This window comes from Nilaparvata lugens, chromosome 3, assembly GCF_014356525.2.
Source record: "Nilaparvata lugens isolate BPH chromosome 3, ASM1435652v1, whole genome shotgun sequence".
Lineage (NCBI taxonomy): Eukaryota > Metazoa > Arthropoda > Insecta > Hemiptera > Delphacidae > Nilaparvata > Nilaparvata lugens.
The window spans coordinates 43,325,251-43,456,264 of record NC_052506.1 but is presented as its reverse complement, the minus strand read 5'-3'; the positions used below and the strand labels follow the sequence as shown (position 1 = coordinate 43,456,264).

At 33.8% G+C, this 131,014-nt stretch overlaps 1 protein-coding gene and 2 long non-coding RNA genes across 9 annotated transcripts in view; all 3 read right to left on the bottom strand.

Annotated features, from left to right (window-relative positions):
- Window positions 1-24,547: 24,547 nt before the first annotated feature.
- On the bottom strand, window positions 24,548-121,205 carry LOC111054460 (serine/Arginine-related protein 53-like). Of its 7 annotated transcripts, none has more exons than XM_039423832.1 (6): window positions 120,901-121,205; window positions 112,196-112,288; window positions 51,566-51,670; window positions 41,667-41,963; window positions 26,912-27,350; window positions 24,548-24,726 (listed from the first exon to the last, which is right to left on the bottom strand). In XM_039423832.1, the coding sequence occupies exons 2-6, from the start codon at window positions 112,279-112,281 to the stop codon at window positions 24,625-24,627; spliced, it is 1,029 nt and encodes a 342-aa protein (XP_039279766.1). In that variant the 5' UTR covers window positions 112,282-112,288; window positions 120,901-121,205; the 3' UTR covers window positions 24,548-24,624. The 7 variants fall into 7 exon arrangements, with proteins under 7 accessions (XP_039279766.1, XP_039279765.1, XP_039279767.1 ...); XM_039423831.1 differs by lacking the exon at window positions 120,901-121,205 and adding an exon at window positions 113,810-114,031; XM_039423833.1 differs by lacking the exon at window positions 120,901-121,205 and adding an exon at window positions 113,810-114,031 and having other exon boundaries at window positions 41,667-41,957.
- On the bottom strand, window positions 45,734-50,246 carry LOC120350444. The gene is made up of 3 exons (XR_005570781.1): window positions 49,363-50,246; window positions 48,167-48,276; window positions 45,734-45,945 (listed from the first exon to the last, which is right to left on the bottom strand). It is a non-coding gene; the product is annotated as an uncharacterized LOC120350444 (long non-coding RNA).
- A 7,038-nt stretch (window positions 121,206-128,243) lies between the features above and the next one.
- Window positions 128,244-131,014, bottom strand: part of LOC120350446 — a 4,176-nt gene continuing 1,405 nt past the window's right edge. Inside the window, exons 2-3 of the long non-coding RNA XR_005570783.1 lie at window positions 130,532-130,691; window positions 128,244-128,411 (exon numbers count right to left, since the gene is read on the bottom strand). This is a non-coding gene — a long non-coding RNA (uncharacterized LOC120350446). The remainder of the gene's footprint in view (window positions 128,412-130,531; window positions 130,692-131,014) is intronic.

The window sequence follows — 131,014 nt, the reverse complement described above, 5'->3', positions numbered from 1 at the left end:
TTGACTACTTTCAACTGACTACAATTTTCCAATGCCTAACATGACTATTTTACCTCTCGATTCAACTCATCATACTAATGATCAGACACACTCATTGACCTTCTCATTGTTAGTGATCCCAATGAGGTTGTTCAAGCAGGCAAATCTCAGTCCCAGCTATTTCTAGACATGATTTGATCTACTGTGTACTTTCCCATAAGATACCCAAGCCAGAACAGAAAATTATCACTTATAGAGACTTCAAAAACTTTGATGAAGCCGCCTTCCTGACTGATGTGGCTCAGACTCCATGGCATCAAATTGAAGCATTACCCTCAGTTGATGACATGGTCAAGACTTTCGAGAATTGGACTTTGACTTTGTATGACAAACATGCACCTTATGTGACAAGGAGGATTAATAGAAAACGACGAGTACCGTGGATGACTGAAGACATACTTAAGATGATGGGACGTAGAGACAAAGCACATAGAAAATTTAAAAAGACATTTGACTTGGACAGTTTGATAGAGTATAGGAGCCTTAGAAATAGGTTAAACAGGAATTACGGAACTCAAAGATTAGGTACTTGAATTCGTTTATGACAAACAATAGACAAGACTCTAAATCACTTTGGCAGGGAATTAAAGAATTCGGGCTTGGCAAACAGAAATCGAATCCACAATTGACTTACCATTGAATAATATAAATGACCATTTCGTTTCACACTCTAACCAACGCGACGAAGTTGTCATTGCTAATCACATCGATGATCTTGAAGAGCAGGTTACAAACTTAGATTTACCAATCACTGATCAATTTCATTTCCATCCAATCTCAGAAGAAGACACTTTCAGAGCAATTCAACGTATTCATAGTAATGCTACGGGTGTAGACAAAATTCCTATTAAATTTATCAAGAAGATGTTATTTGCTGTTTACCAACCATTACATACATTTTCAACAAGTCACTTGAAGAAGGCATTTTCCCTGAAAACTGGAAGTTTGCTCTGGTTCGCCCTCTAAATAAAGTTCCATCACCAATAAAGTTGAGGATTTTAGACCAATCAGTATTTTACCTGCATTGTCCAAAGTGCTAGAAAGACTCATTCATGCTCAAGTTGTAAAATTCTAGACAACAATAGTAAGCTTCATAACTTTCAATCAGGCTTTAGAAAATTCCATTCAACTGAGACAGCTCTGCTTCGTGTCACTGATGATATAAGGTTAGCTATGGACCAAAGAAAATGCACCATCCTCACCCTATTTGATTTTTCTAAAGCATTCGATACTGTTGATCATACAGTCCTTCTGAATAAGTTGGATATTCTTGGTTTCAGTCACAACTCGTTAGTTTGGTTTAAATCCTATCTATTAGGTAGAAAACAATGTGTATCTGTCGGTGACAAAAAGTCAACTTGGAAAAACGTTATGCATGGAGTACCACAAGGTTCAATTTTAGGCCCTCTCCTCTTCACTTTGTATGCTAATGACCTTTCTTCCATTATCAAATTCTCCAGTTTCCATACTTATGCAGACGACCTTCAAATCTATTTAAGCTGTCCCATAACAAAAATTAATGAAACAATTGGAATAATGAATCAGGATATCAATTCGATAGTGGAATGGACAAAGAAAAATGGCCTTAAGCTTAATCCCATCAAAACACAACCCATTATAATTGGATATTCTCGTCTTATAAACAATATTGACCTTGAATCGATTCACAAAATTAGTGTAGACGGTAATGACATTCCTTACTGTAGCTCAGTTAAAAATTTAGGCATTATCATGAATAATACTCTTGACTGGTCAGAACAAAAGTGAACAAAACTTGTAAAAAGGTATTCTCAGCCATGCATGCATTGAAGAAAATGCACGATATCCTCCCTAGAAACATTAAATTATTATTGGTTCAATCTCTCATCTTCCCACATTTAATGTATTGTAATTCTGTTCTTAACGATATGCAAGTCACTCTGAATGATAAACTACAGCGTTGCCAAAATTATTGTCTATGTTTCGTCTACTCTCTCCAACGCCATGATCATATCACCCCAGCCCACATTGCTAGTTCAACATTAAAGCTTCCCGATCAGAGGCTTTTTCGAATAGTCAAGCTTGTTAGAGATATCTTGATATACGGTAATCCGAACTATTTTAAAGATGATTTCAAATTTGTCTCTGAAGGTAGGAGGATAGATGCTTCACATACTAGAACCGGAGAAAGTACTTTAAGGATACCCAATCATTGAACTACTATTTTCACAAAATCCTTCTTAGTCAGTGCCTGTCGTGCATGGAATGCACTTCCTGTCTCTATCAGGTCCATCGAGAGCCGAGCGAGCTTCATCCTAACTTTAAAAAAACATCTCTTGGAACAAATGACTGAAACTGTCCGGCCCTAGAACGATCACATGACATCCATCCCCCACCCATCCCACAAATACAAACCTTTAAACCATGTTATAGAACGAATTGTATATATATATATATATATATATATATATTATATAAACTCATGTTATTTCAATTATCCACTGCATAATGGTGAATAACAATATTCAAATAATCTTATCTGAGAAGAAGTTAGAGCTCGCTACGGGTTATTGTCATCTCCTTTCATTATCGGTTTCCTCTTAAAGCATTCATTCTCGGTTTCCCTTTCAATCATTCTTCGTTTTTATATTCCTCTAGTGCCGTGTGTATTTCCAACTAGGTACCAAGCTATCTTATCGAGTTTTAGTTACCGCTTCTGCTTTGTATTCTCCCATGTTTACCGTAGATAATTTACAGCAACAGTTTACAGTAGGGTACCTAGTCGTTTTGAAAGCATCGATTGATAATATTATTGAGTCGACTAGTTTGTCGAGTAATCATCTATTTTATTCTTTATATATTGAGTTATTCTAGATTTTTCGCTCCTCTATTGGTGCTTTGCGTTTAGGTGATAATGCTCTTACCCTTTTCGCAGTCTTTGGTTCTTGTATTGAATGGTGATGAGTGATGCGGTTTCTGTTAGTAGCCATTCAATTTCACAGATTGATTAGAGTGCGGAGTAGTGTGTAATCTTTTTGAGGCATAGCATAACGTTATTAAAAACTTGTATTAGGTTTATACTTTTTTTTCAACTTCAAATTTCTATTCTCTTTTTCTTGTTTAGGCATTGTATTTATTCTCATTAATTTTTATTATTGTATCTTATGTCATTGAATTCTAATTTATCCATTTATTATCAGGATGTTAGAGGACTTCGTACTAAAACTTCAAGTCTGTACGCATCGTTATTGGGCAGCAACTATGATTTGATAATTTTGACTGAAACATGGTTACATGATGGCATAAAAAGTTCTGAAATATTTGATGAACGATATGCTGTTTATCAAAGTGATAGGGGTAGTGGTGATGGTCTTCGGAGGGGAGGAGGAGTACTTGTCGCCGTTCAGAGATCGTTGCAATCTGAGCTCTGTGAGGAGCTCACAATAAGCGACATTAATAATAATTAATTATGATTCCGTCGTGTAATAGGAATGAGAGTAAACACGACATAAGTATTTAATACCTTAAGAAAGGTTTTTAATAACTTGAACTATACAGGTTTCGAATTGGAATGAGTTTGTTTGGAGACTTAGTAACAGTAATAACAAATTCAAAACATATGTTGTTATACTACATTCTTCCCCCCAAAGAGTTAATGAATGTAGTCATTCAAATAATTAGGAGGTCTTCTATTTCTAAAACTTCTTCTTGGATATGTATTTTGATTTTCTTGTCCAGTAGTCTGTTGTCTAGGTTGTAAGCTCTCGGCAGTAGTACTAGTTTCGTTTTCTTGGTTTTGGGTTGTTTGAGGATTATGGAAGTATTCAAGTTCAGGTTCGGAAGTTGGTAATTGAGAATTTCCATCATTTTCAGAATCGGTTTGTTCTTCGTGATCTCTGTTTTCGTACTCTCCAACTGGAGCAAGATGACGTGTTGATACTGTGGTTTCTCTTCCATCAGGTAGCTTTACATGTGCATACTCAGCATTTCCATGTAGAAGTTGGACCTCTTCAACAAGTGGCTCATATTTAGATGTTCGATTGAATTTTTTTAAATAGACAGGGCCGGAATTGAGAAGCCAAGAAGGAGCTGAAACACCATTGTTTCCAGATCTACGTGGGTGTAAGAACATACGCTCATGAGGAGTTTGATTTGTGGCTGTGCAAAGTAATGTTCTTGTTGAGCTAAGAGCATCTTCTGAAACTGACTCCCATTGATTTATTTCTAAATTAAGTGATTTTAATGCTAGCTCAATCGTTTTCCATAGAATACCATTATATCTTTCAACCTGACCATTACCTGCTGGGTTGTAAGCAGTGGTTCTGCTAGTTACAATTCCATGCGAGTTTAGGTAATTTTTCAAGTCTTGACTCATAAATGATGTTCCTCTGTCTGAATAATGTATGTAACTAGGAACCCCAAACGTAGAAAACGGGGTTTTCAGTTTTGATTTAACTGTAGATGATGACATGTCTGGACATGGGAAAGCAAAAGGGAACCGTGAAAACTCATCTACTATTACCAATAAATAACGATTTCGACTTGATGAAGGCAGAGGGCCTTTAAAATCGATATTTAGCCGTTCAAATGCAGAAGTGGCTGTAATCAGAGTCCCTTTGTGTTTGAAGAATTTGGGCTTGACAGCAGCACACACTTTGCAGGAGTTTGTTATACGTCTGATTTCATCAATTGAGTAGGGTAAGTTTTTACTCCAAACCCAGTGGTACAACCGTGTTATGCCTGGGTGGCATAGAGACTCATGTAAATCAACTAATAGATTTTCCTGATTCTGGATTGAAGAACTTACTATAGACAGAGCATCAGCAGCCATATTATCTTTGCCAGGTCTATATACAATATCGTAATGAAAACAAGACAGTTCCAGTTTCCACCTCATTATCTTTTCATTTTTCACTTTACCATGACGGTTGTTATCAAACATAAAAGCTACCGACCTCTGATCAGTAATTAGCTTGAAATGTTTGCCAACCAAGTAGTGACGCCATTTTCGCAGTGCTTCTACAATGGCTTGTGCTTCTTTCTCAACACTTGAATGTCTTTGTTCTGCTGGTGAAAGTATCCTTGAGAAGAATGCAACTGGACGGTTTGATTGAGTCAAAGTAGCAGCAATGGTGCTCTCAGATGCATCAGTTTCCACAATGAATTGTGCTTCAGGGTCAATGCAGCTTACTACAGATCCAATTATTTCACTTTTTATAGTTTCAAACGATTGTAACCCTGCTTTAGAGAAGGGAAATGCAGTACGGGCAAGAGGAATCACCTTAGTGGCATAATCTGGTATTAGTGATGCATAATGTGAAAACATACCAAGGGTCCTCCTCAGCGATGCAGTGTCTCTAGGCGGAGGTAAATTTTTCAATGGTTCCAATCGGCTGGGGTCAGGCTTGATAGTTTTGTTAGATATATGATAGCCCAGCAAGTTGATCGATTTCAGTGAAAATGAAGACTTCTCATTATTGATAGTTAGGTTGTATTTGTTTGCAGCGTTGATAAACTTTTTCAAGTTTATATCGTGTTGCTCCTGTGTTTTGTCACAGATTGTAACATCATCAAGGTTGCAATTAAATGCAACTTCTTCCCAAAATACTCAAGCAAGCAATCAGAATACTGATTCAGAAAACTGTTTATTAGCTGCTGCTAATGAAAAATGCTATTTTTGTGGTAATCTGAGACATCCTCGGGTCAGCTGCCCAGCTAAAAATACAATTTGTCATAATTGTGGAAAACAGGGGCACTTTGCTAAGGTCTGCAGGTCGAGTAAATTACAAACCAAACAATCAAAAAAATCGAAAGATATTATGAACTCTATTGACCTAGCAGCTTCGCCCGGAGGATTGACAAAGAGTACAGTACAAGCCCTGGTTAATGGAAAATCTGTCTCTGCTTTGATAGATACAGGGAGTTCTCTGAGTTTTATAAACAATTCTACTGCTCTTAACCTAGGTCTTCCTATAAGACCAGGTAGGGGTACTGTATCAATGGCGACTATACATCAATCACATCCAATATAACAGGACAATGCTTAGTAGATCTTGTCATTCTTGATCACTGTTACAAACAAGCAAATCTTTCGGTCTTACCAGAGCTTTGTGCGGATATAATTGTTGGACATGATATTTTGAAAAACCATGAAAGTATTAAAGTAGTTTTTGGTGGAAAAAAGCCGCAGTTCACCGTATGCAGCGTGGCAGCCTCAACTGTAGAACCGGTGTCATTGTTTTATAATTTAAAACCGGAATGTAAACCAATTGCAATCAAATATCATCGACACAGTACGGATGATTTGAAGTTATTAAAATTGTAATAGGAATGAGAGTAAACACGACATAAGTATTTAATACCTTAAGAAAGGTTTTTAATAACTTGAACTATACAGGTTTCGAATTGGAATGAGTTTGTTTGGAGACTTAGTAACAGTAATAACAAATTCAAAACATATGTTGTTATACTACACGTCGGAATAAAAATAAGATCTAATTCCACTCACTTTTTCATTAATGGTGTTCATTTATCGCTGACAATTTCAACAAATGTCTTTCTCAATTATTGTGACCACCTTGAATCACTCAATGGCCTAATCAATGGTAATTTCTTGGTTATCGAAGACTTTAATCTGCCTGAAATCTGCTCAAATGATTATGATATTTTTGTGGGGACAATTAAGGCAAGAATGCTTCACAATTTTATGTCATTCTATGATCTTATTTCTCTAAATCCGGTAAGAAACGAACTGGGTAGGACTTTGGACCTGGTCCTTTGTAACTTTCCTGCCAAATTCTTCCAAAGCGATGATTCCTTGCTTCCTGAAGACGGTCATCACCCGGCATTGTTATTCATTGTTATATTCAAATATGCATGACTCTCCCTCTCGTGAAAGGAAAGTCCAAGATAACATAAGGGCGATTTTTCACGTGAAAATTATGTCCTCACAGTTTTACATTACAAGGTCATATTCTGGTGGAAAAGTCGAGAAAACGCCCTTTTTTTCGCGTGAAAAAAAAGGTGGAAATGTTCCAACTTTTCACGTGAAAAGTACATGAAACTGAAACTTGAAAATAACGTTTTTTTTTTGTTTTTACATTTTTACGTTATACTGAACATGTAAAAACTCTTAGAAAAGAACATGAATGAAACGTTTTTTTCTACATTTCTTGACCCACATTTGGACATTTCTTTCGCATGAAAATTTTCAAAAATTCACATGAAAATAACGTTTTTTAAAATACATTTTTACAATATTTTATTGTGAAAAGAGAGAAGGATTACCTTTATAATTCTAAATGATAACCTTTTCAATTCTTTATTTTTACATTAAAAATCTATAAATCTTATAAAACTTTTGAATAACCACAATATAATGTGGAGTAAATTCTCTACCCTAACTTTACAATAATTTTACACAAAACTGGATAAAAATTAAATTGAACCATCAAGTCTTATTCAGACAAATGGATTTTTCCTAGTAGGTGATATATGCAATCTAACAGCTGGACACTATAATTGAGGAGCTGGGTAGAAAAACGACCCGAGGCCACTCGTGTCGTTTTTCCGCAACACGCTTCATTCTATCCGCCATTTAATTCTGAACAGATTGGTACATAAAATGTTGTTGTATCTTGAAAAATGATTGAGTTGTGAAAACTTTTTGTTTGTGTGGCAAACCTGAAATTATTCAGCTGACAATCTGTGAGCCAGCAGCCATTTAGTACTTTATACTCTACCCTAACTTTACAATAATTTTACACAAAACTGGATAAAAATTAAATTGAACCATCAAGTCTTATTCAGACAAATGGATTTTTCCTAGTAGGTGTAACGACACGAGTTATTTAGTACTTTATTTATGTACTAAATAGGAAGCAGCCATCGATTAGCCACTAGCCTCAAGTATGATCAACTCAAAATTGAGTTTGAAATATACTTGCAAGAATATTGCATTCTGATGAAATAATGAAGATGTGTACTAAATATTTCAAACTCAATTTACACAAAACTTGATTTCTTGACTCAGGTCGTTTTTCCACCCAACTCCTCAATTACAAAAAGAAAGCTCATTTTGATTTGTAATCATTCAACAACTGACAAATTTCAAATATTTTTCATGTAACCTTTTTCAGATTTTTGGCTTTGTATCAGCCATTTGCTTGTATTATAGTGAGGTCCACGTTATAATGGCAGTGTGTGATTTGCAATGGTGTTGCTATCCTTGTCTATCGTTCAACAAAGCAGATGGCGCTATCTCTTTCACGCATTGCGATGCTGCCACATCATTTATCAACAATGTAGAAATTCAACTAATTGACGAAATATTTAATCTCAATCATGAAAATTTATTATCACATCTTTTAAAAATATATTTTCTTGGCAAATAAAATTGACGCCTTTAAACGGAAAGGAACCAAGCGTCATTTTTAACGAAATTGAGTTATTAGCGCCATCTTGTACAGAATTGTTGAAACTATATACTAATATAAAACAGTTGAATGAATATGATGTCAAAAAATAACAAAAAGTGCAATATTGTATCCAGTATGCTTCAATAAACAGAAAGGAACCAACTGAATGGTTTCTTACAGTTAATAACACTATGCCATCAAACTCAATAAACAGAAAGGAACCAAACACCATGGTTCTTTTTTCTCCATTCCTAACTGGAAACAGCTGTTTAACAGAAAGGAACCAAGTGAGTTGTGAAATTCCTGAACACTGAAGTCGTGCAGTAACTGTTTCCAAGTTTATTATTCAATTTTATTAAATGTAGCGGCTAAAAATGAGTTATTTACATAGTAGATCCAAACTATTAGTTCAATTAGCTACATCAAGTTATACTACATCAAAATATATAAAAAATATTTTTATTAAAATAACATTGATACTAAAACATGTATTGGCCAGCCATCCTACACTAGATAAAATAACTTTGAAATTGTGAGAATGTTGTTAAAAACAGGGTTTTTCACGATTTTCTCGAAAACGGCTCCAACGATTTTGATCAAATTCATACCTGATAAAGTCATTGATAAGCTGTATTAACTGCCACAAGTCCCATATCTGTAAAAATTCAAGGAGCTCCGCCCTATCTATGCAAAGTTTGATTTTGGATTCGCAATTATCAGGCTTCAGATATAATTTAAACAAAAAAATTCAAGTGGAGAAGATTGAGCATAAAAATCTCTACAATTAATGTTCAGTAACATTTTCACCTTAAATTGAACATAAGCTCGAAGTTCGAGAAAATAAGATTATTAAATTGCAAACTGTTGATTCTATCAAATCATTCACTATGAAGAGATAGCAGACCCCATGTGTCTGCAGCGTTATTGTCCTGTCACCAGCTGGCTTAGATCTTTGAATAGTCAACACTTGTGATGCGCGTGAACACTAGCGTCAGTTGATCAATTTTCATAACGGCAAGGAAAGTTGTGTGAGTGCGCCACACCAGATTTTTACTTTCCTTGCCCTATTACCATAGGTAAGGAAAGTATTGCTTTCCGAAAAAAATTAAGGTACCCCAATTTCCAAATTCATATACGTTTCAAGGTCCCCTGAGTTCAAAAAAGTGGTTTTTGGGTATTGGTCTGTATGAGTGTATGTGCATCTGTTTACACGATATCTCATCTTCCAATTAACAGAATGACTTGAAATTTGGAACTTAAGGTCCTTACACTATAAGGATCCGACACGAAGAATTTCGATCAAATACAATTCAAGATGGCTGCTAAAATGGCGAAAATGTTGTCAAAAACAGGGTTTTTTGCGATTTTCTCGAAAACGGCTTCAACGATTTCAATCAAATTTATACCTCGAATAGTCATTGATATCTATCATTTCTATCATCTGCCACTAGTCTTATATCTGTGAAAATTTCAGTAGCTCCGCCCCATCTATGCAAAGTTTGATTTTAGATCTCCAATTATCAGGCTTCAGATACAATTAAAACAAAAAGCTTCAAGTGGAAAAGATTGAGCATGAAAATCTCTACAATTAATGTCCAGTAACATTTCCACCTAAAATTGAAAATAAGCTTGAAATTCGAAAAAAATGTGATTATTCAATTGCAAACTGTTGACAACTGTTGGTTCTATTAAATCATTCACTACTTAGAGATAGCAGACCTCGTGTGTTTCCAGCTTTATTGACCTATCACCAGCTGTCTCATATCTTTGAATAGTAGACTTGAGATGCGCGAGTACTCTAGCGTCAGGTGATCAATTTTCATAATGGCAAGGAAAGTTGTGTGAGTGTGCACATACTAATAAATACTCTCGTTAAATGAAATCATTATGGAAGTCAATTATATTGATAACAAGATCTTGTTAAAAACATGGAATTCTCTGTTATTAACTCTGTTAAACACAAAGTTATTAACTTTTGTTATGAGACGTTTTTGACAATTCAGTCAAATTAATAACTTTTTGTTAATGAGTAGTATTATTAATTCCGGTGTAAACGCAGCTTAAGTCTCATACTCAGTGATGCTAAACCATTTTACAGAACCTTCTTTGATGATCTCACTGTGTTTGATGACATATAGATAGAAGGGTCCAATGCTGATTTGAACGTTCAAATTGATTTTGATAACCCCTAGAAAGTCTATGAATTTTCAGTTTCATTGTTTTTATATAAATAAACGTGAGGTCTGTATGTTCTAACATTTATATCTACTTAATATTGATTTACTTCCTACTTCATTATTGATCACTTTTCTTATTGATATAAAGAATAACTGTTGAATTTCACATCCAATTCAATGATTGAAATCATTAGTTCCTTCTTTGCCGCCTGGAGCGCTCATTTCCTCTGCTCACATTTTTGTCTTCTCTCCAGCAGCTGCTGCGCTCTGGTGACTGCTTTTCAAAGCTGGCCATTGCCTATCCAGCTATGACTTGCATTTTTTGATGGCGTCTAGCGTCTTCTCTTCAATCTTCATGTTGAAGTCGTGCTTCGTTTAATCTCTTCAAGTTTTTCAAGTGAAAACTTTGTTCAGTGTAATGGGATAATCCTATTTCTTCATTCTTGTGAGTTGGTGACGCGTGCGTGTAACAAATTGATTCCATATCAATTTTATTTTCCTTTGGGTGAACCCGTAACAACATCTACTTTTGACTGTAACTTGGCGTGCCTTGTTAACATTTTGTGAATCTACTTCAACTCTATCATCTACTCTCAACTTGGATTGACGTTCCTTGTTGCTGTTAATGAATCTGTTTCAATATCATATTGAATCTTCTTTTAAACTTGATTTCGAACTGTAACTTACTAATGTTTGGTAATGCCCTGCCTTTACTTGACTGTTGTGTTTAAACTGGTAGTCACACACTTGCTTAGGCTTACCTCAGTTTCCATATGAACTGGACAATTCAACTAAAGTTAGCTCTTCAAATATTGAACAGTGATTAATATTTTCTTGGAAGATCTTTCAATGTTTCCAAATGAACTGGGAGTTATCAATATGCTGTAACCAATTGTCTTATCCATACAAGTGTTGGAAATCTGCATCAATTCATCACGGACAGTATACCCATACTTCAAGCAAGCCTACCTTGACTATTTCCTGGAGTCAACTTGAACACCACTATCATGTTGAAACCCTAGGTAACTGCATATTTTTATCATCTTTGTATTTGCTAATTACCTTTATCTTCTTATCCCTTAAATAAGGTTAGGGTTGAGTTTATTTATTACTTGGATCTATTACTTAGGCTATTTTTGATTTTTGTTGCTTCATCATAGGTCAGATTTTTGTATGAAACAAGAATAACTTGACAACCTATTGTAATTTTTTCAATCATGAATGTTGTCAGAACATAATTTTTTCTTGTTCATGATGCAACTTACTATTGCAGAATCACTTAATATATTAAAATATTGGTTACTTGGTAAAATATTGTACATCACAATTTATTGACTTAGGATTTTAAAACAAACAAGCAATTTTAGGCTTGTTATTTGATCATCACAATTTATTGACTTAGGATTTTAAAACAAACAAGCAATTTTTATTGCATCAAATATATTTTGTTCAATTACAATATTTTGTAATCTACAAATTTTATAAATATTAAATTCATCACATTTTAAATTCAATTCAGTATTTTTCAAGCTCATTATTATTGTAATCTTATGATTAGTATTCAAGTTCTTTGTAAGTGTGAATTACCATAGATTCAGTGTATCTTAACTGAATCGTCCCTATTAAACTTCGATGTTTATCAATTATAAATTTTCCATATTAAACCTCAATGGTTATTGATTTTGAACTGCTTCTAATGATTCTTGATGTTTATCAGCTATCTTGATTGTCTGTTTCTCCATTTAAATTTTTTATGTTTGCTGAACTTGACAATTTGTTATCAACTTTACTTTTGTATGACTATTGAGCTACTTGTATTCACTATCAAAAATTATTGCTCTGCCATTTCTATTTCAATACATTTATATATTGCTCATTTGGTATTTTTTTCTCCAAGAACCTATCCATGTTAGTAATAATTTTTCCGTCTTTTATGAAACAAGACGGTGGTCCTCTTCATTAAAATTATATTGTATCTGGGTCAATGACCAATAAGCAAAATATCTACATCACATTGACCAGCCGCTCTATACTGAGCCACTAGCTACCAGAATTCGGACTCAGAAACAATAATAACATAAGAAAAGGCCATAAATCTAACAAATAGAATGCACTTGGTTCCTTTCACATAAATACACAATGAAAAATATCTTTTAAACTAAAAGGAACCAAGCGCCAATTTTCTCAATAGCTTTTAAAATAATCACTCATTACCATAACACCAGTTGAATTTAACTAAAGAAAATGTATATCTTCCATTTTAAACAATAAAAGAATACTTTAAGCAATTAAGGAATTTTAGACCCACGAAAACTCTGACCCCCATTTTCTCAAAACTGTGCTGATGTCGCTTGGTTCCTTTTAGTTTAAAGGCGTCCAAATATGATTGACTATTTTCAACAATAATGAACAGTTAAATTCATCAGATATACCAGTATCAGCTGTTTGGGTGGCAAGGCTGAGATCTGGCAACCCTTTTTCCCTATCTTCCTACACTGCCATTATAACGTGGACCTCACTATAGCCTTGCGGTATAGCGCCAAACTGGGTCGACGACAAAGTGGGTCATTTTTTTCGACCGCATTTGTCGCCTCATGAAACGACAAATGCGGTCACCTCAGGAATGTGACCCACTCTGTCGCTGACCGCATTTGTCGGGAGGTGCAGGAATTGAAAATCGACCGCATTTGTCGCCTCTTGACACAACAAATGCGGTCACCTCAGGAATGTGACCCACTCTGTCGCTGACCGCATTTGTCGGGAGTTGCAAAAATGAAAATCGACCGCATTTGTCGCCTCTTGACAAGACAGATGCGGTCACCTCAGGAATGTGACCCACTCTGTCGCTGACCGCAATTGTCGGGAGGTGCTAAAATGAAAATCGACCGCATTTGTCGCCTCATGACATGACAAATGCGGTCACCTCAGAATGTGACAATATAGGTTATCATATAGATTCTGTTATCGATACATCGTACTTTATCGATATCGTATAGCCTTTGATAATGCAGAAAATTGGTTGTATAAACTGATTAACTGACTTGTGCCTCGTAATTTGAATCCTTAATTTGTGTTCATGATGTTGAATTCTATTTTACAATTTGATTTGAATTACAAGAATCAACAAATGAACTTGAGACTCAGTGTTAATAATGTGGTTTAAGGTAACAGGCTATTATCAACAATAACCTAATTTTATGGAAATTGTTGAGTTTTAGAGTTCTAGTATTGATGTCTAAGTTCTACTCATTAGGGTATATTAATTTAAAATGCCGTTTTCATAGATGGCCTAGATAGGCTAGCTAAACTAAGATAGATTGAGTTGATCGAGTTTGAGTGAACAGAATTAAAACTTGAATCGGTTCCTAATGTAATTCTTCAGGGAATTAGTTATTTTTTGTTACAATAAACCAGCGGTTCATTTTAATAACTCATTCGTCGTTTGTGTGTTTAGAGCTGAAGCCTACTCTGATAGGTACAGTACTGTAGTAGGAGAGGAAAAGCGATTGAGAAATTTCTCAAAAAATGATAATATTTAATTACTTTTTTGCCACACTTGGATGTAATGAGCTGGTTTACGTGCGTCATATGGAGGCCGAAAGTGATTGTTTTCCGACCAGGCCGGTAAAACTTTACGGCCCTAGGGCTGTAAAATGACCTTGAATAACAGCTGATTGTGTCCGATCTCACAAAAATCATAGAGATAATCTCATAACGACTGTAATAATCTATATAATTATGTATCGTGAATCGCGGTATCATGTCTATAATATATTTTATGAATTACTGTTTCATAATTTAATATTTATTATTGTGTTTTTGATATCAAACAATAGAATACGATGATATCTCCATAGCCTCAACAATATAATGTTGGCTGCATTGTCCATTGTCAGAAAGGTAAGTATCGCAAGTCTTTAAAAGTGAAGAATCGAATTTGAAATCAAAGTACAATAATTGTATCAATATTTAAAAGTGAGGTAGAGTAATAATTGTTTCTTTTTTATTATCGAATTCCACTTCTTAATGCAATACAATCAACAATAATAATAGGAAAATACAGCAGAGATCTAAAGTTTAAGGTAAGCCTACTGGTGAAACTCAGCCTTGACTGAAAAATTCCTAGTAATTTTTCTGTAATTCATTATTAAAACTTTTAGATAATTTTTCTTCAATATCAAACCATATAGAGAAAACATTAGGCCCACTGAAGATTGAATCTTCGAATGTTTTCTCTATGATTTAACTATTTTCAGAGCAATATTTTGTTGTGAAAATGCCGGCAAACCGGCTTCAAGTTTGCCGCTATAGGCCTACACTATATTATAGTAGCCTACATACGTTACCTGACTTACAGGCCTCTTTGATAAAAATTCTACAATGGCCGAGAGCGTAAAGGCGTAGTACATCAGAACTCAAAGCATAGGCCGGGATTACACGGTCAAATGTTTTATAAAAGATCTTCTATAAAAGATATTTGACAAACATATTTGATATTCTAATAGGCCATATTTTATAAAAGATTTCTTTTATAAAATTTCTTTTATCAAAGATAATAGGTTGGCATTATCTTTTATAAAAGTTGAGATTCTGAATTTCAGGTGATGTTAATTTGATTGAGGTTAGTTTTATTTCAGGTTAGTTTTTAATTAGAATGAAGTGTCTTCGAAGTACACTACTTGGTGTGTAGAAACCACTAAGCTCCTTTTTTCCGAATATGAAAATCATGAAAGTCTATTTAATCCTAAACATCAAGATTATAAAAATAGACTATTAAGACAATAAAATAATTGCCAAAAATATAAACCTTCTAAGACCTGGATGTACACATGATGACATTAAGAAGAAAATAAATGGTCTTAGAAGCCAATTTCTGTCAGAAAAAATGGAGATAAGAAAATAATTCTGTTTTGAGTAGTATTCTTCAACATCCATTGTTTTGCTACAACAATTGAAATAAAAAGTTTATACTTGATAAGTTGAATTAAAAAATACAAAGATCTTTGACAAAGATCTCTTGACAGTGTAATATGGGTCCGAAATGTTTTATAAAAGAATCAGTATTCAAATCTTTTATAAAAGATGGTCATCATCTTTTATAAAAGATCTTTTATAAAACATTTGACCGTGTAATCCCGGCCTTAGTGAATTACAAACATGATCTAGGTTCGAACCTAGGATCTAGGTCAGTGACATTTTTTTTGTCGATGAATTTCGACTTTTATTAGCTATTTTTTATATTAGTTACCGTAATTTAAATTTCAATCAATTTTTTTAGATATATTTTGAGACAAAACTGTGAAATATGCAATTATATTAATTTTTTAATCACATTATTTCAAAATAGTAATGAAAATTCTATTCATCCATCTATCCATGAGATATTGCACCAGGCGCAAAGTGCGAGCTATAAAAATTCAAATAATTATTCGAAATATTAATAGTATAAAAATATTGTCACTATTGTAAATTATTAATTAGTAATATTGAAATTAATTGACAGTGAAAGTTGTCATAACCAAGATTCAAACTATCAAAATAGGCTGTTTGAATTTTATTTATTTTTTAATTTCTTATATATTGGGAAGTTTTTTTTTGGTGTGGCGAAAAATAGCGTTCGCACCATGGGCAAAAATGTATCTCCGGCTCTCAATCTTTTCTAAAAAAAAAGGTTTTTAAAAACCTATTTTGAGCCGGAAATATCTCATTTTCGGCCCTAGGTGCAAAATATACTATTACATTACGTGCACTGTGCAATAGTAAAAGAGTAGCCTATAAATGAAAAATAGTACTCAGTTTAAACAAAAAACCAGATTTGATTCCAGCTTTAGATTTACTAATATTAAGCTGCTGGGCGGTTCACAAAAAGTTAAATACTGTACGAAGTTTTAAAAATTTAATCCTTATTTTATTAGATTGAACAGAACTTGACAAACATATATGTTCATCATGTGTATGATAAAGTTATGTTCAATCTATGAGGATTAAGTTACCTATTAACATTTTGTTAATAACTTTGGTGTAAACACAGCTTTTTAATGTAGGATACTATGCAAACGGCCCTAAAAAACGCTCACCTACCAACCTACCTTCAATCTTTAATGCACTGCCAAGGTTACTAAACAATTATTGCGCGCACAACAGTAGTTAACAGTCACATCATATTATGTGCGCTGGATTAATATAAAAGTAAAAGCGCTCATTCTCGATCAAACAAGTCTGTGCAATTTAGTAGATACTCATAACAGCAAGTCCACAACTAAAATAAACATAAAAATATTGTAATATATCTACCCTACATAATGAGTAGGGCCCGGTATCGGGTCATGATCTGATTTATGTTATATATAGTCTTGAGCATGAAGTAAGATACACACCAAAGATTAGGGGCAGGAACCTGAAGAACATTGATTTGGATCGCTGTCTGGCTGATGCTGTGGAAAAGCCTTGGCATGATATTATGAATATGAATAATATTGATGACAAGGTAGAAGCCTTTAATTCAATGATTCTTTCAATCTTCGACGAACATGCACCAGTACAGGATGTGAAGGTTCACCGCAGGCCATGTCCCTGGTTTAACAGAGAAATATCACTTCTAAGAGAAGAGAGAGAAATAAAGCTAGTAGGCGTACCCATCTCAGGACTGGTTGCAATGCAGACTTTGTGCGTTACAAAGCTTTAAGAAACAGGTTGAGGTCTGTCTGTCGTAGAGCTAAGATATAATACTATGGTCATCTTTTTGAGGGAAGGCAGTCCACTTCAGAGTTGTGGAGGAACATTCGAAAAGTCGAGGTGATACCACCCAAGTCCAAGTCCACTGCTGTTAATGTTCCTCTGGAACAGCTTAATGAATTCTTTTCTACTTCATCTCCGCCTTCTTCATTTGCTCATCATTCACTGAACTCAATCATGATTGATCAATTTAGTCACAAATTTCTGCAAGAAAAATTTTTCTTCTCATATGTCCTTCCTGAGACAGTCTCCTCAACTATTCTCTCAATTAAAAAGAATAATAAAGGTATTGATAATATACCTATTTCATTTTATAAGATTATTCTACCAATTATCATTCCTGCTATCACACATATATTCAATTTCTCTCTCCAAATGGGAGTTTCTCTCTCTCTTTGGAAGCAATCATTGATATGTCCAGTTCCAAAAAATAATAATCCTACTACTCCACAAGACTTCCGACCTATAAACATAGTTTGTAATATTTCCAAGGCACTGGAGAGAATAGTAGGGCATGAACAGTTGTCACTGTACCTGGAATCATTCAACTTCTTTGATGAAAATCAGTCTGGTTACCGCCCTTTTCACAGCACAACTACAGCACTATTGAAAATCACTGATGACATTCGAAGTTCAATGGATCATCGTTCTTTCACTCTTCTTGTATCATTTGATTTTACAAAAGCCTTCGATAATGTCTGTCATTCAATCTTACTCCACAAACTCTTTTTTCAGTGTGGTCTATCATCTTCTTGTGTTTCCTGGTTCAAGTCCTACCTAACTGATAGGCACCAGTGTGTCAGAGTGGCTGAGGAGAAAATGTCCAGGTGGCTGCCAGTTGTTGCAGGGTTCCCACAGGGCACAATCCTTGGCCCTCTTATTTTCTCTATCTATGTGAATAACCTTTCTCTGATTTTTCGTGATTTGTCCTATCAAATTTATGCTGATGATCTTGTTTGCTACAATCGCTTTCCTTCTGGTCACTCTTCTCATGCTGATGATGCTGTGGCTGCCATGAATGTTAATATAGCATCTTTGATTGTATGGGCAAAGGTGCATTGCTTGAGTCTCAATGCCAAGAAATGCAAAAGTATTATTGTTGCTTATGGCAGACTGTACAATCAACTAGACTTCAATGCAGTGTCCAAAGTAATGCTAGATGGCCATGCACTTCAGTATGAGGAATGTATCAAGGTTCTGGGAGTTTTCATAGATAAGAATCTTAATTGGACCTATCACATCAACACCTTATCAAGGAGGATTTTTGCCACAATGCATCAGTTCAAGAGGGTGAGGAAGTTTCTTCCAACCAACCTTCGTGTCACGCTTGTTCGAAGTCTTGTCCTGCCCATTGTGGACTATGGCAGCATGGTCTACAATGACATGACTGGAGAGCTTAATATGAAATTGCAGCGTGCATTGAACTATGCAGTTAGGTTCATATATGATGCAAGAAGGGATGACCATATCACACCTTACTATAGGAGACTGCAATGGCTGAAACTGAAGGACCGGAGACAATACTTCATATTATGTATTGTATATCACCTAGTTGTCGAGGGCAAGGGCCCGCAGTATCTGAAGGAGAGATTCACCCCTCTTGCGCACATCCACCACAGAAACACACGACAGCACCAATATTTCCTACAAATTCCACTCCACCGCACAGTTATGTACAACTCCTCTTTTACTGTAGTAGCGTCCCGACTGTGGAACAATCTATCACCTGAGTTGATTTTCTCACCAAGCTTCTATTTGTTCAAATCGAGGCTTCTGTCGTCATTAATAAATGATACATTAGCTTAAGGTCATTATGATTGGCAGGGTTTGGTGCATTCATGCTCTCATTTCATTGCTCCTATTTCATGCACAGTTTCATTATTACTTCTCTTTTTTTTATTAAAAGTCTGATCACAATGTTTTGTAATGGGACCACCTTCATAGTTTATCTATCACCTTCATTTCATCTTCCCTCTATTGTATTTTATTATGAACTTCAATTTTTCATGGTATACTTTCATGATAAGTTTCACTCCACATGGATGCAAATAACAACTTGCTAATGTGATAATACTTTAGTTGATGTCAATGGCTCAATATGTACAATATTATTTTCTTCAATATTTGTAATTATTAATACCAATGCATAACTGAAAATAATTATTTATTTCTTAAATTTAATTTAATTTTATTATGTCAATTTTTGTAAATGTTACCATAGGCAAGAGCCTAGTAACAATTGTCAATAAATATCTTATCTTATCTTATCTACATACTATTAAACGAGCAACTTCTGTTAATATGTTTAGATGCTTCGTGATTTCGTGACCGATTGCACTGACAATAGGCCTACACTAACACTGTGTCTGTGCACAAAGTAGAAGATTATCTTACATTCTCTTACTTCTTCTCTGTGGTATGTGTCAGTCATCGTCATTGAACTTCAACTTGTTCGTTCATCCTATTACATTAAGCGAGCAATTTCTGTTATTATTATATATATCTATTATATATTTATATCTGGATATTTATGTTCCACGGATCTCGAAAACGGCTCTAACGATTCTCACGAAATTCAGAACATAGTAATGTTTATAATGTAAAGATTCGATTGTACTAGGTGTCATCTCTGGGAAAACTCGTTGAAGGAAATAAAAAGGATAATTATTATTCATCCTTGGAAAAACAGCTGATAATAATTATTTCGTCGTCTGTTGGTGATGGAAGTGAGTGAGTGGGACTGTGTCAAAATTATGACTCAGCTGTTGAACTTTTGTAATCATTCAATCAGGTACTTAGTGCTAGCGGTTGCAAAAAAGCCGGGTTATTTTCAATCCTGATTAATTCCAGTGGATCCATCTTTTTGAAATAGTCTTCTCTGATTTGGTTCACGTGAAGTTAATCAGGTTTAAAATTTAACCGGCTTTTGTGCAACTGGGCCTTTGTGAGGGAAATTTTTGCATTCCTCTGGGAATAATCTTAATTTACTGTGATTAGATAAAACATTTCTGTATAAATGTTATTATAATTTCTTCTTTCGTAATTTTTCTATGCTTTTGTACTCCAGAACGAAGCTCGTTCCCCGATATTATATATAAAAACGAAATGGCACTCACTGACTGGCTGACTGACTCACGCACTCGCAGAACTAAAAATCTACCTTTAATCTAATCTAATCTAGCTTTATCGAGAACAAATGAACAGAAAATGTTCAAATTTAGTACAGAAGCTAAGCTAGGGTGTAATAATTTTGTGTTGGAAGGAATTTAAAATAACGCCAAAGATACGCCTAAAATCTGCGTTTTTCCAGCGGTGTTTTGCGCTTTCTCAGCTTTATCGAGAACAAATGCACAGAGAATGTTAAAATTTACTACAGAAGCTCAGCTGGGGGGAATAATGTTAAGCTCAACTGGGGGGAATAATGCTGTGTTAGAAGGAATTTGAAATAACGCCAAAGATACGCCCAAAATTAGCGTTTTTTTTTTTTTTTTGTTTTCTCTGTTCTTTCATCAAGTAATAGACAGAAAATGTTCAAATTTGATACAGAGGTTTAGATAGGGTCTAAAAATTTTGTGATAAGGTGACGTTATTATTTCATCAAAGATACGCCCAAAATCAACGTTTTTCTCAGCTTTTCTGCGTTTTCTCAGTACTTTGACTTTCTGATGGAATGAAGCATGCTCAAATGAAAATTGCAGGCGAGCGAATCTCATTTTCGGACGATCCAGCCGGGGGTCCAGGGGGCGGAGCCCCCTTGCTAGACGGATATGTCGAGCAAAGCGAGCCCGACGGCTAGTCATTATATTATGATGTAAATTACGGTACTAGTGAGTTTATTCTATTTGCGGGACCTGTTGTTATAACTAGGTATAGCCTACTATATATTTATTTGCACAGCCACAAACTTCTTTGAATTAACGCAGTTAGCACCTATTATTGTAGTCCTGCCACTAAATGTTATTATTTTTATTCTGGTAGCCTTTGTAATCATCAAAGTAAGGGTGGTATAGGAAGAGGAATAAAACAAGGAGAATCGTTACTCAAAAAATTACCAAAAATCTATGATAACATCTATGATTAAATCATAATTTAATAACAGCATCATTTAATAATTTCATAAATCTAGATTAAATATTCACAAATATTAAACATTAATATACAGGGTGATTCATAATTATGGTAAAATATTTTAATACGTGATAGTAGAGGTAAAAATAAGAAAAAAAGTTCATATTATAAACATATATCCATAAACGCTTCATTAGCGAGCTATAAGGGTGAAAGATTTCGCCCGGAATTCAGTTCCTCTGGTGAAATACACCAATGCTGAATTGTTTGGGGACTAGTTTTTGAAAAACTTATGCTGGATTCATATGGAAAAATATCTGAAAAATTGAATAAACTAGTCGGGAAGCTGTAGTGTGAGTAGTTTTTGAGAAAAAAGTTGAATTATGCAAAAAATCTAAGTACCGTTTTTACCGTTACCGTTTTTATTGAGCTCAGTGTAGGCCTATAATAACGTGCCAGAATCAAGAATTTTATTTGCCGTAAAACTTTACAAAAAAGCAATAAGCATCGTCAAACAATGAAACAATTTATAATACAATGATAATAATACAACCTCTGTCGTAAGTTACATAAATGAAACAGTTTACATTTAAATATCATAAAATTTACAAGTTCATTATACTTATAGTCTAGTTGAAATACGTCATTGTACCGTACCAAACCAAGATTGCAATGATTTCTCATCAACCCATATCAGATACATCGCATTGCAAAAACTCTTCTGTTGAGTAGAACGCTTTTGCTTTCAGCCAGTTCTCTACTGAAGACTCCACTGAATTTTTTCGATGGTAACTTTTTCACACTACTTGATAATTTATTGTAGAGAAAATCTGCTGATACCTAATGGATTTGGATGACTTAATGGATTTGTGCAGTCTAACCCTAGGTCTCACAACGTGGTCCTTTTGTCTTGTTTTATTGTGAGTGTGAGTTTCAGAGATTTCAATATTTCATATGATATAAATTAATATTGTTCTTAACAAAAACTAAATTATAAAAAATGTACAGGCATGGCAAAGTCATTATTTTGTTTTCCGGGAAAATATTCCTACAGGTTTCATTATAACTCAGATCAAATATTATTCTCATTGCCTTTTACTGCCAAATGAAGGCATTTTTCAGCTTTACATTCCCTGTCAATATGCCCCTTAAGGCCCAGTTGCACATTTCTATCAATAGCCCAGTCAATGAAGACGAAAAACCAGGGTTTTGCGCAACAAATTAGGGGAGAGCTGAATTTTAGCAGGGTGTTAGTATACATGGTACATAGCCTGGAACAGAAGAGTCCTCATCGTTACACCGCTCGCTTACCCCCCCCCCCACCCATGCGGGTCGAAACTATAATGGTCTCTTAGAACAAGTAGGTAGTATATCTCGGCTCCAGATAAAGATATCAATGTGACATTGATTCAATCCTTTCAAGGATGAATAGATCTAAGATGAATGTAGAACATTCCATCGTATTCCTATTGTTCAGGAAGTTATTCCCACACGAGACCAGAAAATTGATAAATTTTCACCTTACAATGAAATATTTTGTCTAATAAAAAGTTAACGCCTCCGTTTTTCGAGAAAAATGTTTCGTATGAAAGTAATAGTTCGTTTTAAGACCTTAAAAATGATGTATCATAGGTCAAACTTTTTCGATGCCCTATAATCTCAATTGTCCAGTTAATCTGCACAATGTACGTTTTTTCGCGCTAGACCACCACTACCACAAACAGGTGTTTTCGGGAAAACTATTATTAAATGTGTTTTTTACTTTCCTTGCCCTATTACCATAGGTAAGGAAAGTATTGCTTTCCAAAAAAATTAAGGTACCCCAATTTCTAAATTTCTATACGTTTCAAGGTCCCCTGAGTCCAAAAAAGTGGTTTTTGGGTATTGGTCTGTATATGTGTGTGTGTGTGTGTATGAGTGTATGTGCGTCTGTGTACACGATATCTCATCTCCCAATTAACGTAATGACTTGAAATTTGGAACTTATGGTCCTTACACTATAAGGATCCGACACGAACAATTTCGATCAAATGCAATTCAAGATGGCGGCTGAAATGGCAAAAATGTTGTCAAAAACAGGGTTTTTTTGCGATTTTCTCGAAAACGGCTCCAACGATTTTGATCAAATTCATACCTAAAAAGTCATTAATAAGCTCTATCAACTGCAACAAGTCCCATATCTGTAGAAATTTCAGGAGCACTGCCCCATCTATGCAAAGTTTGATTTTAGATTCTCAATTATCAGGCTTCATATACAATTTGAACGAAAAATTTCAAGTGGAAAAGATTGAGCATAAAAATCTCTACAATTAATATTCAGTAACATTTTCACCTAAAATTGAAAATAAGCTCGAAATTCGAGAAAATGTGATTATTCAATTGCAAACTGTTGGCAACTGTTGATTCTATTAAATCATTCACTATGAACAGATAGCAGACCTCGTCTGTCTGCAGCGCTATTGTCCTGTCACCAGCTGGCTCAGATCTTAGAATTAGTAGACTTGAGATGCGCGTGTACACTAGCGTCAGGTGATTAATTTTCATAACGACAAGGAAAGTTGTTTGAGTGCGCCACACTAGATTTTTTTCTGTTCTCAATGCAATCCACCTCAAACGTCCTTGATGATAGAGGATTGAATTTGGTCTCAAATAGTGAACCTGGATTTTTTCTTTCACGTACATTAGATTAAGTTAAGAATAAATAGTTTTCAAATAGTTTGGTATGTTTAAAGAAGCCGAAGATTTCAAGAAAAAAATTATCCACTCTCCAGTGTTCAAGCCACTAACTTCAGCTTAATGCAAAAAAAAAACCAAGTAATTGGTAGGCCTACAGAATTTTAGATTTTATCCTCTATAAGAAGCCCTGTACTCTCAAATCTGTCTCCATCTACTCCGTTTGATTGAGAAACGGTCTAAACCCCGGAGAGAGGATAAATATTTATTGAAATCTGCGGCACGTGAAAGGAAAAATCCTGTTTCAATACTTGAAACCAAATTCAATCCTCTATCATGAAGGACTTCCGAGGTGGATAAAGACAGAGGCAGCAGTCTCGAAAACTAGGTAGTCCAGAAGCCGGTTGTTAACTAGGATGATTAATCGAGCAGTAGAATTTGGATTATAAATAGGATATATATACAACGGATGAAATTTATTAATTTTTATACAAGAAAAAATAGAGTATCATAAAAACAGGAGATTTAAATCAAGATCACATGTAATCAATGAAATCTCCATTCAGTGACCGTTGTCTTGCTTGCATAAGCCTCTTCACCCATCTGTTCAATCGATCCTCTTTACTTTCCGATGCAATCTGCAACAGAAGTGGATTATTTAATTAAACTAATCATTTATTTGGAACATAAATACCATAAGATTATTAATCGTACATAGAAAATAACAAATTTAATATACTTTTCCTCCAACTCCTGTTCAAAGTGCTTACTTTACTCCCTGGAACATAATACTAAAGTGTCACTTTTTCGCTCTCGGGAGGAAAAAACAGGAAAACTCCCTAGAGTGTAAAAGTAACTCCATTTAAATAACATGGAAAGCATCTCTATTTTAAAAACGTATATTTGAAACTTAGACCAGTTATAGAATAGACACGGCCCATTGTATATTCATACTGGAAGTCGATGAAGCCAACATCTACTGCCAAATCACCATATCGTGACGTCAGCAGTCAGCATCGGATAGAAAACAATGTAAACAAACTCTGCAAAAACGTTTTCTATGCGATTCTGACGTCACGATATGGTGATATGGCAGTAGATGTTTGCTTCAGAGGCTAGACTTCCCAGCGTGTCTATTCTATAACTGGTCTAAGATTTGAAATAGGTTAGGTCTAAGCTCAGATGAGGAAGCATATAGAGTAGTCATTAAATCAACTAAATTCTATTTGATCAATAAATGAAATTTATGTTTGTATGCTAAAATTATTACAAACTCCATATCACTATACCAAAAAATGTATAAATATATTTTTTTATTCCATGTTATTCAAAATACTAGCCAACGAATATTCCTCATTAACTAATCAAATTTGAAACGGAAACTTCATCATAGTTGTAGTTGTGACGGCCATTGTTGTTACAACTTTTGCCGGCGGAGAACTGTGATTACAAGCCAGCCCAGCTGTTTACGTTCTAGATTATGTTGTAGCACATTGTTTGGTCACATACGTTTTTAAAAATTATTTTATTTGCCGTTTTTATAAAAATGTAGGTGGAGGAAAAATGTTGTGTATCACGAGTGAAAAATGTTTTTTCTCCCTCAGGAAAATTGTTGCTCCCAGCTTCGCCTCGGGATTCAAACTTTTCCCTCAGGGAGAAAAATAGCACTTTTCACTCTAGATAATATACAAATAACTATTTATGCATTGAAAATGTCATCCAATTCGTGGAATTAGGTTATTGTCATAGTCATAGGTTTGAAATGGAATTTATCAAATAATAGTTTATCCAATTAATATTTTCTTAGGAGTTGAATTCTTACATAAAAAAATTAATTAATTATATTTCAACTAGTTTTATCAAAGTCATAAACAGTTGTTTGAAACTTTATAGAGTGGCTCACTATTTTAGTTTCATTTCATTAACGAAGTCTATTTCTAAAATATTATGTAAACTATTAATTAACACATTCACAAAAAAAATTTAAATATAAAAATTATGCTTCGAACTATGAAACTTTACTTCAAAAATAAGGAAATGTGTTCTTGAAGGAATTATTTTGCAACTATTCTATTGTGAGATTCATATTATAGGCTAATTGGTTTGCTATCCTCGTCTGTCATTAGACAATGCACATATCACTATCCTTTTTCAACACCGCAACGTTGCCAAATTGTTTGTAGACTATGGAGAAGTATGATGAACTACCAAAATATTTCATTTCAATCACGAAAATCGATAATTGAAATATAGAAAAAAAATTTTTGAAAAATTATTCGTCATAGAATTGATCATTGTTAACAAGAATCAACAATTATCAGATTGGATTGAATCACAGCTATCTACTATAAAAAGCTATGAGAAATGAACAGTGGCAACAATGTAATGCCTATCATTTGCACTTACTTTATAACGTGAATCTCACTCAAGTGGATATTGCTAATCTATTCTTTGATGATACTTCTATATAAAGGAAATCAAAGATAAATGAAAAAGTAGATTTAACCATTCTTCAAGCCTGTAGCATTCATTCTGTGTGTTTTATATTATTCACAAGAAAAATCAATGAAATTATTCTAGTAGTTATTCTAAAATTACCCATTTTAAGAGAACCATAAAAAATATTCTAATAGAAATATGTCCATATAGAAAAGAGGAGTTTCTAATTTGAGGGTATTTTGTTAGCTGTTTGTATGCTAGTGTTTGTATTTTTATTTCTTTGAATGTACTTTTTATTTACGGTACCATGTTTAATCTATGACGATACTATCTATGCATTTGAATAAATGTTTTCTGCAATAAAGAAATCTTGAATCTACTCACACTGGGATGTAAAAGGTTTTCAGGCTTGTGATTCCAAGCGGGTAATGCCTTCCCAGACGGTATAGCCACATCAACGATCACAGGTGCATTGTCTGAACTCTTGTTTTTCGCAGATGAAGAAAATGATTTCGGTTTAAAACTTGGGGTGCAAATTTCCTCAATGGCTTTTTCATGCTTGGAAGGATCACCAAGTGAAATGTCAAAAAGCAAGCCCTGCTGCTGCAATTTTTTCCCAGCGGTTTTTGCAGCCTTGATTGCTTTCTTCATGGTATCATTCAACCTTCCATCCTCTGAATCTGACGGAGAAGATCTATTCCTATTTGCTTTAGTAGATTTCTCTTTGGATTTGGAACGAGATCTTCTACTTTTTGAGCTTCCATATCTTTTGCGTTCCTGGGATGAAGAGGACCGCCCTCGATCACTTCCAACACTTTTTGACCTGGAATCAGAATTTGTATATTTCATGAGATCAAAGAGTTGTATCTTGGATGTAATTGATCTGTCAAAAATTGAACTTCACATCCAACACAAGAACCAGCAGAAACTGATTTAACAAATCCATAACTGAGGAAAACTGGCCTCAGACACCCTTCAATTGAGAGAACTGATAGCACGACGCATATCTCAATCAGTGCGTTCAGGCAACAGAGTTCCAGCTTGCAACTAGGTACTCACCAAACAAACTAGTGCTAACCCTGAAAATTCTAGTTACTAGACAAAAAAATAATTCTAGTTAATAGAAAAATAAATAGATTGATAAAGAGTCTGAAAAGATAACTTATCCACAAGTAATTTCATTGTTTTATTATTCACATACAATCGCATCGTATCTAACAGCATGTCATGTAACCTTTGACTAATACAATGAGCTTTTTCAAATATTAACAAATATTTATTGCCAAGAAAAACAAATTAAAAAGTACTTAGCAATGAGCTGAAGTTGTAAAAGCAAGCCAAAAACACTTAACATGTAAATTACAAGGCTTCTACCTAGCAAGACAAATCCTCTCCACTGGGCAGTGGTAGTTCATATATTAATTTTCTAAGAAACGGCGAGTAATCGAACTTGATGTTTGCAATTAAGTCTATATCATAGATCTTTCACTGAATTGAAAACTCCACTTCACTGCACAATCTCCACATTAAAAACATTTATGTATAAGCACACAAGTTCTAGCAGCTATATTGTTTCCAGTTTGAAAAACTAGAAAGTGCATCAAAGTTTGAAAAACTAGAAAGTGCATCAAAGTTTGAAAAAGATTAAGCTCAAAGCACACAGAAGGCACGCAGTGACGAACCTTGCATATTAAAAATATTTCGGTTGAATACTTAGCTTGTAAGATAGAATGCGCACACCGGAAGCGCACCGCGCCGCCGTTAATACAAATATCAATTTGCGAGGGTCAGCGCGACGCGCATTCTGTATGCTTTGAACTTTATTTCTTTGAAAAAGTTGAATAGAAACATATGTTTTGTATAACGTATACAGTACCAGGACTTCCTATATACCGGACCTGCGCCTACAAAAAAAAAAAATCTGGTGTGGTGCACTCACACAACTTTCCTTGCCGTTATGAAATTTGATCAACTGACGCTAGTGTACACGCGCATCTCAAGTCTACTTTTCTAACATCTGAGCCAGCTGGTGACAGGACAATAGCGCTGCAGACACACGAAGTCTGCTATCTCTTCATAGTGGATGATTTAATAGAATCAACAGTTGCCAACAGTTTGCAATTGAATAATCTTATTCTCTTTAATTTCGAGCTTATTTTCAATTTTAGGTGAAAATGTTACTGAATATTAATTGTAGAGATTTTTATGCTCAATCTTTTCCACTTGAAATTTTTCGTTCAAATTGTATAATATGAAGCCTGATAATTGAGAATCTAAAATCAAACTTTGCATAGATGGGGCACCATTATTGCCTAAAGAAGAAATGACCAGAAGGTTATTCACAGGGAATTTATCATATATACTAGTGTTGAACATTCCACTGAATCACTGTAACAAAGTTATATTTCTGAATAAACAGATAATTCTAAGCAATATAGAGGTTAATTAAATTTAAAATAACTTTAAAAATAAAGTTTTATTGAAAACAATAGATATAATGTTTGTAGACTTGTGTTCTTTGCTAATTGGCAATCGATGATGACATGTCTCAGCTTCACTGGAAAGGCTTTTTGTTCTTGTCTCTTACAAACTTTTTAATGGCTAGCTTATGTTAGGAGTGTTGGCTTCTGTTTAAATTTTCCTAAATAATTGAAATTTAAGATGTGTTAGTTGTGATCTAAATGTTTCTGTAAAGTTTATTGATGTTATTGAACATACATGAAATGTAGATTTAAATTTTTCGTTTAATGTTGAAAGCCATAAGCCTGTTTTGAAACCTGTAAATGATAGATAAGAAATCTTAATCTATAAGTTATATATTTTAATTTTGATTTTGAAGTAATAATTTCTGAGTTTTTGTGAAAGCTGTTGGAATCTGTTTTGATGAACAGAACAGACATATTAGTAACCTCAATCATGTTCAATCTATGTTCGATCCATGTATGATTATTTGTTCTGGTGTGAACTGGAATTTTTGAATCATTTTTTTAATAAATTATAATTTAATTTGCTCTGAACTGGATTTCTTATTCATAAGCATTAGATCCATTCATGTTATATCAAGATTTTAGCTTATTAGGAACCGATGACTTTCTTTAGGTGATAGGTGAATGCTATCCAACCTATTAGGATAAATTGGTAGCACGCCAAATGGTACGCCCTGGTGTGGGACCATTACTAAAAACTATATCCCTGGTTATAAAAAAATTATTAGTAGGATAGAATACCGGTATCTTGATAGATTGTGAATGGGAGATGCTGCTGACTGGGGAATCGGTTCGAGAGAGTTCAGGTTCTAATGAGTAAATATTTTTTACACAGTAGCAAGATGGAGGACAATAAAAATAATGAAATTTTATACAGTGAAAATATTCAAAACGTAGATGAAGAATCTCAAGATTTAGACCTAACCTTAAACAATGATTCAAACGATAGTGTAGCTGTAAGTGAAAACGTTTCAAATGTAACAATTCAAGAGGAAGTAGTAGAAATATCAAATGAAACAAGTATTGTAGACACTAAAAATGATCTAAATCTTATAGCGTTTTTAACACAAAAGTTTGATAGACAAGATGCTAGGTTTAATAATATTTTTTTTTTTAATATATTTTTTTATTCAACATAATATAGAACAAAACATCCATATAGTTGAACAACGTCAATTATCAAAGTCAAAACAATTCATAAATCAATCAATACAATAGTCATATGAGAGTTTCTATAAAATAGAATTTTACATCTAATTACAAATTACTAGTCTATAAGAATAGGCTACGTCATGTATCATTAAAGAATTCTTGAAGACTATAATACCTCTTCTCAACCAAAAACCTATATAAATCTGTTTTGAAAGTAGCCGATGTATGGTTTAAATAAGTTGGAAGACCATTTAATAATTTCACTCCTACATAACTAGGTTTTTTCTCAAAAAGAGAAAGCCTGTGAGCTTGAACACTAAGATTGCCCCTATACCTCGTATTATAATGGTGCACGTCTGAATTAGTATTAAAATTATTAATATTCTTAACTACAAACAAAATTACTCTATAAATAAAAATACAAGGAACCGTAAGAAGTGATAGTTCTCTGAATGCTTCTCGGCATGTGTGGTTGTAGCCTAATCCTGCCAGGTATCTTATTGCCTTTTTTTGTAAAATAAATATTTTATTAATGTTTTTCAATGAAGAGCTACCCCAAATTTCTATTCCATACACAATATGGGAATATATTAAAGCATAATATAATAATTTCGCTGTGTCATTGGGCACATACCTGACAATACTTCTCAATATAAATAGATTCCTACTAATTCTAGTTGCCAGACCGTCAGTGTGTGCATTCCAGGACAGATCCTTATCAACAATCAATCCCAAAAAATTTGCCTCTTTTACATTTTCAACAGTGGACTCGCCAATGCTAATCACAGGCTGGAACATTTGATGCTTAGAACCAAACATAATATATTTACTTTTTTGGGGGTTTACTGACAGAAGTGACTCATTGTAATATTGTGCTACCATATTTGTTTTTATATTAGCATCCACTTCAAGATCAGCTAAATTTTTGTTGTTAAACATCAATGTCGTATCATCGGCATAAAGTGTTATGTTTGAACCCACTGGGACTGAGGACTGCACATTGTTAGTGTACAGAACAAAGAGCAGGGGCCCCAAAATAGAGCCTTGGGGCACGCCTCTTGTAACACTCAATCGCACTGATTCAGCCAGCTGAGAATGAGAGTCAACTGTAACAAACTGAACTCTATTTGTCAAATAAGACTTGATCAGACTACCACATACACCTCTAATTCCAACACTTTTCAGCCTACTAAGGAGTATTTCTTTATCAACACTGTCAAAAGCTTTGGAGAGATCCATAAATGTACCTACAGCAAAGTTACCCTCATCAACCTGATCAATAATACTTTCAATAAAGGTTACTGCTGCAGTTATTGTCGATTTGCCCCTCACAAAACCATTTTGACAGGACGAAATTAAATTGAATTGCTCGAGATAGGTTACTATCCTGTTATAAATTAGCTTCTCAAATACTTTTGAGAGAGAACAAAGAATAGAAATGGGTCTGTAATTATGTATGTCAGTTCTTATACCTTGCTTGAACAATGGTTTCACCTTAGCAACTTTGAGAAGATCTGGAAATATACCAGTTTCAAAAGCATTATTCATTATGAAGACTAGAGGAAGAGCTATTTCATTACAACATTCCTTTATCACATGAACTGGAATATTATCAAATCCAACACTATTTTTTGTTTTGATACTTTTTATAATCTTGAGAATTTCTACACTATTAGTTGGAAACAAGAAAATACTGTTGTTACAATTATTGGATTTGTCTAAGGATGGAGCATCAATAACTTGTAGATTTGATTTTGGAGCATTGATTTTGGGAGCCATTGATATGAAAAATCTATTGAAAGTATCTGCTATCTGCTTGGAGTTATTTAGAGTTTTCCCATTTTCTTCTAACTCTATATTAGGCTGTATTTGTTTTATTTTACCTCTGAATTCGTTAATGATTTTCCAGGTAGTCTTTGATTTATTTGTTGCTCTTAAAATCCTATCACTTAAACATTTCTTTTTTGCTTCAACAACTTTATAATCATACATTTTCTTAATATTTGTCAATAGCTCAATATCAATTCTCATACCATCATTCATTCTGAGTTTAGCCACTTCCAAAAGGTTTCTTATTTGTATAATTTCATCAGTAATCCATTCACCTCTAAATTTCTTTTTGCTTTGATTCTTATCACTTCTACGCTTTAAAGGGCAATTTATATTAAGGTGAGATAGTAAAACTTCATGGAATCGCGCAAACTGGTTATTTACATCTGTTGCATTATAAACTGAAACCCATGATTCACCACCCAAAGAAGTTTTCAGTTTCATTATATTATCAGTTGAGCAATTATACATTGGAGGGCCAAGGGGTAATTTCTTAGTCTTGAATCTTTTTATGGAATCATGTGTTTGAAATACCTGTGCAGTATGATCAGACAAAAGTGTATGAAGAATTTGTACTGAATAAAAACCTATATCAATATTAGTAACAATGTTGTCAATGGCTGTTGTACTTATTCTAGATATTCTTGTAGGTTCTTTAATGACATAGTGCAAATCAAATAGGTTAAGAATACTGACAAGATTTCTATGTTCAGAGGAACTTTTTAAAACATTAATATTATAATCACCAGCAATAATCACCTTATCAGTTAAATGACTGCAAAAACGACCACACAAGATTTCAAGCTTTTCAAAAAATAATGAGATGAAGCAAGAATTTGCTAGCATTAGACTAGAGCAGGTTAGTACAAAGCAAGAAATAAAAGAGATTCATGATACATTAAGTAAAAATCACAAAGAAATAGGTCATATAAAGCAGAAAACTAATGATCTTGAAATATCAATGTTAGATGTAGAAAATCAATGCAAAACAAAATTATTCAAGTTTCTGATAGGGTCGATGAAGCTGTTCAAAGTGTAAATAAAAATAAGATCATAGCCTAATTGAGCAACAAAATATGACACAAGATGCTATTAATGTAATAAATAATGAAAGTATTAAGCATGTTGAAAAAGACATTGTGGATTTAAATGAAAAAGTAGACAGGGAGATCAAGGTATTGTCCTCTTTGAAAATAGACTGTCAGAAAAATACAGCTGCTATAACCGAGGTTAGGAAAAACATGAACAAAATAAACATGTCCACAAAACCTATTTGTAATCATAATGGTAACAATAGTAATTTTGATAGGTTTGAGTTTCAAATGCGAATTGACAAAAAGAATCCAATGCATTTCTTAGTAAACTTGACTGAATATCTTGAAAGAAATGGAATCACAAACTGGATCAAAATTAAAGGTATTTTGGAAAACAATTTCAATTCAAATTTTGCTTATCGTGATTGGTGGATTTTCATCCGTTTTGATGTAAACAACTATGAAGAATTTAAAGAGAAATTCATTGCTGGAATGTGGTCAGACGATATTCAGTCATCTGCTAGAAATGATTTGAGATTTGGAAAATATAAGCCAAACTCATCTAAAAGTCTTACTGAGTATTATATTTCTCGTTTCAATATTGCTAAGAACCTAATTCCAGCCTTAGATAAAGATACTATTTTTAAATTTTTGAAAGGTCATTATGATGAAACCATATCTACAACTGCAATCATTCGTAATATTAAGACTAGTGATGAGTTCATTTGTTTGTTGAATGAGTTTGACAATACTGACACTTACAAAGTAAACAGACAAATGTCCCGTGATCATAACAATGCTCAAAGTGGAAGTCAAAACAAAACAATAAGTTTTCATCAGAGTGAACCTAGGGATGATAGAAATAGATTTCAGAATTCAAATGGTGTAATGTTTCATAATAATAAAAAGCAGTATCAAGGAAGTAGGAATTATTTCCAAAATCGAAGGTACCAAAATGGACCAAACAATAATGGTCATAGAGATCAAAATTTTCAGAATAATTTCAGAGATAATAGAAATCATCAACTTGTGAATTCAAATCAATTTAATTCAAATCGACCAACTAACAGCTACCAGTTAGATTTCAGCCTCCCACCGCCAGGTTATATGCCTGCTCAAACTTCAAATCAGATGAATGCGAATCGTCCAAGAATGTTCCTTTAAACTAATAAGGGGACGACGAAATGACAGCCCTGTTCTCCCAATTAAGGAAAGGTCAAATTTTGATATAGCAGTAGACATAAATAAAATAAATTTTGAATCTGCAACTTCAAACAGATTAGAAATTAGAAAGCCAGAATTGATCAGTCAAATTCACATGCAAGAAAACAGTTGTAAAAATTTAAGTAATTAAGTAATACCTAGTTATCAAGAAAGTCATATTAGAGAATCAAATGTTAACATAATACATGCTCCAGAAATTCAGGTAGATGAAGCTATGAATAAATCTAAAACTGTTTGTCAAGAAGAACCATACATGATAGGTTGTATTTTTAATGAACTATTGGAGGAACAAGAGAACACTCCACCTACTGGATATGATTTAGCAGAAATAGAAGTACAAATTTTCAATATGAAATATCAAATGATTATTGACACTGGATCTGAGGTAAATGTAATTAATGAGAAACTTGTTGATGAAATGAAGAAAAACAATTTCAAGTTGAACTTAGTACCAGCTCCTAATGTAAGTATAGTTGTAGCTACTGGTATGAGACATAATAAGGTAAATAAACAGATTATGTTAGAAGTATTATTTGATAACTTAGAATTGCCAATCGTTTTTCTTATGGTTCAAGATTTAAATGTAGATATTTTGGTGGGTTGTGATTTCTTAAAAGATGCTGGAGCAGTTATTGATTTTAATCAAAATATGATATCCTTGAAAGATTGTTGTTTTCCATTTATAAAAAAGGATACCTTGTAGTAAAATAGACTTTTTCATGTCAACATAGAAAGAAACCAAGAAACGTTTGATACTTTATGGAATCAGCAGATTGATAATTTAAGATTACAACTAAGTGGTGAATCTCCTGAATTGGTAAGCCAATTAATTGAAGTATTTGAAACTAATAAAGATATTTTCTCTGATAGTCCTGGATCTGCAAAAGATTATTTATGTCAACTTAAAATGAAAGATAATGTGAAATTAGATATGAAGAGTTATCCGATCCTATATCAGTAAAGAGATCAAGTTAAGAAAGAATTAAAGAAAATGTTAGATCAGAAAATCATTGAACCAGGTAGCTCTGAATATACAAGCCCTATGGTAGTGGTAAAAAAGCCAAATAATGAAATAAGATTATGTTTAGATGGAAGAGAGATAAATAAGTACATAATAAAAGATTTTACAGAAACTGAACCAATAGATTGATAAATTACTCATTCGATTCAATAAGTGCAACTACATTAGCAGTTTTGATCTCACTCAAGGTTTCAATCAGGTAAAATTAACTGAAGATAGTAAAAAATATGTAGCTTTCAATTTTTTTGGTCAGACTTATCAATATACACATCTACCATTTGGTTTGAATATTAGTGGATCTGAATTTAACAAATGCTTGTACAAAATGCTAGGTGAAGAGGTTTGTGAATTTACTATTGCTTATAATGACGATCTTGCCATTTCTAGTATATCTCTTCAACAACATATCAGTAGAATTGAGTTATTATTCAATAAGTTAAGGGAAAGTAACTTGAAATTGAAACTAAATAAATCAAAATTTATTGCAGACAAGATAAAGTATTTGGGTTTTATTATAAGTAAAAATGGTATTAAAGCAGATGACTCTAAGCTAGATGCTATTCAGAAATTTCCCATTCCACAAAATTTGAAACAATTGCAGTCATTCATTGGTCTCTGTAATTTTTACAGAAAGTTTCAGAAAAATTATTCATACCTGACAAATCATTTTTGATGTTTTAAGCATCTTCTATGCAAGAAAAATAAGTTCATTTGGACTGAAGAAGATAATGATACCTTTCAAGAAATCAAAAATAGATTCATCGACTGTGTGATTTTGAAACATCCTGATTATAACAAAAGTTTCATTTTGGCCACTGATGCTAGTGATGTAGGAATTGCAGCCGAGTTATTTCAGGAAAGTGAATACAAGGAACACTGTGTCATTGCATATGCTAGCAGAAGCTTAACAAAATCTGAATTGAATTACACAATATGTGAGAAAGAATGTTTAGCTGTATTATTTAGCTTAATGAAACTTCAAAATTATTTTGGTAATCAAAAAATAGTTGTCCGTACAGATCATAAAGCTTTGACTTTCTTAAAAAAATGTAAGATAGGACATGGTCGTTTGGGAAAATCGATTCTTGCATTACAGAACTTTAACATTGAGTGGGAATTTGTAGCAGGAAAGGATAACATTGTGCCAGATATCATTTCTAGAACTGATTATGAAGGTAATTTAGAAAATCGAAATTCAAATGAATTCAGAGTACTAAATATCATCAAGAGTGACAAGTTAATTGAAATAATTAAGAAATTCAAAAAGATGATGTTTGGTTAAAAAATGTAAGAGATAAGTTAGAGACAGGTAATTTGAATATCAACAAGTTTTTTAAAGTAAATGATGATCTTTTATTCAATAGAAAATCTGGAAAAAAATAGTTTTTGGAAAGTTTGTGTGCCCTCAGCACTGTATGAAGAATTAATAGTTGAGTTTCATGAAAGATGAGGTCATGTAGGTATATCAAAAACATGCAAGTTTATTGAAGAGACTTTTTACATAAAAGATTGTTACAGACTCGTTACCAAAACTATAAGATACTGTAAGTATTGTCAACTTGTAAAGACATCAAATGAGAAGAAGTTATTAGAAATGCATACCATAATTTCTGAGAAAAAACATCACAAAGTGTTCATTGATGTTTATGGAGAACTACCATTGGCAAATACAAATGGATGTGCATTATTCATGATGGCTTTACTAAGTTTACAAAGTTGTATCCTATAGTTAAGGCTAACGCTCATAATTTAGTAAAAGTTGTTGAAAAATATGTAAATGAATTTGGTAAATTTGAATATATAATCAGTGATAATGGTACTTGTTTTCAAAGCAGATTGTGGAAAGAATCTATGGAAAGATTAGGTATAAAATATTACTACATTTCAGTTTATCATCCCCAGGCAAATCTTAGTGAAAGACCATTGAAAGAGGTAAATCGCATATTGAGAACCTATGTTCCAATAAATAAGCATAATATTTGGTACAAGTATATTGATAAGGTTGAATTTGTCATCAACAACAATTTTCATGAATCAACTGGTCATATACCCATGGAGCTTATGATGAATCATAAATTATCACATCTTGTTTTTAAGTATATCAAATATCCTGTAGAGAATAAGTTTGAACTTGAAGAAGAAGGTATCAGAAACAAACGAATACTGTACAGAATAAAGAATAGAGGTGTCATCAGAAGATTCAAACAGAACATGCATGCATGCATGATAAACCCAAGTATAAGTTCAAGGTTGATGATTTAGTTGTAATTCGAAATTACATTTTGTCAAGCAAGCTGAAGAAGTTTTCCGCCAAGCTGTGTCCTAAATATCGTGGACCTTACATAGTAAGAGATGACAGGGTTAACAGCTAGATGGAAATTCGATGAGAACTACTATCCAAAAATTAGTTGCCAGCCTGGGAATCGAACCCGGTACCTCCCAATTGCTAGTCAGGAATCTTGCCCTTACACCAAACTGACAATCTCTGGATAGCAGCGCTCATTTTATACAAAGCCACAGCGGCCAACCAGTTACAGATGGAATTAAATAGAGAATGCATTTATTCAAATGCTAATCAATATATAATTATTATTTAACGAAAATCCTAAATAAATGCTGCAAATCAGTTTTGATGTAAGGGCAAGCATTCCTGACTGAGTTTATTGAATGTAAAAGTTTTGTCATATTATTAATTGAAATGAGTTGAAGTTTGAATCTCTTCTAAAATTGAATATTAAATTGATGTCTTTTTTCTAAATTTTAAAACTGTTTTTCTTTATTAACTTTGATATGATTAATATTATCGTTTGACATGGATGCTGGGGTGTATGTAGAAATTTTAGTGAGGTTTGATGATTAGTATTTTGCTGGTATATGATTGTTTTTGAGATGGGGCACCATTATTGCCTAAAGAAGAAATGACCAGAAGGTTATTCACAGGGAATTTATCATATATACTAATGTTGAACATTCCACTGAATCACAGTAACAAAGTTATATTTCTGAATAAACAGATAATTCTAAACAATATAAAGGTTAATTAAATTTAAAATAACTTTAAAAATAAAGTTTTATTGAAAACAATATATATAATGTTTGTGAACTTGTGTTCTTAGCTAATTGGCAATCGATGATGACATGTCTCGGCTTCATCGGAAAGGCTTTTTGTTCTTGTCTCTCTCAAACTTTTTAATGGCTGGCTTATGTTAGGAGTGTTGGCTTCTGTTGAAATTTTCCTAAATAATTGAAATTTAAGATGTGTTATTTGTGATCTAAATGTTTCTGTAAAGTTTAATGATGTTATTGAACATACATGAAATGTAGATTTCAATTTTTCTTTTCAAGTTGTGCTGAATTTCTCGTTTAATGTTGAAAGCCATAACACACACACACACACACACACACACACACACACACACACACACACAAACCACTTTTTTGGACTCAGGGGACCTTGAAACGTATAGAAATGTAGAAATTGGGGTACCTTATTTTTTTCGGAAAGCAATACTTTCCTTACCTATGGTAATAGGGCAAGGAAAGTAAAAATGGCCGCCGTATGTGGTTGCCGGCAATGATATTTTAAACAGGGACTATACAAACTGAGATTCCGACAAACTGAGACGCTCTCTAACAGCTGATTGGTGATTTTTTCTCAGTAGGAATAATTTCTATAAGACCACCACATACGGCGGCCATTTTTTTCTAGGCTCAGGTCCGGTAGTATATAGGAGGTCCTGATAGTACGCGTTCCATAGCTTTGCCTCCGTGACTTTGAAACTGCATATAGACAAGTATGGTTCGCGTGTAGTAGGAACTTAAAAAAACATGTTTTTGAACGGGTAGTATTGTAGTCTAGTTGCTCTGAGCTGATAGGAAAAACTGTAGGCCGGTTACAGAGCTCGACCGACCGTCAGTGCGTATGTACCATCCTGACCATACGCATCCATAAATCAGTTTTTCTGACTCACGAAATGAACGCCTTTACAGATTGTTTAATTGCAGCTTATTGTCTTCGTAAACGCATGATTAAAAGACGTAGATATCAAGTTCACCCGATGATCGCCCAAAAAGCATTTCATTGCTTGGGGATGAAGATGCATTTTTAAACTACCTCAGAATGTCCATCAGAAATTTTTTGAGTTATTTTGAGCTTGAATCACCATTGGGAATACTTGCAGTCACTTTAAGCTACGGATCAAATAAATGTAGATAATATTAATAATATATGATTTTTGCAATAAAAAATTAGAAATGGTTGAAGAAATGTATAGAAAAACTCTGAATTTAAATATGACACTATCAATTGAATTCATTCATTATGCTATTCAATTCAATATCAGCTGATTGTCGGGCAGAGGTGTCAGCACATTGGTTATGTTGCGATACGGATCAGTACAGCTTTGAAAGCTTCTATTTGTTTCAATAGCGCGTCAGTCGACCGATGGAACGGATGCGCACGAGTTCGACCGATGGTCTTCGTACGCAGTGTAAAACGCATGGTCCTGACCTTGTGCATGCGTGCCGTCAGTCCTGCTCTGTACGGATACATGAAATATCTATGGAAAAGACAAGCGCGACTGACGTTCGCACTGAGAGTCGGTCGAGCTCTGTAACCGGCCGTAGGACCTGGACTGTAACTGATAGATCACATTGTTCATCTATATATATATATATCTATATATATATATATATATATATATATATATATATAAAAATGAATGTCTGTTTGTGTGATAGTTAGTTTGTTTGTTCCCTACAGACTTAAAAACTACTTGACAGAATGGCATGAAACTTTGGGGATATGTTGTGTGAATATTGGGAATGGTTTCTGACCAGAAATTTCAATAGGGGGGCTAATAATTATTGATACATTTAACAGACCCATGTTTTCGAATTGCCGGACGATCAGCTACCTACCGAAGAAAGGAAAGATGATAATGTTTCAAGATATCACAAAAAATTAGCCCACTTTTTCCAAGCCTGAATAGCCTAGTGCATAAATATAGGGCTACTGAATCTGATGCTGTAGGTTGCAGGTTCAAATCCCGTCACAGTCAACTTTTTTGCTCTAAGTTTTCTACTTTATTAGGTAATTCAATTAATCATCATGTGTTATCGTTCTTTATAAGTTTTATCTTTCAATATTTTAGGTTGGACTTCTATCAGAAGCTGTTTCCCGTATGCTCTGTGTTTGACCTGCGAAAAAGTTGATACATATGCTATGAAAAATGAGTAATGAAAGTGTTATTGATTTTAGAGACATTCAATTTGTGAAAAAACCATCAACGATGCAACATCAACAGAGAAAATTAATTTCTTCAATCAGTAGGGAGTTTATTCTATTAATCGAAATGAATGTCTGTATGTGTGTTTAATATTGCATTAATTATACATTTTTGATGTATTAAAGTTATGAAGAGCGATGATCCACTTCTCCTTGAAGATGGTCACCATCATCAATACCTACTATTACTTAATAGAGGTGGTGTGTTGTGTTGTGTGTGGGAGCCTCATACTCAGTGATGACCAGGGGTGCCTATCCTCCCCAACGTCTATGACGCCAATCCCCTCCCCCCATCGAATGAACTAAAAATCCCCCCTTATTTTTAGGTCTTCCTGTTAAACAAGTGAGAGTGGGATGTGGGACTATTGAATAACATGTATGCTGAATGTTGAGGCTACAAGTTGAAAGCCTGCGAGCTAATCCAAGTGCGGGAGAATCCTCAAATTGAAATTCTCGATACGATTTCCAAAAACCAGTAAGCTGGCGCTCACACTGATCATAAGTAGTTTATTTCAGTAGGAACTCATCATTTACATCGATGGGAAATACAAATGAGTAATGAATAAAAGAATGAGCAAATAAAAATGATAATAAAAGAATAAAAATTATTAGAGAGAATCGGTCCTCTAGGTTAAAATTAATTCCCCCCAAAAATTTGTATAACACCAGGTTAAAATTAATCCCCCCAAAACTTTGTATGACGCCATTGGCGTCATGTCCCCCATTCCATTACACGTCCAACTTGAATAATAAACCTATTTTCCAGTTCATAAATTCTTGGCCCTAGTACTCAATATTGAATCCGTCATAATGTGGCTTTACGCTTCAGATAAATATCAAGTCCATTTTTATAATTTTGTACTACAGTATTTATTTTAGCCTATAACAAATAGATATTTACTTAATTCATTGGATAAAAATTACAATATCGGAATGAAAAAACAGGCGATAACCAAAAACCTCTTCTGTTCCAATAAAATGTTCAAAGTAGGGTCAAGTTCACATCACAACAATTTTATCTTCAGGAATAAATAGCTGGAATACACTATATAATTCTGATTTTGATAGATATGAATATAAGTAACACCTGAAAAACGGCAGTTACCTGATTCTACGTTTTCTTTCTCGAGAAGTCAACGATCTGGACCTTGATCTGTGAGAGTAGCGAGATGAGGATCTAGATCTTCTCCGGCTGCGAGAATAAGATGGAGACCGAGACTTTCTTCTTGAATAGCTCGAGGAACGTGATCGTCTGGACCTCGAATATGAAGACCTAGATCTGGAACTAGACCTTCTCTTTGAATAGCCTGAAGACTTGGATCCTCTGTATGGAGATCGTTTGTATTTCTCTCTGGACAACGACCGATCCCTCGATGATCTTTGGCTGCTATGTCGACTACTCCTAACAAGATTGTCATACAGTGAAAATTCATTTATTCTTCCAATACAATATGCAATATCCTATTTCCGTTTCTATATAGTTGAATATCATAGAAAAATATCATTTAAAAAAATAAGTATTTGGATTGAGACAGTGTGGGGTCGTTCATGTTTCACTTTTATAATCTATTGATACAGTATGGGTACACTTGCATTAAATATACAGAGTGAGTCATATGTATGGGAACCCTTCAATAAGTTGAAGACTGTTGTAGATGTAATACTGTAACTTCCAATTGTGTGGTACATCATTTTAAAGGCCTTTTTGAAACAAGAAAGATGGCATCAATAAAAAAGGTCTATGATGCTTGTATCCAAAATGGCGGCTGATTGAAGTTTTACTTTTGAAAGAAATGAGTGGTTGTAACTCAAATATTTTAAATGTAAACACCCATTGTGTGGTACATCATTCTAAATGCCTTTTCAAAACAAGAAAGATGACATCAATAAAAATGTTCTGATACTTGTATCAAAAATGGCGGCTGATTTAAGTTTTAGTTTTTACTTGTAACTTCAAGTAGAATACATCACCACAGGATCCGTGTTTACATTTGAAATTTTCGAGTTACAACCCCTAAGTAACCCCTTTATGAGGGGTAGAAATTCAGTTGTACGTCAAAAGGTGAAGTATTCGACCAATAACTTATCCTGAAAGTAACAGTATTATATCTACAACAGTCTCCAACTTATTGAATGGTTCCCATAAATATGACTCACTCTGTATATTTTATTGAATAGAAACACAAAAGTTATCAAATACCCTTTCTTATTCTATCTTTTTTCATTTTTAGATTTTTTGTAGTTAGTATTCTATTGGATATTTATAAAGCAGCAGAGTATGCTTTAATAATGTACACCCAGCATGAATAATGTAAAATATTAGGAAAACAGTGCAGTTAATATACAAAAATATAATGTGATCTGATCTAGTTGAATAAAAGCTTCAAAAAAGTAGTAGATTAGTCAGGAGGCGGCTGACGGCTTCGGCCAAGCCTAGAGAGTTTTTTATTTAGAAGAAAATAAATATTAAACGAAAAAGTTGTTTCTAAGATATAAGAAATAATTTATTACCGTATATAATTTTCTTGTAATAACATTTTCTTTTTCTGTGAATAAAGTTCTATTCTATTCTATAGTCAAGATTCTACTAGAAAATAATAAATGAAACATAAATATCAAAACTCTTATTGTGATTGAAGAAATTACTCTAGATGAATTGATGAGGTCAATCCAGAGACTCTTGATTTATCGTATCTATTTATTTATTCAGCCATACAAATATGCTCTTTAAGATTATTGAATAGAATTCAACACATGAGAATGTCGAGAAATCAAACTAGTAATATTAATGTAAAAAGTCAAAACATTATAATGTAACATTATTCAATTATATAAAAACGCTTTTCTTCGGAAGGAAAAAAAACACGAAATAATATATTATGCAGATTTAACCAAAAATTGCATACGAAGTAAGATGTAGTTAATTTTCTCATGTGAATGTAAGTTATGTATGTATTTTTCTGTATGAAAATCAGCACGGCTTCCGTCCCAAACATAGTACTGTAATGGCTATTGAGACTATTGTTGAACTTATTCTTCACAGCTTTGAAAGTGGAAACATAGTAGCAGCTAACTTAATTGACCTTAAAAAAGCTTTTGATTGCCTACCTTTTGATATCTTGTATGATAAGCTCTTTTACTATGGAAATAGAGGAACTGAGCTCAAACTAATTAAGTCATATCTGTCAAACCGAAAACAGAGGGTAGTTGTTGCTAATGAGTGCTCAAATTTTGAGGATGTTGTTGCTGGCATCCCACAAGGTTCTGTTTTGAGCCCTTTCCTGTATTTAATTTTTGTTAACGACCTTTATTGTAGCATTCCAACATTGTCTGTTCTCTACGCCGATGATACATCTTTGATCTGCTCCGACTCGAACTATGATGATGTTAGATATAAGTTGTCAAAGGCTCTTGCCTCTGCTAAATCATGGTTTGAGTCTAATAATCTAATCATAAATGATAGCAAAACTGAATGTATCTGCTTCTCTTTAAGAAATATTCCAGAAGACAATGATATTAAGCATCAGGTCAGAATGATGGGTTTCACTTTGGAGAGAAGTTTGAGTTGGGAGCCTCACATCATAGGATTGTGTAAGAGACTCTCTCGTGTTGTCTTTCTACTTAGAAGACTTAAGTTATAATTGAACTCTGATCCTTTGGTACTTGCATACTATGGACTTTTTCATTCCCTCATATTCTATGGTATATCATTCTTTCCATGCTTCAAAAGTTTTCATATGGTAAAAAAGACAATGAGAGTGTTAGACTACTTGAGAAACAGAGTCATGCAGAGGAAGCTTTCGAAGACTGAGGATATTGACATTCCCTTCAATTTCCATAATGAGTAGCTTGCTCCATGTCAAAACCTATTTAGAATCTTACTCATGTCAGGGAAACAATCATGAATACACAACCCGGCATAGAAATGATATTTCAACCCCACAGGTAAGGCTTTCTAAAACAAGAGACATCCACCTATTTCAGCTGATAAAAATTTACAACAGTATATTTGAGTATTTCCTCAGCTGTTAAAGAGCTGCCAAACATGAAGTTCGAGAAAGTTGTGAAGAATGAATTGATGGAGAGAGCATATTATTCATTGACTGAATACTTTGAATGTTCAATATAAGGGCTGCTCCTCATTTTGGACTAAGTTGTGTGCTGTAAGGTGTGTCATCTATGTGAATGCTGCTGCTATTCTTGTCAATCTCCCCTGTTAGCCTACTTGTATATACATACTCTGAGCTATTGTTATTCTTGATATTGTGTTATGTATCTTATTATGTACACAGTATTTTTTCTTTTGACGAGCTTCCCTAGTGGAAGTGATCAATAGAGATCAATAAAAAAAATGTATTGATATCAATAGGTATTTGGGCCAATACACATCAATAGGTATCCATGGATATGTATTGATGTGTATTGGCCCAAATACCTATTGATATCAATACAAATCAATACATTTCCATGGATATGTATTGATGTGTATTGGCCCAAATACCTATTAATATCAATACAAATCAATACATATCCATGGATATCAATACATAACCAACTGTATTGATATCAATACACATCAATACATTTCCATGGATATGTATTGATGTGTATTGGCCCAAATACCTAATGATATCAATACAAATCAATACATATCCATGGATATCAATACATAACCAGCTGTATTGATATCAATACACATCAATACATTTCCATGGATATGTATTGGCCCAAATACCTAATGATATCGATACACATCAATAGGTAGCCATGGATATCAATACATAACCAGCTGTATTGATATCAATACACATCAATACATTTCCATGGATATGTATTGGCCCAAATACCTAATGATATCGATACACATCAATAGGTAGCCATGGATATCAATACATAACCAGCTGTATTGATATCAATACAGATCAATAGCCATCTATAAGCAGCCTGCCCCCTTTATAGAAAAAATCCTCTTTTAAATCTAGGAGAGCAGCGTAGGATGAAGATAACATTTGCAAGGATTATAATATTCTAACCCAGCTGCGACTAGCATCAGACAAGGGAGTATACCTGTTTAATTACCTATAATCAATATAAGTAAATTGGATTCAGTGAATAGATGTCTATTGACATATTGATGAAAAATTAAGGAATGTAAAATAGTTAAGACATAAATAATGTGAAAAGTTGTTTATTAAAATAACTATATGCATATCATTTATCTATGAAGAAAGGTCCTTATTGTGGTGCTCCAGATTACTTTATTCTCTTCCTGTTTGAAGTAGCAATTATTTGAGCTACATACGGGTTTATGTTACTGCACCTCAATTCTATCTCAATTTTTGAAGTATTCAGATTTTTCTCCAGGATCCGGTGTTTGAACATTTCTAGAACAAATAACAGTTCAAAGTATAAAATCTTGAAAAATTAGAAAATAAGGATTTTATTTCCTGAATTAATCTGCTAGTAAATTTATTTAATACCCTAAAAATGTATTCAAATATGCATGACTCTCCCTCTCGTGAAAGGAAAGTCCAAGATAACATAAGAGCGTTTTTTTCACGTGAAAATTATGTCCTCACAGTTTTACATTACAACGTCATATTCTGGTGGAAAAGTCGAGAAAACATCATTTTTTCACGTGAAAAAAAGTTGGAAATGTTCCAACTTTTTACGTGAAAAGTACATGAAACTGAAACTTGAAAATAACGTTTTTTGTTTGTTTTTACATTTTTACGTAGAAACTCTCAGAAAAGAACATGAATGAAACGTTTTTTCTACATTTCTTGTCTCACATTTGGTCATTTCTTTCGCATGAAAATTTCCAAAAATTCACATGAAAATAACGTTTTTTAAAATACATTTTTACAATATTTTATTGTGAAAAGATAGAGAAGGATTACCTTTATAATTCTAAATAAATAACCTTTTCAATTCTTTATTTTTACATTAAAAATCTATAAATCTTATAAAACTTTTGAATAACCACAATATAATGTGGAGTAGATTCTCTACCCTAACTTTACAATAATTTTACACAAAACTGAATAAAAATTAAATTGAACCATCAAGTCCTATTCAGACAAATTGATTTTTCCTAGTAGGTTGTATATGCAATCAAACAGCTGGACACTATAATTACAAAAAGAAAGCTCATTTTGATTTGTAATCATTCAACAACTGACAAATTTCAAATATTTTTCATGTAAGCTTCTTTTTTCAGCTTTTTGACTTTGTATCAGCCATTTGCTTGTATTATAGTGAGGTCCACGTTATAATGGCAGTGTGTGATTTGCAATGGTGTTGCTATCCTTGTCTATCGTTCAACAAAGCAGATGGCGCTATCTCTTTCACACATTGCGATGCTGCCACATCGTTTATCAACAATGTAGAAATTCAACTAATTGACAAAATATTTAATCTCAATCATGAAAATTTATTATCACATCTTTAAAAAATATATTTCCTTGACAAATAAAATATGATTAACTATTTTCAACAATAATGAACAGTTAAATTCATCAGATATATCAGTATCAGCTGTTTGGGTGGCAACCCTTTTTTCCTCTCTTCCTACACTGCCATTAGAACGTGGGCCTCACTATAGCCTTGCATCACCCATTGGGAAAAAACCATAAATGTCTGGATGGCCAATAAGGAGATTTTTGCTTTAATAAAATGAAGAAACAACAATAATTTATATTAAAATTGAATTTATTTTCGAAACATTACAGTCTTCAAACCTTCAATAAGTTGGAGACTGTTGTAGATATAATACTGTAACTTTTAGGATAAGTTATTGGTCGAATACTCCACCTTTTGACATAAAACTGAATTTCAACCTCTCATAAGGGGGTGACTTGGGGGTTGTAACTCAGAAATTTCGAATGTAAATACCCATTGTGTGATACGTAATCTTGAAAGCCTTCTCAAAACGAGAAAGATGACATCAATGAGAATTGTCTATGATACTTTTATCCAAAATGGCGGCTGATTAAAGTTTTAGTTTTTAAAGAAATAATTGATGAAATTCAATCAGCCGCCATTTTGGATAAAAGTATCATAAAAGATTTTTATTGATGTCATCTTCCTAGTTTTAAAAAGGCCTTTGTAAATGTATCACACAATGGGTGTTTACATTAAAAATATTCGAATTACAACCCCTCATTTCTTTAAAAACTATAACTTTAATCAGCCACCGTTTTGGATTCAAGTTTCATAGTACATTTTAATTGATGTTATTTTTCTTGTTTTAGAAAGCCCTTTGAAATAATGTACCACACAATGGGCGTTCACATTAAAAATATTCGAGTAACTCTTTTAAGTCACCATATACAATCTGAACCTAGTCAACCCCTTATGAAGGGGTTAAAATTCAGTTGTATGTCAAAAGTTAGAGTTATTTGACCAGTAACATATCCTGAAAGTTACAGTATTATATCTACAACAGTCTCTAATTTATTGAAAGGTTCCCATACATATGACTCACCCTGTATAATTACTAACTATAAATGATTAGCACAAGCCTAGAGCTCATGTGGGCATCACCTATAGAAAAAATTGTTTGACTTTATATTCGGTTTTAAAATAATCAAAATTGAGACTTACTTTAGATTTCTCTTTACTGGTAAACCGAATTTTTGAAGACTTCAGCCAGTCTTTGATTACTGCTTCCATGTCTTTTTCTTTTGTGTTGGAAAATTTTATCACCACAGCTCCTATCAGAAATGGAACAAAAGTTTACTTATAATTGAACATATTTCAAACAATATTTCTTGACTGGAAAATTGAAAAAACACACATGTTGCAAACACACAGTCTCTCTCTCTCTTATTATATAAAATATATATTGCTAAAATGAGAGGACTACAACTATAGTTTTTCTAAATTGGAATAAGAAATATAGATATTAATATAAATAAATGAATCACTTGCTTGTTGAAAAAGTCTAAATAAAGCCTGCCGCACCAGCAAACAACTGAATAAATTCTAATAGAAAGCAATTAAATGATATCTACTAGGCTACTTCAATTGAAATAAACTATTCAAAATTATTCCAAGTATAAAATAAAGATATCTTATAATAATGCTCACTATTCCATTAAAATTTATCTAGCCATTAGTCATCTAATCTATCTATCCACAGTCATATATTGCTATTAAGTTCATTATATCAAGATGAGTGTAGATTAGGCTAGCCTACCTCCTATGTGGTGACATGAATTATTTAGGCTAAAAAGATATTTTTGAAATTGATGTTGCTTTCCATAACGAGACACTATATTCTATACAAAAACTTTGTTGTAGTTTAGACACTTTGTTACTTATAATAATTGAAAAAACACCTACTTTTCTTGGAGTATTGAGGAATGCATTTCACTTCTGAGGAGGAGCTTCATCAGGCTGATATTTTGCTCCTCAGGAGTAAAATGCATTCCTCAATACTCCAAGAAAAGTAGGTGTTTTTTTAAATATATACAATGATTCAGTGACTGAACTACAACAAAGTTAGACATTTTTGTTACACATTTCAATTTATATGTGCTAGCATTCCCCTGGAATGTGTCTGCCTAGAATAATAAACGTTCATTTCCAGCACTGATAAATTTAAGAGGCTTACTTCTATTATAATTAATTATGCCATAAATAATTCATTTAGGCTATTTTATGAGGCTTTGAGGTTATGTGTCTAGGCTTTGAATAAGTTTATCATTTAAATAAATATAGTCTGAGTATCTAAGATTATAATAAATGTATTCTTTCATTATACAGTACATCAATAAAAACAAAATCACTTGACTTACCTTAAACTGGATCTTTCACAAAAATCACAATACAACAGGCACCAAAAAATCCGTTACAATCCAAAGCCCAATCGTTACAATTACAAGCCATTCCTGCCATTCCTACCAACAACCGCTTTCCCATGATCAAAAAACCTACTATGGAAGTATCAATATATCATCGATATTTGATTATTTATAATTATACATTTTTAAACTTGTTTGGGAATGCATTATTCAAATTACATATTTTAAATAAGTAAAAGTGAAATACTGTCCTAATTTCTACATTGTTCAATGCAATAAAACCAGTTTGCCCCAGAAAAAAGTTGGAATTTGTTTGTTTAATATATCGATTGTTGAAACTTCGATACATTCATCTCATAATATATTGATAGTTTAATTCGATACCATAGTAGGCTTATGGATGGTGGGAATTTCAAAATTAATGATATTGACAATCTTATTAAAAAATTGATATTTCAGGTGCGGGTTAATGATTTTTATGGGGGGACGCTTGACACTGAAATAATGTTGGAATCGATAAATAGTAGAAGTAGTTATTATTTGAATTGAAATCATTCAAAGTTCAAGTGTGTATAGTTCAGATACTGCACGATTTTCCCCATAAACTGTGATATAATTTTAAAAAGTGGTATAACTTTTCTAATTTTGGATAGAATCATTTGAAATTCTAGGATAAGATTTAAAATATGAACAGAAACGCTCATGATTATTTTCAGAATTTTTAATAATAAAATACAATTAAAAAAAAAATTTAAACGTCAGTAGCACGTTAACGGCACGTCTGACAGGATTTTCGCAGAGGGCAAAATGTACTCGAAATTCACTTATACACCAGAATAAGTCATCAAAAATACATTGTTTCGAGAAAATTGAAAATCTGCAAAATTATTACTAAGTTTTTAACTGCATTTAAAATTACCGCAAAAGGTCTATATATTGTTAACGGTGTGTTGTAGACGATTTTTGCAAGAGACAAAAAGTGCTGGAAATCCCCTTCTACACCCGAATCAGTCATCAAAAATACATTGTTTCGAGAAAATTAAAAATCTGCAAAATTATTACTAAGTTTTTTACTGAATTTAAAATTACCGCAAAATGTCTATATATCGTTAACAGTGCATTGTAGACGAGTTTTGCAAGAGACAGAAAGTGCTGGAAATTCACTTCTGCACCCAAATTAATTAACAGAAAGCTTAAAGTGAGACTTTTTTGGAAAATTCAAAAAATTTCCCATCAAATATTTAATTGGCGTGAAAATTTTTTTATCTCGATAACGGTGTGTTGTAAACGATTTTTGCAACAGATAGAAGGAGTTGAAATTCGATTTTACATCCGAACTGTTGGTCAGAAAGCCTAAATTGAGAGTTGAAGAAATGTTTGATTTTTACTTTTAACATTTTCACTTTTTATTCATGTGGTTTACTATTACTTTACTATTGGTACCCATTTACTTTTATTGATATCACTAAAAGTTCAGTGATAACAATAGATTTTCGTTGACTGTATTTACCATTATTTCTATTGATATCCATGAGCACCTATTGATATCACTGAACGTACAGTGATATCAATAGAAGTTCATTGACTGTATTTACCGTGATGTGTATTGATATCCATGAACTCCTATTGATATCACTAAACTTGTAGTGATATCAATATAAGTTCATTGACTGTATTTACCGTGATTTCTATTGGTATCCATGGATTTCTATTGATATCCATGAGCTTCTATTGATATCACTAAACTTGCAGTGATATCAATATAAGTTCATTGACTGTATTTACCATTATTTCTATTGGTATCCATGAACTTTTATTGATATCACTAAACTTGTAGTGATATCAATATAAGTTCATTGACTGTATTTACCGTGATTTCTATTGGTATCCATGGATTTCTATCTAATCGATATCCATGAGCACGTATTGATATCCATGAGCATATATTGATATCAATAGAGTTTTTCTATCGATTTCTATGGATCTCTTCCACTAGGGTTATACATTGTAAAAAATGTCAGGCAGAATTAAGAATTTGAATTTTTTTATTTATCATGATATGACAGTTATTGTTTTCAATGAATTATCAATTTCATTCACTTGCAATGATATTGCGTTGAAGCGCAGGCTTATCTTAGTATATCAATCCTATAAACCCAATTTTAAGTTGAAATATCATGCAAAATTTACTACTCACTTTGACTTGTAATCATCTTTACTCTTCAAACGATGCACTTTTTGACTATTTTTGGACTTTTTGCTGTAAGGGCTATTCGATGAAGAACTGCTACTAGATCTTGACCTGCAACATCACAGAATACATTGAAGAGAGCATCTATTAAACATATTTTGATTCATAATATTGTTGAAAATATAATTTTATGGTCTCAGCTCCTCCATGTTTAAGCTTCCAGATTACTACATGTGGATAATAGTAGTTTCAACAAGTTGCGCTGAACGGTAAAAATCAATTTTACAGGAATCGATGTGCATGTAACTGGATTTAGAAGATCAATACGATAATGTGTTCTATCATAATTTTATAATTATCACAGAAATGTTCAAGTGAAAACGTTGGGCGCAAACCTACTGCCATGGGGAGACAAATAAATTTATGAAAAGCTTGATGGCTTGAATCTGGATATCTGTTACACGTTTTTAGTTCAAGACATAATATGTCTTAGAATAATTTTTAATCTGTTTGGTCAATCGGGAGGAAAACGTTGGTTTTTCAAAGTTATCTTACTCCCTTATTTTTGGGTATTTTCAGAAATCAAGATAAATATCCGTAGCTACGGTACATACGTACTGTATAGTACAGTACCTGTTCGTTTTTACCGTATAATTATATGATAATAGAAAGCTTTATTAAAAACAGCCATAACTTCCTTGTTTTCGGATGTTTTCGAAAACGGGACTTACAGTTTAAAGAATTTGGGGTCTCTGAGTCCAAATCCGAAATCAGAATCTTTCTATCTTCATTTTCAAGAAAGATAGATTTTGAGAAAAATGTTGACCGGTGAGACGTAGAATCACCATGTGAAAGAGGCGATTTGTCCGCTAGTATCTCGATCCAAACGGGTTTCTGCTTGCCTCGAGGGTAAAAGACGTGACAAAAGGAGGTTCCTGGCTCGGGATCACCATGTGAAAGACACGATTGGACTCAATGTACTTCGACAAAGAAACGTCAACACGTTTCAGTGTTCAAGTTGCAGGTCTCCTATCGTGTGAAAGAGGCCTATAGCTACAGACACTTCACTTGAATTCATTGCTTATAATTTTTAGTCAAGGCATTTGACTCTCAGAATTGGAGCCCAATTGGGAAATATAAAAATAAAATCAAACAAAGAATCAATCCAAGGAACAGAATACTTGGAAGTCAAAGAGATTAACCAAATTAATGTACAACTACCATCAAATGATAAAGAGTATCCCGATATTATAATACATGACAATAAGAAAATTGATGTCAATAAAAATATTGGTGAAACACCATACACACAAATATCCCAACTAATAACCGAATATGCTGATGTTTTCTCCAAAGACAAATATGACATTCCTGATTCCAAACTCCCGACTGTACATATAAATTTAGCATACAATACACCTGTGTTCTCATCAACATTCAAATTAGAGGCATCAGAATGCTCTGAAATGAATGACATGATTGATTGTTTATTGAAGTCAAATGTAATTGAGAAAGCGAGGTCAAATTACGCTTCACCAGCCTTCTTAGTTAGGAATAGAGATAATAAACCGAGGATAGTGGTAAATTACAAAAAACTGAATTCTAAAATAATCCATGATAAATACCCAATTCCCAATCCAACAACTGTTCTGGAATCACTTAGCACAGCAAAGTTCTTATCTACCCTCGATTTGACATCAGCTTTCTATTCGATGACAATAGATGAAAGTTCTAGGTACTTAACAGCTTTCAACACTCCAGATGGGCTTTATCAATTTCGTAAAGTACCAATGGGGTTAGCGATCTCTCCAGCTGCTTTTCAAAGAGGAATGACTCATGTATTTTCAGACATGCTGTATGAAAGTGTATTAATATACATAGACGACTTTTATATTATGTCATCAATCATAGAAGAGCATATCTTCTATATAATAAGAGGGAGTAGGGTTGTGTTTGTTCGTGTGTTCCTTTGTTCGCATCAAAACATGTCAACTTGTGGATTGCATACCGGAAAAACGGGAATGATTCAGATCTCCAAATTTTAAACATAGATTCTAAATATATCAATCTCGTGCACCTGGAAGCCCAAATTTCAATTTTCCTTCTAGATTTTTCAGAATTAGTGATCAAACTTCATTAATCTATACTTATAAAATTCTTATCTCACTGATCACGATTTCTGGAAAACTACTGGATGGATTGGAACAAAACTTGGAATATAGCTTCCTTAACCGTCCTAGGTGCTCATTAAGAAATCTTTTGGCGATATTTCAACTCTAAGGGTGGTTTTTAAGGGTTTAAAGTTCGTCTTTTAGCATGTATATTCTTCTTCTCCCAATCTCCTTATTATAATAGAAATGTCCATATCATATGTTATTATAGATCTATAATCTAGAGAGAGTACCTGTTCGAAACAGTTGTTGACTGATAACTTAATTAATAATTTTGACAGGTTGGCATTAAGTTGAGATGACTTCATTAGGTTGGCACCAAGTTGAAGAACTAATCAAAATGCATTTATCGAGAACAAATTGATTGGGCACTACTACTTCAATCAGAGCTATTCCTGGGAGTAGAGATAGTTTGTATCATTCATAAAACAAACTTTTATGACGGGAGTTGCTTCTATCAAGTGATCCTATTCTATCAAGACTAATTTAATTTTGTTTGTAAATCCGATCGCGATAACTGCTTAAACAATTTCGATGAAATTTTAATAATTCAGTATGATATATGAAGGGTATTTTCAAAACATCAGAAGTGTCCGTTGTGGAATCTGTTTGCAAAGAATGAGGAAATTCGACCAAAATTCAACTTGGGCGGAAGAAAGGGGTTATTTATTAAAACGGCCAAATAGCTGTTGTTCCTTTTCCCAATATTCTACAAAATTCGCTGCAATTAGACTACTATTCTACAGAGCACTTCCAACACATCAATGATTAATCGAATGATTTGACTCAATAGTTTTCATGCAAAGTTGTGGCCTAATCTCAAAAACGATTATAACAATGTTGGTAGAATTTAGATTATAAATGGTTCACAAAAATAATCTTATCTTTCAATTCCCGTAGCGAAGCACGGGTGCCCTGCTAGTTGATAATATATAAAACGTTTTCAGTAGGCTTAGAGAAATCGATCTAAAACTCGATCCAGATAAATAAAAATTTTGCTTTAAATCGTTGAAAGTACTTGGACTGATTTCTGAAGAAGGAATATCTTCACTACCGGAAAACGTAGAAGCCATACTGGAATTAACAGTCCCAAAAAACGTAACTGAACTAAATCGATTTTTAGGAGCAACTTCTTATTACAGGAAGTTCATACCCTGCCTATCGAAACGAGCTTATCCGTTGACACAGTTGACACGTAAAGACACGAAATTTGAGTGGACAGAAGTTCACCAAAAAACATTTGACGATCTGAGAAACTGTTTGATTAAAAAACCTATATTGATGCATTATAATGATGACAAAGAGACGTATATCAAAACAGATGTATGCGCTAATGGAATAGCTGGTTGCCTTGCACAAAAAGGTTTTGATGGTGTTATGAAACCAGTTGTGTGTGTTTCAAGGCGTCTCACAAATTCAGAAGAAAACTGGCCTGCATCACATCTCGAAATGTTAGCAGTTACTTACTGTATCAGACCTAAAGCCTGTAAAGCAGACCTAATAACTGCAAGAAAATCACGAAATTATGTTTTGAAGGATGATATTTTATATTTCAAACAGTTGTATCAAAACGTCGTTCATTTGAAACTTGCAATCCCTACCACTTTGATTTCGAAAATACTTGGCCAATATCATAATGATATAACATTTGGTGTACATATCTTGGTATAAATAAAACCTTGTTGAAGATAACACCAAAATATCATTGGCCGACGATTTGGCAAGATGTAATAAAATATGTGAAAACATGCCCAACTTGCCAAGTAGCAAAAAAAAGTAAGGGAAAACAGGGTGGTCCATTAAAACCCATCCCTATAACAAGTCAACCCTTCGACACTATATTCGGGTGGAAGATACAAATATATTTTTGTAGTACTCGATCGCACGACTCGTTTCGCATATTGTAAACCAACAACTGCTATAGATGCCAAAAATACAGCAAAATTTATTTTAAATTTTGCATCCCTTTATGGAATACCCCGAACCATTCATTCGGACAATGGGACGAATTTCAAGTCAGAACTCTTGAAACAGCTTGTATCTCATTAGGAATATCTCAAAAATTTGGGTCACCCTATATGCCAAGTACACAGGGAGTAACTGAAAAATATAATTCCACCCTAATGAATATGCTAAGATGCTATTCTAATGACAAGCAGAATAATTGGCACTTGAATATTCGTCATGTATGTTTTGCTTATAACACAGCAGAACAGGCATCTTTAGGCTATTCACCCTTCTACTTGTTTCATGGATTCCACCCTCTCAGCTATTTAGACATAGCAATCCTACCGGCCGCAGCGACCGGTACTGAAAGGGCTGAGGTTCTGAAGAATCTTCTGGAAATCAGAAATGCTCAGGTACAACAGAAAGAAAATTTTGATAAGAAAATAAAACAAATCCAATTCAAAGAAGGTGATAAAGTTTTAATCCAATACCCTCAAACACAGCCTGATACATGCACAAAGCTAAACAATCCATATAAAGGCCCCTTTACGGTAGTCAAGCAAATAAGTCTTCAAAATGTTGAAGTGATTACTAATCGTAGGGGAAAACCTTCTCCCAAAATAATACACATACGGAGATTGAAAAATATCATTCAAGGAAGTCGGTTAATTACAGAGTAAACTATCCCGATTTATAAAGAAGTAAAAGCTCAGTGATATAATCATAATATTATATTGAGATTTATAATTTATGGGTTAGGACATTATGATATGCAATGTAAATTAATTTTTCTTTTAGATCTCTTTAAAATTCTAGAATAGAATGTGTATAGTAAATTTGAGGAGGGATAATAATAGTTGTAATTCTGATAGACCCATACCTATGCATGTTAGTCTCAATTATTCGATCTTGTTTCTTTACCAGGACACTATTTGGTTCCTTTTATCATTGATGATGTCACTTATTACTTCAATCTCATTTGGTTCAATTGTCAAGTATTCATTGCTCTCTTCCATTGAATTGACAGATAAGGGATTAATATTTCTTGATATGCAATCTGCAACAGAAATTTCGGTTCCTTTTATGTGTCTGATTTTAAAATTGTAGAAAGCTAATTTCTCTTTCCATTTTGTGATCCGTGCAGAGGTTTCCTTCAATTTGGCATAATGGCATATAATGGCATAATGGCACAATGGCAATAATGGCATATGATCGGTTCTTAGCTCAAATTCGTCTCCATAGAGGTATGGGAGGCCTCAAGTTGTCTCTACACCATACAACTGCTAACAGCTCTCTTTCAATGGTGCTATAACGTGTCTCTGTGGCTGGGTGACAGTGCAACTACTTGCAAATGCATCACGTACATCATCCTCAGCCAAAACTCCCTCCCCCTATTGCTTCCCCACTAGCATTGGTTGTTAACGTGAAGGGTTGTTGAAGGTTTGGAAACTGGAGAACCGGTGTAGAGCAAATTGCTCTCTTACATTTTTCTACTGCTTGTATAACATCAGAACCGCACTCCCTTCCTTAATAAATTTGTCAGTGGCTCTGTCATCTGTGCAAAATTATTAATGAATTTTCGGTAGTAGCCTACCATTCCTAAAAATGTTTTTATCTTATTAATATTCTTGGGAATAGTATGGCACTTATTTTATTATTATCTGGGCGAATTCCACTAGCTGAAATTACATGTCCCATAAACTTCACTTCTGGTTGACATAAGTTAAGTTAGTTTTTTTCTCTTGAGACCTCAAGTCCAAATTCCTTCATTCTTTCAAACAGTTGTGTAAGATGTTGTTTATGATCATGAAGGTTGTTACTGAATACCACAATATCATCCATGTAAATTTGGATTGCTTGTTCATCTATGTTTTCCAAGAATTCATCCATAAGTCTTTGAAAAGTAGATGCAGCATTTTTTAAACCAAATGGCATTCTTTTGAACTCGTAATGTCCTCTTTCAAAACTGAATGCTGTTTTCTCAATATCATTTGGGTTCATTTTGATCTGATTGTAACCAGATTTTAGGTCCAAAGAGCTGAAAACCTGCACTCCCCTCATCCTGTCAACCATATCTTCCAAACGTGGAAGGGGATACTCTTCTGACTCAGTCTGATCATTCAGTTGTCTAAAATCTACAACAACTCTGTACTTTGATGGTTCTCCCGGGGCAGTCTTTTTAGGAACAACCCATAATGGACTACAAAATGGAGATATTGACTTTCTAATAATACCCTGTTTGAGCATGTCTCCAATATGTTCTTTGATAATTTTTTTCATTGAATGCGGATATCTTCTAGACCTTACAAATAGGCTATAGGTTTTGATAATTTTAGTTGAATTGGATGATGAACTCTTCCAGTAGTAGTTAGAGTTTCTCCTTCTTTATAAACAGTGTCGTTTTACTTGTCTAGTATGTAGGATGCTAGCTGTGCTCTTTCCTTGGTGAACTGCATCTCATCTGTATTATCCTGTATAGTAATGGAACCCATATAAATACGATTGCTTGTTGAAATTGAACTTCTTGCTTTATAAATCTTATTCCTTAATTTGATAATCCATTGGTCCTTGTAAATTCTAGGAGCTCCCTTAACTTCTTTCATCACGTCACATCCAATTATGATGTCATACTTTTTATTATTAATTTCTGCCACATGCACTCTCATAATTTCGTGTATCCCTACTAATCCAAATAGATCTATACTATCTACTTCTCCTTTCAGAGCCCTATTTCCAGTCAATGTGAACATTTGACAGGAGCATCTTTCAATCATTAAGCTACTGTCTATTTTTCTCAATGCTCTTTCAGATATCAATGTACTATCTGATACTGTGTCCAACAAGCAATTAATATCCCAGTCCTTTACAAAAAATATAGGCAACAAGCACACTCTTTGTGTATTCTTGCTGCCTATATTCCTTGAACCAGATCCTCATTCTTGTTTCTCATTTTTATTTGGCTTCTTATCAATTCCTCTCAGTTTGAGCCAATCTTTTTTTGAATATTTTCTGTACTGCTCCTCGTATGTACTACTATTTCCACTTTCTGAGTGAGAGGAATGTTCTCCTTCCGATTCGGGGTCAAAAAGTTGTCTTAATCTGTGTTCTACTCTTCACACAGTGTTAACATTTATCCTTCTGGGTCCAACATTTTTCCATGGTGAGTCATTTGTTCATGTTTTTGCCGATAAATATATGGACAGTTTCTGGCAAAATGCACTCTTCACTGCAATGCCTTCTTCACTGCACTCCCAGCATTTAGGTCTGTCCATGAATTTTTCTTTCTTACTTAAAAAAGGCTTTTCTGTAGGCCTGTGTCTCATTTGCATGCCATCAGACCGTTGATTACGAAAAGTAGTTCTGGGAATTCTTTCCTTATTGGATGACTGTATTGGAAAACTTGATCTCCGCCAGTTGATTATTTGCCAACAAGAAGTTGGCTGTACTTCCTCTCTGTCTGTCGTTTCGTCTCTGATCAAAGCAACTGCTTCTTCAAAACTTTTCGGCTTTGTAATCTTTATTGAAGTTTGCAATTGTGTTGAAAGATTGTTTGTCAAGGCTTCCATTGCTAATTCATCATAGACTCTGTTCCTCAAAATTCCTTCATCATTGTTCGGACAAGAGTCTGAAACCTCTGATTTGAGTCTTTTTAATTATTGTGCCATACGTTTGGTAAAATCAAAAATTGATTCTCCTGAATCCGGACTTAATTGTAACAGTTTCAACATACTCGCTGCTACTGGAGTCCGAGCAACAGCATACTGCTCTTTCAACGCCTTTTTTACATCTTCCCAAGTGGACGTGAATGAAACTCCTATTTCTATCAACACTGAGGTATCGATTCTCAAAAGAAAGTAAGAGTGTAAATTATTTGTTGTCAAATCATCAAAATTATTTTGTATTATTTGTAAATGAACAGAATCCATCCGTTCCAGGAACAAAGAAAGTTCTTTTACATCACCTGTGAATTGAATTGACCATGTCCATCAAACATCGCACATTCATAAAGGCTAATTGAAGAGTTTCATCATCAGCCATGGTAAAAGAAAGTAACGAAGCCAAAAACTGAACAAATTTAAACAAATAGAAAAAAAGTTGAACAAAAAGAAATAAATTTAAACAAAAACAAACAAATTTAACAAATAGGGTTTCGGCACCAGATAAGTAATGTGGTTCGTTTTGGTTCTAAAACTGTAAAATCAACAAATTATAATGATAGGGATAGTGAAGCTTATGTAACAGCTGGGTTTACTACTGTATCTTGTATATAATACTAGCAGGGTACCTGTGCTTTTCTACGGGAATTAAATGATCAGATAATTTTTGTAAAATATTTATAACCTGAATTCTACCAAAGCCGTTATAATCGTTTTTGAGATCCATCATACAAACAAACAATTCTGTCTTGGGATTTCATCCTAAGCTAAATTTTAGCAATCTTTGTTACTCATAATCGTATTCATTCAATACCTGATAGTTTTATTTAGGAAATGAGAATGAATAGAGGTGTTTTTTTATGACTATCTACTAGGGATGTCAATCCCGGGATCCCGAATCCCGGGATCCCGGTCCATTTTTGATACCTAACAATCCCGGGATTTTTCAGAGTCAATCCCGGGATTTTCGGGATTGTAAACCTGAAATTGTGAATCATATTTTTCCAAAAACAATTCAATATGGAATTTATTTACGGTGATGAATATGAGTTTTTATAACTAATTTATTGTTCTAAGATTAAATATGTGTCTTAGTAACAGAGATAACAGATTATAAATATTACAGCTGTTTTATCATCACAATATATGTTAACACAGTCCTAGCAAACGAGAATAAAAATACCGAGAAAACGACTTTAGTCCGTAATTCTTACCAAAAGAAGATTCAATGCAGATTTTGTGGCTATAATAATCATACTGATAATAGCCAATGCCCAGCAAAAGGACAACCATGCCTAACTTGTAATCGAATAGGCCATTTTTCAAAAGTATGCAGAGCACGAAACGATAAAAAAAACCAAATGGTATCTGCCACAGTAATTTCAGCAGCAAATACCAGCACTGACCTCTCAAAATGTCTTGTTCCTATACGTGTTAATGGAATAGATACATTGGCACTATTAGACACTGGGAGCACAGCAAGTTTTATAGATAAGAAACTAGTAGTACAATCGAAGATGAAAACTATGCCATATTCCAATTTGATTACATTTGCTTCAAGTGCCTGCAACACTAAAACAACTGAGTGCGCTTTGAGTGAAATATATTTCCAGAACGAAGAATATAATGATTTTCCTTTGATCGTATTGAACAAATGTTGCGCTAGTGTAATTTTGGGACACGATTTTCTAAAGAACTTTTCATCCATCACTTTTGATTTCGGTGGATCTAAAGCAGCACTACAACTGAATGAAGACAATGACGCAAGAAGGCCTACTTATGAAATTAAAAAGTGTGCTCTAGCCCAAGCTACAGTAGAACCTGTCTCATTGTTTCGTGATCTTCAACCGGACTGTCGGCCTATAATAACTAAATCGAGACGACATTCAGAAGAGGATTACTTGTTTATGATGAATGAAGTCAAACGGCTTAAAGATGCTGATATTATAGAAAATAGTCATTCTTCTTGGAGAGCTCAAGCATTTGTTACTTCAAGAGAGAACCAAAAGAAACGTATGGTGATTGACTATTCACAGACCATCAACAAATTCACGAATTTGGATGCCTATCCACTACCACTAATGGAAGAATTAGTCAATAAGGTAGCGCAATATAAAATATTCTCATCTATTGACCTGAAATCTGCCTATCACCAGATACCAATCTTGCCTGAGGAAAGGCATTTCACCGCATTTGAAGTTGGACACAAACTGTATCAATTCAAAAGAATTCCGTTCGGAGTCACGAATGGAGTAGCTGCTTTCCAGAAAGTGATTGATCAAATCATAGAACAAGAAAATTTGACATCATGTTATGCCTATTTAGATGATATTATTGTATGCGGAAGGACCCAAGAAGAACATGATGAAAATTTAGAAAATTTCTGGAGAGCAACAGAAAAATATGGCCTCACGATTAATGAAGAAAAGTGTAAAATATCTATGGAGAATTTAACCAAAGTAGATCAGGGTAATCAACTTTCAGTAATATACAGCAGTATGCAGTGAATAATTGAAATAACATGAGTTTATATAATATATATATATATACAATTCGTTCTATAACAGGTTTAAAGGTTTGTATTTGTGGGATGGGTGGGGGATGGTTGTCATGTGATCGTTCTAGGGCCGGACAGTTTCAGTCATTTGTTCCAAAAGATGTTTTTTTAAAGTCAGGATGAAGCTCGCTCGGCTCTCGATGGACCTGATAGAAACAGGAAGTGCATTCCATGCACGACAGGCACTGACTAAGAAGGATTTTGTGAAAATAGTAGTTCGATGATTGGGTATCCTTAAAGTACTTTCTCCGGTTCTAGTATGTGAAGCATCTATCCTCCTACCTTCGGAGACAAATTTGAAATCATCTTTAAAATAGTTCGGATTACCGTATTTCAAGATATCTCTAACAAGCTTGACTATTCGAAAAAGCCTCTGATCGGGAAGCTTTAATGTTGAACTAGCAATGTGGGCTGGGGTGATATGATCATGGCGTTGGAGAGAGTAGACGAAACGTAGACAATAATTTTGGCAACGCTGTAGTTTATCATTCAGAGTGACTTGCATATCGTTAAGAACAGAATTACAATACATTAAATGTGGGAAGATGAGAGATTGAACCAATAATAATTTAATGTTTCTAGGGAGAATATCGTGCATTTTCTTCAATGCATGCATGGCTGAGAATACCTTTTTACAAGTTTTGTTCACTTGTTCTGACCAGTCAAGAGTATTATTCATAATAATGCCTAAATTTTTAACTGAGCTACAGTAAGGAATGTCATTACCATCTACACTAATTTTGTGAATCGATTCATAGTCAATATTGTTTATAAGACGAGAATATCCAATTATAATGGGCTGTGTTTTGATGGGATTAAGCTTAAGGCCATTTTTCTTTGTCCATTCCACTATCGAATTGATATCCTGATTCATTATTCCAACTGTTTCGTTAATTTTTGTTATGGGACAGCTTAAATATATTTGAAGGTCGTCTGCATAAGTATGGAAACTGGAGAATTTGATAATGGAAGAAAGGTCATTAGCATACAAAGTGAAGAGGAGAGGGCCTAAAATTGAACCTTGTGGTACTCCATGCATAACGTTTTTCCAAGTAGACTTTTTGTCACCGACAGATACACATTGTTTCCTACCTAATAGATAGGATTTAAACCAAACTAACGAGTTGTGACTGAAACCAAGAATAGCCAACTTATTCAGAAGGACTGTATGATCAACAGTATCAAATGCTTTAGAAAAATCAAATAGGGTGAGGATGGTGCATTTTCTTTGGTCCATAGCTAACCTTATATCATCAGTGACACGAAGCAGAGCTGTTTCAGTTGAATGGAATTTTCTAAAGCCTGATTGAAAGTTATGAAGCTTACTATTGTTGTCTAGAAATTTTACAACTTGAGCATGAATGAGTCTTTCTAGCACTTTGGACAATGCAGGTAAAATACTGATTGGTCTAAAATCCTCAACTTTATTGGGTGATGGAACTTTATTTAGAGGGCGAACCAGAGCAAACTTCCAGTTTTCAGGGAAAATGCCTTCTTCAATAGACTTGTTGAAAATGTATGTAATGGTTGGTAAAACAGCAAATAACATTTTCTTGATAAATTTAATAGGAATTTTGTCAACACCCGTAGCATTACTATGAATACGTTGAATTGCTCTGAAAGTGTCTTCTTCTGAGATTGGATGGAAATGAAATTGATCAGTAATTGGTAAATCTAAGTTTGTAACCTGCTCTTCAAGATCATCGATATGATTAGCAATGACAACTTCGTCGCGTTGGTTAGAGTGTGAAACGAAATGGTCATTTATATTGTTCAATGCTAAGTCAATTTGTGGATTCGATTTCTGCTTGCCAAGCCCGAATTCTTTTATTCCCTGCCAAAGTGATTTAGAGTCTTGTCTGTTGTTTGTCATAAACGAATTCAAGTACCTAATCTTTGAGTTCCGTAATTCCTGTTTAACTCTATTTCTAAGGCTCCTATACTCTATCAAACTGTCCAAGTCAAATGTCTTTTTAAATTTTCTATGTGCTTTGTCTCTACGTCCCATCATCTTAAGTATGTCTTCAGTCATCCACGGTACTCGTCGTTTTCTATTAATCCTCCTTGTCACATAAGGTGCATGTTTGTCATACAGAGTCAAAGTCCAATTCTCGAAAGTCTTGACCATGTCATCAACTGAGGGTAATGCTTCAATTTGATGCCATGGAGTCTGAGCCACATCAGTCAGGAAGGCGGCTTCATCAAAGTTTTTGAAGTCTCTATAAGTGATAATTTTCTGTTCTGGCTTGGGTATCTTATGGGAAAGTACACAGTAGATCAAATCATGTCTAGAAATAGCTGGGACTGAGATTTGGCCTGCTTGAACAACCTCATTGGGATCACTAACAATGAGAAGGTCAATGAGTGTGTCTGATTCATTAGTATGATGAGTTGGATCGAGAGGTAAAATAGTCATGTTTAGGCATTGGAAAATTGTAGTCAGTTGAAAGTAGTCAAAGTTCCGATTTGTCATGTTCAAGTCGGTGTTCATATCCCCCATAACTAGTATACGGTTATAACAAGGCATAAGAGAAAGCAAGGCACTTTCGAAATCTGTGAAATGACCTATTTTTGGTGGGCGATAACAGATACCAACGAGTAATTTATCAGTACTGGATAAGGATAATTCAAGTAGCATAAACTCTGGTCTTGAACAATACTCTTGTTTAGATGTGATTAAAACTTTTGTTTTGATACCATCTTTCACATAAATTGCTACACCCCCACAAGCTTTATTTAATCTATCATTCCGGAAAAGATTATATCCAGGCAAAGCAACAAAATTTGATGGAATACTAGGCTTCAAAAATGATTCGGAAATTCCGATTATATTGAAGTCCTGAAAACGGAAGATTGCTCTGAGTTCATCAATGTGGCAGCTGAGGGATTGTACGTTGAGGTGAGCAGCCTTGAAAAGTTTTTTGAAAGAGTGGAGCTTATTTGCTAGAAACATACCTGCGTCATTATTACTATTATTGAAATAATCATACCTACTTGAGGGCGAGCGAGCTGACGTGTCAGTGAGAGGCATCATGGAAGCAGCAGACCAATCGTGAACCGACCTCAGAACGACACATGACGGGGAAAATGGGGATGAGACTGATAAAACTTAACCTAAATGAAAAAGTCTCTTGATTCGAGTGCATTCAGTATGCCTTGGCAGTTCGGCTCCCTTCACTATTTATAGCACTAGTTCAAAAAATTCACTAAACACAATAAGATGTAGATGTGTGGAGTTCCGGTGATGAATAATCCTAATGGTGAATAAGATGAAGATTGAGGAAGAACTTGTAGTGGGAGATCTAGTCCAAGTGGAGATAGAGCGAGTAGGTATCCGGTAGTGGAAGAATCGGGTCCAAGTGGAGGTAGAGCGAGATTCAGATTCAGATTCAGATTCAGATTCCTTTATTCATGTCAGAGTCCAGCAGATAATCCAATGTGGTGGGCAGTTTGCAGTGGTAGATGCTGATGGGAGCGAGCAGGTGGGGGAGCGAGAGAGAGCCAGGGCGGCGGCAAGAGAGAGCGCGTGCAAGAAGTCACAGGAACCAGGTCTGAAAACAGGAAGAAAACTCCAGCAGAAACACAGCAGAAAAAAGTACAGAAAGTATATGAAAATCATTAAGAGGATAGACAATTAAAAGAGAGTGTACAGACCTACAGAGAGATGGAAAATAAGAACGAGAAATATGAATCAGTAGATTGATTTCAAATTGCAGTTGACGGTTGTTAGAGAGAAGAATGTGAAGAGAGGACTAAGCTGTGTGAGAATACACATAGATTATGTAAGATTATTGTCTAAAAAGGTGGATGAAGAGAGAGATATTAGAAGAAAGTAGTAAATATCCGGTGCATAAAATGAGATAGATAATAAGAAAATGAAATTGGAGGGATGAGAAAAACCGAAGGAAAGAGAGAGGGAGTGAGTAAGAGAGAGCGAAGGGATTGATACAGATAGCATAGAGTACAGTGTTAATGATCTGGTATAGAAATGAAGTAAGCATGTCTATATTATTAAAAATATACAGTATAACTAGTTTTGAGCATGAATTGAGCTAATTTGGAGGGAGGTCAGAATGAGAAGAGGTAGGAAGAGAAGAAATTATAGAAGTTACAGACAGGTAATACTGCATATAAGAAAACAGAATAACGGATATATAAATAGAATACGCGAATAGAAGGTTGGAATGTGACTATGGTGAAAATCACAATAGAAGTGCCAATCATAAGTTTACCGTCATTATTACGATGACTGTTATTTCTGTTATTGTTGTCAATTCCACGAAAAGTCAACTTGAATCCTGCTGTAAGTTTACTATACACACTAGTAATATACATGTGGAGACTGGATTCAGGCTTTGTTGATAAACAGAAATGGATTTAATAGATTATGGATTGACAATGAACTGAGATGAGGAAGAAGCGTTATAAACTCAGCAATTCGAAATAGGTTATAAATGTATTATTAAAGTGAACTTAGGTTTCGGAGCAATTTTCATAATTTTATCAGCAGTGGAAAAGGTTCTATTTTTGTACTATGCTATCGTTAGATAAAAAGTGACACATTGGATTAGCTGGAAACATCATTCGGTTATGTCTAATGGAAAACTAGTTTCCTGATTGAGTATTGGATGATTCAATCAGTAAAACGTTTCAGTATACTAGATGAATAATTGCTATAACTAAATTGATATAGCTTTATTCCAGTTATATTTTTTCCATGAAAACAGTATTATATATGTTCAAAAAAGCAAAAATTAATTTTAAGATTTGTAAACATAGAATCCAGTTATATTTTTTCCATGAAAACAGTATTATATATGTTCAAATAGCAAAAATTAATTTGGTAAAAATGGTATCTATAGGGCAATTGTCCAACAAAAAATAAAAGACTGAAAAAATGAAAAGAGAGAAGAGTGATGATTACATGAAGAGGCACAATTGAAATAATGAGAGCTCACCTTTAGTAGGAAGATATGACGTGCCAACACCGTGAAGTGTTTACTGGAGGTCGGCAAGACGCTCGGCGGTGTAGATGCGTCGTCCAGGTCCCTCTCCGACGGCGTACTTGATGCGGCCATCGACTGTCCACGTGTTCCTTATCCCGTACTTGTTTGCTGCTGCGTTCAAGAGTGCCAGTCGGTGTTTCGTCAAGTCCTCCCTCACGGTGATGCCAGTGTTCTTGAGCATCCGCTTGGCTGCGAACACCCTCTGCCTCGTCCGGTAGCCGTCGAACCTCACGATGATGGGACGATGACGCTCCTTGCCTGCTGCTCTGCCCGTGTCCTGACCTGGCTGCTGGATTGGTCCCACTCGATGCGAACGATGAATGTCGTCGATCTTCAACTCCACGTTCAGCTTCTCCTTGCAGACTCGCTGAACAATCTGGTCGGTGGACTCCCCCTTGGTCTCCGGAATTCCAAAGAATCGCAGGCAGGTACGGCGACCATATTGTTCAAGATCGTCGATTTTTAATTCTGTCTCCTTCTCAATTGCTGCCATCCTCTGCCGAAGTTGATTATTCTCACCCTGCAATCGATCCAATTCGGATTGGAAGAAGGAGAAAGCCTCTGCGACAGCTTGGTTTACTTCCTTGTTTATCCTCTGTAGAATTTCGTCGGCCAGTTGCGTTGTGTCTTGACAGGGAGGGGTCGTTGACACATGTACCGTTGCACGCCTACCTGCCTTTTGTGTGGGAGTTTCCTGCTTCTTGCCGTTGCTCTTCACCATGTTGCAATAGATAAACCAAACTGTGGTCAAACTAATTGGAGGTTATGTAATACTATTTATTGTAATTACTGCGTAATTACAATGAAAATCAGACTTTTAAAAATATGTTATTAAACTATGTGAAAAACTTAATCAACTAATGTAACGCTCGAATCGATTTTAACAAGATAACCCTACAAAATAACGCTTTTCAACGGAGCCGAACTGCACACGTGTTCACTCACTGACCATCAGAGATGGGACATCCAATGGTGATAGGATCGTAGCACAGGAGGAAAGAAGGGAAAGCGCCAAGAGAGCGTTCATGGCATGGTTTAGATAGGAAGCTCCTTGAGATCACAGGTAATAATGGAAAAGATAGAATGGGAGGAAGGAAAACGGTGAATAATTTTCGAGGAGGAGGGAAAGCGAAACCAAAACAAAGAACTTACCATATTCAATAGATGATGTAAAAGAAGTATGTTCCAAATGTATTACATGTTCTGAAATGAAACCACGCTATGCCAAAGGAACTGGCCGCCTTATCAAAGCAACTCGACCATTTGAACGTCTTAATATGGATTTCAAAGGCCCACTACAATCAAGTTCAAGGAACAAGTATATTTTAGTTCTTATAGACGAATATTCCAGATTCCCATTTTCCTTCCCCTGTCCTGACATGACTACTAATACAGTAATAAAACACCTTACATCACTATTCTCTCTTTTTGGTGTACCGTCTTACATACATTCCGATAGAGGAACATCGTTTATGTCATCAGCTTTGAAAAATTTCCTACTATCAAAAGGAATTGCCAGCAGCAGAACATCGCCCTATAATCCAGCCGGTAATGGGCAAGTCGAACGGTACAATGGAGTTATATGGAAAAGTGTGATGCTAGCCCTAAAATCGAGAGGTTTGAACAACAGTCACTGGGAACAAGTTCTCCCCGATGCCCTTAACTCTATTCGTTCCCTATTATGCACAAGCACCAACTGCACACCACATGAGCGGATGTTTTTACATGCAAGAAACTCAAGTAATGGAAAACCATTACCAACCTGGCTATTGACACCTGGACCAGTATGGTTGAAGAAGATGACAAAAAACTCAAAACAAGAATCGCAAGTTGAAAAAGTTGAATTAATCGAGAGTAACCCTGAATATGCGTTTGTTCGCCACAACGACGGCAGAGAATCGACAGTCTCACTTCGCCAGCTCGCCCCATACCCCACGAGTGCCGATTGATATTAAGGGGGGAAGATTGTGATGATAAAACAGCTGTAATATTTATAATCTGTTATCTCTGTTACTAAGACACATATTTAATGTCGAATAAAGCTCGTGTTGAGTCCAATTCTATTACAGTGTTTGACTAATTTATTCTACAGGCACAGCCTACAGTTGCATATTATACATAATATTTGATTGTATACTGTACTCTGTACTAACTTAATAAAATTCGCATTATCAGTTGGCATAATTGGCAGAATGGTTGTTGATCGTTTGTTATGTCTCTACACTTTGTTTCTGTTTACACAGCACCACAATTACCAGTCTAGACGAAGCAATATTTGCAATAGTGCTGATGGCTTTTCCTTGGATTACATTCCGAACTTTGAAAAGACTTCAGAAATGAGAAATAAAAAAGCACTAACGATTCACTCTCTGTCTAATTATTCCTCTCCTCTTCTCTTTCTCTATCATAAGTAGAATATCTAGTTGAAGTAAATATTATAGTTGGCTCTACGAAATTTCATTTGATAGTGTAGTGGTTCAGCTTTCGTGTGTTTGGTCGGTATGGCGTTACGGTCTTACAAAAAGTATTCTATTCTTCTATTAATATTATCAATTCAAGTGATATTAATTCACTTTACAGTATTTGACGTAATTCAAGTGTGAGCTCTATCCCGTCCTGATGTAGGATAGAAATGCTTTTGTTCTACATAAAAAATACTCTGATGAGTTATCTTGCTTTCCTCAGTTCTCACTATCATCTGGGATACAGCAAATTTGAGGTAGGACATGAAATGAAGCAGTTACTCCTAATCATGAAAACATTTATAGAAATAAAATGATCAATTTTAATATTATTCCCAAGTTTTTTTTTCATTTTAATAATAGCCTCTCCCTCTTTAATGGGCCCTTTTTCATCTCCACACACTGTTTCTGAACATGTAATTGAGGAGGAAAAATTGGTTAAAATGCATAAAACTGAATTTTTTTCAATCCCGGGATTGATATTGGATAATCCCGAAATACCGGGATTGGAAATCAGTCCCGGGATTGACATCCCTACTATCTACACTCCATACTATACGAGGACCTCTATTCCAGAGCTAGATTAATAATTGGTATTAAACATATGTTGAGGAAAGCACTTGTAATAAGAAAAACTCTTTTTTCCTAAGAAACGAAAAATCCGACCTCTTATTCAATTATAAATAGGTATCTAACCTTGACAAGGGCCACAGTTATGTAAATCTTCAAGAGTATCCAACAGTCTCACATAAAAATACAGAGAGCCTGATTGAAAAATTCCTTTTTTTGGGAAAAACATCGAATGATCAATGTCTAGGTAAAACCTAGAAGTATAAGTCAAAAACATCGAACAGTGAACATCGATGTTAAAAACATTGATGTTTGATGTTGAAACATCGATGTTTCTAACCATCGATGTATCGATACCCATCCCTAATAACTTGAATAATAATGGTAGATTAATATAGTCTCGTCACTGTCATAGAATTTTGTATCCGAAAAGGTGCTCTCCCTCGATGAAAATGTTATTATATATTGGACCGTTTCAAGTTTCATTCAAATACATTTCCATAATACTTAGTTCCCCAAATATCGTTGTCAGTAAGTGTGATGATTAGTTGCGTTGCTATCACCTCAGTTTGAACAACACATTCAACTGTTGAAATATACATTCAACTGTGTATTTTAAAAAGCAATCAAAAGTTAGTGATGCCTTATGGTGTCACCCAGTTGCTCTAATGCACTCATCTTGACATCAGGGAATATTTTTATAGAATCATGCACTGTTTTCAAATTATATTGCTGAATGTTATAACCACAGCTAATAATTTTCTCTCTTCCTCTCTTTAGTTTTCAACAAATGATGGAAATTTCTGTTTCAATAAGCTGCCACTTGGATCAATTTTTCCTTTCAAGTTATCTCAGAGATGAACTCAGCTCAAATATAGCCTATGTATCACAGACCTACTATTTGCTAGGAGCATCTTATAATCTGCCCTCTATCGGTAATGAATAAAGTAATTAGGCCACTGCTTGGCATGAAAATTATTGAGTCTAATCATTTGAATTATTAATTGATGTGTTGGAAGTGCTCTGTAGAATAGTAGACTAATTGCAGCGAATTTTGTGGAATATTGGGCGGGGCTTAAGAGTCGACCTCGACTTTATCCATTGGCAATTAATATTTCTTGTTGACAGTTATCAAATTAGCAGTGATCATGTTATTTTTGCTTTTGCTTAATGCAATTGAAAATAGAATTCCAAATCAAGTTTATTTGGAATTGGTTGACTCTGGTATCCATGGATCTCTAGCTTATTCTGGAATTTCTGGCATAGCCTATTGCTTAATCTGGTTTACACCGAAGTTATTGACGAAATTTTGATAACTTAATCCTTATGGATTCAATTAGATTGAATGGAACTTGACTAATACATATGTTCATCAAATGTTTACAGTTTGTTAATAACTTCGGTGTGAACACAGCTTTACTCTTCGTTCCACTTATTCAAAAGTGTAAAAGCAGCCAATCCACTGATTCTTTCTTCCATGGAAGTCCATTTATATATGAGTCCATCCATAATAATTAGTCTAAAATTTAATGTTGCTGATTTCTCATGTCCTAAACTTTACTACCATAAATATTAAAGTAGGAATTTTTAAGTGGACATTTTAATGTTAATTTGAATAATTCTGAATAGAGTTCATTCAATCACTTTGATTATTGACTACCATTATATGATTTCTTTCTTTAATCTTAGCTTGAAACCAAAAGCTCAGGGATGAAAATTTGAATGTAAATTAACATGTAACTTTTTCTAATTTCTATCTAAATTGAGAACTTGAGTATTTACTTGTGATTCATTAATATATATATCAATAGGTTTGTCTTGTGTCATGTAATGATATCAATATCAGAGACCGAGCTTCGCTCTGGAGTACAACAGCATAAAAAATTAATTACGAAAGAAAAAATTATAATATAATTCATAGTTCATACAGAAATGTTCTATCTGATCACAGTAAATTGAGATTAATTCCCAGAGGAATGCAAGAATTTCCCTCACAAAGGCCCGGTTGCACAAAAGCCGGTTGAATTTTAATCCTGATTAATTTCACATGAACCAAATCAGAGAAGACCATTTCAGAAAGATGGATCTACTGGAATTTATCAATATTGAAAATAATCCGGCTTTTTTGCAACCGGCACTAAGTACCTGATTGAATGATTACAAAAGTATAACAGCTGAGTCATAATTTTGACACAGTCCCACACACATGAACTCGCTCACTCACTTCCATCATCAACAGACGACGAAATAATTATTATCAGCTGTTTTTCCAAGGATGAATAATAATTATCCTTTCAATGTCCTTCAGCGAGTTTTCCCAGGGATGAGACCTAGTGCAATCAAATTTTTATATTATACACCTACTATGCTCTGAATTTCGTCAGAATCATTAGAGCCATTTTCAAGATCCAGTGAAATACAAACATATAAACATCTGAATATCTAAACATCTAAACATCTAAATATCTAAACATCCAAACATCTGAACATCTAAACATATAAACAGAAATTGTTCGTTTAATAGTATAGGATGAAAGGAAATAGGACCAGCTGATGGAATATTATGTTTCTTCAATATAGTTTTCAGCTGATTTTGAAACATGAAAATATCAGGTCCAGTAGCTCAAAAGCCTGTTCAATTCAATCGTGATTAAATTCCATGAGAACTAATCAGAGCAGGGTTTTTTTAATAGAAGGCTCCTCTGATTGGTTCTAGTTTCATTTAGTCCGGATTAGGAATTAACAGACAGGACAACTAGCTCTCTCAAGGCCATGGCTGCGTAGAAACATAGAGCAACAGAGGAGCCAAAACATCAGAAGCTGAAGAAATAGTTGCATTTCTATCACCTCACAATAAACATCAATTCAACTACCATATGTTTGGAGAGATCGAATTAAAAATTATTCTGCTATCATCCGGTCACTTTCTGTACCTATTCTTCCAGATATTCCATGAATACTGCAATGTTTTAAAATAAGATTGCTGAATTTGGTAACTCAACTACAGCTATTATAATCTTTTTCACTTGCTCACACTTTCTTTCTCACGTTTTCAACAGAGTATGTAAACTTTTTTGATCAGCTGCTACTTAAGGGACCAATTATTTTTCTTTCTGAAAGAGCTTCAGCGATTTTTCCCAGAGTTGAGACCTGTTCCAAAATAATTTTTTTATCGCAAACGTACTCTATTCCTGATTTAATAAAAAAATGTTAGAGGCGTTTTCGAGATCCATCAGATACATACATATCCGCAAACACACATATTTAAACAGAAATTTTTCGCTTAGTATAATTGACTTCAATGATAATGATTTCATTAAATAAGAGCTTATTTCACATTATAATAACAACGGGTATAAAAAGCGAAAATGTCTAACATAATATTGAAATCGAAACTAATAACAGATGGCATAAAAAGCAAAAATGGCAATCATAATTTTGAAATCGAAACAGTAGCTATCATCTTATCTCCATCTGATCTAATGTAAACATATTATAGTAAGATTCACATCAATGTGTCAGCATTATTTGAATGAGGAGCATTGATGCTATTAATGAGATATACTGACAGTTTCAAGTGAATATCAACGAACGGTTATGCATATTCTCCAATATTTTTATCGAAAGCTACCTACTATTATTTTCTTTGGTAACACAACTAATGTTTGGGAATAATTGATTCATGGGAAGAGCGCCTTACTTCTATGGAAGATATTTTTACATTAGGAAAAGCAACAGCAGCTATTTGGCCGTTTTAATAAATAACCCCTTTCTTTCATCAAGTTAAATTCTGGCCGAATTTCCTCATTCTTTGCACACAGATTTCACTATGGACACTTCTGAAGTTTTAAAAATACCCTCCATTCATCATACTGAATAATTTAGGGCCGGTTTCCGAGCTCGGGATCTATAAGTTCTGGACTTACAGAGTCCAGGACTAAAATAAGCTCTCGGGTCTAAATTGACTTTCTGAGTCACGATTTTATCTTCTAAACTCCGGGGTCTATTGAGTTCTCGACTTATTTGAGTCCAGGACTTAACGCAGTAAACATGAGGGAAATTCACAATATTTTGCTGTTGTATTGTTGGCATTATAGCAAAACGGAAACAGCTGATTGCAGCTGGACAATTCAAATGAGCATGCTCTCCAAACTATTTTGTAAAAATACGTTTCGATTTCTTTGTAGGTCTATTCAAAGCAAAACCTTTGGAAGGTGAATGAATAAACATTTCATTTTATGTTATGCTATTATTGGTCATTGATCCTAACCAGTGATTTTGGAATAAAAATTTCATTAGGCTATTGAGTTTGAAAACGTATTTGTTTTGAAAAAACTGGAATAATAATTTATTATTTTTATATTATTAATATGTTGAATATGATATTGATTAATGAAATCCAGATTGGAGAATAAATTCCAAGGCAATCCTTGTATTATTTTTCTTGAACATTTTTAGGTTATGTCACAGGAAAATGTAATGAGGTTAGTTTTTACGCATGATTCTGATACAATTTTATTCCAAAATGAACTTGCAAACTATAAATTATGAATTTAGATGGACTAATCCAAATAATTTAGGTATTCCATGACATCTATTTGGCTTTTTATATACTCCAAAACAATAACTGAATTGTGTTTGCTCGGTTAAGTCTAGAACTTGAATTTAAACCCTACCCCAGTCGATGGTTTAAAATCACGCTGTTTCAAGTACTGGACTTCACGATTTTTGATAAATCCTTGACTCGGAAAGAGGCGAGAATCTAATTCAAGTCCTGGAATTATAAGCCCTTCACTCATAAAGCGAAATTATAAACTCCAGGGTCTAACGTGATCTCTAAACTCCAGAGTCTATTCAAGTCCTCGACTATGTTAACGCTCTGACTCGGAAAGCCAATTTTCTGACTCCAGAGTTGAAAGCCAGTTAAAGTCTAGAGCTTAGCTAAATCCCGAGCTCGGAAAACGGCCCTAAAATTTCTTTGAAATTGTTTAAGCTGTTCATGCGATCTGTCAGATATACAAACAAAATTAGTCTTGATAGAATAGGATCAATTGATAGAACTCCCGTCATAAAAGTTTGTTTTATGAAACATAAAAATTATCTATACTCCCAGGAATAGAAATAAAAATATTTATTCTTATATTTATATTCTAATATTTATAAATCTCATTACCCTTTTTGATATTATTCAACATGACATGTTTCAGCTATATATAATGACATTATCAAGTAAGTGATTGGAAAATAAATGATGATATAATATTCTCAGGAATAGCTCTGATTGAAGTAGCAGTGCCCAATCAATTTTTCCGCGATAAATGTATTTTAATCTTCAACTTGGTGCAAACCTAACAAAGTTAACTCAACTTAATGCCAACCAGACAAAATTATTAATTTGGTTACCAGTTAACAACTGTTTCGAAGAGGTACTCTCTCTAGATTATAGTTCTACATTAACATATGGTATGGACATTCCAATTATAATTAAGAGATTGGAATAAGAAGAATATACATGCTAAAAGACGAACTTTAAACCCTTCAAAACCACCCTTAGAGTTAAAATATCGCCAAAAGATTTCTTAGTGAGCACCTAGGACTTATAAGGAAGCTATATTCCAAGTTTTGTTGCAATCCATCCAGTAGTTTTCCAGAAATCGTGATCAGTGAGTCAGTGAGATAGGAATTTTATAAGTATAGATTGTAGTTCTATGATTTGAGGTAATTATCTCATAGTGTTTGAATTTTTCATTGTCTAAGGACTTTTATGCTATTAATTTTTATAATTTAATTATAATAATTTTGTTTTTGTAGTTGGTTTCCATCTTAGTAGAGTATTGATTACAAAGTATGACATAGATATTCAATTAAATATCTCAATCATATTTCAATTCTTAGAAATTTTAATGATCTAATTGAATATCTAATGTTTTTTTGCGAATCTAACACTTTACATGTTTGCCAAGAATACTCTAAACTTTGTATATAAACTTTATACTAGAAGTTGTACAAAAACGACCAGAATGGACAACCAGAGTCGGCTGTCAAAGCAAAGAAGTGGGAGATGTCATAAACTATGGGGTTTGACAGCTCCTCAAGCACATCAAAATTAAAATTAATTTTTCTTTATAATTTTCAATAATAGAATCAGGATCACTAGAAAGCCAAATTGCGCTGACTGAATGAAAAATCACAGAGCTTCTGAGTGATGAAACTTTCCAGTCTTCCCACCAGCCGGCATTTTCATATTAGATTTTCCCACTTTTTCGATTCAGTCTCTTTTTGTGCCGCTCCTCGCGAACATCCAAAGACTCTGACTGGCCAGGACCTGGACCTTCCTCTAGACCTCACCTTCCAGCCAAAGCTGCCGAGATGGTCATCATCATAAAGGGGATTGGTATCGTACTCAATTAATTATTCATCATTTTATTAGTTAAAATGTTATGTTGTTTTTCTTTCATATAGGAATATAAAAATAATAAATAAAATGTAGAGAATTCAAACCAAGAGGAAGAACCTCAATATTTTATGTCAATAGTTTTAAAAAATTAATCAAATTGAAATAAATAGAATCTCCTTTTTATATAAGATAATTAAGACTTGTTCGATAATAATCTGTTTTCCTTTTCTTCATAGCCCAAATTATATAACTTAAACTTATACATTTCAAATTGTAATATTACATTTTTTTCTCACATTGGAATCGAATCTTCAATTCGAGATCTATGGAACTTTATAGTAAATATCAGAGTCATCAATAGACGGACAAACTTTTCGACGGAGAATTTTTTATCGTAAATGATTGTTGCATTGTTCCATGGTGTCACCGAGGCTTGGTTAGCAGAATTAATAGATAAATAGTTTATTTAAATAGAGAATATATATGAAAGTTTAAAATAACAGTTTCAAAATAAAGTTTTATTGAGAACAGATGAAGGGTGTGAATTCTAAACTTGTAATTTATAATTTTTTTGGTGACTTGTCTGTAAAATCGACACCGAACCAGGCTTTGTTCTGACTTGTAGTTTTTCCGGTGGCTTCTTTCTTCTCTGAAACGAATGGCTGGCTATGTGTTGTTGTAAAATTTTGCTCTGAATCATTTTCGTTTATTAATGTCTTAAATTGAGTTGTAAACAATATATAGTGTTCTATTTTGTCCATAAAATTTGTTTGTGTGTATACAATCCAATAGCCACTGTTTTTCAACTATAAACTAGATAAGTACTTTAGTTTGTAGTACCTAATTTTAGATGCTTAGACTTGTAAGTTATTGTTCTTTGTATTTGTATAATTTTATCCATGAAGATTATAAGTTCATTTGCTCTGAAAACTGGATTTCTCATTCATAGGCGATAGATCCATTCATAATTTATCAAGAATCTATTACATTCGAGCCGACCACTATCCTTAGGTTAATAGGTGTTAAATGCTATTCCAACCGATTAAGGAGAAATTGGTAGCACAACAAATGGTACGCCCTGGTGTGGGACTCAAACTACAAAATATATCCCTGGTTATAAAAAATTATTGGTAGGATAGATATCTTGATGAATTATGAATGGGAGATGCTGCTGAGTGGGAAATCGGTTCAAGAAAGTTCAGGTTCTAATGAGTAAATATTTTTTACGCAGTAGCAAGATGGAGAGCAATAAAAATAATGAAGTTTTATCCAGTGAAAACATTCAAAACTTAGATGAAGAATCACAAGATTTAGACCTAACCTTAAACAATGACTCAAACGATAGTGTAGTTGTAAGTGAAAACATTTCAAATGTAACAAGTCATGAGAAAGTAGTAGAAATATCAAATGAAACAAGTATGGTAGGAGCTAAAAATGATATAAATCTTATAGAGTTCCTAACACAAAGATTTGATAATTTGAAACATGAGCAAAATGCTAAGATTGATGAGCAAAATGCTAAGTTTAATGCTAGGTTTGATGATATGAAGCAAGAATTTGCTAGCATAAGACTAGATCAGGTTAGTACAAAGCGGGAAATGAAAGAGATAAATGATACATTAAGTAAAAATCACAAAGAAATAGGTCATCTACAGCAGAAAACTAATGATCTTGAAACATCAATGTTAGATGTAGAAACATCAATGCAAAACAAAATCATTCAAGTTTCTGATAGGGTCAGTGAGGTTAATGAAAGAGTAAATAAAAATAAGATCATAGTTGAGCAACAAAATATGACACAAAATGCTATCAATGCAGAAAATAATGAAAGTATTAAGCATGTTGAAAAAGAGGTTGTAGAATTAAACGAAAAAGTAGACAAGGAAATCAAGGTATTATCCTCTTGAAAATAGATTGTCAAGAAAATACAGCTGCTATAACTGAGGTTAGAAAAAACATAAATAAAATTAACATGTCAACAAAACCGATGTGTAATCATACTGGTAACAATAGTAATTTCGATAGGTTTGAATTCCAAATGCAAATTGACAAAAAGAATCCAATGCATTTCTTAATAAACTTGACCGAGTATCTTGAGAGAAATGAAATCACAAACTGGATCAAAATTAAGGGTATTTTGGAAAACAATTTTAATTCAAATTTTGCTCATCGTGATTGGTGGATTTTCATCCGTTTTGATATAAATAACTTTGAAGAATTTAAAGAGAAATTCATTGCTAGAATGTGGTCAGACAACATTCAGTCATCTGCTAGAGATGATTTGAGATTTGGAAAATATAAGCCAAACTTATCTAAGAATCTTACTGAGTATTATATTTCTCGTTTCAACATTGCTAAGAATCTAATTCCAGCCTTAGATAAAGATACTATTTTCAAGTTTTTGAAAGGTCATTTTGATGAAACCATATCTACAGCTGCTATTATTCGTAACATTAAGACTAGTGATGAGTTTATTTGTTTGTTGAATGAGTTTGACAATACTGACACTTACAAAGTAAACAGACAAATGCCCCGTGATCATAACAATGCTCAAGCTGGAGGTCAAAATAAAACAATAAGTTTTCATCAGAGTGAACATAGGGATGATAGAAATAGGTCTCAGAATTCAAATGGTGTGATGTTTCATGATAATAATAAGCAGTATCAAGGAGGTAGGAATTATTTCCAAAATCGACGGTACCAAAATGGACCAAACAATAATGGTCATAGAGATCAAAATTTTCAGCATAATTTCAGAGATAATAGAAATCATCAACTTGTGAATTCAAATCAATCAAATCCAAATCGACCAGCTAACAACTACCAGTTAGATTTCAGCTTCCCACCGCCAGGTTATATGCCTGCTCAAACTTCAAATCAGACAAATGCAAATCGTCCAAGACATAATGCTCCTTTAAACTAATAATGGGACGACGAAACGACAGCCCTGCTCTCCCAGTTAAGGAAAGGTCAAATTTTGATATAACTGTAGACATGAATAAAATAAATTTTGATTCTGAAACTTCAAACAGGTTTGAAGTAAGAAAGCCAGAATTAATCAGTCAAATTCATGTGCAAGAAAATAGCTGTAAGAATTTAAGTAATGAAGTAATGCCTAGTTATCAAGAAAGTCATATTAAAGCATCAAGTGTAATATGGTACATACTCCAGAAATTCAGGTAGATGAAGCTATGAGTAAATCTGAAACTGTTTGTCAAGAAGAACCATACATGATAGGTTGTATTTTAATGAACTATTGGAGGAACAAGAGAATACTCCACCTACTGGATATGATTTAGCAGAAATAGAAGTACAAATTTTCAATAAGAAATATCAAATGATTATTGACACTGGCTCTGAGGTAAATGTAATTAATGAGAAACTTGTTGATGAAATGAAGAAAAACAATCTCAAGTTGAACTTGGTACCAGCTCCTAATGTAAGTATAGTTGTAGCTACTGGTATGAGACATAAGAAGATAAATAAACAGATTATGTTAGAGGTATTTTTTGGTAAGTTAGAATTGCCAATAGTTTTTCTTATAGTTCAAGATTTAAATGTGGATATTTTGGTGGGTTGTGATTTCTTAAAAGATGCTGGAGCAATTATTGATTTTAATCAAAATATGATATCACTGAAAGATTGTTGTTTTCCATTTATAAAAAAGGATACCTTGAAGTACAATAGACTTTTTCATGTTAACATAGTAAGAGACCAAGAAACGTTTGATACTTTATGGAATCAGCAATTGATAATTTAAGATTACAGCTAAGCGATGAATCTCCTGAATTGGTAAACAAATTAATTGAAGTATTTGAAAATAACAAAGATATTTTCTCTGATAGTCCTGGATCTGCAAAAGACTATTTATGTCAACTTAAAATGAAAGATGATGTGAAATTAGATAAGAAGAGTTATCCGATTCCATATCAGTATAGAGATCAAGTCAAGAAAGAATTGAAGAAAATGTTAGATCAGAAAATCATTGAACCAGGTAGCTCTGAATATACAAGCCCTATGGTAGTAGTGAAAAAGCCAAATAATGAAATTCGATTATGTTTAGATGGAAGAGAAATAAATAAGTACATAATAAGGGATTTTACAGAAACTGAACCAATAGATAACTTGATCATTCGTTTCAATAAGTGCAACTACATTAGCAGTTTTGATCTCACTCAAGGTTTCAATCAGGTAAAATTAACTGAAGATAGTAAAAAGTATGTAGCTTTCAATGTTTTTGGACAGACTTATCAATATACACATCTACCATTTGGATTGAATATTAGTGGTTCTGAATTTATCAAGTGCTTGTACAAAATGCTAGGTGAAGAGGTTTGTGAGTTTACTATTGCTTATATTGATGATCTTGCCATTTCTAGTATATCTCTTGAACAACATATCAGTCGAATTGAATTATTATTCAATAAGTTGAGGGAAAGTAATTTGAAGTTGAAACTGAATAAATCGAAATTTATTGCAGATAAGATAAAGTATTTGGGTTATATTATAAGTAAAAATGGTATTGAAGCAGATGACTCTAAGCTAAATGCTATTCAGAAATTTCCCATTCCTCAAAATTTGAAACAATTGCAGTCATTCATAGGTCTCTGTAATTTTTACAGAAAGTTTCAGAAAAATTATTCATACTTGACAAATCGTTTTAAGCATCTTCTATGCAAGAAAAATAAATTCATTTGGACTGAAAAAGATAATGATACCTTTCAAGAAATTAAAGATAGGTTCATCGACTGTGTGATCTTGAAACATCCTGATTATAACAAAAATTTCATTTTGGCCACTGATGCCAGTGATGTAGGAATTGCAGCTGAGTTATTTCAGGAAGGTGAAGATAAGGAACACTGTGTCATTGCATATGCTAGCAGAAGCTTAACGAAATCTGAATTAAATTACACAATATGTGAGAAAGAATGTTTAGCTGTATTATTTGGCTTGATGAAACTTCAAAATTATTTTGGTAATCAAAAAATAGTTGTCCGTACAGATCATAAAGCCTTGACCTTTTTAAAAAAATGTAAGATAGGACATGGTCGTTTGGGAAGATGGATTCTTGCATTACAGAATTTTAATATTGAGTGGGAATTTGTAGCAGGAAAGGATAACATTGTGCCAGATATCATTTCTAGAACTGATTATGAAGGTAATTTAGAAAATCGAAATTCAAATGAATTCAAGGTATTGAATATCATTAAGAGTGATAACAAGTTAATCGAGATAGTAAAGAAGATCAAAGAAATTCAAAAAGATGATGTTTGGTTAAAAAATGTAAGAGAAAAGTTGGAGACAGGTAATTTGAATATCAACAAATTTTTTAAAGTAAATGATGATCTTTTGTTCACTAGAAAATCTGGAAAGAATAGTTTTTGGAAAGTTTGTGTGCCTTCAGCACTGTATGAAGAATTGATAGTTGAATTTCATGAAAGATTAGGTCATGTAGGTATATCAAAAACATGCAAATTTATTGAAGAAACTTTTTACATAAAAGATTGTTACAGACTTGTTACCAAAACTATAAGATACTGTAAGTATTGTCAACTTGTAAAGACATCAAATGAAAAGAAATTATTAGAAATGCATACCATAATTTCTGAGAAAAAACATCACAAAGTGTTCATTGATGTTTATGGAGAATTACCAGGTGGCAAGTACAAATGGATGTGCATTATTCATGATGGCTTTACTAAGTTTACAAAGTTGTATCCTATAGTTAAGGCTAACGCTCATAATTTAGTAAAAGTTGTTGAGAAATATGTAAATGAATTTGGTAAATTTGAATATATAATCAGTGATAATGGTACTTGTTTTCAAAGCAGATTGTGGAAAGAATCTATGGAAAGATTAGGTATAAAATATTACTACATTTCAGTTTATCATCCCCAGGCAAATCTTAGTGAAAGACCATTGAAAGAGGTCAATCGCATATTGAGAACTTACGTTCCTGTAAATAAGCATAATATTTGGTACAAGTATATTGATAAGGTTGAATTTGTCATCAACAACAATTTTCATGAATCGACTGGTCACATACCCATGGAGCTTATGATGAATCATAAATTGGCACATCTTGTTTTAAGTATATCAAATATCCTGTAGAAAATAAGTTTGAACTTGAAGAAGAAGGTATCAGAAACAAACGAATACTGTACAGAATAAAGAATAGAGGTGTCATCAGAAGATTCAAACAGAATATGCATAATAAACCCAAGTATAAATTCAAGGTTGATGATCTAGTTGTAATTCGAAATTACATTTTGTCGAGCAAGCTGAAGAAGTTTTCTGCCAAGCTGTGTCCTAAATATCGTGGACCTTACATAATAAGAGATGATCTCAATAAAGGGTGTTTCAAACTGGAAGAGATAAGTACAGGTAAAATTGTGAGAGTCAATCAATATATGATGAAGAAATACCATCAGAAAGCACACAATGATTAGGAATCCTGTGTTATGCCGGGATTCAGAATAGCATAATCGCTACACAGTGTATGGTAAGAGTCCATAATTGTGTCTTTTTTCTTTCCTGTAGCCTATTTTCTTGGCCCTTAATCTTTTCAAATTTCGATTCTTTCCTGTCTTTGTGTAATGTTCAGTAAATTTCTTCTATGATGCATATCTTAACCAATCTTGTCCATAGTCATTTAAATTTGTATTTTTCTGAAATAATTTTGGAAGTTAAAATAGTAGCTTATTTTCCTAATCTTTAAATTGTTGATAAAACTTAACTTTTCTAAAATCTATCCATTGTAGTGTAAATAATTGTTTGCTTGTGGTATATTTTTTCATCATGTATTACATATTTTAATCATGTCTATTTTTTTCAGGTATCATATTAGGTAATTAGGTTTTTCAGAGCAATTATGTCCCATGTTCTCATCTTTCATTGCATATTGTGCCATAAGCCATATGTAATTAGGTTATAGTTTTCTTCTGGGCTTTTAACCCATTTTGCATTTTATTTATTTTTTGCTGTCCATACTTTGGATTTTTGGTAGACAAGTAGGTGTGATTCTTTTAGAGGTGTGGGCGTGAACCACATACGGCTGGACTCGATTATCTGACCTACTTGTTTGCGATATAAAAACCTTAAGACTGCAACATCAAATGTTTGTAAAAAACTTTTGCATACTTTTGTTTTTGTGGTCCGATACTAGAGTCTGCTATCACATTGCCTTACAGACATCTAGGAACTATCCACCCAGTCACAATAGTCAACATTTTTTCCTTCACCAGTTGTTTTTGTGGGAGTGATAGCTCACAATTATAACAAATTAGAGTCATACTTGGAATTTACAAAATTCCATAGTAGTATATTTTATTAAATATACTTCCTCATGAAAGTTCAGTACTGACATGTAGGATAGGCTCTAATTAATCTTTCTCTTCTTTGTATTATTTAGGAAATTTATTTACCCAGTTTTCTTTTTCTCTTTTTTGTATTTTTTAGGGAACTTATTTACCCATTATTCATCTTGATCATCTTTGTATTATAATCTTGAAATGTTTGTACTTATTATACAGTCTTTAAATTATAAATTATTTTGTTATAATAAATAAACTTCAAAATTTGAAAGTATTAATGAATTCTGTAGCCATATATATGTGATGTATTAATGAAAGTTGGCTTGAATAATAATGTTTTCATTGAATAAAAACGTTGTGTTATATTATCAATTGAAATGAGTTAAAGGTTAAAATTTTTCTAAAGTTTTTGTAATTGATATCTTTTTCAAAATTTTTAAAATTGTTTGTTCTATAAATTTTGATATGATTGATTATCGTTTGAAATGGATGCTGGAGTGTATGTAGAATTTTTAGTGGGGTTTGTTGATTAGAATTTTGCTGGTATGTGATTGTTTTTTGAGATGGAAACCCATTATTGCCTAAAGAAGGAATAACAGAGGTTATGACTTAGAGAGGCAGTAATGAGATAATATTTTTTGTGTTGATTACTTATGTTGATTGCCATAGATGCAAAATAATGATTAATAATGTTGATTGCCATAGATGCAAAATAATGATTAATAATGTTGATTGCCATAGATGCAGATTACTTATGAATATTGTTTGCCTTTGAAGCAAAATATTATTGATGTTTTGAATGATTTCTTGTTTAATGATTGATAGTAAAGTTTTGTCATGAAATGTAGCTTGTGTTCAGAACATTGAAAAGTCGAAATAAACTATAGTATCCGACAAACGATGATTAATAATATTAAATAATTTGCTTTTTATACAATTTTTTGAACACAAAATTAAAACTAAATAATTTTGAAACCCTGAATGATAAATCATAAATGTGAAATGAACTTGCTATAAATGCTATAAATGAAATGTTATATTAAATGATAATGAAATGCAGATATATTATGAAATGATTGTGAATAGAAGATCAATTGTCTGAAATTATTGAAATATATATTGAAATTAATTTTTGTTGTGATGATCTGATGTTTTTTACAATTTTGATAATGATACAGGGTGTTATGAAATTCTATTTCTATTTTGAAGAATGGATTAAATTTTGATATTTGAACAGTGAATAGATGGAAGTGAAATTTTTTTTTAGTGAAAATTTGTAATTGATATCTCCATATTTCACAATTTATGTATTGCTGACTGTATAATAGGATGTTAACAAATTTCAATTTTATATATACTTAAAAATAATTTTCATGTGTATTAGATTGTATTGATAGCCTAATCAAGATTTTCTTCTTAGTTTATAAGCATTTTAAGATAACAGGTACAGCACAGACATTAACATTGAAATAGTTATCATGTGAATCTCGAAATCAGCAACAAGTGAACGCCATGAAGAGTGTTAAGAACATTTGGGTGATTTTCGAACTAGTGTGACATAACTACGCCAATATCTACGCCAATAAATACGCCAAAATCTACGCTGCGGCCCACACTAATAACTATGCCAATATCAACACCAATAACTACGCCAAAATCTACGCTGCGGCCTACACTAATAACTACGCCAATATCAACACCAATAACTACGCCTAAATCTACGCTGATGCCTACACTAATAACTACGCCAATGTCAACGCCAATAACTACGCCAATATCTACACTAATATCTACGCCAATAACTACGCCGATGCCTGTGCTGATGCCAACGCCAAAATCTACGCCAATGCCTACGCCAATGCCTGCGCCAATGCCAAAATCTGCGCCAATGCTGATGCCAAAGCCAATAACTATGCCAATGTCAACACCAATAACTACACTAATAACTACACCAATAGCTACGCCAAAATCTGCGCCAATGCTGATGCCAAAGCCAATAACTATGCCAATGTCAACACCAATAACTACACTAATAACTACACCAATAGCTACGCCAAAGTCTGCGCCAATGCTGATGCCAATGCCAAAATCAACGCCGATGCCTGCGCCAATGCCAATAGCTACGCCAATGCCTGCGCCAATGCTGATGCCACCGCCAATATCTACGCCGATGCCTGCACCAATGCCAATGCCTGCGCCAATGCCAATATCAACGCCGATGCCAATGCCGACACCAAAGCATACGCCAATAGCAATGCCAACGCTTATTGCTGACTTTGTATCTCAAACTTCAACACTACTACATTACCTGGAGGTAATTGTCATCCATGTTCACATTCGCAACTTTGAATTCAGAATAACAGTCACAGTATCATGAAAGAATTGATTCAAAAAATCCTCTCCTAAATTATTCCTGTATGCAGAACTCTAAACCTTGAAAGCTGAAAATATCAAAAAACCAAACCTTACCTAAATTAATCCTCACCTAAATTAATCCTGTATGCAGCGTCTATCTCTTTTCCAAAAAACGATTTACATTGTCATTTCAAGCCTGAAATGTACATTGTATAATTATATGATACAAAATTTACGTGACTCTGTATCGAGTTTGGTATGCAGCCGTCTACTACAAGCATGAGGCAATGCTAACTGAGATGTCACCTGTATCGAGTTTGATATGCATCAGTCGACTACAAGTATCAGCCCAACACTACGTGCATCCAGATCAGCCCAACACTAACGTCATCACATTGGAGTCACACTTAACTGAAAATCATACTGAGTGCCTTAACGGACTGTTTTCCAAAATGTGCATCAATAAAATCAACCGCGTCAATAGTGAAAGAAATGAACATTTTTTGATTTATTGAAATTTTATGTGAAAATTAAATGTAACAATTCATCAATTCATTTAAAAAAAATATATATATAAATAATAATAATAAATTTTTCATTCAACATACTAATTTTTTTTATGCAATAAAAAATTGAATTTTTCTATCTATTAAATTTATGTGCAATTTCAAAAAACTATTCTTTACATATTAAACTTTCTGTTGAGATATTTTCCTTTAAATTATAAAGCTAAATCAAAAGTAATATTGATATTCTATATTTTGAAATATTGTTTGGAAACATATAACAAATGCTATTGATGAATTTTTATAATAATTTTCATTTATAGTTGACATGTAATGTTTTTATAAAAAAAAAAAAAATTGTTACTGTTCTCAAAATTACAATTCAAAATTTTCATTAGGGTCAATCTAATTTTTTTTCTTTAAATTTTCAAACAGTAAAATTTTTTATGTCAAGAGGGGGGTATTTGTAATATTACATTTTTTTCTCACATTGGAATCGAATCTTCAATTCGAGATCTATGGAACTTTATAGTAAATATCAGAGTCATCAATAGACGGACAAACTTTTCGACGGAGAATTTTTTATCGTAAATGATTGTTGCATTGTTCCATGGTGTCACCGAGGCTTGGTTAGCAGAATTAATAGATAAATAGTTTATTTAAATAGAGAATATATATAAAAGTTTAAAATAACAGTTTCAAAATAAAGTTTTACTGAGAACAGATGTAGGGTGTGAATTCTAAACTTGTAATTTATAATTTTTTTGGTGACGTGTCTGTAAAATCGACACCGAACCAGGCTTTGTTCTGACTTGTAGTTTTTCCGGTGGCTTCTTTCTTCTCTGAAACGAATGGCTGGCGGCTATGTGTTGTTGTAAAATTTTGCTCTGAATCATTTTCGTTTATTAATGTTTTAAATTGAGTTGTAAACAATTTATAGTGTTCTATTTTGTCCATAAAATTTGTTTGTGTGTATACAAGCCAATAGCCACTGTTTTTCAACTATAAACTAGATAAGTACTTTAGTTTGTAGTACCTAATTTTAGATGCTTAGACTTGTAAGTTATTGTTCTTTGTATTTGTATAATTTTATCCATGAAGATTATAAGTTCATTTGCTCTGAAAACTGGATTTCTCATTCATAGGCGATAGATCCATTCATAATTTATCAAGAATCTATTACATTGGAGCCGACCACTATCCTTAGGTTAATAGGTGTTAAATGCTATTCCAACCGATTAAGGAGAAATTGGTAGCACGGCAAAATGTATTTCTTTTTAAATATTGTAAACCAATAAATTGTGTATTTCTTAGAATGATTACTTCTTCTTATCTCTTTAAAATATCTGCTCCACCATCTTCAGCTATGTATCTCCTTTGTAACTCTTCTTCCCATCTGGGAAGTGGTGGAGCCCCCAATATTTACAAAAAAATATAACTTGGTTACAAATGGTGATACATATTAATTGTTTTCTTTAAAAGTAATGAAATTGTAAAAGCTTACTTCCCGATATGTCACAGTACTCTCAATACTTTGCATATCATCTTCCAGCCATCCCAAACAGCTGTTGACATTGTTGGCATGTACTTTGAATGCGAACTTGTTCTATCTATATTTTTCTCTGATTTTCAAATAAATGAAAATTAGAACTCATTAAATTATACATTTAGAATATTATTAATTATTTCAAATAATATTTTTTTCATTCATGAATTGATTGGTCGAAAAATTATCTAGAAATAGAGATTTACTCAAAATTTTTCAAATTAATTGGATTAATTTAATTTTTAATTTGAATAAATTATTGATTATTTATTTCCAATTTATAAATTTTGAATTGGATTATCAAGTTTAAGTTAAATTAAAGTTGTTATTAATAACAAAATTATACAGACAAACATTTGATGGATTTCAGCCATCATTTTACCCATAATCAACCACTTCTCATATTCAATGGTAAATGTAGGAAAAATTTAATGTGAAATACGTGTGCAAACTTCCTCTGCTGCACTCAAGGAACCATTCCGCCCTCGCCTACAGCTCGTGCATAAACGTTTCTTTCCATGCAGCAAACTGTCACTTTGCGCACTAGTTGCACAAATAACTTCTTTCTTGCTGAATTTTTCTTCTTGTGAGATCAGCTGGATGATCCCACACAATCATGCACTCGTTCATTTTCTTCCATTACGGTATAGACAGACGAAAAAATTTCCAGCTGTTTTTCCAAGGACATATTTATTCATATTTATCCCAGGGTTGAGATCTAGTGCAATCGAATTTTCATATCATAAACATACTTTGTTCCAAATTTCATGAGAATCGTTAGAGCCATTTTTGAGGTCCTGTCACACACACACACACACACACACACACACACACACACACACACATATATATATATATATATATATATATAATATATATATATATATATATAAATTATGTAAACTTAAACAATTGATGTGCTGACTACTACTTTTGTCAGTACCGCTTAGTGTCGCTCTCAGCGCACTCATTTTAGTTAGTCTACTCCAGCCACTTGATGTGTTAACATGTAATTTTTGCAAATAAAATTTCTTTTTAAAAACTGATTTTTAATGAACGTGGATGTGTTTGGCACCCAAACAGGGACCCTGAAGAGTTTTTCATGAAAATTTAGTGAAAATTGTGCTGTTCATTCAACTGCCAGTTTATATTGATCAATTATCAATCATAAGTGATAGTGGAAAATTTGAAAGTCGGGGTCGCAACTGATATGAACCATAATCGAGACCATCAAGTGGAAGAGTGACTCATCAACACCAACAACCAACAACCACCATCCTTGGGAAGAAAGGCAAGAAGGATAGCAGACCAGACCATAAACTTCTTATCGATTACCGGCCAAAGTTAAGATCATACCTGGCTCTGGCTGCAGCTGTATCCAACTCCACAGTTCAAGGTAACACGTCTTCTACATCTACAATCAGTGACAGTAATAGTGAAGATAACAGTGAAAGCACAATGGATAACCCCCTTATTTCAAGACCAATTGCGAAACATCACCTACACATAATACCTGAATATGAAAGAAACCCAATTAAAACTAAATTCAATGTAACTCCCACACCTACTAAACCTTTCGAAAAACTTCAGATTGACACTTTCACGTATAATAATATTAAAATCCTCACAATTGTCGATTCGTTTTCTAAAAGACTTTCTGCCTACACATTGAAATCAGCTAACAGTATCGAAATAATAAAAAATCTAAACAACTATCTTTCAGTTTTCCCAATTCCAAAATGCATTCAAACCGATAACGGATTAGAATTCAACAATGCACTATACAAACAATTTACTGAAATAAATGGTATTGAAACTTACTTCACCACACCTTATCATCCCCAATCTCAAGGACCAATAGAAAGAACACACTCCACAATTATTGAAATTCTACAAGGACTCGAAATTAAATTCCCAAAATATAGTGTTGAACAAAAACTTTGATTAGCTTTGCAAGCCTATAACAATTCGATAAAAGATCAATTCAACTTAAGCCCAAATGAACATAACATTTCGGAATTCAGAATTATTTACCAAAAAATCAAGATCAGGATAATCCTGCAGTAATCACTGAAGAACTCGCTAATCAATACTTCAAAGAAATACAAGTGTTGAATGATGCCGTTTACAAGAAAATAATTGAGGAAAAAGAAAAAAGAACAGAAAAATGTAACAAAAATAGAGAGGAACCATCTGAAATACCAGATAGGATATTCATCAAAGACCCGAAATTTCACAAAAATGTTCCAAGGTATAGCACAGCTACTAAGGAAGGTGATAGGTTCAAACTGAAAAGAAATGTAATCAAAATCCACCCTAACAGAATGAAAAGGCCTTGTGAAAAAGTAAAAGATTATCTAATTGTTGCTGATGAAGGCAATGACCATCCTTCTGTTGTTCCTGATCCCAGCAACATTGACGTACAGACTGACAGACTTGACAAAGACAGCAGGAATAATTCCGATTAAAATAGGACAATCTATGCTCATTAACGACACATACAAAGTTATCCATTTTACTAACGTGACTGACCTTAAAATACAATCTTTGAAATTACAGACTCGTATTAATAATCTGCAAGTCGCTTACATATCCTCTGACATTATTGAATCCTTGAAGGAAATTTCACTCAACCAATATTTTAAATTAGAAATGATTTCTGAAAATAAAAATAAAAAGGTAAAACGTGGACTAATGAACAGATTAGGAAATGCCATATCATGGTTGACAGGACTTATGACTGCTAACGACAAAGAACACCTCAACAAAGTTATTGATAAAATAGAAAATAATGAATTACATCTTGTTGAAAATGAAAAACATAACTTTGAAATGAACCATGAGTTAATTAAGAAATTTAATTTTGATGTTGAGCATATTAATTCAAATAATAAATCATTAGAAAATATTACTAACGAAACTGCCAAAATATGCAAGCTGTTGACTTAATTACTTTGACTATACAATTGTTGGATGATGAAATAGATGATGTTGTTAACTCGTTGATGTATTGCAAAGAAGGGAAACTTCATCCATCAATTTTGAGCTTTGATGATTTTCGTAGGTTAATTGATTATAAGAATTATTCATTAGCTAGTAGAGATTCCAGTATTTTATGGGAAATTAGTAATAGCACTTGTATTGTATTGAAATCTGTTATAACTTACCGAAATTGAACGATTTATTTGAAAAATATGACCTTCTGTCTTATCCTGTTGAAATGGAATCAAATGTTCACACCATGAAATTAAAATAAAAATCGATATCTGTGTCTCAAAACAAAAAGCTTTGGAAACTGACCAATTGTGAAATATTCTCTTCTATTTCTTTTTGTACTTCAGGAGAAATACATGATAACTGTATTTTGTCTGTAGTAAATAATAAGGATTTGGATAGTTGTGTAAGAATAGAAATAATTAATGATAGACCATTTATGAATTATTTCGAAAATTGTAATTGTATTTTAGGATATAAGTTTGATCAAATTAATATCAATAATGGCACTATAAATACTCCTTCATCTTTCCTTATCAATCTGGATATCAATGATAGAATGACAGATGTGAAATTATCATTTACTTCAGTTACCACATATGCACAAAAATTAAGTCATGTACACAATAAAATTCATACTAAACTTATCGATTTGAAAGATGTTAGTGAACTTGATGATATTGAACCTAGAGATTTTGATTTTATAAATTTTGAAGATTCTTTCGTCCTTAAGACACGCCACATTGTAATTTTTGTTTTAAGTACATTTATACTTCTTGTAATTTTGATAATCGTTTATTACAAATTTAAGGAGCCAACCAGTGTACTAAATTACCGAATTGATACTCAAGTACCAATATCAACCCCTACCATAAGCTATATTGTACCACCTAGAAATTAGATCTAAGTTAGTAAACTTTAATTTGTAACTTCTTTTTAATTTTTGTAATTTTTGAGTGTCCCAAATTTATTTTTCGGGACGAAAAAACTTAAGGAGGGAGGAATTATGTAAACTTAAACAATTGATGTGCTGACTACTATTTTTGTCAGTACCACTTAGTGTCGCTCTCAGCACACTCATTTTAGTTAGTCTACTCCAGCCACTTGATGTGTTAACATGTATTTTTTGCAAATAAAATTTCTTTTTAAAAACTGAGTTTTAATGAACGTGAACGTGTTATATATATATATATTATATATATATATATATATATAATATATATATATATATATATATATATATAGGACACTTTAAAGTTTGTAATATAAATTGAAACAGAAGACACGATAAAAATAGATTGAAAACACTTGAAAACTTACATTATAAATGGGGGGAAATTTCTCCTTTCTCAACCCAGTAGACTGTAGTTTTGAATCCAATGGTCGTGTGACCACAGAGTACGCACAGAGAGTCAATTGTAGCAGCAGAGACCACAGATTACACGGTGCAGACGGATGGAGAGAAAAAGGGTACAGATTCAGGGGACATTATGGGGTATTTAGGGGGCGGTTACAAACGGGATATTCAAGATTTGAGTGAGTTATGAATAAGGAAAGGTGTAGCTTATGAATTGATAGAAAAGAGGAGATTTAAAAATTTAAAATTAGAAATCAAAAAAGAATTAGACTAAAATTGAAGAAAGGAATAATTGTAGAATTGAACTTGAATGAAATACATTTTTCATTTTTATTGAACATTTTGATAGCTGTGAAATTTATTATGATATGATGAAATTTATTTCAATTTAATTAAACAGTTGGTAGCTATGGTACTATTGCTGTCTGTTGAGACCAGGACTGGAAGCAGCTCCAAGCACCCAAATAAAAGCCAATTCTTTTGTCTTGACATCTATGGAGGGGGCTGTGGGAGGGAGGGTGGCAAGGACTTTGACTTTGAAGCATTGGTCAAAGTTCTTGTTGTGCTCAGAGCCATGGGTAGGGATGGGTAGGAAAGTATTATTTTTAAAGGAAGCCCTGTGATTGTTGATCCGGAGATTTAGGGCAGTGGTGGTTTCACCTATGTAGAAGGCAGGACATAAGTTGCAGGAAAGGAGGTAGATGTAATTTTTGGAGATGCAATTACTGGATTGATGGATTTGGTGGGTGTAGTTGGTGATAGGACTGGTAAAGGAGATGGAAGAATCAGTGATAGGACAGGTTTTACAGCGGGGGCGTTTGCAAGGTAGGGTACCAGGTGGAGTTGGGATTTCATCAGAGGTGAGTGATTTGTTTTTACTGAGAATTTTCTTGAGGTTGGGAGGTTGCTTATAAATGAGGGTGGGTGGCTGCTGGAAAAGGTGTTTGGTAGAGGGATTGGAGGAGATGACATGGAACAGATCTTTAAGGACAGATTTGAGGTTTCCAATTCCAGGGAAGTAGGTGGTACAGAGCTTTGGAGTTTGTGGGATTTGGGAATTTTTTGTGGTTGGATTAGTGCCAGTTTTGGAGGAAATTTGTTTCTGTAACAACCTTTCAGGATAGTTACATTTCAGGGGGGATTGGTGGAGTTTTTTGAGGTACTGGTCAAGATGGTGGGGGTCACTGCAAATTTTTTGGCCTCGGACTGAGAGGAAATGTGGGAGGGATCTTTTGATATGGTAGGGATGGCAACTCTCAAAGTGTAGGAACTGTTGGGTGTGGGTGGATTTGGTGAAAATATTGGTGGATAAGGTATTGGAGTTGGAAAGGATTACATTGACATCTAGGAAGTTGATGGAGGATTCAGAAATATTCCAGGTGAAGGAGACAGAGTAGTTGGAGTTGAGTTGATTGAGGAAGTGGGAGAGGGTATCATGTCCATGAGGCCATATGAGGAATATGTCGTCAATAAAACGGAGTCATATCAGGGGGGATAGGGTTTGTTTGGAAAGGAAATCTTGTTCAAGGAGGCCCATGAATAGGCTTGCATAGGATGGTGCCATCCTGGTGCCCATTGCTGTACCCTGGGTTTGAAGATAATATTCATCTTCAAACCTGAAGGCATTGCTTGTGAGCACCAGTTTGGCAAGGTTTACTAGGAAGGAGGTTGAAGGGGTGAAGGGTGTGGGTCGTGAGGGAAGGAAATGCTCAAGGGATTTTAAGCCTTCAGAATGGGGGATGGAAGTGTAGAGGGAGGCTACATCAATGGTAACAAGAAGGAGTTGTTGGTCAGTTGGAAGGGTTGTGATTCTTAGGATATCTATGAAGTGGAAGGAGTCTCTGATTTGAGAGGGTGAGGAGGCAACAATGGGTTGGAGGTGGAAATCGCCAGATCCCAGCCAATTCAATACCGCCACGCCAAACAGAGCTCAACTCCCAATACTCTTTACCGTTGGAGGTAACAGATTCCAGATCCAGCAAGCTGATACATGAAATAATTTGTTGTACATGGATGTTCTATGGTTTGGAATAACTGATAGTTGGGAGCCCTGCCTAGTACCTCTCACACTACGATCCCCAATAAAAGAAATAGTGAGAGAGAAAGAGAAAGAAATAGAGAAAGGGAAAGATGGAGATAGGTAAATAAAAAGAAAAATAAATCGATAAAGAGAAGAAGAATGAGAGAGAAAGTGAAGGAGAAAGAGATAGAGATGAAAAAAATTTGATGATCAGCTTTTTTGAAAGAATTTTTTTCATTTTTCATTCTGAGATTCAGATTCAGATTCAGATTCCTTTATTCATGTGTTTAACAAAACATAATTCAACTTACGTTCTAGCGTTAAAAATAAATACCAGTAGCAGTAAAATGACATGGTGAATCATATTAAACTAATGAGTTCTACAATAATATTGAGCAAGAAAAGTGATGGAAAATGCAAAAGTTAAGGTACTACTGTAATGTTTTCACATGAAACGGTAAAGTTTGGACCTTAAGAAGTCCATTCTCAGAGAGGGTATCAAGGATACCCTCCCCTTCAGCACTTAACCGTAAAAAAAGTTGAAAATTCAAACGAAATATTATGTCTAAGCGAAAAAAAATTAAGACTAAAAATATCAATAAGTAAAAACCAAATCATAGAAACCATAAATAATTTAGAGTTAAATCAATTAACAGAGAAAAGTGAATAATAATAAGGATAAAAATAAAGAAAAAGTTAATTCCCAATAATTAGAAAATCGATATGATATAATAATTGGAATAAAGAGGGAGTGAAAGTTATTATTAGAAAAGAGATTTGTTGATTCAAATCCAAAAATAATGTTAATAACAAAGGGAAATTATTCTACAAAAGAGATTAGTTTATGTAAATAACAAGATAATATGATTATGAAAGTTCATGAAGGAATAATAATAATTCTAATTGGGGAATTATGAAGGGGAAATTATAATACAAAAGAGAGGGTAAGGGATATAGAATGAGGTTGCTAAGATCCACTCGAGGAAGAGTTTGAATAAGAAACAATCTTATGCTAAATTTATGCACTAAGCTTATTCTAAACTTATGCACATTTTTTTATGCTAAGTTTACATGAATAAAATAAAAAGAGAAAACCCATCATTTTTACTTGGGAGTGGAGGAGAATAATTATTATAAAGGATAAGGATAGGGATTAAGGAAGGTTTAATTGAATGTCATGCTGCTTTAGGGTTGGACAGTTTCAGCCATTTTTTCTAAAAGATAATGTCTCAATATACGGGTGAAGCCCGCTTGACTCTCTGTGGACCTAATTTGATTTGGGAGTGCATTCCATGCATGACAACCGCTAACAAGGAAGGATTTTGTATAAATAGTTGTTCGATGATTTGGAATTCTTAGAGTATTTTCACCTGTTCTAGTGTGGAAAGCATCAATTCTCCTACCTTCAGATACAAATTTAAAATCGTTTTTAAAATAGATTGGTTCACCATATTTTAAAATGTCCCTAACAAGCTTGATTATACGAAGCATTCTCTGATCAGGTAACTTTAAAGTTGAACTATCAATATGGGCTTGAGTGATTCGTTCATGGCGTTGGAGAGAGTAAACAAACCTGAGGCAATAGTTTTGACATCGCTGAAGTTTATCGTTTAAGGTTACTTGCATATCATTGAGCACAGAATTACAATACATAAGATGTGGGAATATGAGCGATTTGACTAGTAACAATCTAATTTTTCTAGGAAGAATAACTTGCATCTTCTTCAATGAATGCATGGCAGAGAATATAAATTTACAAGTCTTATTAATTTGATCAGACCAGTCAAGATTCTTGTTCATAATAAAGAGTTCATGAGAGAGAGGGTGGAAGGATAGGATACAGAGGAAGAGAGAGAGGAAGAATAGAATTGAACTCAGCAACAAAGGGACGAAGAACATATTGATCGGGAGTTAGAGAGGTTTGTTACTGATATTCAACAGGCAGCATAGTGTAGTACTCCAAAAATCAGAAGAAGAGCCACTAGGAATAATTACCCTGCGGAAATCGAGAAAATGATTGTGGAAAAACGAAGAGGTAGAAGAAGATGGCGTTCACCTCATGATAAAAGAGTTTAAAACAATCTAACACAAGAACTGAGAAAAAAGATACAATGTATCAAGAATGAATCAATCAACAATTAGTTGAGAAACTTAACAGCAGAATGCAGTATGGACTGCTCACTCTGAAAGGCAGCTAAAAAAAAAGAAAACACTTTCAACATACTCCTCCTTTAAGAAAGCAGGACAGACAATGGGCGAAGTGATCAGAAGTCACAGACATTTGCAGATCATCTTGTAAAATATATTTTTATGTCTTCAACAGCTGAAGAAGAAACTTTAGAAGCAGAAGATAATATCTTACAGCAGAATCAATCATGCATATAATGCATGTCACGGTAGAAGAGGTAAAAAGAATAATGAGATACATGAACACAAAAACCTACTGGACTCGCTTAGTCTTCAAGCACCTAGAAGAAAAGAGATAGTGAAATTAACAAACATTTTGAATGCCTGTTTCAGATTGAGATTCTTACCAGGAATCTGAAAAGAAGCAGAGGTTATAATGCTACTCAAGCCAGGAAAGGAGCTTAATGAATATCATCATATAGGGCAATTACCTGTGCTGTCGAAGTTGTTTGAAAGGATTTTACTGACTGGGATAAAAGCAATCATCCAGAGTCAGCATGTAATTCCAAATCACCAATTTGGCTTTAGAGTAAAACACTTAACAATAGACAAATTGCACAGGATTGTAAATGCAATAGAAGAGTGTCTAGAATAGAAAAAAGTTTGTTCAGCAACTTTCCTTGATATAGGACAAGCTTTTGATAACTTACTTTTTGTAAGGTATGGCATGAAAATCTTCTTTTTAATCTGGAAATAGTACTACCGAAGCAAGTTACAGATATTTTGCAATCCTATCTGACTGGGATACTTTAGAGTCATGGAAACTGTAAAAAGCAGATATCGAGTATGTATCAGCTAAAAAACAAATTTGGCGTTGTCCAACATGCTTGGAGTCTAGGAGGAAAAGTATGGCAGCAGTATCAGCGGCCGAGGAAGGGAAAGCAAACCATTCCCAAATAATTTTTCTTCCACCTAATGTCTAAAATAACTTACTTACTTTACTCCCTGGAACATAATACTCAAGTGTCACTTTTTCTCTCTTGGTACTAAAAAATGGAAAAACTCCCTAGGGAGGAAAAGTAAATCCATTTAAATAACATAGGAAGCATCTCTATTTTAAAAACTTACATTGGACATAGGTTAGAAGTTCTAAGCTCAGATGAGGAAGCATAATAGAGTAGTCATTGAGCCAACTAAATTAAATACCTCAACCAGAAATTTGATTAACATATGAAATATAAGTTTGTATGTTAAAATTACCTATTACATACTCCATATTAGTATACTATGAACATTTAAAAATTATTATACTGATTCGTTCTAAGAATGGCTCATTCATTTTGTTTGTAAATTGTCAGTTTTATGAATAAATTTCAATTCCACTGATAAAAAGGATCTGACCATACCAATAATCTTCAACAACCATTGTACCATATGCCAACAATGCCAAGATTGGTATCTACGCATGACCTTGGAGGCAAAACTTTGCTGGAAGGCCCATGTCAAGAAGAAGAGAGGAGAGCTTGAAATCAAATATAAGAAGCTGTATTGGCTGATCAGAAGGAACTCCATCCTTTCAATCCGAAACAAAATACTTCTGTACCAACAGATATTGAAGCCAGTATGGACTTATGGTATACAACTTTGGGGATGTACCAAAGACAGCAACATTAATGTATTACAACTATTCAAAACAAGGTACTGAGGAACATTGCGGATGCACCTTGATATGTCAGGACAGCGATTTTCATAGAGACCTGCATGTTGACCTGGCATCCACCAAGATCCAGAGGCATTTGGAGAGGCACGAGGGGCGACTCCACCAACATGACTACGTCGAGGTGATCCAGCTGCTAGACAATGGAGGGTTGGTGCAGAGGCTTAAAAGGAGGAATTCGTTTGAACTAGTGTAGTGAATACTTCAATTAATGTCCAGTGAAAGATCAGAGCGGTGATTGAATTGAATCTAGCTTTTATAGTCAATGAGTGTCTAGCAGTCAATGAGTGTACATATTGATTTAACAATAACAATAAGATTTTCTAATGAGAAATTCACTGTTTCATTTTTAAAGTAGTAAGTCAAGACAGAAAGAATAGCTCATTAGTCTTTAGACTGGATATAGCTATAGTATTGGCTATTCAGTAATTCAGTCCATGACCGGCAGTAGCCAGACAGACTTTGTCAAAATATAAAACAATCAATACACAAAATGAGAGATGGCCACAGATAGGTTATTTCGTGTGGCTCTGTAGATGGACTGCCATAGTAACTCATGAAACAATCTCAAACTGGTCTACAAGTCCACTGGTCTCATCATCTCTCAATGAGTAGAGAGGGTAGTTGACGAGTTTTTCACATACCAGCCTACAAAACTTCCCATACTCCAGCTCACGAACACAAATTGGCAGTCTGTTAAAAATTTTTAGCATCCGTAAGGGGTAGCATTCGTGTGTTTTTGATAGTCTGGAGTAGGGCAGGCCAATGTTGCCCCGTCTCCTGGTATTGTGGTGGTGCAGCTGGCCCCTCTCCTGGTAGGCATGAGCCTCACTCCTTAGGAGCCGTAGGGAGCTATACATGTACTGACTGTACACTGTCAGTATTTTCAGGCGTTTGAAGATTGGCTGGCAGTGCTCCAGGTAATACAATGACATGATGACATGAAGAACTTTCTTCTGTAGGAGGAGAATCCTTTCACAGCTACCCGCATGGCCCCATAGTACTATTCCATAGCTTATATGACTATGGAACAGCCCATGGTAGGCTGTAATTAAGTAGTTGGCAGGCACATGTTGCTTCAGCTTCCGCATCAAAAACGTCACCCTGGCTAGTCGATTGCACAGCATGCCAATATGTCGATCCCATGATAGAGTGGGGTCCACAAAACCCAAGAGTTTGACCTCCACCCCATCTTGAGCCTGACCACGCCTCAAGGTGCACAAGAGGTTCTGAGTTTTCCCCTCATTTAGACACAGTTTGTTTGATTTAAACCACTGGCAAGCCTCTTCTATAAGGAGATTAGACTGGGCAACAGCAGTTTGGGGGTCCTCATCCTGGGCCAGCAGGATGGTATCAACAGCAAACAATAAGGCTCTTCCATGCACACTGAAGTCGTTAGTTACATCTGGTAACACCTAATATTATTGCTGACGCTGTATTCCATTGTGATGCTCGATCATAGTACTTTTAGTCAGTCTACTGCCAAACTTCACCAAGAGCACTTCTCTCTTTTTTGATGTATATTTTATAATTATGTGTTTGAAAATAAAGTTTTCTTTTTAAAAAGGTGTTTAGTTACCCCAGAACTATAACTGGCACCTGAATTACCTTCCTTATGTTTTTTCGAGGTTGTTCATTTAACAACATGTTTTTTTCAATTTGCGATCTTTAATTTCGACTTTGTGAAAAATCTGGAAAACCAGTGAGTGAGGTGAACCCTTCAAGACAAGTTCTCTGCATACCACACCTGCGACCTTTGAAGTTCAACCTGGCAGACAACGAAGACTCCTTCCACAAATTTGAGACAGAAGTAAAACTACCATCAACTGTAAGTACAGATGCGAAAATTTTCTTCACTTCATCTTCTACACTCATTCGACCGTCAAAATTAGACCCTGTGATCATGTCAACCAAATCTATCCCGAAATATTTGCTGGACTATATTCCAAAATTCGATGGAACTTCCAATAAAATTCCAAAATTTATCAAATCTCTCCAAGACATTTTCAATCTGTATTGTAACAATAAAATTGAACAATCACAACACGAAGAAAATCATTGGCTGTTATTTACTGCTGCCCTCCACAGTTTGGAAGGTGCTGCAGATAATGTTGTACAAAATTGTGAGTGTTCCAACTTAGCTGAACTTATTGAACTTTTAACAAAAAGCTTCTCTGATAAACGCACGGTCCCTGACCTAATAGCCGAAATTGCTGTAATGAAATCATTCCAATACGAACACCCCCTCCACTTCCTATAAAGACTCAGTGAAAAACGCACCAGAGTGGTGACCCGCTATAAACTTGATGGTGTAACCGGGGATCTCCTGAAAAATCTTCTCAAACAACTCGATACAACTCTTGTCTGCACGCTCATTCACGGTGTTCATCCAACACTCGGAGCTCATCTTCAGGTATACAAACTCAAGAACTCGGACGACGCCTGCGATACCCTGCGCAGTGATTGTAGCATTGTTTTGAAACAATTAAAATGTGCAGAGCCCGTAAGTGACAAAAGTGCAGTGAGTGAAAAGCAAATCAATTCTCAGTTCCAAACGCGGAATTTCTTTCAACCACAACCAGTGTTCAATCAATTCTGACAATTCTCTCCTCGGAATTTCAGCCAGCAACACTTCAATCAGAATCGGTTCCAGCAACCCTTCACTACTAAGAATTGGTTCCAACAACCTCATCAAATCCATTTTCAACAGCCTCAACATTCTAATTTCCAACAAAGAGTAGTTCCCTCTACCTCTACTTTTTAGCAGTTGCAATTTCAAAATTTCCAACTGGAATCTTTCAATAACAATTCTCGTAACTTTTCAAACAGAGCACGAAACATTCAACAGTCTCACAACTGGGACTCGCAGAATACTGTCTCCATGCGTACTGCTTCTACTAATAGAAATGCTAACAATTCGGCAAGAAACAATCCTTTCCAGGATCTTCACTATCTCAATGAATCAAATGATGATATCAATCAAGTAAATGCATCGACTCGTATTCAATTGTTGCAATCGCAACTCAACAATCTAACATCAGCTGTGAATGAAATGGCAGATCATTTTTTAGGGTGTGGCCCCAATCCGGCAGAAACCCCCCCAAACAGCTTGAATTGAATATTATTGATAAATCGCTACCCTATTTTGTCGATGATGTAAACAGAAAATGGCTTGTTGACACTGGATCGATGATGAATTATGTACATCCTGCAATTGTACCGCCAACTGTAACTAGATATAAGGAAAAATTTGTTGTAAAAACCCCGGCTGGTACAAGTGGTGGACATGAGTATATATTTTTTGGTCCATCCACATTATTTCCGAATCTTTCTAGAATTAAGATGTATATACATGATTTTTCCGACAGGTACGATATTCTTTTAGGTAATGAAACAATGCAACAACTCAAGGCCCATGTAAATTATGAGACTAATACGTTAGATTATGGCAACGTATCAAAACCGTTATTATCTGTAATTAATTCTAGTAGAAAACAAATTGAATTGAAACCTGGATTTAATGTAATAACTATCCCAGTTAGGTCTATTCCCACTGTGGGACAGGGATTACTTAAACCTATAAATAATTCTAACTATTGTATTGAAGAAGGTATAGTTGATATTGTTAATGGTGAATGTACTTGTATAGCTTTCTCTCATGAACTCATGACCATCAGTCCTGAACCCATGGAAATTGAGGAAGTAGAAACGATTCTTGACTCACATAATGACTCAATGACGTCCTGAAAATTTTGCATTGATAAAGAAATTGATCCATGAAACTTTACGAACTGACCACATGAATGACGAAGAAAAAAGAGAGATATACGATTTAATTATCAAATTCCCTGCAATAATAAAGCTTGATAATATTCCTCTTGGTTCAACAAACTTATTAAAACATAAGATCAATACTGTAGATGACAATCCTGTGTACACACGAAACTATAGGTACCCCCAAATATTCAAGAAAGACATACAAATCGAAATTGATAAACTGCTGCAAAATAAAATCATTCAACCCTCCAACTCTCCATACAATTCCCCAATATGGGTTGTTCCAAAAAAAGCTAGATGCTTCAGGAAAAAAGAAAATAAGAATGGTGATAGACTACAGGAAACTTAATGACAAGACGATAGCTGATAAATATCCTTTACCAAACATTGAAGATCTTTTCGGTAAAATTGGGAGAGCCACTTATTTCTCCACAATAGATTTGTACTCAGATTTCCATCAAATCGAAATGGACCCAGAATCTGTTCCTAAAACTGCTTTTTCAACGGAAGATGGTCACTACGAGTTTCTTAGGCTCCCTTTCGGGCTGAAAAATGCACCCCCATTCTTTCAAAGAAATATGAATATATTGTTTGCTAAAATGCCGAATGTATTAGTATATATGGATGATATAATAGTATTCTCTGACAATTTGGAAGAACATTTGAAACATTTAAAATCTGTTTTCAAGAAACTACAAAATCACAATCTCAAAATACAGCTTGACAAAACCGAATTTTTCAAAAGAGAATTGTTATACCTTGGCCACATTGTTTCAGAACGCGGTATTCAACCCAACCCAGCCAAACTGCAGGCCATAAAGGATTTTAAAATACCTAAAACCGAAAAACAAATCAAACAATTCTTAGGGTTAACAGGCTACTATAGGAAAATGATACAGAACTATGCAAAAATCGCAAAACCTCTGACTCAGGCATTGGAAAAGGATGTAAAGATCGATATTAATAATACAGAATATGTAAATGCATTTGAGAAATTGAAAACAATGTTACAGAACAGTCCAATATTACAACTCCCTGATTTCTCTGAACAGTTCATTGTCACGACTGACGCGAGCAATTATGCTATAGGAGGGGTATTATCCCAAGTTTTTGAAGGAAAAGATCTACCAGTACCATATGCTTCGCGAACTTTGAATAAACATGAGATCAATCTCTCCACCATAGAAAAAGAGTTATTGGCTATTGTCTGGTGCTGTAAATATTTCAGACCTTATTTATACGGACGGAAGTTTCTCATTCAAACTGATCACAAGCCTCTCCAGTGGCTTCATAGCATCAAAGAACCGAACTCGAAACTCATTAGATGGAAACTATTATTAGAGGAATTTGATTTTGATATTATTTACATAAATGGGAAGACCAATTACGTAGCAGACGCTCTGTCTCGTCCTAATAATGTTAACATAATGGAAAATGAGGAAGATGATTTTTTAGGCTTTGAAGATGGCTTTCGCGGATTTGCGAATATTGCTACTGACCCCCACGAAACTGGTCTAGAAGATGGCTTTCACGGTTTTGATCATAGTGCTCACGACCCTGATCATGAATTGGATGATATTAACGTGGACGAATTGCTGCGATTCAATACTCGTACTGAAGCTCCCTCCATAGACATTAGTTCCCTTGATGAAATTCTCCAACAAATAGATAACCCGGCCGTAGGAACTGATAATGATGATATTATACGTATTGATAATAGAAATGACGACAATGATGCTAATGAAAACATTGTGCGTGATATTGATTATGAAAGTGTTGTAAATAATAATGAAAATGGTAATGAACGTGAAGATGATAATAACAGTTTAGCCACAATACACTCTCAAGAGAGTTCAAACGAGCAAGTAACTATTGCTGATGACGATAAGATTCTGAATGTAGAACATAACCAATTAGTACTTGCACGATGTGACCAACCCCCTCGCTTGATTAAGATTTTTGATAAAAAGATTGATTATTTATTTTAGGAATGCTAATGATTACGATGACATGAAAGACAAATGTATAGAGTATTTGAAACCGAATACAAAGTATGGAGTTTTCTGCTCGCATGCCAGAGCCCTATACGATGAATATGAACAGATTTTTAACAATTTCAAGAACGTACTGCTAGAGACTTTTGATTCAATCAAACTTAAACGGTATAAAAGAATGAACTTAGATGTGACACAAAATGATGAACAAAAACAGGTAATCTCTAATTATCATGAGGGTAAAACATTCCACCACGGTATCAATGAATCTTATAATCAAATACGACGTAAATATTACTGGCCATCAATGCTACAGGATGTGACTGGTTACATTAATAAATGTGCTGTTTGCTTAAAGGTTAAATATGACAGAAGACCTGTTCGAGTTGACTATAAAATCACACCAACTCCTGAAACACCATTCGAAAAAATACAGATTGATTGCTTCCAATATGACAAAATAAAGTTTTTAACGATGACTGACTGTTTTTCCAAACGGCTAACGGTTCATCCAATAAAAAGTTTGAACCAAGTTGATATCCAAGAATGCTTAAACGACTATTTCTCTACTTTCCCCATACCCAAAATTGTACAAATGGACAACAGACGTGAATTTGACAATGCAGGTTTACGTGATTTCCTGAGACTTTATGACATTGAACCATATTACGTTACTCCCGGACACCCAGACTCGCAAGGTTTGGTAGAAAGGACTCATTCTACACTTATTGAAATTCTGAATGCCATTCAACTTGAAAATAAAACCAACACCACTGAAACTAATATGAAATTAGCGGTAATTGCCTTCAATAATACTCTAAACTCTACATTGAAAATGTCTCCTATGGAAATAACATATGGAATATCAAATAACCCTTTTGTAAATGGAATAACAGAGAGATTAGTAACTGAACAACTGTCCCAACAGTATCTTGAACGAGTCAACCTAGTGCATAAAATGATTAAGAATAAAATTGAAGAAGAAAAACAAAAACGTACTGAGAAATTGAATGTTAATCGTGAGAAGAATGTTGAAATTGAAAACAAGCCACACATAAAATCGACATTTAATAAGAAAACAAAACCAAAATTCATCAAAGTAAATTACGATACAACACAGCAATTAGCTAGGAATCCTAAAGCTATCCAAAAACGCCCTTTCAAATTGCACCCTAATAGAATGAAACGGCCTAAAAAACCGGTGAAGGGTAAGAAAAAGGATTTATTTGTTACAGGACGTGATGGTACTGCCCCTAATTCTCCTGTTGCTGGCCCCAGCAACGTCTTATAAGATGGTAGATTTGAGCAGAACATCTGGTATTGCTCCAATCAAGATACAGAATTCTCATATAATTAATGAAACTTTTACCTATGTTCATAATATCAATACTAGTTATTTACGTTTAGAATTAAGTAATATTGAAACATTTGTTGATTTTCTCGCTAAAAGGAATAATATTGATAAGAGTCGCTTAAGTATGATGAAATTGAATTTGAAATACACTAAGAATAAATTGAATGAGATTCAATCAGTTAATTATAGGCAGAAAAGAGGTCTTTTTAATGGTTTAGGATCCGCGATTTCGTGGATCACTGGGAACATGGATGCTGATGATAAGGAAAGATATGACAAAATTTTGCAGACAGTCCAATCTAATGAATATCATCTTAGTAACAATGTAGACAAGCAATCTGCTGTAAATCAGAAATTAATTAACGAATTCAATAATGAGATGAAAGTTATCAGAGCGAATAATCTAAAAATCAGCAATTACTTTAATTCTTTGTTCAATGAATCCAACCGAATGGAAATGAATCAGCAATCCTCTTTGTTATTTGACTCGCTCCTGCTTCTGAATAATAAAATATCTGACATTGTAACTAGTCTCGAATTTTGTAAATTGAAAATACTCCATTCTTCTATTATTTCTCATGATGATCTTTTTCTCCTACAAAAAACTCAAATGTCAGCTTTATTTCAAATAAAATTAGTGTGTTATGGAAACTAAGCAAAGTACATTGTGGATTATTTAAAGACCATATCTCATATTTTGTGGAAGTACCGCTATTGTCAACTGTTTATGAAACGTTTTTTCTATTGTCTTATCCTGTCATTGTCGGTAACGAAATTTTAACAACTATTGCGCATCCTTCTTTTGTTCTTTGAAATGACAAATTATTTTCTGGAAATTGTGAACTCATTTATGATGATTATTATTGTAGTACAGTAAGCGAACTTAATGATATATGTATTGAGCAATTATTAAATGATAGGAATCTAGATGGATGTAGTAAGGTAGTTTTGAAAGACAGAGATTCTTTCATAAAATATGTAGAAATAGTTGATAGTTTTATATTATTTAATTTTAGTACATGTATGGTTCTGAATACTGATGTGAACAAGAATATTACTCTTTTTCTTAATAAGAAAACGCAATTGTTGAAAATTAATAGCTCAGAAACACTGATTGGTTACTACAAACCAAATATATTTTGGGAAAATGAAATTGTACTTCCAACTGAATTTGTAGTAAAAAAACGACTATCCAACTTCAACTTTGATCAAGTACATACTGCTAATATCAATTTTCAAAAACTTGATGTTCTAGATGAGTTACCTCTGACTGATAATCGAAACCTATGTATTCTATTGCTTATTTTTACTGTAATTTTATTGATTGTTATAATATTTCTCAAATGGCTGTTTATCTGGCACAAACTTTGTAACTTAATGTGTTGTAAATCTGAAGTTGAAAATGATACTGTACAGCGTGAACCAGAACAAATATGCCCCAGACTACCATGTACTTAGTTTATAATACTTAAAATATAATATATGTTTTTTTTTATTTCTTTGAAGCTGAGGGCAGCTTCACTCTTAGGGGGGAGGAGTTACATCTGGTAACACCTAATATTATTGCTGACGCTGTATTCCATTGTAATGCTCGATCATAGTACTTTTAGTCAGTCTACTGCCAAACTTCACCAAGAGCACTTCTCTCTTTTTCGATGTATATTTTATAATTATGTGTTTAAAAATAAAGTTTTCTTTTTAAAAAGGTGTTTAGTTACCCCAGAACTATAACTGTTGATGAATACAAGGAACAACAGAGGACCAAGAATCAATCCCTGCGACACCCCATAGATCACCTCCTTCGACCGTGATTTCACACCATTCACCAATGTGAACTGCATTCTATTGGAGAGGTAATCCTCCATGGTTTTCAGGGGAACTCCACTTATCCCATACCTCTTCATTTTACCCAATAGTATGTCATGCGAGACACAGTCGAATGCCTTGGTCAAATCACACAAAGCAACAGAGACCGACTGCCTGCCCTCCATTGCCCCAAGAACCGACTCCACTCCGACAGCTCCCGTGGTTGATCTCACCTGACAGAATCAATACTGGTGAGGTTGGAAGATGGAATTACTCTCAAAATACTGTGAAAGCTGAACATACATCACCGATTCCATGAGTTTGCCAAATACAGGAATTATGGAGACTGGCATGAAATTCGACAATTCATCAGGTTCACCTTTCTTGAAGATTAGAATTGTCCTTGATGTCTTCAGCTCCTTGGGAAAAACTCCAGAATCCATGCAGTCATTGATCAAATTACACAGTGGTACAGCTAAAACATCAACTATTGACTTCAACACCACTGTTGAGATTCCATAGATGTCAGGACTTGTTGATCTCTTGTATCCCTTGTCTACTTTTATCAGGTCTACAGAGGAAATTCTCTCCCACTTCACGAAACTGCAAATACTGACAGGAACATGATTCACTGCATCATCAGGTGAACCGGTGATAGCCTCCACTATCCCAGCCACCGAGTGAATAAAGAAATTGTTGAAGTCATCAGGACTTGAACCTCCTGACAGTACAACCTTCTTGCTTTTGGAGCTGTTGATAACATTCCAGGCTGCCTTGCATGGGTTTGGAGCATTCCTAATAAGATCCTCATTCCAGATGCTCTTTGAGTTGACAATATCCTGTTGATATATCTTCTTCAGTCTCAGGTAAGCTGAATAGAACTTGTTTCTATCCTCTGCAGTTACAGCATTCTTGTACATATTGTTGGCAATAATAACAAGTGTTCTAATACTAGCCAAGTCTGCTGTATACCATGACTTATCAACATGAGTGAAGGGTTCATTTCTTCTCCTAGTAAACCGCCTCACTCTTTTTGGGAAGAAGTTGTCAAACATATTCATGAACCTCTGGAAGAAATTACTGAAAGAAATTCTCGGATTACAATTGATGCAGAGACTCCAGTTGACTCTCCCAAGGATTCCAACAAAAACAGGTAAGTTGTTTTCATCAATTCTCCTATGTGTGAATCTGTATTTACAGAACCATTCAGGATTGACTCTTTCTGCTTTGAACAGGCCAACATCTATAAGCAGGGCCTGATGATCTGCCACAACTGGTTCAATCACTTCAACAACATAGTCCCATGAATCCAGCATTGTTGCAACTGTATCCAAACAAGCGGTTCCTCTAGTTGGGGCCCTGTTGCCGATGATAAGACCATAGCTCCTGAGAAGAACTGTGAATCGATTTTCCAAAACACTAGACTCCTCCAGATGTATATTAAAATCGCCACACATAACTATCTGGTACTGTAGAGCATTCAGATGACCTAGAATATCCTCCAACACGTCAAAAAAAGAATTGATATCTCCATTTGGTGATCTGTACACTGTTAAAATTAATAGTGAGCAACTCAAATACAACACTGCAGACAGTTCAATGACAGAGTCTACACTAAATCTTTTTAAATCAACAATTCTTACTTCAGGCTTTAGTTTCTCCTCCACATAAACAGCAGTACCCCCACAACTCATGGTATCCCTGCAGTGTATACTTGACAAACCTAGACTGCTAATACTGTGATAGAACTCAGTTTCTTGGTGCTTGAGCCAATGCTCACATATGCACAGAAAGACAGGTGACACCTCTTCACATAGGAGTTCGAGGGACTCAAGCTTGGTGTGTAGACACTGAACATTTACAAAACAGATCCGCAGGTCCTTTTTTTTGGTTGCACTTGTCACATTGTTTAAGTCATTGAATTGATTAGAAGGAGAAGGTCTTGAACACATTAATTTTTCTTTTGGCCTAAAAAATGCTTGGATTTAGGTTGTGGTCGTTTCTGGAACCGGTATTCACTTACTAGTACACCTCCAGGCCATATATCAAATTCGATAATTTTGTCCTTATTACCTACATCAACGGCTATTTTAAATGATTTGTAAGTAGGAAACTTTGATTTCACCTCCTCACACAAAATTTCACCTGAAATAAATTGTTTTACATATTCAGAAACAGCCTCACATTTAGTATCCACTGCCAACTTGGAAACAAAAATCCAGTCCTTCCTTTGGGCTGATATCAAATTGGATGTACTCGCTCCACTACCCACAATACGCTTAAGACTGTTACTCTTATTGACAGATGCATAAACACCGACCTCATTAGTAGGCTTATTTCTACCATTAGTACTGTTATTACTGCACCCACTAGGTTTTGTCAAGCCACTGCTTTCATACTGCATGCTTATTTTTATCTGATATATTAAACTCACTGTTGTGTATCTTGAATTTATTTCGCTTTGTGACCACATTCCATTTTTACCTTCTGTCACAGAAGGATTCATTGAGTTTCCTTCATGTGCTTGTATTGACTTATCAGAATTTTTAGATTTATTATTACTCTGATTTACAACCAGTGGATTAGAATTAGTGGCATTCTTACTAATGAAACTAGATGACAAAACACTACACTCTTCAAAAGCATTCACTCTCCTATTCAAGTCAATAATTCCAGTGTTTAGTCGACTTAATTCTTCAAGAATTCTTCTTCAGACTGAATTGTCTTAACGTCTTTAATTTTGTCTTGAACACTATGAACAAGAGACTGTCTTGAATCAGTTAAAATTCTACGTTGAGAGTTGTCTTCTAAATTCATGCTTAGTAATAATTCAATGTTGTCGTCACTTACTTGTTTTGAAGATGTGTTAGTTTCTCTAACCTTTTGAACAGTATTGAATGGTACATCAATTACATTCACGTCACTTATTAAACTAATAATTTTATTCAAGCTATTTAGTTCGTCTTCAGAAATCGTGTTAACTTGAGCATCAAACTTATCTTGCATGGATTTGTTACGACATGTATTACTTGAACACGCTTGAGAATTTTTGAACTGTTCTTCCAAAACAATGTCCAATTGATCACGAAATTTTTTATTTTTAAAATCCATTACATTTAGTTTGTTTAGTATTTTGTTAACATTAATAGCAACGTTGAAAACATCTTCTGATTCCAAGTTAGAATCACGACACTGACCTAACCTAAAGTCACAAGTCGAGCAATACCACCTCGAATGTTCACCCAATTCTTCAATTTTCTTCATGTCTGATGATGATATTTTTACAAATGTGGTATGAAACCAACGTTAGTAGACAGAAGGTTGATCACTCACTGGTCTAAGATTCGAAGTGGTGGGGGGAATGCCAGCGTGACGTCACATGTAGTAAAAAAGTGATAGAGTAACCACACTGAGCATACAGTTTATTCACTGTATCTTCAAATACATCGTCGTTTGATCCCCTCAAGATTGACCTAGAACTTGAAAATTCTCCATACTTATAGCGAATTGATCATCGATTCTAATGATGTTGTTTAATATTTCAAGTTTTATTCAACTTGTATGAATAGAATGAAGTTGAAAGTTTTTCAAGAATCTAAACACGTTACACGAAAAAGTTGATAAGCTGGATAAGCGTTAGTAGACAACGTTATACTATTATAATTTCAGATTAATCCATAAAAAATCTCGATGAACCAATGCATTGCAATAAAACAATAAACCGATCCCGATAAATCCAATGAATTTCATTCATATAAATGCACTGAACACATGCTGGTATCGAGCACATGTTCTACGAGAATCAAAATATCTCATCCCCGAAATTCACAAGCTGATGTATAGCCAAACTACAAACAAAATATAAACACGACCTAGAAGATAAAGAAACCTTAAGGGAAGGTTAGGAGGTGGGTTTTTTGCTTTTATATTGCAAAATGCTTGTATTATTCAAATGTTTTGATAATTATTGTAAAGCAGAAACAGAAAGCTTGCATGTCAGAAAATGTTTGTGTTATATAATTTGACTATAGGTCACCGTATGATTTTCAAGAATGCGATATTCTGTCTACTCTGTACTACAGCCTACGTCACGGCTGCAGTTCCCCCACTCCAATTGCATTTCAACTAAAATACTATAGATGAGTGACCAACCTTCTGTCTACTAACTTTGGTATGAAACCACTTATCAGCACAAAATGCTTCACACATCGATTGCTAGACCGTTTTTACCAATAGATAATTTACAGAGACCACACACTGAAACATCAAAACCGGCAGCCATCTTGCTTGTCATCATCATGGGTCCTGTAGGAAATACCGTACTCTAAAAAAGTGTAAAATATTTATTCTTCAAAATACAAATGCCCTAATTTATAATATGAAGAAAAAAATATGTTAAAAAATATTAATCTTCGACCTATATTGATATTAACTTGAATGATATTTTAGAATAATAGTATAACTTAGTTTCTAAGTACAAAGTACTTATAGTGAGGACTGAGGTCCACGTTATAATGGCAGTGGATAAAGATAAAAGAATAGCGATGCCGATTCTGTTCCTTAATTAATTATATTTCTACACTGTCAAAAACATAATTGGCATCGTTGTGGATCTAGAAAAGGATAGTACCACCGGCTTTGTCGAATAATAGACAAGGATAGCAAAACCAAAGTTGATCAAATACTATCATAACGTGGACCTCACTATAGATGACTATAAATATTTTTTAAATTGTAAATGAGGAAACTGACAATTATGTACTGTTGATACTAGCAATTCATTGTGAAACGGATAAATTTGGGATATATGGAAAAATGAAAAAAGTTCAGATAATTTTTCAATCACTAATGAGTAATCGCAATATTCATTGCGATTTGGGAAAATGCGATTCACCGCATTGGTATTCATATTCATTGTTCTAGCAGAAAAAATAATCCAAATCGATTGAAGCGATACAAGTTTCTGGTGGGTATTCTGTAAAATAGGATTTAAAGATAAATTACCTTTCTTTGGCCCTTGAAGAATGTTTCTTTCTTCTGCTACTACTACTGTAAGAGTCTGAATCACTTGAGTACCTTCCACCGCCCATTTTACACCTGAAACCATGATTATACTATTTTATTACAAAACGTTCCTATGAAACAAAATTTTCATATAAAACAAAAAAGGCATTTACTTGAATTGACATCGTTTAAAATAATTAAAATAAGATCTAGCCTAATTAAATTATTGGTATCTTAAAATATTACAGCAGTAGCTAATTGATAATTCAATTGGTAAATCATGTAAATCGTTGTATGATGTTAGCCTGCAGGTTTTATTTGTCTGAGGATCTAACAACGAAGTAGCAAGTTTCATTCATGATTTGTAGGTTTCTGACAAAATAGGATATAGCAGAACTATATGTAGCTCAAATTTTATATAGCTCTGCTATAAAGCAGAACTGTATAGCTCTCCAGCTACATTATAGTGTAACTATTAATAAAAAGACTAAGAAATTGTCAAAAACTACAGATTTTGAAAAATCTGTGTATTTTTATTTAATATGAATAATTACACCAATATCAACTTTTCAACTACACAAAAAGTGAAAACCTAGTGTAACCCTAGCTTAACATGCAACAGGGAAAACAAGATAATGTAACTAAAATTCTATTCACTTGTTCAAAAACGTCAAGCTAGCCCGACCAAAAGAGGATGTTGCCTTCTAGGTTTACTTTTATTAAGTATTAAGATCAAAATGTTGTTGGTGAACCACTGCTTGGTTTACGGTACTAAAAAATATACACAGCCTTTCATACAACTATTGAACCACTTAATAGGGCTTATAGAATTGTCCTAAGAATAATGCTGAAAAATAATCTATATTATCCGTCAGGGGAACTATTTGTCGCAGCAAGGGTGTTAAGCATAAAAAGCTGTACATCAAGGGGTCAATTCTATTCTTGTGTAGAAAGAATAGTTTTACAATGTTGCCTCATGGTCATCAAACTAGAAGGATGGTGTCAGGAATGGTAGAGAAGACAAGAAGGGAGAGGAAACGACCACAGCCTGTGTTCCACAGGGCAGAGACATTTCTATTATCTCAAAGATTATTCAATAAATTACCGCCAGAATTAAGAGAAAGAATCAATCAGAAATGCTTCAAGTTAGAGCTTGAATAAATTACTTTTTTCTACAGATATCAACTCGGAATTGGCAGAGATTTTGAATCCAGTTTAGTATTAATCCTAAATATGTATTGATTCTTCTGCTATGGTAAATAATATTGTTATTCTTTTATTTATGTTAATAATTATATATTGTGGAAATTATTGTTTGCAAATGTGTGAATAAGTGTATCGAGTACATCGGTAATGTTTTCAAAGCTATGACAAAAAAGGAAGCAATCAGTTTTTGTTTTATTGTTTATTGTTTGTTTTGTTTTATTTCTATTATTATTGGCTAAGAATTTAAGATTAGGCCTACATTTCTTAATTTTTTTTTCATGTGTTAATATTATTCTATGTTAATAAGTTTGAATAGCTTGAATATTATTATTATTTTAAAATGTACACATTTTTTGAAAAACTTAGTTATAATAATGTAGACTAAAAAGCCCAAACTTTTAAACTTACCAGCCTTTTAAACTTTCAACTCAGTTTGACCCCAACATATTGAATATTACTCCCACGGCTCACATTGGATTAAAAAATATTTTCAATTTACATAATCTATAATAATAGCGCAAAAAATTGAATATTTTTACAAAATAATTCAAAATTTTTTGGAGAGTGGTGAGATTGAGGTTATAACAGTTTTGTTTATTTTCATAAATTTTGTTGTACCACCAGCTGATGATGAAGGGGATTTAAGAAGTGGGTCGACGACAAACTGGGTCGATACACATTTTATACCAACACAAAGTGGGCTAACGACAAATGCGGTCAGCGACAAAGTGGATCACATTCCTGAGCAGACCGCATATAATTATGTCGTGTCAAGAGGCGACAAATGCAGTCGATTTTCATTCCTGCACCCTTAGACCAGTTATAGAATAGACACCATTGAAAGTTTAGCCAACTCTGAAGCCAACATATACTGCCATATCGCCCTATCGTGACATCAGCATCGGATAGAAAACTTTCAGATGGCTTCTATTTCAGACAAAAGTAAACTATTATATATGAAAATAGTAAACTCCCGCTGCGCTTCCGCTGGAATAGACACAATCTGCTATGGAAAACAATGTAAACAAACTATACAGAAAAGTTCTCTATACGATGATGACGTTACGATTTGGCGATATTGCAGTAGATGTTGGCTTCATCGACTTTCAATATGAATATACAATGGGGCGTGTCTATTCTATAACTGGTCTAAGCCTGCACCTCCCAACAAATATGATGCGGTCAGCGATGTTAAAAGTGGGTCGACGACAAACTGGGTCAATACACATTTTACACCAACGACAAAGTGAGCTAACGACAAATGCGGTCAGCAACAGAGTGGGTCACATTCCTGAGCAGACTGCATATTATGTCGTGTCAAGAGGCGACAAATGCGGTCGATTTTCATTCCTGCACCTCCCGACAACTGCGGTCAGCGACAGAATGGGTCATTTTTTATCAATATATCGAAATATCCAATTTTCACTTCTTCATATCGATTTTAAAACGTCCTTAAATTCGTTTTTAGGATTGGCAGCACTGTTTCTGTTCTTTCCTTTCCATCTTTACATGCTGTTTGTTGAGAATAGCTTGTCAAATTATAATAAATGTTATTATATTATAAAACAAGAGTTATTACAATGATTTTGTTTGCTAGTGAGCTGAATTCTGTGTTGGCTAATTTATCTATTAAAAAATTATCAATAATTAGTGATTATAAATGTGTAACATTACATACATGTCAATTCAAATGTATAAAAAACGTATTCAACTTTAGTGAGTTTTCAAATTGTAGGTTATGAATTGGGTAGGTTGTTCAAAACACCAAATTTATATTAATAAACAATAAATATATTTTGTACCTGATTGATTTTGATGAATCTAGCCTATAACCTTCATGTTTGCTTAAAATGTTTTGTACAAACTTGATTGTATATTATTCAGTAATAAAATAGGCTGATTTCTAGATAGAATGAAGTACCTAATATTATTGACTCAACGTTTTTGTTAATTATTGTAGCTTAGCCTACTTTGTTTATTTATCAATGCTCAGCATTAATTTATTTGTGATAATTCATCTTTGCTATGTTTTTCTTGTTTTAGATGCTTGAGCTAAATTTGTTAGGATTGACAATGAATTGATTTCATAGCAATTTAATCTTACCCCACACTCACCTTACTATAGGCTACCTACCTAGGTAATTGATGCCTTAATTTTATGAAATAGGTAAATCTCATGTAGGCCTACCTTTTATGTTGTTCCAACCAACATAGAAAATAGCATTATTGAAGTGAAATTAAAGTATCAGAAAGTAGGCTAGTTCATACAAAAATTAATTTTGTGACACCCTTCAAAAGAGTCTAGCAGCAATTTGATAAAATCTTATTTTATTTATCTGGTGGTCTAACTATTGTTATTTCATTTATCTAGGAACATTATGAAGAAAGTCTGATGTAGTCTCATCTTGGAGATGGGTGGAAAAAGTTGAAATAAATGCTGATCCAATCTTATCTAATTGACTGAGCAAAGTGAGGTCTAAAGGTGCGTACAGACTTTCACTCTGCTCCGCAACCGAACGTCACTCCAGCAGAGCGATTGATGATCGACCGGGGAGCAACAGTGGTTCGACCGGGGAACGCGAGAAGATCTAACATCTTCCGTAACATTCATGATGGGTGCGTGGGCGGCGCGACTGTGGTTCGATGGAGGAATGAGGGCAGTACGAGGGAGGAGCATGCTCGGTACAGGTTGGAAGAGCGTATATGTGTACGCAGCTTAAGATTCAAGTCAACGGTTTGGCATTTCTCTTAATGTTTAAAAGTTTATATGTTTTTATGTTGCACATTTTCGGTGAAATGTGGTAATAGATTTTCATGAAATTTGACAGGTATGTTCCTTTTTAAATTACGCGTCGACATATATACAAGGTTTTTGGAAATTTCGCATTTCAAGGATAATATGAAAGGAAAAAAGAGCCTCCTTCATATGCCAATATTACCGTAAAAATCAGACTATAGAATTATTCATCATAAATCAGCTGTCTAGTGGACTATAATACTACCTGTTCAAAACCATTGAACATCTTGAAAATGTATCTTTCCATTAACATTAGTAGACAGTTGACTATAATACTACCCATTCAAAAACATTGAACATCTTGAAAAGTGTATCTTTTCATCAATGTTGTAGACAGTTGCAGCCAGATCTGATAACAGCACTCACACTCACATTCCAGGACAACACATCACGGTACGATATAGGACAGAAAGCTCTTTGTTTATTTAGGATTTTTTCTAGACATTTTTAATTTATGAATTATTTTTTATTAATTTTTGAGAAAACAACAACAGGTCAATGTAACTCACTGAGCGCGAGGTCTACTGTCCACAGAACTACTAGTTTACCAAATCCAACTAAAATGCTGATGCCAACAAGGTCAATCTACGAGGTACATATAAATGTATAAAGTGCCAAGGTAGGTTATTGAAATAACTATGTCCAAAATATCAAATTTATATGAATAAATATTATTTGTACTTGATTGATTTTAATAGATCTATTATCTTCATACTTGCTTACCATTTTTTTAAAAGCATGATTGTATGTAATCAGATTAGGTTAGATTCTAGATAGAATGAAGCAAAGACCTTAAAGAGATATAGACCCACAATGCCTATGCCTTCCCAATGATAGCTCTTACTTGAAATTGAAGGCCGCCATTTTAGTATTTTAGCACGAGATATTATATCTATATTATATGTGTAATACTATAGATCACAAAGACATTGGTGGCATTGGTATGTAATAATCTTATGGGTTGCCCCCTCAATGGCGGATTTCAATTCAAAGTAGCCTACAACACTAGCCCTGCATGTGAGTCTATGCATCTTCAAGGTCTTTGGAATGAAGTAATTCACTCAATGTTTTTGTTGATTTTGCCTACCGGTAGCCTACTTTCGGTAATTCAGTATATTCAGTCCATAACGGACAAGATAATGGAAACATTACAATTAATGACTTTATTGAAGATGAAGATAAGTGAAAAGAGGTCACTAAAAAGAATGAAAAAAGCCATAATAAGACTAATGCCAAAAGTGTTGTCATTAAACAGAATGGCATTGACAAATCCCATCAAAAGCCTGTGAAACCCAAGCAGCCCCATCTATCAAGAGATAAACCACTATTGTTGGCTCAAATGACCCCCAATTGGCTGATGATCGGGAATGTAGCCTGATTGGTGACAAGATGGCTTGGTATCACCTTGGTAAAATAAGAAATGGCACTACTGAGGATAACCTGAAAGCATTTTTATTGACTGCCTTCCCTGGATTGACTTTTTCCATGGAGAGGCTGGAAAGCAAGAGCATATCATATTGTAGCTTTAAACTAGGAGTTGCTTTTGACCAAAAAGGAGAGATCCTAGATAGCTCAAAATGGCCTGAATACACTACCTTGAGACGTTTTTTGTTCAAGCGCCCCCAAAAATCAAAGTTGAAATGAGTGTTACTAATGTTACCAGTTTTGTATTGAATGTTCAGTGTATAAGAAACAAACTTGACTTCCTTGAAGTATTCCTTGATGATGTGAATATGGATGTGTTGTGCGCAACTGAGCACTGGCTGAGGGATGAAGAATCTATGTTTTACAGTGACTTATACAATCTTAAACTGGCTAGTGCCTACTGCAGGAAACATGATATAAATGGCGGCTCCACAATATATCTAAAGAGTACTCTGAAATTCAGAGCAATTGATGTGGCGATTTTTTGTGAAGAACTGGTTTTAGAAATTGCTGCGCTGGAACTGCTTGACTCTGCTATAATAGTTGTATCAGTATACAGGTCTCCTGGCAGTAACGTGAATGAAATTTTCGAAAAATTGGAAGTCTTACTGAAATTCTTGGTCAGATTGGACAGAAAAATCGTAGTAGGTGGTGACTTCAATATTCACCTTGAAACCCAAAATGAACAGAGTTCTAGGTTCACATGCTTGCTATGTGAGTATGGGCTCTAAACTACGAATCAGACACCAACTAGAGGTGCAGCAATTTTGGACACCATTGCTACTAACTTGTACTCCTGGGAACATAGAACGACTGTTGTGGACCCAAGGATTTGTGAGCACTGTGCCATCATGGTGGAAGTCAAACTCCAGGATGCTACTAATGCTTCCAAACCTGACATACCATGGAAAGGGGAATATGTATTTTATAAATGGATAATCAAGGATGAACTCATACCAATATTCTGTAGAGAACTGAACTGCATAAACTGGACAGAGATTTTTGATGGTGTACAGCCGGACTCAAGACTTGACAAGCTGATCTCAATCTACGTCAGCAACTTCAATCTAGTCTTCCCTGAAACCCAATTGAAGAATGCAAAAAATATCAAGACTTTCAAACCACAGTATGATAAATCCTGGTTCAACAAGGGATTAGACAACTTGAAGGGCCTAGTGACAATCCTGCACCATCTGTACAAGTTTACAAACTCACCTGAACAGAGACTGACCTTCTATTCAAAATACATTGAGACTAATAGAAAGTACAGAAGAGCAGTAAATTATGCAAAGAGAAACCACACAGCACATTAAATTGAGTCATCCTCTAATACCTGCAGGGCTGCATGGAGGGTAATAAACAATCATAGACCAAAAAAATCAGAAGTGGAATCCTCACTGAGTCCTGACAAATTCAACAATTACCTTGTGTCAGTTGTGGATGATATCCAGATGAGCTTACCAAACACTGATGTTGATCCATCCTCTAACATTAGGATAGGACAGCACAGAATGACTGCATGGAAAGAAACAAGTCCTGCACAAATTATTAATGTGGTGAAGCATTTCAAAAATTCAAAATCACAGGACATCCATGGAGTATCCTGTGACATATTAAAAAAAACTATCAATACAATTGCAGACCCATTGGCCAGTGCTATAAATGAGTGCCTGAAAAGTGGCAGATTCCCGGATATCCTGAAAACCTCAAAGACTAGACCAATCCACTGAAAGGGAAACATTGACCAGCCAGCAAACTTCAGGCCAATATCCATCCACGATGTCCAAAGTTGTTGAAACTATAATGAAACAACAATTGATGGAATACTTTGAAAAAAATAACCTCTTCAACAACGTTCAACATGGCTTTAGGAGTAACCACTCAACAACAAGTGCCCTCATTGCCCTCACAAATGAAATCCAAAATGCCTTTGAGATAGGTGACACACTAGCCCTGACACTTTTTGACCTGAGTAAAGCTTTTGACTGTGTTCCACACAAAATCCTTGTCAGTAAGCTGAAAGGGTATGGGATTTCTCATTAAATAATTTGGTGGTGGTAGTCAACTTATTTCTAATCAAGTTATTGATTTTGGTGGTGGGATTGGAGTTAATATCAAAAAATTGTTATCTGCAATGAAATGGTTCACCATACTTAGATATTCGTCCTTATCCATTATTACTGTAGTGCATCCTTTGCCAGCTTTCAAAATCATCAGGTCATTGGTTTTCATCTTCTCCTTTAAACTCTTCATGATATCGGCCATCTTTGTGATCTCTGGTCGAAGTTCCCTTGTCTTTTCTTGAAGAATTATGTCAGCACATCTGTTAGCTAGTATTTTGTTCTTTGAGGCTTCCCAATTGCTATCAATGCTGAATGCTAGTCGTTCATGCCCTTGACCAATAGCAGTACTCGCCTACTAGTATAAATTCTGCTGCTCTTGTATTTAGTTTTAGTTTATCAGAGATTGACAATGGTGTAATAACCGAAACCGGTCTTTCTAATTATCAATAAATCAGTGTTTTTTTTGACAATTTCTCAGTCTTTTTCATTCAATATGAATAATTACCACAATATCAACTTCTCAACTACACAAAAAGTAAATAAATACTTCAATTTATGATGATAAACAATTTCTTAATATTGTCTATCTTCTCATCATAAATAGATAATAAAACTAGGGATAGAAAATTTTACTTTTCTTGTCCTATCTACAACCATAGATAAGGAGACTGCTTTCCAAGAAAAGCTCTGGGTTGTTCAGATTTTTCGTATAGAATTAACACTTTCTTTATATTTCAATCATTCTGCTCTGTTGAAGACCATCATTAACCAGCATCTGACAGTAAATTCAATTGTTCTATAGTTTTATGAAAAATAATCACTGATTATAAAACTGTTATCTATGGATATGACTCTTTCTACAATTCAATAAGCCTACTCTTTCAAAATCATATTAATACTGCCACACCCGTCTTTTTTAATATTTTTATTGAATATGAAATTTTAAATAAAATTCTTTAATTTTTACCACTGTCAGAAGCATAATCCAAATCAAAAAAGTTCCTTACATAGAGCCTGAGGGAGTTTTTAAATTTTATTATGAAAATGATAACCTAATGGAACTGATAGTAAAAATAAGAGCATATTTAATTTAGTAATATGCTGATTTTAATTTTATATTCATGTTCTTGGACACAGTTCTTAAATAAGTTTAATTTCAATTTACAATACATAGGTTATACTTATACAAAATAATAATAATGATAATGACTCACCCTTTTTAGAAAACATACAATTAATAATAGAATCTGATGATTTAAATACATTTTATGCAATTTATAATAAAAAGAATAATATTAGCCCACAATGTGTGTCAAGTTTGATTCCCACTCTAATAACATTTAACCGTTTCAAAACTACATTCCATCTCCACATTAATACCACATTTTCTCTTTTCCGTTATATCACTTTACATTTTAATTTAAGATAAACCTTTAATAATGAAACTGCACTAGCTAAATCTTCTTACACACATCCTTAAAGATGCATAGACTCACATGCAGTGCTAGTGTTGTACTTGGAATTGAAATCGGCCATTGAGGGGGCAACCTATAAGATTATTACATACCAATGCCTTTGTAATCTATAGTATTACAAATATATATATATATAATATCTCATGCTAAAATACCCCAATGGCGGCCTTCAATTTCAAGTAAGAGCTATCATTGGGAAGGCATAGGCATTGTGGGTCTTGTAATATTACATTTTTTCTCAATTAAAATCGAATCTTCAATTCGACATCAATAAAACTTGATAGCAAATATCGGTGTAATCGAAATGCGGACTTAACATTTTACTGGGAATTAATCAGATACACTTGTGTTGAACATCCTACTGTAACACAGTTCTATTTCTGAATTAAAAAATAATTCTGAACAACATAGAGGGTGAATAAATTTAAAATAACTTCAAAAATAAGTTTTATTGGGTATAATAAATGAAATTTGTGGAGTTGTATTCTTTATCAATGAGGCTGGCAAAATTGATGACGTGTGTAGGCTTCACCCAAAAGGCTTCATTTCTCTCTCATGAAAAAATGGCTGATGGCTTGTGGACGTGTTTTCAGTTCTCTTGGAATTTTTCTATAAAATTGAAATTTAAAATGTTTTAATATTGAGATCTGAATAATTTTATTGTGTTCTGAATTTTGTGTTGAATGTTTTTTTGTAATTTTGAAAGCCTGTAGCCAAATATATAAGCTCAATATGAATAGAAAAGTATTTTAGCATGTAAGAATTTTCTGTTTAAGTATCAAATGGTTTTGTTCAGTAAATATTTGTTGTAAATTGCCCAAGTATTATGAAAATTATAATTTGATTTGCTCTGAACTGGACTTTTCATTCATAGGCATTAAATCCGTTCATGATTTATCAAGATATTAGAAAAAATTGGAACCAATAACTTTCCTTGGGTGATAGGTGAAATACTATCAAACCTATTTGGATAAAATTGGTAGCACAGCAAAATGTTACCCCTGTGGTGGAACCGAATTACAAAATATATCCCTGGTTATAGAAATGATGTGTAGGCTGATATCTTGATGGTTTATGAATGGTGAAATGCAGACTGAGTGTGGGGTCGATTCAAGAGCAATCAAATCCTAATGAATATAATATCTGTGCAAACTAGCAAAATGGCATACAATATGCAAAATATGAAAATCGATGATGAGTTAATAGCTATCATAAAACAAATGAGAGAAGAACAAAATCGAATGAGGCAAGAGCAAAATCAAATGAGTCAAGATCAAAGTGCTAGGTTTGATGAGCAAAATGCTAAGATTGATAATTTGCAACAAGATCAAAATGCCAGTTTTAATGATATGAAACAAGAATTTGCTAACATCAGATTAGAGCAGGTTAGTATAAACCTTCTACTAAAAGATACACATGAAACATTGATTAAATAATAACTCACAATGAGAGTGAGTGAGAGGCACGCGTCCCTTCCACTCGGGCATGGTAAGCCCGCGCCCACCTAAGAGCGAGAGAGACAACCATTGAATTGACATTTTGAATTAGTGGCGCAGTCGCAGGAGATTGCTTGTGGCGCCTGCGCAGGTTGACTGCTCCGTTTCACTCTCTCTCCAGGTGAATGCCTTCGGGTTTGCTGCTGCGTGCGTTGCTTGCCACTGCTCCTATTCGTGCTCTTTCCAGATGACCGTGAACCGAAACGAACGCTCTCACTCGCTCTCATTGTGAGCGCATAACGTGGGAATGTAACGCAGTTTCTTGAAGTGTCTCCCGGCAAACCAATTTATAAGACGTTGTCATGTCAAAATCATAAAGATGAAAGCAAATTGAAGCATGATAATAGTGTTGAGATACAAGATCAATTCATTTAAGTTCCTGATAATGTAGGCCTAGCTACTGTTGTTGAAAAAGTCAATCCTAGTGAGATAGTAGAATTGAGTAAAGTAGTTGGTAGGGACACAAAGTTGAAGGAATTTCTTCTCTGTGGTAGGGAGTTGTCTTCATTGAAAGTCAACAGTAAAGAAAGTAGTATTGCCAAATTGAAGGATAGGAAAACAGTAAACAAAGTAAATGTTTACATGAGACAGGTTTCTGTAGAGGTTAGGAACAATATAAACAAAATGAATGCTGCTTTGAGTCAAATTGATGACTTCAACTTTCAATTGAAAATTGAAAAGATATATGCAATGCAATCTCAAGTAAACTTAACTGACTTTTGGGAGCAAAATGGCTTTGTTGAAACCCATGAATAAAATCATGTTTTTGAAGAAAACAAAGCACAAAATCACAATTGATTCAAATTGAACGGGTCATTAAGGTGAACGAGTGATCCGGATCACATTTATTCAAAAAAACCGTTCATTTGACCCGTTCATCAACTGGGGTAAACCCTTGTTTTTACTGTCAACCTTGTCAACTGTGGACCTTTTTTTTGCTTGTTTATAGGAAAGCTATAGAAAATTAACCGTTCAATTGAATGGGTCATGGCAGTGAACATGAATGACTGACCCGAATCAGTAAAGTGATCCGAACTTCCAATCTCTAATTCAAAGGTTGTTTTAAGTTGTTTACTGATATGATGAGAGTGAATCACATGATGAAAGGGTATTCCCCGGCACTATGTTATGATTAGGAATCCTGTGTTATGCCGGGATCCAGAATAGCATAATCGCTGTGCAGTGTGTGGTAAGAGTCCAAAATTGTGTCTTTTTTCTTCCCTGTAGCCTATTTTCTTGGCCCTAAATCTTTTCAAATTTCGATTCTTTCCTGTCTTTGTGGAGTATTCAGTGATTTTCTTCTATGATGCAAATCTTAATCCAATCTTTTCCATAGTCATTTAAATTTGTAAATTTTAAGTATTCTTCTGAAATAATATTAGAAGTTGAAATTGTAGCTTATCTTCCCTAATCTTTAAATTGTTGATAAAACTTAAATTTCATAGAATCTATCTACTTTAGTGTAAATAATTGTGTGCTTGCGATATATTTTTTCATCATGTATCACTAATTTTAATTATGTCTATTTTGTTATAACATATTGGGTGACTAGCATTTTTCAGAGCAAATTAAGTCCCTTTTCCTCATCTTCCATTGCATATTGTGCCATAAGCCTTATGTAATTAGGTTATAGTTTTCTTCTGGGCTTTTAACCCATTTTGCATTTTTTTTGCTGTCCAATACTTTGGATTTTTGGAAGACAAGTAGGTGTGATTCTTTTAGAGGTGTGGGCGTGAACCACATATGGCTGGACTCGATTATCTGACCTACTTGTTTGCGATATAAAAACCTTAAGACTGCAACATCAAATGTTTGTTAAATTTTTGCATACTTTTGATTTTGTGGTCCAATACTAGAGTCTGCTATCACATTACCTTTCAGACATCTAGGAACTCTCCACCCAGTCACAATAGTAAAAATGTTTCCTTCACCAGTTGTTTCTGTGGGAGTGATAGCTCACAGTTACAACAAATTAGAGTCATACTTGGAATCTACAAAATTCCATAGTAGTATATTTTATTAAATATACTTCCTTATGAAAGTTTTCAACTGAAATGTAGGATTGGCTCTAATTAATCTCTCTCTTCCTTGTAATTATTTGGGGAATTTATTTACCCATTTTTCCTTTTTCTCTTATTTGTATTTTTTAGGGAACTTATTTACCCATTATCCATCTTATTCTTCTTTGTATTGTAATCCTGAAATGGTTTGTAGTTATTATACAGTCTACAAGTTCAGAAATTATTTGAAAAAAACGGTTTAATTTAGTACATGTTGAAATTTAATCTGATGTATAAATTCTTTTGTTATAATAATAAAAACTTCAAAATTTGAAAGTATTAATGTAAGTATTTGAAAGTTAATTTGAATAATAATGATTTTATTGAATGTAAAAGTTTTGTCATATTATAAATTGAAATGAGTTGATGTTTGAATTTCTTCTAAATTAAAATATTAAATTGATGTATTTTTCTAAATTTAAAAGCTGTTTTTTTATAAACTTTGATATGATAAATTATCGTTTGAAATGGATCCTGGAGTGTATGTAGAATTTTTAGTGGGGTTTGATGATTAGAATTTTGCTGGTATATGATTGTTTTTGAGATGGAAAACCATCATTGCCTAAAGAAGAAATCACTAAAAGGTTATGACTTAGAGAGGCAGTAATGAAATAATAATAATTTTTTGTGTTGATTACTTATGTTGATTGCCATAGATGCAAAATATGATTAATTAATTTGGGTGCCATAGATGCAAATGATTGTCATATTATTTACTCGTGAATATTGATTGCCATTAAAGCAAAATATTATTGATGCTTTGAATGATTTCTTGTTCAATGATTAGTAGTAAAGTTTTGTCATGAAATGTAGCTTGTGTTTATAACATTGAAAAGTCGAAATAAACTATATTATCCAACAAACGATGGTTAATAATGTTAAATAATCTGTTTTTTATAGTAAATTATTTCAATAAAACTAAAATGAAAATTTTATAAGTCTGTCTACATAAATAACTTTGAAATCCTAAATGAAATAAATCAAATTTTAAATGTTATACTGAATGATAAGTCATAAATGTGAAATACTATATTTGAAATGTTATATTGAATGATAATGAAATGCAGATATGTTGTATTATCCCACACAGCACAAAAACATCCTCAGGATATCCCCAGGAACTATTAACAGGGATATTGTTAATATCCATGGGAAATCCCACTTTATCCCTAGGACCAGGAAAGGATATCCCAAGGATATCCACATGGCCGGGTAAATCCCGCAAACAGGGATATCCTAATGGGACTTCCTGGGGATATGCTGGGGGACATCCTGAGAACATCCTAGGGAAATCCAGAGGATAAGATATTCCACATGAGGATATACTAAGAATATGATAGGGACATCCTAGAGAAATTTAGAGGATAATATTATATTCCCCCTGAAGACCTACCAAGTACATGATTGGGACATCCCACAGGCATCCAAGGGGAATCCAGAGGATAATATCTTCCAGCCACTTGAGGAGCTACTGAGAATATGGTTGGGACGTCCTACAGACTTCCAAGGGGAATCCAGTTCCACTGATTATAAAGAATATAAATATAGGATCAACAATAGAAACACTCCAAATAACACTTCATTAAATCACATTCTATTTCAACTCATGTTCTTACACATTCATGATGATAATAATTATTATAATAAAAATAAGAATAATAAAAATATTCATACAGTTTCGTTTCATTAGTAATATATGGACATTGCATGTAGGTTGCCCTAGATCAGGTCGTCATTTCATCTCGTTTTCTGAAACAAAAATGACAAAATATGTTTAAACATACAAACAACTTTTAGTGTGTTTTATCAAAATTATTTCCAAGAGTAAACTCGGCTTAGCCGAAAAATGGGTATGTGTAAGACCATAGTTTGTAGGTGACCCAATTTTCAAATACAATGCGGTTTGTAATGGATCAATAAATTATCTTCAATTTTTGTATTTCAAGTACCTGTTTGAGTATGCTGAATATGCAATGTACAAATTTTTAACTGTGCCAGAAATGACACTTGACCACAAGAGTAACCACCACATGAAGGTGTATGTGATGTGATATTCATGATACACAGTAATTCTCATATTGAAGTACTGAAAATAGAATGCCTCCACCACCTCACTGATGGATCAGGTAATTGGGTAAAAACAACCTAGCTGCAAATATCAATATTGTGAAATGTATTTCTTGATACGTATATATACGTATTTCTTGATGCGTATACTATACGTATTTCTTGATCCGTATACTATACGTATTTCTTGATACGTATATTATACACATTTCTTGATACCTATACTATACGTATTTCTTGATTCGTATAGTATACATATTTCTTGATACGTATAGTAAACATGTTTTCCAATATATATATTTGATGTATTGACCTATACATCTATTTCATGTATTGAATAATACATCAAATATACATATTGTCCAATACATAAATTTGATGTATTGAATAATATGTCTATTTTATGTATTGGCCTATACATCTATTTTATGTATTGAAAACTAAATCTAATTTATGTATTGAATAATACATCAAATCTACATATTGTCCCATACATAAATTTGATGTATTGAATAATATGTCTATTTTATGTATTGGCCTATACATCTATTTTATGTATTGAAAACGAAATCTAATATATGTATTGACCTATACATCTATTTTATATATTGAATAATACGTCAAATATACATATTGTCCAATACATAAATTTGATGTATTGAATAATATGTCTATTTTATGTATTGACCTATACATCTATTTTATGTATTGGAAACTAAATCTAATTTATGTATTGACCTATACATCTATTTTATGTATTGAATAATATAGGCTATCTATTTTATGTATTGAAAACTAACTCTAATTTATGTATTGATTGATACATAAATATGTCACACTATTTCATCTGTTTTATGTATTTCATACAAATATCTCATTTAAATAAGGTACCTCATTTATACATGTTGCCTAATACATCTAATTTATGTATTGACAAACACATCTATTCCATGGATAGAAATACAAATCTCAGTACCATTTTTTGAATTATTTAAAATAATAATTAAATAATTCAAAAGAGGGTACTGAGATTTGTATTTCTATTTATATTACAAGTAGCCCTATACAGAAAAGACATATATTTCATGTATTGTGTGAAACATTTATTTACATAGGTACACAGTTTTGTATCATCAATAACATTTTTCATTCAATTCCATATCATAAAATAGCCTTGAACCAGTAGTTGATAAGATCAGGTGTTAGACTCCCCATTAGATACAAAGGTTTCATTAGATAGATTAGAGTTCTACATTATCACCATATTTATATATAATGAAAGGGAGTGGAGTGAATGCTAGAAAAAATGTAGTCTATAATTAGCTGTTATTGGTTCAAGGTTGTTTTAATGAATGAATTGCATGATAAATTTGATAGTGGACAAACAACTATTATGAGCAGGCATTTCCACTGAAATTTGAGAAAATATGGCAATAAGGCGAGCACAAAAACAGTATAATACAGCTTGAAAATACATATTTATTTAAATAATAAATTCAGTGAAACGTATTATTTTTTGCAGATTTTTTTAGATTAAAAATTCTGGTTCCAGACTGCCGGAACCACTCCTTCACCCGTATTTCAAACAGTTTGCTGGTAAAGTCTGTATGCGACGCAGCAACAACTTCTGAAACAGAATTTTACAATGTGTTACTACTATACACAGCTTTCATTGAATCGCGCACATTCATTCTAACATGTATGAAAATGGAGAGGTTTTTATAATTGTTGTGTGGCTACTGCAAAATATCATCAGTAATTACCTAATTAATTTATTCATTTATTGGATAGAGTAAACAATACAGAGTCGGAAAAGAAAAACAGGCTATTGCCCAAAACTTCTTCAATTTCCTAATTTCGTCTGAAATTGTCCAAATATTATGTAGGTTATGTCCATTTCAATTATTTATACACTAAGGGCCGGTTTCCAAGCTCGGAATTTAGCCAAGTTCTAGACTTTAAACAGCTGGAGTCAGAAAATTAGCTTTGCAAAACGGGGCGTAGTCGCAGTTTTTATTTTCTCATTTCTATAATTGAAAACGTTTTTTCAGACGAAATTAAACATTTCTAAATAATTAAAAATAGCTGAAACTTTACACTATTTTCTCTTTATTGTATTTTGGGTTCAATTTTCTAGTTTGTTGAAATTTAATTCAATAATGTGACTTTGATAATGACTACGACTACGGCCCGTTTCGGAAAGCCAATTTTCTTACTTCAGCTGTTTAAAGTCTAGAACTTAGCTAAATTCCGAGCTTGGAAACCAGCCCTTAATCATCAATCTGAATATACAATTCAGAATAAAACAAACAATTTTAAATTTAAATAGATTAATAATAAAACTTCAGTAAAAACATAAAACAAACTTCAAATTTACAAAATAATTGTATAAAAACACATAAATTTTGAGCTCAAAAATATCACGTTCACCAAGACAACAGCTGACTTATATCATGTAAAGTAATTTATGGTGTACAGGCTTCCACAGGTCTGCATTTTGGTTCCGAATACGTTAATGTGAACATGTTTGTTTTGGCAAATCAAAATATTTATATTCATATTCAAAATTACTAGTAGTTCTGTGAACAGTAGACCTCACGCACAAGTACCTGATTGAAACTATAGACCTTATGGAAATCAGCAATAGACTGGTTCTCCACAAATCTGTGTAATCACTTGTCAGCTGATTTATGATGAATAATTCTATAGTCTGATTTTTACTCTAATATTGGAGGAGGAATATGAAGGAGGCTCCTTTTTCCTTTTATACTAGTAGTTCTGTGAACAGTAGACCTCGCGCTCAGCAAGTTACATTGACCTGTTATGTTTTCTTCAAAAATTAATAAATAATTTATCAATTTAAAATGTCTAGAAAAAATCCTAAAAAAACATAGAGCTTTTTGTTCTATCGTACCGTGACGTGTCGTCCCGGAATGTGAGTGTGAGCGCTGTTATCAGGTCTGGCTGCAACTGTCTACAACCTTTATGGACTATAGCCTACATTTTCAAGATACCGTATTCCATGTTTTTGAACGGGTAGTATTATAGTCCACTGGACAGCTGATTTATGATGAATAATTATATAGTCTGATTTTACTCTAATATTGGCGTATGCAGGAGGCTCCTTTTTCCTTTTATATTATCCTAGAAATGCAAAATTTCCAAGAACCTTGTATATACGTCGACGCGCAATCAAAAAACGAACATACCTGTCAAATTTCATGAAAATCTATTACTGCTTATCGCCGTAGATGCGCAACATATAAACATTAAGAGAAATTCCAAACCGTCGACTTGAATCTCATACCTCACTTCGCTCGGTCAATAAAATGCAGACCTGTAGTGAGTAGTGACCTGTATTCCATAAATAACTTTACATATGATTTGCATATCATTTCAATATGAATATTAAGCCGCGTTTACACCAAATTTATTAACTACTTAATAACTTAATCCTTATAGATTTTATTAGATTAAACGGAACTTGACAAACACATATGTTCATCATGTGTATGATATGTTATATTCAATCTAACAGAATCTATAAGGATCAAGTTATTAACATTTTGTTAAAATAACACTCACAGAGATTTTACTTATTTACTTAAAGGCTATCACACTATTATAATTGTTCACATAACATAAGATTGGGATTCAAAATCTGAAAACACGACTAGCCTATTTCTTGGATGGACAGCCTAATCCCGATCTCATGTTACGCCAACTATAAACACTAAGCACACTTACTCTCCAGGGTTTTAATAATCAGAAGGCTGTTTAAGGCCCTCTTCCCTTTCCTGCCTTCCCAGCTGAAGTTTGTGGCCACTTCATTAGTGACCAGTCGGACTAGTGCTCTCCGAACCGCGTCCTCCACATTCCCTCCCCCTATCCTTTGTAAGAAATCCACCTACAAGAAAAAAATAGTCATGGATAGGATTTTAGATTACAGAAATTACTATTCAGAAGGTTCAAAAGACTTACTTCACCCTTCATTCATTTTTTCAGCAGATGCACTCAGCTGCTGGGTGACTCTTAGGCCCGCCGAAAAGTACACCCACGCTAATCCATATTATAAAATTTTTCAGTACATTTTACATAAAGTACACTGAATTGCACATCTCAATTAACAGCCAACAAATAACAGTAGGGCTTCGTTTCGGCAGGGGAACTGGAATCTTCCACTCTGTATAACTTATGGTAATTAAGCATTTCCGGACCCATGTTAATTAG

Excerpts from the sequence above, each read along its gene's own strand:
- LOC111054460 (XM_039423829.1), bottom strand. The coding sequence starts at position 109,143 with ATGTGTTCAAGACCTTCTCCTTCTAATCAATTCAATGACTTAAACAAT.